Genomic DNA, 119,265 nt, shown 5'->3' on the forward strand with positions numbered 1-119,265 from the left:
TTTCCTTTGATAACAATAACCATTTGAGAACATACTTGGTTCTCAAGAAAAAGAAGGCGACCCGCTTTCAATATTAGTTCTTACCTCCCTATATCACTGATCTAGGGTCGGTTCATTTCGTAAAAAATATCACGTTTCCGAAAAATATTTTCTAGAAAGTCATTTTCTAACTTTATTCTTTTGTGTTCAAATTGAAACTTGAAATTTAAGTGGAAAACATTTTTTGCATTGTCTAATTTATTTTTATTTTGGGAAAATTACGAAAAAATAAATTTTAATATTTTTAATTGACCACAAAAATTGATTTTAATTTTTATTTATTTTTTAAAAACATAAATTTTTATTATTTTTATTTTAAAAATTGAATTTTTATTATTTTTAATTTTTTTTCCTTTTTCTTTTCCTTCCTCCTTCTTGCTCCTCCTTCCTCCGCCACTACGTCCCTTCACAATGGCCGACTGCTTGGCGGCCAGCCAAGATGTAGTTGCCAGATCTAGCGAGCTCAAGGCTCACCTAGATTGGGCGAGCCATGAGTTCACTAACTCGATCCAAGTGAGCCCGAGCTTCCTTGAGTGCTGGTGAACTCAAGGCTCGATCAATCTAAGGAGCTCGCGGCTTGCCCGATCCAACGAGCTTGAGCCTCGCCTTCGCCAAATCTAGCCTTGGGTGAGGCTGGAGTTGGCCTATGGCGGATCGTCGGCCACCACCATGGCCAGTGACCAGCCAATGAAGAAGAAAAAGAAAAAGAACAAAAATTAAAAGCTCAATTTTAAAAAGAAAAAGGAGAAAAAGAAAAAGAAAACATAAAAATAAAAGGAAAATGTGTTTGGTGAAATAATGTGAGGTGGTAGAAGTTATGGAAAATATTTTTATTTTTCAGAATTGAAACATACTTTCTCCACTTTTGAAGGTGTTTTTCCAATGATGGAAAATGTTTTCCTTGACTAGTTTATTTTCCGTGAAACAAACATCAAGAAATATTTTTTATTTTTCGTAAAACAAAGTCTTAATATCATTAAATAGCATGGCCTGCGAATGGGCAAATGTCGCTTTTCGGTCCCATGCATGGACAAGCCCCAGAGATATTTTGCATGCATTATCTGAGTGACAAGGGCAGCCAGTTGCTGCAGAACAATGGATCCGTTGTCGCGCTCACGAGTACTTTTCTTCGTCTGGGGCCAACCATTGACGCTCAGCAGCAAATGAACGCTAAAAAAGAAACTGAAGACCGAGTAAAATCTGCCTCATGCGCGGCGGACATGGACATTGTCTTTTGACCCATTCAATTTTCTGCAGATTGTTCTATCACGTTGATGATAAGTGACCGGTCATACATATGTACACAAACGATTCTCTAGCTCCAGCCACCTCTGCGGACCTTATGCTAACGAATTATCTGTTTCTGGCAACCCCGCGTGGAGGAGAAACATCTTAACATCGGAGAGTCCCCGGGTTCTCATTCGATGCATGGCCCCACTCCGGAACTTGAACCATCTTGCCATACTTCTTCATAATTTTGGAGAATGCTAGTTCGTTCAAGAAGCTGTCAGGTTAACTGGTTTGTCATTGTACTGAGAAAAGAAACACAGATGATCCTCAATTATCCTAAATTTGGCGAAGATTGGCCTTACCAGTAGCTCTTTAGAAGTTGAATCTTTTGGTAGAATTCTGTGAAAGCTGTTGGAATTTTGTTTGTTAAAACAAAATGAGTGCCTTTTACTTTGTCCCACATAGAAAAGGTGGGAGCATGAGGATTAGTTTATTAATGAGAAATTTCCCTTTTGTAGTTAAAGGAGTGATTAGGTGGGGCTAGACCCCACCATACCCGTGCGCGGATAATTGCGCGATTTTGGCGATAGGTGTATATACTTATCTTTGGAACGAATATGACTGGAGTTAATGAAACTAAGAAGTATCTAACTTCCATGTTTAAAATGAAGGATTTGGGTGAAGTAGATATTATCTTAGGTATTAAAGTTAAGAAGAATAGTGGGGGTTATTCTTTAAGCCAATGTAGTTATGTTGAAAAATTATTAAATAAATTTCAACATCTTGGTTTTAAAGAAATAAGTACTCCATTTGATTATAGTATTAAATTAAATTATAATACTGTAGAGCGGTAGCACAACTAGAATATGCAAGTGCTATAGGGTCTTTAATGTATGCGATGCATTGTACTAGACCCGATATTGCTTATTCGTATGCAAGTTGAGTAGGTATACAAGTAATCCAAGTACAGAACATTGGAGAGCTATTACTAGAATTTTTGGTTATCTTAAGAGAACTAAAAATTTAGGATTGTTCTACAATAATTATCCGGCTGTATTAGAAGGATACACCGATGCTAGTTGGATTACAAGTGTGGGAGATGAGCGTTCCACTTCGGATGGATCTTCACACTAGGCCGGAGGTGCTTTGTATCTTGGGCGAGCAAGAAACAGACATGTATAACTCACTCAACAATGGAATATGAATTTATTGCTTTGGCGGCAGCTGGGAAAGAGGCTGAACTGATTAGAAATTTGTTGTTGGATATCAAATTATGGCATATTCCTATGCCTCCTATCTCTATTCACTGTGATAGTCAGGCCACTTTGGCAAGAGCCTATAGTAGCACCTATAATGGTAAGTCTAGACACATTAGTCTAAGACATGAATATGTGAGACAATTGATTAAAGATGGTACCATAACAATTGTCTATGTGAGGTCTTGCCGATCCTTTGACGAAAAATCCAAGACATATGGTAATAACGACAAGAAATGGGGCTGAAACCCTTTGAAATCACCAATAATGGTAACCCGACTTTTCTAGAACATCAAGACAAGGTTTAATGGGTAAGAACAAGTTATTGAATGTGATTGTTTGATACCGACCTCACAAGAAATGGGGCTGAAACCCATATTAGATACTTCACCTATATGAAAAATCACCAAGAGCTCATGAAACAGGATCAAGCACAAGGCCATAATAATGCGTAGTAATATAGAAATTCTCGAAACAAGAGGTTAGTGTATGTGTGGTATGTCTTTTTACTAAAAGAACATCACTTTGATAGTTACAAGGTTTAATGGGTATGTAGTATATTAATCTTACTGAAACTTTGGCTTATGGTTTTTAAAATTTTATTTTGAAATTTTGTTTTATTTGGAATTTTGTTTGTTAAAACAAAATGAGTGCCTTTTTACTTTGTCTCACATAGAAAAGGTGGGAGCAGGAGGATTAGTTTATTAATGAGGAATTTCCTTTTGTAGTTAAAGGAGTGATTAGGTGGGGTTAGACCCCACCATACCCAAGTCAGTGCGCGGATTATTTGCACTTACGTTTTTTAGCATAATCCCTTTGCTTTTTATTTATTTATTTTTATTTTATTTTATATTTTAGTTCAAATGTTGCCTTTTAATTTGAGAATTTCTGAAATATAAAATGAAAATTCGAAATTCTATTTAAAAAAATTTATTCCGAATTTTATTTGTGTCTTTTCAAGACAACCTTTGGTCATCAATTCCTCAGCTTTCCTCAGCCCTGCCTTGGTGAACGACATATCCCCATTTGAACTCATCAGGATTCGTTAGAAGCTGATACTGGACTTTGAGGTTGGACAGTGACCTTCACCTGTTCCATGATACTAATCGGAGCTGCTCTGAAGTTAGAGCTATTAACATGTGCTTGTATCATTTAGAGAAGTATCATGGTTGTCATTGCTGATTCCTGCTTGTCATCTCCTGGCTGGTGTTGCATATCTAATTTGGTTCTCAAGTCATCTTTTAAAGCCTTTCTAAGTGCAATGTATATTTTGTTGGCGGCAGGCCTTTGAAGTCTGATAATTTTTTCTTTTCTTCTGCTTGTCATCTTCTGGCTGATGATTTTTTTCTTTTTTTAATTGGAATCTTTTTTATTCTTTTGACTTGTATGTGAAAATTGGTATTAAGTGCAGGGCCATGCTGAAATTGGTAACTCGGTAAATGAGTCGTAAGTGTTGAGCTTGGTGGATGATATGATTGTGGCATTTGATGTCTTTCAAGGAAGCATTGATCATTTGCTCATTTTTCAGGTCTTGCTTTTCCTTTTGGTCACCTTGCTGCAGGAACTGAAGGAAAGGATAGAGCGAGTTAAAGAAAAAAGCAGCAAAGCTGGGACTTCTACATCAGAATTTAGTGAACAAATGATGGAAATCTGTAAGGACTTTTTACAATCCCGTGGAGAGATGGAGCTTTTGAAAAATTACAGCTCCCTTAATTTTGCAGGTACTTTTGCTTCTTATTTTGGTTTCATTTCTAAATCTCTTTGAAATTGTCACCTGCTTGTAAATCTTTTGTGGATGCAGTGTGTTGGTTAGTGCGTTTTTATTGTCTATTGAAGTTTCAAGTCAAAAATCATTGCCTTTGTTTCTTTAGGCCTTGTTAAGATCTTGAAGATATATGACAAAGGGACAGGCGGCGTACTGCATCTGCCATACACTCAGCTTGCTCTCCATCAACCCTTTTTTACAAATAAATCACTCACAAGGTGTGACAGCCTCCTCTCTTGTCCCATATCGCCTAAGGAGGAAGGTCTTGGTTAGCTTATAAGCTTGGGTTCCTCTAATCTGTGTAACGCGTTTTAAAGCCGTGAGGGAAAAGACCGTGGCTGGGATGGCGGTGCGTCCGCGCCAAGGCGGGTGACCCAAAGCGGACAATATTACACAGTGGGGCCCGGAGTGTTACAAATGGTATCAGAGTCGACTCTCCGACCGCATGTGGGACCACAGCTCGAATGCTGTTCTGACGCCCATGGGGCCACAGCGAGGACACTCTTCTGTTAAGAGGTGGAGAGTGTGACAGCCTCATCTCTTGTCACACATTGCCTAGGGAGGAAGGTCTCGGTTAGCTTATAAGCTTAGGTTCCTCTAATCTGTGTAACGCGTTTTAAAGCCGTGAGGGAAAAAACCGTGGCTGGGATGGCGATTCGTCCACGTCAAGGCGGGTGACCCAAAACGGACAATATTACACAGTGGGGCCCGAGATGTTACACAAGGCTAGTACAAGAATGTGAAGTTGAAATCCTCTTCTCTCTAGAAGAGGAAGTTATTGAATCAAGCCCAGCCAGTGGCGACCCCTCAAACCAACCAATGAATGACACTGCTGATGTCCCACAGAGCCATCCTTGACACTTAGGGAGGAAGCCACGGATATTCATTGGAGCACCCTTGCTGCGATGAGAACGATTCAAGGCCTCGAGAGTGAGATCTACCTACAATCCACTTTCCATTTTGTCCTTCTATATGAGACATGATGATGAAAGTAATGGCGCTGTGAGCTCCGAAGACTCGGCCTCAAATCCCCCTTGCATGGTGCAGAATGGGGAGGACACTAATGGGGAGGATGCAGATGGGTCCCTCTTGTCGGGATATAATACGCGGAAACGACAAGATTTTGCAATTTATGTCAATGCAAAATCACCAAAGAAATAAACAAGAAATAATAAGGACACCAAAAATTTACGCGATTCAATTCAAGTATCGGTAACTACGTCCACGGAGAGAACCGGTAGCAAATAATTCACTATAATCGGAGAATCGGAGTTTACAATCGCTCAAGTGCTCAAGTGCTTCCCATATCTAGATTTAACCTCAAACCCAAAGTGTTTATAAATAAACTCACTTTGGTATAAACTTACGGCATAAAATTACCACGCGATCAAGCTTTGCACGACTTCTCTTTTTTTCTCTCGCGGCTCCCTTCTACGTAAAGCCGCCGTAGCAGCTCCTTCCTCTCGCTCAGCTTGAACGTGCAGCAACTCTTCTACGTTGGTTTCAGTAGCCACTCTCTAAAAAAAAAAAGAAAAAAAAAACCTTTTTATACGTGTGCCCACGTCAAACTTTGCCCACCTCTTTGTCTTTATACGTATGCCAGGGACTCCATCTTCACGCCAAGGAAGGAAATCGTGTGCCCAAAGGTCAAATCTTTGACCTTGGCCCACCAACTTTGGCTTCCTGCTTGGACGGCTTCTTGCGCGTGCAAACTTGGGCCCAAGTAATAAACTTTCGGCTTCTAGAGGTTCCACAAAATAGAAGAAGAAACTTTGCTCAATTTTTTTATTTTTCTTTTTCATATTTCCTCTTTTGTAAATCCAGCAAATCACGTTTTTGCAAATGCTCAAACTTGAGTTATAATTCAACAATTCTCATCTTGGCTTGATATTTGAAGTCAAATTATAGTGCTCATCATCCATGCTGCTCTCCCAACACCTCGACAGGCACTCACTCTTCACAGATGCCAATAGAGGTCAAGCAAAGCTTGAGAGGAACAAACTTAGTCATCATGTTTGCCAAGTTATTTACTGTAGCAATCTTTTTAACAGTAACAATATCCTTAGTTAAGATATCTTGGATGATGTGGTACTTGATGTTGATATACTTCGTTTGCTCATGATAAATTGGATTATACGCCAACTATATCGCACCTTAGTTATCACAATGTACATCCACACTTTTTTGTTTTAACCCAAAATCCGAAAGCAAATTTTGTAACTATATCGTTTCCTTCACTACAAAAGTATCATGTATTCTGCCTCAGTCGAAAATAAGGCAATGTAATCCTGTAAGGACGCTTTCCAACTAATTGCATCACCCGCTAGTGTAAACACGTACCCTACTAAAAATTGCAATCATCCAAGTCACCAACGTGATCCGAATCCATAAAACCAATGGTCTCATTACCATTATTGTCCTTTTGATACAATATACCCACATCTGTTGTCCCCTTCAAATATGTGAGGATAGACTTCACAACTTCCAAATGAACTTTACCAGGACACTTTATATAGCGGCTAAGTGGCTAACCACACTCACAGCTTGTGAAATATCAGGCCTAGTGCACACCATAGCATACATAATACTACCCACGTCACTAGAATAAAGAACACGGAATATATGCTCCTCCTCCTCCTTAGTCTGCGGTAATAATTTATCTGAAAGTTTAAAGTACTTCGCTAGAGGTATACTTACAGATTTTGTCGATTGCATATTAAAATGTGCCATGATTTTCTCAATATATTTCTTTTGAGATTGACGTAAAATTCCTGCAGTCCTTTCATGCAAAATCTCCATACCTAAATTTTTTTTTACAGCACCTAAATTTTTCATTTTGAATTAAGCATTTAACTACTTTTTCAGCACATCAATATCATACATATTATTAGCTGCTATCAACATATCATCAACATATAAGAGTAGGTATGTGACGGCCCAAGCACGGGGGCGTGTCTCCTGTCCCACATCGCTTAGGAGAAAGTCTTGGGGCTAGTTTATAAGACTTAGGTCCCTCTAATCTGTGTGACACGTTTCACGTACACTTTCGCTATGCTAAAAACAAACTCGTGAGGGAGGACGGGCCGATGGGCCACGCCTCCAAAGCGGACAATATTGGGTTGGGGCGAGGTGGCCGTGGGCCAAGGCCTCTACCCTAGGCAACGATGTGTTTTAAAGCCGTAAGAACTCAGTGTCCAAAGCGGACAATATTATACAATGGGGCTCAGGTCGTTATAAATGGTATCAAAGTCGACTATCGACCGCATGTGGGGCCCACAGCGAGGACGTTGTGCTCCCAAGGGGGAGAGTGTGACAACCCAAGCACGGGGGCTCATCTTCTGTCCCACATCGCTTATGGGGAGTCTTGGAGCTAATTTATAAGGTTTAGGTCTCTCTAATCTGTGTGACACATTTTACGTACGCTTCCACTACGCTAAAAACAAACCTGTGAGGGAGGATAGGCCGATGGGCCGTGCCTCCAAAGCAGATAATATTGGGTTGGGGCGAGGTGGCCGTGGGCCAAGGCCTCTACCTCAGACAGCGCGTTTTAAAGTCGTGAGGATTTAGTGTCCAAAGCGGACAATATTACACAATGGGGCCCGAGTCATTACAAGATAAATCAAAGAACTATCCTCCAATCTCCTATAATAAACGCAGCTATCCATCTAACTTTTTGAATAGTCTTAATTTGCCATAAAAGTATCAAAACGTTTATACTACTATCTAGGAGACTATTTCAGCCATACAAAGATTTCTTCAACAAGCAAACATGATCTTCCTTACTCAGAATAGCAAATCCCTTTGGTTGTCTCATGTATATTTGCTCCTCCAACTCACCGTGAAGAAACGCAGTTTTCACATTTAGTTGCTCTAACTTGAGATCCTACAAAGCAACTAAGACAAGTAAAACACAAATAAAAGTATGTCTTACCATAGGAGAGAACATCTCATTGTAGTCAATGCCCTCACATTGTGTATATCCCTTCGCCACAAGTCTCGCCTTATACCTCGCTGCCTCAATACCGGGAGTGCCCTCTTTCCTTTCCATTTGAAGACCCATTTACTTCTAACAATTTTCTGACTCTTGGGTACTTTGACCAACACCCATTCCTAATTTCGATGGAGTGATTCCATCTCTTCACTCATAATCCTAGCCATCACCTCAAAGTAAGAGTAAGACAGAGGCTCATCTGTCTCCACCTCATCACCTACAATCAATGCATAAGAAATATCTATATAATCATAACGTACTGGTGATTTAATGTGCCTTCTTTGTCTATCTGCAGCTATAGTCTGCTGCGGCTTTGATGGTTATTCATTATCACCAACTTCAGGAATTGTGGCTTCATCTGCAGTCTCAACATTTGTTACCTTCGAGGTCTCCGAAGTCTCCACCTGAAGCTCCACCTCACTAATAACACTTTGATATGTCTTCTCTGCTGATTGTGTCTCAGAACTCCTCCATTGAAGCATTGCAGTCTTTGAAGATCACATCTCTGCTGATTAAAAACCGAGTAATCTAGGATTAGTGCACCACAACTGGTAGCCTTTCACCCCATGTGCATAGCCTAGAAATATGTACGTCTTTGCTCTCGACTCAAGCTTACGATCACTCACATGAGCATGCGGAGGACATCCGAATATTTGTAATCCGGAGTAATCAACAAGTTTCTCCGACCATATTTCCTCAAGAGTCTTCCACTCGATAGCAGATGATGGAGATCGATTAACTAGGTAACATGCCATGTTCATTGCTTCGGCCCAAAATTCATTGCCAAGGTAGATGCAAAAACAGGCATTGAGCTCGCTCAAACAAAGTTATGTTCTTCCGTTCTGTCACACCATTCTACTATGGTGTCCCAAGTACTGTGCGTGTCTCACAATATATTCTTTCTCGCAGACTTCGGTAAAATCTTTACCACATGCCATTATTGGTTTTCGGGCACTTGATTTGTTTATCTAACTGCTTCTCAATCAATGCCTTAAATTTCTTGAACCAATCAAACACTTCATATTTGTGCTTCAAAAAGTATAATCATACATTCCTTGAATAATTGTTGATAAATGTCAGCATATATCGGACACCTCTTTTCGAAAAAATCGAAGATGGGCCCCAGATGTCTAAATGAATATATTCAACTGGTCGTTTGGTCAAATGAATAGCCATTGTAAACTTAACTCGGTGCTACTTCCCATAGATGCAGTGTTCACATAAGTCTAGTTCCTCTGTCTTCTAACCCTTCAATAATCCTCTTTCACTCAGCATTATCATACATGCCTCACTCATGTGCCCTAAATGCATATGCCATAATTGAGTCAAGTTAGAGTCTGACTCACCTAATGAAAGTGCAGCGATTTCAATCACAGTCTCTCCCAGTAGATGATAGAGAGTATTCACTTTCTTCTCCTTATCACTATCATGGCACCTCGAGAGATCTTCAGTACTCCACCTTCAGTGGTGTACCTACACCCGATGTCATTGAGTGTCCCTAGAGAAATAAGGTTCTTCTTGAGCTCTAGTACATGCCTCACATCTGTCAAATGCGCACTACCCCCATCGTGCATCTAAATTCGAATTGTCCCTATCCCCATAACCTTATAGACTGCATTATTCCCCAAAAGAACCCTACCACCATCTGCAGCTTGGTAAGTAGTAAACCAGTTTTTATGAGGTGTTATATGATAAGAACATCCCGAATCTAGCACCCATTCGTCTCTTAACAAAGTAGCAGTCACACATAAAATAACTTATGCATCACTATTGCTCCCTTTAGCAACATTTGCCACACTGCTTGTGGCATTATACTTATCAACTTTATTTCTCCACTTTGGACAATCTCTCATGATGTGCCCTTCATTGTGACACTCAAAGCACTTCACGCATCCCTTGGACTTTCTATGGCGTGATTTCGAATTGGTTTTACCTCTGCTGTTACTAGGCTCTCGATGTCATTCTCTACCCCGAATCGTTAGTGCTTGTGTTACTTCTTACACTAGACCATCATCTCACAACTTTCTCTGCCACTCCTTAGAAAATAAGACAGACTTTACCTCTTCGAAGTAATTATAGTAATTGTAGTACACCCCGCAACAATGAATCAGTAAAGGGTCCCATAACTCTAGTAAAGAGGTTAACAATATCATGCCATGTTCTTCATCATTAAGTATCTTATCGACATTCTTCAGATCTAATATGAGTTTATTAAATTCATCTAGGTGAGTTCTGATAGACGTATCTTCAGTATATCTAAATCGAAACATCTTCTTTAACATGTACAAGCGATTGTTCAAACCTTTCTTCACATAGAGTGCTTAAAGTTTGCCCATAATGCTGCGGCATCCTTCTCCTCAGCAACCTCTATTAAAACCTCTCTTCCGACAAATTTAATAAGATTGTGCTTTTTGCTCTTTCCATCAGCTCTACCCTTTTTGAGGCTTTTATTATAATCGGCAACTTATCTTCACCATCTAGTGCCTTGGCCAAATCTTATGTTATCAATAATGCTCGCATATTGATGCTCTATAACACAAAGTTGTTGCTTCCGTTAAACTTCTCAATTTCATATTTCCTCTCAAACATAATTGTAGTAACAGAATTTCTAGATAATAATCAAACAAGCAAAAACTCCAAATCACAATCAAGAAATCCAACCCCAAACTCTGATACCAATTGTTGGGATATAATATGCGAAACGACAAGATCTTGCAATTTATGTCAACGCCAAATCACTAGAGAAATAACCAAGAAATAATAAGGACACCAAAAATTTATGTGGTTTGGTCCGAGTATCGGTACCTATGTCCACAAGGAGAGCCATCAACAAATAATCCACTATAATCGGAAAATCAGAGTTTACAATCGCTTAAACGCTCAAGTATTTCCAACACCTACATTTAACCCCAAACTTAAAGTGTTTATAAATAAACAACTCATTTTGGTATAAACTCATGGCACAAAATTACCATACGATCAAGTTTTGCGCAGCTTCTCTTTTTTTCTCTTGTGGCTCCCTTCTACGTAAAGCTGCAACAGCTCCTTCCTCTTGCTCGGCCTGAACGTGCAGCAACTCTTCTATGTAGGTTTCGGCAGCCACTCTCTAAAAAAAAAAAAAAAAAAAAAAACCTTTTTATACGTGTGCCCAGGTCAAACTTTGACGTGGGCCCACCTCTTTATCTTTATATGTATGCAGGGACTCCATCTTCACGCCAAGGAAGGAAATCATGTGCTCAAAGGTTAAATCTTTGACCTTGGGCCCACCAACGTTGGCTTCTTGCTTGGACAGCTTCTTGCGCATGTAGACTTGGGCCCACGTAATAAACTTTTGGCTTCTAGAGGTTCCACAAAATAGAAGAAGAAACGTTGCTCAGTTTTTTTTTTCTTTTTCATATTTCGTCTTTTGTAAATCCATTTCCCAAGTATCTTTGAAAATTGCATTTTTTTGCGGAAGGAGATGCAACAAGGTGATCTCAAACTCGAATCATAATTCAACACCTCTAATCTAGTGAAGTTACTTTATTTGATTTTGGAGAACTAATGGAGTTGAATAATCATGCTAATGTGAGCAGCGTGAAGACACTAAGTGCAATCAATATGAGTGAATGACAAGGCACTATACATTCCATAGGCACAACTTCTGTTGTTGATGTAATTGAGCTTCTTTAAGCACACTTTCTGGAGGGTTTGCTCTTGGTATAAGCTATGTGCAATTTGCTTTGCATTAAATGTGGCTTTTGTTCTTGAAAATATGAAATATTGGAGAAAACTCCTTTGATGTTTTGAAGTTGACAAAACTTATCCAAAGTCTATTTTGAAGATTTCCAGACTTCTTCCAGACTTTTATGTCAAAGTCTGAAGATAGCCAAATTTTAGTGTCAAAGTCTGAAGATTGCCAGATTTTAGTTTCAAAGACTGTTCGACATCAAAAGTCTATCCATACTGACAAATTCCAAACTGAACACTACTGAAAATGAAGACTTATCCAGATGCGAGATTTTGTTTATCTCTTCAGGAGTTCGGTTCGTATGGTTTATGGATGGCTATCTGGTTGAATATATCACCTATGGGATTGATTATTTTTATTGAAATCAATTTAAATATATCAAATCTTTTCGGATTGCAAATAAATATGGAAATAATCTACGTATGGAAACTAAGATCCTTATTGTATGGGCGAACAGGATTGACGAGCCTTCATCACAATCTTCAAATGGCTCGAGATCTCATTGATTGATTCTGTCCAAAGGGTAGATTTGAAGAATTCATTTGGAAAGTGCCGACGGTTGAGAAGACATGAAGGAGTATTTAAGGTAGACTCTCTAGTTGTTCGATGGAATGCGTGAAAGAGAAATTTCAAAGTCTAAAGCTTTCCGTTTCCTTGTTACTTCAAATACTGAGCTCAAAGTTGTATACAAAAGAGATAAACTCATAGTGAGACTTCGTGAGAAAGCAGTAGAGACTCTTTACTGTGAAGTTAAGATCGTAAGATTGTAAATTTTCTTTTGATTCTAAGTGGAATCCAGCCAGTAGGCTATTAGTGTGGAGAGTGGACGTAGGCTTGATCTAAGCCAAACCACTATAATTTCTATGATCTTATTCTTTTCCTTGAACTCATTTATTTTGTTCATTATTCTTCTTCAGAATCAGTTTTAGAAGCAAAATATTTCCTTTGATACTTGCAAAAAAAAAAAAAAATGTCTTCACACTTATCTACCTCCTCTATGTGTTCATATTAGCTCTTACATGAAGCACAAGAAGTGGCGGGTCTTTGACTAGTTGACTGGAAGTTTGTATTTTTGTTTTGCTCATTAGGTAAATCAAGAAGCTTAGTTGCTGAGAATAGAGAACTGTAGTATCCATCCTCCTTCTTGAGACTTCTTGCACCATGGATTTCATTTCTTGGTGGTGTTCTTTGTTCCCTTTTTTTCTTCATAAATCCCCAAGTGTTCTTCCTAGGAATGTGAGATGGGAAAGCGAAAGCCTGCTTGTTTGATGTGAAAGAACTCAAATTAGCTGCTGTCTAGTTAGGAGTAGGGGTGAGCGCAATTCCTAGGTAGAATCGAGGGCCGAAGAACCGAAGGGTTCAGGTTCGGTTCCCGGTTCTTAAGGGCCGATTCCGATTCCAAAAGGGCCGGAACTAGAACTAGCCCCTTTAGAATCGGTTAAGGTTTCTAAAAATCCCCAAATAAATTTTTATTTTTTAGTGTTTACCCTCAATAGTTAGTTCAGTTCTCCTCTCCCGTTCTCTACCTCTACCTTGTCCCCGATGCACCATTGGCCCTCAACACCGCCACCGGACGTCGCTCATCCCGCCGTTGGACACCAGTCGCCCCCTGCTCGCCCCGCCCTTGCCTCCCTCGATGCTATCACCCCTCGCTTGCCCTGCTGCTCAGCCACTAGATGCCGCTTGCCCTCACGCTGCTCGCCACTCACCCAATCACCCCCGATGTTGCTCACCACCCTCAATGCCACTCGCCACTCGTCTTTCATGCCGGTAATCTCTACTGCTCCCTCTCTCTATCGTTTTGCGAAGTGTCGCAAAACTGAGCAAAGCCCTTTACTATCCTACAGATTTCAATTCTCCTTTAGTGTCATTTTTTTCTACAGCCTATGCATTTCATTCGAAAGAGAGGAGTGTGAAGGTGGGTATGTTCAGGGGAGCATTTACAGCATTAAATTATGTCAAAAAGTTTGGACAACGTAGAAATTGAAATTGAGTTGAGACAATTCATTTGCTTATTAATATAGAGTTGGCTTCTGTTGTAGTTCATGATATGTTGTGGCTTTTCATTGATTTACTTTCTTGGAGCCATTGTCTCCTAGCGCATCTTGGCTCTAATCAGTAGTGTCTCAGGTCCCTCTTTTTATGTTATGTGGTGAATGAGTTGGAAAATATCAAAAAGTCATGGTTGGTGATTTCATCTTCAGGTTGCATTCCCTGTGTCATACAAATTTTGGGTTTGTTCTTTGTTTTGGAGTCTCCTAGATGGCTGGTAAGTTGGTAGTGGAGTAGAGGCATAGGCATTAACATTTCAATGGTAATCCACTTTGACACACAATCAAATTGGTGTAGATTGCCATTCTAAGTATATGCTAGTTGTGTAAAATCATAGAACTCGATGACGAAGCCAAGATTATGAACTTTTCATTGTAAGAATAGCATGAAGTCATTCGTAGGTAAAAGTCTACCGAGAGGAGTTTGAAGTCACATTACAAAGGCTCAAAGGCAAAAGTATCAATATTACTTAGGAAGTAGCAATATTAGAGTAATATCTCAATCTCGCTTGTCTTTCAGATAATTTGGAAGCATTTGATTTTTGCTACTAAGGTTTCTCATTTCACTTGTCTTATAGGACTATACATAGACCTTTGAACGGCAATCTTAGTCTAGAATTCTAGATCATTTCCAAAGACGCTATGCTCATCCACTTACAATGAGAATGCCCTCAAAATTATTCAAATTGTTTGCAATTTACCCTAAAAATGAAACCAAAAAAAAATGCGACCAAGAAAAAAAAAAGAACATGTTGGAACTTGGAACCGATCCCGAAACCTATGACAAGGTAGGTTCTAGGTTCTTGGTTCTAAGGAGTAGGTTCCAAGTTCCAAAAAATGAGAAACTTGTACTCAAAGGTAGGTTCCAGGTTCTAGATGGAGCCTGTAAAGAACCGGGAACCGCTCACTCCTAGTTATGTAGCGCATGGTAACGCTCTTGTTTTTCCCAATTTCTGTTTTTTTTGTTCCCCGGAACAAAAAAAGAACAGAAACCTGTTTGTAAAACATTTGTTCTCGGAACAATTTCTCTAATTTTTTGTTCCTGGGAACAGTTTTGAGAAGCAAAAAAAAGTTGATTTTTGTTCCCGAACAATTTCTAGAAATAAGCTAATTTTATTTTTTATTTTTTTTATTTCTTTTTCTTGCCGCGGCCACCGTCAACCGCTCGGAGCCACCGCCCCACCGCCAGCCACCGCCGCCGCCACCGCCGTAAGCAAGAATAAAAATTGAATAAATACAAAAAATAAATTGTTACGTTACCAAATGCATTTCTATTTTTTTCTATTTCAAGAGTAGAAATTTTGTGTAGTTACCAAACAGGTTCTTTTACTTAGAAATTATTCCCTAAAACAAAAATAGAAAAGAACTATTTTTGAACTGAAAAAAAAAAAAAAAAAAAAAAAAAAAAACTCTTCCCCAGAACAGAAGCGTTATCATGCACAGCCTTAGCAACCAATGGCTATTGTCAAGACACGCTGGTGTCATTGGATAAATTCTGTCGCCAGCTTGACTCTACACGTCATTCATTTGCCATAGAGAAGAAGCGCATTGTTGGTTTTCACCTCTTTTCCATTTTTTTCTCTATTTTCTCGGTTTCAGTCGATTCTAGTTCGTCGTGTGAATTGTGCAAGGCAAGAGACCTAAATGATTGATTTTTCCATTCAATAATGCCACTTTCAGATTTCTTTGAATTTGATTGAGCAATTGTAATACGTGCCTGTAATCTGTTTGAATCAATCTCGGAGTCTTGTTGGATTAGTAGATGTTGCAAGGAAAACAGAATGAGTTTTCTATTAACACCAACTTTTTCCAATGCTTCATTAAACTGCCGTTTAGCATCAAGGTGAAAAGCAGCCCGGTGTTGGGTCGAAGCAATCAAGTACTCTATGGTGTATTTTCTCACTTCTGTTGATGTACATAAATCATCTAGTTGCTGAAATGCTTTGTACACGGCCAAAATTTGATGGTTTTCATTCGCCAGGAGTAATGGATATCTGCGTCTTGTTCTTCGTTCTCTGATGTCGTTTCAAGCACCCTCGGCATCTTAGTCGTGGTTGAAAGGAAGGGGTACCGACCTGAAGGCCCAGTACTTACCACCATTGTTCAAGTGCTCATTTTCCAACCTGGGGGATTTCAAAGAAAAGGAAATCACTGTTTCATTACTCATGTGCGAAAGCGAAATTCCTGAATTCTTGAAAAGCAGGGGATCGAAATGGAAATCTGCAAAAATGGCACGAACAGTATTCACTCTAAGATGAATACTGGTGCGATATTCCCTGCTCATTGACCGTCAGTGTCAATGAGAAGGCGTGAATGTACTCTTCTGCTTCAAAGTACAAAGGGAACATTAGGGAAAAAGAACATGGCATACCTGAAAAATTCCAAATTCCACGGCGGATGATTTTTAAGCCAGCGACAATCGCAGTCAAGGCTGTTTTATGTAGGAAAGGCGCCTCTCTAAAGCCTAAGATGTTCTGCATCCACGCAAGTCTCGGTATAATATTTAGGGTATGTTTGGTAACACTCTCGGGAACAAGTAATTCTACTCTCTTTTTTTCTGAAACAAAAAAAAAAGAACAAGAATCCGTTTGATAAATATTTTATTCATAGAAACAAAAATCCGTTTTTTTGTTCCCGAGAATAGATTTGGAATAGAATCAAAAAGTAGAAAAAAAAAAAATTGTTTCTTATTCTCGGGAACAATTCCTATAATCAAGTCTAATTTTTTCTTTTCTCTTCTCTTTTCTTTTCTTTTCTCTTCTTATCTTTCCTTTTCTTCTTCTTCCTTTTGGCCGGTCACTAGCCCCCATTAACGTCGAGCCTCGCCATGGCTAGGCCTAGCAATGACCTGGTGAGGCCAAGCCTTGTTGATGGTTGGGCGAGCTCCGCCTTGCCAAATCTGGGCGAGGTCGAGCGGCCTCGCCCAACCACGGTGAGGCCCCCTTGCTCATCGTTGTGAGGTTGGGCCTCGCTAGGCCAGAGCGAGACTAGGCTCGCGTCGCTTGGGCAAGGTCGATCGCTAGGCCACTAGCGAGGCCAAGCCTCACAGTAGCCAAGTGAGCTTCCAACAACTGGCCTTAAAAAATTAAATAAACAAATTAGAAATCCTGTTTAATTTTGAAATAAAAATATAATATAAACGATCAATTATCAATATTTGTACGTTGGAATAGGGTTTTAAACGTTTCACCTCTAAAAAATAAATCAAATGTGAGCGTTGCAGATTTACAAGTAAAAAAGAAAATAAAAGTCCATATCGACCGTGCACGAATATGTTTATCTTTTATTTGTCTTAATTACGCATGAACTATGAACGTGGTTCGTTATAACCTTGCACAAGCTCAGCATCCGATGTCGCTAGCTATTTCGTTCAGTGGAATTACTAAGAACTAGAAATGCATATTCCTTGTTATATTCGATTTTCTGGTGTTCGACAGTTAGTTACTACAAACATGTCCCAGTAATCAGCTCTCGTGCAGGTTGGTTTCCAGTTACAAAACCATGCAACTTGTCGAGGCATGCCATTTTAGACGGTTGAAATCAGGAGCACGCATTACCTGTATAAACAGAAACCATGAAGCATCATCATGCTTCTATATTGTACTTCCATCAATTATTTCCCTTCATTTCAGAAGCTCTTGTCAAAAGATGGGTCCTCCGCTTCAAGACAATGAAGTTTCTCCAGTGCTACAATTTTCCTTGGGCAATTACACCATACAAACACTACCATAACATCCACTCACTATGCAATATTTGCTATTGAAGTCTTTAGTTGCATTGATTATGTCTTCATATGCAATTCTCCAATCATTATTCTTTCTCGACAAGAAGCCTCCATGTTTCTCTGATGTCTGTGAATGCATGCTTTTGTTGTACGTTGAAATACAAAGCAAGGCCTAAGAACTAGATGGGGAATTAGATAAGTGAGATTATCCAAACATAGACAATAAAAAATGTCGAAAGTTCAAAGAGAGCCACAAAGTTTATGAACAATATCTAAATTTTTCTGATGGACCATATAAAATTCTCCAGCTCACTTAAAGGTTAACTCCCAATTAATTTAGGAGTCCCTTTATCTTTCTAAAATTTATTATTATTGCTTCAAGACACTGTTGTTGTTGAGTAATTGAACTTCTGCTGTTCCTTCTCATCATCAATTAATCCATTCATAACCCCCATTTTAATTATGTCTTTTAATGTCCCAAAAGACTGCTGAGAAATTGCAAGGAACTGCAATTCAAAGACTACCTGATGAAATTGTATGATCAGTGCAACTCGCCGACTCCAATCAAAAACAGCTTCCGACATACTTTGCTTAAGTTCGCTTTCGGTGGCCCAAAACATATTTACAAGTTTTCCACCCCACCCACATCTTCTGAGAGTCTTTTCTTTATTTGATTTCTTTGAGCCCGTGTAATACGTTGTGTTCAACCAAAATAAACGGATAACCGCTAAATCTGTGAATACAATTTCTTCCTTATTTGATTTCTTTGAGCCTGTGTAATACGTTGTGTTCAACCAAAAAAAACGGATAACTGAGAAATCAGTTAATACAATTTGTAAACTTGCATCAATTATTGAGTAAAAAAAACAACGATGGTAATTGTTGGGATCAGAATTCCTAATGCGGTTTCTTCGCTTATGTGGACGTGTAATTTTGAAACATCTATGGGATGTTTTCACTACAAATTCAAGCGGAATCTCAAACGCTTTGATTTTGTTTCCTTTCCTGAATGCATAATTGCTTGTGGGAGGTACAATTTATAGTTTCTGTACAACCAAGGAATTTTATTATAAAAGGAGATGGAAATACTAATAATGCAAATTGACCCAGCTTTAATGATAATTGATTCAACTACTAATTCTCTTCCATTTTAAGCTTCCTTGATTCTTGCTTCCATCCCGAGAAATTATCGTGCCTTCAATTTTCGCACAAAAATCTTCATTCTCTATCCCAGAGTCTTGCTTTCCACATCTGGACCGTGACATCTTCCCACCCCACTAAAAATGTCCTTGTCCTCAAGGACGAAAATGTGCGGGAATTGACCTGAGATTGTGTCATAGTCTTCCCATGTGGCGTTAGCTTCGTCCAATCCCTTCCATTTAATGCGAACTTCTTTTCAGCCTCGGTGGATTCTATCGGCAATCACGGCCTCCGGCTCAACTTGTAGTAGTCCATCTTCGGCCTCCGTGTTTGTAGCTCAGCCTCGAGCTTGTCGTGTGCTCCAAGGTGGGGCTTCAATGCAGAGACATGGAAAAACAAAATGGATTCGGGAGTTTGAAGGAAGCTTGAGGCGGTACGCAACCAAGCCAATGCGACCAATGACTTCAAACGGACCATAAAACCGAGGAGATAACTCGTGGCGTTTACCGATTCGAGCTGTCATTTGGCGATAAGGTTGTAAGTGAACAAAAACCTTATCCCCGATCTGGAATTCCAGATTGCGGTGTCCACGGTCATATTGGACTTTCATCCGGGCTTGTGCATCCGCAATCAGCTGTCTAAGGTTCGTGAGCAGCCGGTCACGGGCTTCCAAATCGCTAGCAACAGTGGCGCTTTGTGCCGTCACAGGCACGTAGGTGAGGAGATTTGGTACGGGCCTCCCATACACCAATTCGAGCAGAGTTCTACAAGTGGTGGTGTGGGTACTAGTGTTGTAGCAAAACTCCGCCCATGGCAACCAATGTACCCAACGAATCAGACAATCTACGATAAAGCATCTCAAATACATTTCAAGGACCTGGTTGACCACATCGGTTTGTCCATCCGTTTGTGGGTGGTAGGCCGAACACATGTTGAATTTAGTCCCTTGTAATTCAAATGATTCCTGCCAAAAGGCGCTTGTGAAAGTGGGGTCCCAGTCACAAACAATGGATTTATGCATCCCATGGAGCCGAAAGATATTTTCAAAAAATGGCCTTACCCCCGTTAAGACTATGTAGGAGTGGCTAAGTGCGGTGAAGTGGGCTATCTTTGATAAACGGTCAACGACAACGAATATAACAGTCTTACCGTTGGAAGCCAGTAATCCCCCTATGAAATCCATTGAAATGTCCTCCCAAATTTGCTTTGGGATCGGAATGGGTGGAGCAATCCCGCGGGCTTGCAATACTCCGATTTATTTTGTTAGCAAACTTCACAATTTCGCATGGATTCCTGCGAAGTTGCTCTCATGCCTTTCCAAAAGAGATTCAAGTCGAAACGTTGGAGGGTCTTGTGAAATTTCTCGTGCCCGATGTCGTGTGTCTCTTTGGTGATGATGGGAATTGAGTCCGAGTCTTGTCCGATATAAATTCGGTCCTTATAAAATAGCATGCCATCTTTATTTTCCCACGGACCAATTATTGCCCCTGATCGAAGCAGCTAGTGCAGCCTCTGTAACTCGGCCAGCCGTCCATTCTTCTTTTTGATTGTGTCTAGCCATTGCGAAATTGGTTCAATAATGCTACTTTCAGATTTCTTTGAATTTGATTGAGCAATTGTAATACGTGTGCGTAATCTGTGTGAATCAAACTCCGAGTCTTGTTGGATTAGTAGATGTTGCAAGGAAAAAAGCATGAGTTTTCTTTTAATGCGAACATTATCCAATGCTCATTACGCTGCCGTTTAGCATCGAGGTGAGAAGCAACCTGGTGTTGGGTCGAAGCAATCAAGTACTCTATGATGTATTTTCTCACTTTTGTTGATGTACATAAATCATCTGGTTGCTGAAATGCTTTGTAAATGGCAAAAATTAGTGAAAGAACTGCGACACGTAATAATGGTTTTCATTCGCCAGGAGTAATGGATATCCGCATTTCGTTCTTTGATCTCGATGCGGTTTCAAGCACCCTCGTCGTCTTAGCCATGGTTGAAAGGAAGGGGTACCGATTTGAAGGCCCGGTACTTGCCGACATTGTTCAAGTGCTCATTTTCCAACCTGGGGGATTCAAAGAAAAAGGGAATCACTGTCTTGTTACTTATGTACGAAAGCAAAATTCCTGAAGTCTCGAGGTGTAGGGGACCGAAATGGAAGTCCTCAAAGATGGCCCGAACAGTATTCACTCTAGGATGAATATTGGTGCGATATTCACTGCTCATTGACCGGCAGTGTCAATCAATGAGCAGGCGTGAACGTACTCTTCTGCTTCAAAGTACTAAGGTAAGTATAGGGAAAAAGAACAGGGCATACCTGAAAAAATTCCAAATTCCACGGCGGATGATTTCTAAGCAAGCAACAATTGCAGTCAAGGCTGTTTTATGTAGGAAAGGCGCCTCTCTAATGCCTAAGATATTCTGCATCCACGCAAGTCTCAGTATAACATTCAGTACCTGCAGATGCACGTAAGTTGAGCAGAGTTGGTCCATAAAGCATGCTGTCCGTAGCAGAAATTAAGAAGGGCAAAGAGCTTTCGGCATTCTGCCTTCAACTTTTCTGCATAAACATCACCAAAGTTGCGCAGCACAAAATGCACATTTGCTTACCATGGCTACAAAGTAAATGCTTCTGTTTGGAATCGCGAGTTTATCTCTCAGCCAGAAGTTCTTGGCATTTCGCCTCAGGAGGCCCCAATCAATGACGAGATCCCAATACGTGTTGCTGACCATTGCAACCCCTGAGCTAGCTGCGGCGATGATCTTCCACGTGACCCCCCTTCTCAATTCATGACCCGTTCTTGCAACAACCGCAACGATGGTTGAAAAGTACTTCAAGCCGTTGAACCCCTGCATTTTGTCTCTCTCGCTGTACAGGCGCCGGAGGCACTAAAAACAAAGGAATGTCACGAGATTGTTGAGAACTAACAAGATGAACAAATACTATACCATCCATGTGAGTTTACCTGCAGAAAACGCATCCAATATGGAATAACTGCGACAATGAAGTAAAACACTTCAAAAAGTTTGCTTTCATTACACTTATCTGTTCTTCTTCTGAAGTCTCCCCAACCATAGTAACAGATATAAAACTCCAGACTTCTGAAGGCCTGAACCTGAAAAGTAGTTGCAACAGGTCCAAGTTACATCCAAGGAAAACATCGGTTCAAAGATCACCACAAGAATGACGGTGTAACGAGCTAATTCAGTTTTGTTAGTTCAGAAGACCTTCACCCAGTATCTAAAAGAACACGGTCACTAGATGTTGTCCAGAAGAAAAACATGACCCCTTAATCATTAGAAAGGATTTTGCTGAAGTAGGCAATGAGCAATTTTCAGAATCCAACTATAGATGTCGATTAATATGTCAAGAAGATCAGACCAGCGAATGACATGTCAAAAACAAAACATGCACTTATTGTTTGATATTAGGCGATTCACAAAATCTGGTCATAGGCTTTACACTAACGCAAGCTGAAACCACTTTGAAATACACAGCTAGTAATGTAGAACTTCATCGCAAGAAAAATGAGTGCTGCAAGACCAAACCTGGCTGGTAAGTTGATCTGCCAAGAAGAAATCTGGTAGTGTTACCTGCAACATCAGTATAGTGAAATGAGGATCACCTCATACTTCATGAAGGTTATGTATGTGTGCTGGATTTGTCTTAAGTCAATGTGCTCACCTTGTAAAATGGAGCACATATACAATGAAATGCACACTGAATCAGGAAGAAGCGGCTCGAACGGTAAAAGATGTTGAAAGGGCAGAATGTAATGCAAATCACAACCTGTCAAGTGGAGTCCTTAGTCTTGTTAATTACCAAACTAAGCCTTCTCCTACTGACAAACCTATCCACTTTCAAATGCATAAGTATAGACAATGGATGATTGGAGTAATTTCATTCAATCTTACCACGACCAACCCGAGTGGAACTAATTCTGTCAATGCCTTATAGCTTTTTGTTTTTGGATCCATATCCATGTCAAGATTAGACACAATGCCGGCCATCATTAAAACTGAGAGCCCGGAACTAAGAAGGAGGACTTCCCGATAACCCAGTTCTGTCCCTTTTTCGAATCCCAATATAAAGGAATAATTGATCCGATAGCGCCTCCAGAAGTATATGTTTGCAGCGTACATCACCATATGCAAGATAATGAATCCAAATAAGCTGCAGATAGAAGGTATTCCAGAATGATTCATCGATCCATTTAACTCAATATGCCGCCATACGTTTTCCCAATAGAAAAAACCTTTCTACATTTCTGTAGTTCATATGGTAATGAACTCAAAAGAGACATTTGAACTTGCCTATAAAGGGGAAACATAGTATTCATGTACTGGTTACGCCCGGGACTTTTTAGGAGATCTCTTGCATGTAGAGCCACTGTAATGCCCACTATAAGAGCCAATGCGCATCCTGTAAAGAAACCTACAAGCACCAGATAAACAGAAAAATGTACCCCGATGTACATAACTGATAAGAACTTACGTAGAAAGAGGCAGTCGCAGTCTATCAAATTGAAAGAGCTTATTAGCCTTGTCTCACACGTACAGAGAAAGACAGTATAGGATGGTTCATCATTTGGAACTGACGAGGTTTCTTCTTGGAGAATGTTTACCTGAAAAGAATGTAATTCTATGCTTTTCTCTCTTAGCTGTTGGTCTTAGGGTTCTCATCCCTTTACGGCGGTTTCCATTAGCAAAATGCTTAATAAATGCAGCTTCAACTCTTCCCATAAGCCTTGAAACCTGGGGTTCAAAAGACGATCCAAAGTGTATCTATTATTGAGAAGGACGTTGATATTGAGAAAAAGTTTAGTATCTCAGTCGCTAGTTACAACCTCATCAGAGCTGCCAAGGTACGAATCATCCACCATCTTTAAGTAAGACTTTGAAGCATTGCGATGAGTGATCTGTGTCATTTGATATCAGCATAGCATAGTTGAACATCAAAAGACCTTGAAGAAGATAGCTAGAATGATAAGAGTTAATGTACCTTGTCGTACTTCTTCATTATTTTGGAGAATGCCAGTTGGTTCAAGAAGCTGTTAGGTTAACTAGCTTGTCATTATAATGAGAAAAGGAATACAGATGATCCTCGATTATGCTAAAATTGGTGAAGATTGGCCTTACCAGTAGCTCTTTAGAAGTTGAAGCTTTTGGTAGAATTCCATAAAAGCTCTCGTCATCAATTCCTCAGCTTTCCTCAGCTCTGCCTTGGTGACTGACACATCCGAGTTTGAACTCTTCAGGATTTCATGAGCAGCTAATACTGGACTTTGAGGTTGGACAGTGATCTTCACATGATCCTTTATACTAATCGGAGCTGGTCTGTAGTTAGAACTTTCGGCATTTCTTCCATTGGCCTCATGATCCGTATCTGCAGTTTTCGTGGTGCCATCATCTCTATCTTCTGGTTTATCGTTTTCCTCACTAGTCATCTCAACTTCTTGGATAACATCCATTCGTGTCCCTCCTAGACAAACAACAGAACGAATCATGAAATTGTTAGATTGAGGTTTTCCTCACAAGGCCGTAAGGGGAATCCATGTTAAGTCCTCCAATTTGCAAGGTCGAAGCGTCTTACACTAAAATCACATCATCGCGGAGGCTAAATGTGGAATGCGGTCATGTAGATGCCATATTATTTTTTTTCCGAATTTTCGCCACTGGCCAATATTCAAACAGATTCAATTTAATGATACTTGCACTGCAGCTTTCCAAAAATTTCATCTGAAGAAAACGAATTTGGAGCACCGATTTGCTGGAGGCAAACTTAAACAAATACAGAAATCCAGACTGGCATTTGTGCTAGATGCCCTGATGACGACATTTTATTTTCTACTTGGTAGGTGAACAGACATAAAGAACTTTCATACCAGGACAAGAAAAGCAGCTGAAAGTCAACGTGCACACAACCTTACCTGATGCGGTAATGTCGACAGAAACGGAGGCTGGGGATGGCGAGATACCAATGGCAGCGATGCTAGTGTTGGTCCCCAATAATCCCATGACCGGTTTCTCAACCCTGATGCGAAGAGTGATCAATGCATTCATCTGCTTGCTCAGTTCATCTGCCTCGGCCACCACTTCCTCTACCTTCTTCTTATAAAAGCCCAAGACTTTGTTGAACTCGTCATCCAGCCTCCTGAAGAACAAGAGCTCATACTCACCTCCCTCGTCGGACAACCTCAGAAATATGGTCTGGTACCTCCCGCAATCCGATCCCTCCTCTTGAACAGCACTGACTAGTATCACTTCTTCTTCTTCACTACTTTTCCGGGGAGAATTCCGGGCATACCGATTCGATAGCCCGCTGAATGCTCGGTAGAGCGACCCCCTTCTCTTTAAAGGGCCCTGCGAAGAGGTCGTTGATGCTCCCGGGGATGGTCGTGAATTCAGCTGTGGACGGCGCAGGGCGTCCTTCAGGATCGACTTGAGAAAGTTGTAATCCATGTAGGCGTCTTGCCATTCTTGCACCATTTGGGACACGAACTCTTTCCCAAACTTCATCTTATGCTTATAATAATACAGATGTTGCTTCCCGGTGTACTGCTTCAGTGGAACATGAATGAAGCTGCAAAGAAGTTGTGGAACTGCAAAGTATTGATGAAGGGAAAGCGTTCTTGGCCCTTACTATATATGGAGAGGCTAGGCAAGACTCAAGAAAGGAGAGCGTGAACCAATGTCAACGCGTGAGAACAAGAACAACTCTCTCAAATAATAATATGAGATTGGAAAAGTTCCTCTTTCTTCGGATCTCGCTTCTCATGCCTTCAACTATAATATCATTTTAACGGTTCCACTACACGTATTGATGATGTATAGTCAGAGAGGGAGGGGGAGAGAGGGAGAGTGAGTGGTTACAAGCGAAAGTTGGTCTGGGGTTAATTGCCCATGTTACCCGGGTATCCCTACCTTACAGTCACGGCTGATAACAAGTTGAGATACAATAGAAAGTCTGAGTAAAAGTGATGTTCGCCGCTTACATCGTGCTTTGTATCTCATTTTCCTTTACTTTCGTTTTCGCAGTTCGAGTGGCTTAGCCTCGAACTGCAATCGCGCAATGCAGGTTCGAACTCAGATCTTTCGCTTGCTGTTTTACTTCGATAACAACAACCATTTGAGAACATACTTGGTTCTCGACAAAAAGAAGGCGACCCGCTTTCAATATTAGTTCTTACCTCATTATATCACTGATCTAGGGAAAAATATCAAATTTCCGAAAAATATTTTCTAAGAACTCATTTTCTAACTTTATTTTTTGCGTTAAGCTAAAACTTGAAATTTAAGTGGACAACATTTTTCACTATTCATTATCTAATTTGATTTTTTGGGGAAAAGTTACCAAAAAAATAAATTTTAATATTTTTAATTGACCAACAAAATTTATTTTAATTTTTATATATTTTTAAAACTGATTTTTTAATTATTTTATTTTAAAATCGTATTTTTATTAGCTTTATTTTTCTTTTTTCTTTTTTTCGTTTTTATTCTTTTTTCATTATTTCTTTTCCTTCCTCCTTCCTCTTCCTTCCTCCGCCGCTGCATCCCTTGACAATGGCCGGTTGCCTGGCGGCCAACCAAGATGTAGTTGCCAAATCCAACAAGCTCACCGACCCGATCCAAGTGAGCCCAAGCTTTGCTGAGGCTAGTGAACTCGAGGCTCAATCAATCTAAGGGAGCTCGCGACTTGCCCAATCTAATGAGTTTAAGCCTTGCCTTTACCGAATTTGGCCTTGGGTGAGTCTGCAATTGGCTTATGGCGGATCGTTGGCTGCCACCATGGCTAGTGACCGGCCAAGGAAAAGGAAAAAAAAAAAAAAAAAAAATTAAAAGCTCAATTTTAAAAATAAAAGGAAAAAAAACATAAAAATGAAAGGAAAATGTGTTTGGTGAAAAAATGTAAGGTGGAAGGAGTTATGGAAAATGTTTTTCATTTTTCAGAATTGAAAAATACTTTCTCCACTTTTGAATGTATTTTTTTCAATAATGAAAAATATTTTCCTTCACTAGTTTATTTTTTAAAAAAACGTTGAAAAATATTTTTTTTTTTTCGGTGAAACGAACAAAGCCTTGATATCATTAAATAGCATGGCCTGCGAATGGGCAAATGTCGCTTTTCGGTCCCATGCATGGACAAGCCCCAGAGATATTTTGCATGCATTCATTATCTGAGTGATAATCGAATGGGGCGTCGACAAGGGCAGCAGTTGCCGCAGAACAAGTCGATCCGTTGTCGCGCTCACGAGTACTTGTCTTCGTTTCTCCTTCGGAGAAAAATATTCAGTGGTTCAAAGCGCCACGTCAATAGCTGACGTGGCGAGCGTTTTTTTATTTATATCCAATAATAGAGCGAAACGTGTTGGATGAGGTGGAATAAAAAATGATAATCTTTTTTTTTTCAACTTCGTGCACCACCCACTCTTCTCCTCTCCTCTGCAAATCGTTTGTCGGAGCCATGGCAGGATCTAGATCTGGAACCGCGGAGCCATGGCCGCGTTCTCGACAGAACTTGGAGCCAGATCTGTCGCGGTTATGGCTTCACGGACGAGGCCGGCCCTCGCCAGATCTGGGCGAGGGATGGCCTCGTCAAGACTTGTTCCATCATTTTTTAAGGCTCAGCCATGATGGCTCGACCGAGATCTGGAGGAGGAGTTGCTCGGCCATGGCTCGGTCGAGATCTGGAGAAGGTTTAGCGCTCAGCGTTTCTGAAGCTCAGTGATGACTGGAGGAGGGAGTCGCCGAGATCTAAAGGTTGGAACAGTCTGTTGCGGCCATGGCTTCGCGGTTCCAGATCTGGATGCGGCCAAGTGACACTGGAAGGGGCGGAGATGGTGGCCGGACGGGTGTTCTCTGTCAGGGCGGAAGATGATGAACAGAGAAAAAAAGATTTTTACTTTTTTTATTCCGCCTCATCCAGCACGAGTCGATCTATTATTGTATATAAATAAAAAACGCGCGCCACGTCAGCAATTGACGTGGTGGTTTGGAACCACCGAATATTTTTTTCAATCCTCTGGGGCCAACCATTGACGCTCAGCTGCAAATGAACGCTCAGCGCATGGTCATCGTCTTTTGACCCATTCAATTTTCTGCAGGTTGTTCCATCACATTGATGATAAGTGACCGGTCATATAAATGTACACAAACGATTCTCTAGCTCCAGCCACCTCTGCAGACCTTATGATAACGAATTATATTAACCCGCACGGATTATCTATTTCTGGCAACCCCGCGTGGAGGAGAGAAACATTGAAGAGTCCCCCGGTTCTCATTCGATGCATGGCCCCACTTCAGAACCTAAACCATCTTATTGAACATACGAATGCCTAGTGAAAAAGGAGGTCGTGACCCGCCATAGCCGCTGGTACCCAATGGTAGGAATCTGTCTTTGCACCACGCTGGAGTGCACTTCGGGTTTGCATGATAACATTTCTATTTTTCTCAATTTTTATTCTTTTGATTGATAAAATTTTTGTTCCTAACAATTTTTCTATTTTTTTTTTGTTCTCGAAATAAGTCAATTTTTTTTTCTTGTTCCCGAAAACAATTTCTAGAAATAAGTCAATTTTTTTTTTTTTTTGTTCATTTCTCTTGCCACAGCCACCTCCAACTGCCCGGAGCCACCGCCGTCCGCCGCGGTCCGCGATCATCGCCACTCGTCACTCGCCGGCCATCAACGATCCGTGAGAAAGAATAAAAACAAATAAATGCAAAAAAAAAAAAAATTTTGTACCAAATTCATTTATATTCTTTTTATATTTCAAGAGTATAAATTTTGTATACTTACCAAACACCTTATTTTACTTAGAAATTGTTTCCCGAAGTAGAAATATAAAAGAACTATTTCTAAAAAAAAAAAACATTATTTTCCAATTAAGAAGCGTTACCATGCGCACGCTTAGAGGTGGCGAAATGGGTCGGATTAGGTATATGTTAGGTCTAGATTGGGTCAGGATGAGTAAGAGCTATGATAATTATATTACATGAAAATAGGTTAACATGTGTTAAATTGGTCAATTTGGATTTGACCGTTTTCAACATATTCAAACCCGATTCAACTCACCCTTTTGAAAGGCTTACATGGAGGACATTTTGTTGCCCAGGCAAGACCCACCACCTTTTGTGTCAATGCCACCTCCACGCCCCTTCCGTAATCCGACCACTGGACCCATCCCTGCAAGTGTTTTTGTTTGTCAGTGCAACACTCACCCATGTCCCACATGAAGTCCTACCCCACGACCTAACTTGAGAACCCAAGCTCCCTCGTTGACTCAGGGAGCTAATCCAAGGAGTGGCTCATTCTTTAGACAATTTAAGGTAAAAATTGTATAAGATTTGGAGATTGGATTGGGTCAGGTATGTGTTGAGTTCAAGTTAGGCACTATAATTATATTGTATAAAAATGCATCATCATGGGCCACTTTGGTTTGGATTTTGAATAAATCTATGCATATCACGGGCCTAGAATGCACTAATCATTTGAGCAATAGATCTTTAGGGCGTCACATAAATTTCACAAAATCAGTTTCGAAATAGACGCTTTTATAATACACCAAAAACATCATACAAACTTAAAACTTACTATACATCGTCGTTATTAAGTGTCAGAATGTCTTAACATGTACGAAAATGGTTGTTCCACGATACAACGTCTCGTCGTGATTAAGTGCAGGAGCCTGGGAAAATATAAGTATGCGGTGCAAGGGTACACCTGAGGAACGCACGTCAGATCGCTGCAGTCATTCGTTGTACGTTGCTTCTCGAATTTCGCTGAACGACCAACGATGACAAGTAACAACCCCGCTAAACTCTCTCGCCACCTTCAGAAATGGGGCAAAAAAAAAAAAGGTAGATCTCACGTCTGAGTGAGTGTAGCTCGCACGCCTCCAAAAAAGTCTTCACGTAAATCAGCAGTCACCGAACTAGAAGTGAGGGGAAAACAGGGAAAAAAGGAAGGAAATCACGGCATGTCGAGGTTTGATTCGGCGTCAGGGGCGGTGATGCTGGTGGTTTGCATGTGGAAGGTGGCGAATTGCATGCGGTTTGACATCGAATCGGGCCACTCCAAATGCATAACAGAGGACATCAAGATCAGTGCCATTACTGTTGGCAAGTACTCCCTCGTCAATCCTAACGAGGGCTATCCAATGCCTGACGATTACAAGCTCACCGTCAAGGTGCATGAAATCATACCCTTCACTTGATTTTTCCCATTTTCTTTGTACTTCGAGAAATTACAGCTCCCTGGAAATGATTGGGAACAATATTGAAGTGCATAGCTCCCTGGCTGTTATCCGTTTGTCAATGAGGCTTTTTTTTTCTGAGGACTGATGAGATGAATGTTGAGCGAGGGGTTTTTGAGTTTATAGGTGAACTCACCTCAGGGACACAACCATCATCACTCGGACCATGTCGATTCGGGTAACTTTGCATTCACAGCAGGTGAAGGAGGAGACTTCTCGGCATGTTTCTATATGCCTGAGCTCAGGCCCCCGAGGACAATGGTGATAGATTTCGATTGGCGGATTGGCGTTGCCACCAAGGACTGGTCTAGCGTTGCTAAGAAGGGTACCATGGAAGTAACAATAGATACTCAATTCTTAAAACTTCAGTTCAATGTTATTTACTGCTTTATCGACTGACTAAGATTGTGCGTAAGATTGTGTGCCCAATCAGAAGTTCATAATATCCTGCTATATTTGTGGGTTAATCTCTCTCTCCCTCCCTCCCTCTCTCTCTCTCCACATTTTGGATTAGGCAATGGAAGTCGAGTTGAAGAAGCTGCTGGACAAGGTCGCATCCATTCACGATGAGATGTTTTATCTTCGCGAGAGGTATGATAAGCGAAGCCGTCACACAATAGAGCATGCTCGAATTGGTGACCGCTTTTTGTCACACTACTGAATTAGACCAACATATCCTCTTGGTTCCATCGTCACAGAAGTCAAGCTCATGTTCATGGTACATGTGAATGAAAACACAGCGAATTTTATTGAACTTCTTTCTTGTGCTAAATGGATGAAGTCACTAAAAATCTTCCGCCATGTACAAGCTCAACAGATAGATGCTCTTCATTTCATGGCATGGCATTGAGTACTTATTTCATACTTCGACATGAGACTACTTCTTTATCACCACGCCCTGACAATCGGTACATGAAAATAAAACCCTTCGATATGCTCTCTGGTTGTGTTCTACAGGGAGGAAGAGATGCAAAAGCTTAACCGGTCGACCAACTCCAAGATGGGCACCTTCAGTTTCCTCTCACTCCTGATTTGCTTGTCCGTGGCGGGTCTGCAATTCTGGCATCTCAAGTCATTCTTTGAGAGGAAGAAGCTCCTTTAGGCCTCCATTTTTATACTCGAAAACCCCTCATTCGAGGCACCGTCGCATGCTATTGCAGTTTTTGCCATTCCCTTTTGCACCAACTTTATGCAAGATTTGAACGGAGTAATTAAACTTCAATGACCTCGCATCCGGTCAGGCCATGATTATGGATCTATAACAATGTTTGTAGCTTTTGTATTACCGATTGAGCATCTCTGCTTAGCATCTTCTGGCGGTTATTGATTGCCTTAGTTTTAGGTGATTGCTTGTTCCTCAGTATAACATAACACTACCCAAATTGAGTGGTGCCCATAGTGTTACTACTTACGAACACGTTCTTTATTTTCTATAAGAGAAGCAGAGTCATTCGTTGTTAAGCTTTCAAACTTGGGAGTGTCCTTTTCATGTAATCTCGATGTTTTTCGTTTGTCCTCGATTCTTCCCGAGATCATTGTCATGCCCGTGCTGGACTTCCAAGAGGAATCGAGAGGATCAATGAACACACTTCGCATGAAGAAGGAACGACCCTCGGTCTGCAGTCCAGTTAGCAGCCAATGGCTGCTGGCCGGACATGCTGATGTCATTGGATGTACTTTCTGTCACCAGCTTGACTCTGCACGTTCCTTATGTGCCATAGAGAAGAAGTGCATTGTTGGTTTTTACCTAATTTCCATTTTTCTTATCTCGCTTCTCAGTTTAACCGGATCCTAGTTCGTTACTTTAATTGTGCAAGGCAAGAGACCTAAATGATCAATTTTTCCTTTCTATCGTGCTACTTTCAAATTGCCTTGAACCTGATCAAGCAATTCTAATATGAGTGTATAATCTGTGTCAATGGAACTCCAAGTTTCGTTGGGTTAGTAAATGTTGCAAGGAAAAAGAATGAGTTTTCTATTAAGATAAACTTTAGCTAATGCTTCAATAAGTATTTTTCTCCCCTTTGTTGATATGCAAAATTCATGTCCTCCGGTGCTTTACCTGACTAATTATCCTTCTATTCGCTGAAATGCTTTGTACATCTCAAAAATTGGTGAAAGAACTCTGGCAAAGTTTGGTTTTTCACACGCCAGGAGTAACGGACATCCTTATTCCATTCTTCCATCTCGATGTGGTTTTGAGCACTCTCGTCGTCTTAGTCATGGTTGAAAGGAAGGGGTACTGACTTGAAGGCCCGGTACTTGCCGACATTATTCAAGTGCTCATTTTCCAACCTGGCAATTAGAGGAATAAGGAATCACGGTTTCAGTACTTATGTATGAAAGCAGAATTCCTAAAATCTCGAGGTGCAGGGGACTAAAATGGGAGTCTACAAACATGGTATATAACAATGTTCACTTTAGGATGAACTCTTATGCATTATTCACTGCTCATCAATGAGCGGTGTTCCGTCAGGTAAGACATTGGACTCTTCTGACTCATGGTACAAAGGTTAGAGAAGGGAAAAAGAACACAGCATACCTAAAAAAATTCCAAATCCCACGGCGGATGATTTCCAAGCTAGCAACGATTGCAATCAAGGCCTTTCCATGTAGGAATGGCGCTTCTCTAAAGCCTAAAATGTTCTGCATCCATGCAAGTCTCAGTATGACATTCAGTACCTGCAGTTGCACATAAATCAAGCAGGGTTGATCCATGAGAATGCCCGCCAGCAGAAAAACAAGAAAGTTGAGAAGCTTCTAGCATTCAGCTTCAACTCTGCGTAGACATTACAAAAGTAGCGCAGCACAATGTGTGCATTTGCTTACCATGGCTACGAAGTAAATGCTTCTGTTTGGAATTGTGAGTTTATCTCTCAGCCAGGAGTTCTTGGCATTTCGCCTCAGGAGGCCCCAATCAATCACAAGATCCCAGTACGTGTTGGCAACTGTTGCAACCCCTGAGCTAGCTGCTGCGATGATCTTCCATGTGACCCCCCTTCTCAAATCATGACCTGTTCTCATGACAACCGCAATGATGGTTGAAAAGTACTTCAGGCCGTTGATCCCTTGCATTATGTCTCCCTCGTCGTACAGGCGCCGGAGGCACTAAAAACATCAGAATTGAGAATGTTGAGAACCAACATGACAGAACAAATATATATGATATTACATAGCAAAGAGGACAATTCTCAAAGGAAATGAGACAAGACGCTAAAAGCAGTTCTTTGAAGAGGCTTCGGAGAATTTCATGAGATATAAAACTAATTATGTTTTCATGCAAGTTTACCTGAAGAAAACGCATCCCATATGGAATAACTGCAACGACGAAGTAAAATGCTTCGTAGAGTTTGCTTTCATCACACTTGTTTGATCTAGTTCTGAAGTCTCCCCAACCATAGTAACAGATATAAAACTCCAAATTTCTAAAGGCCTGAACCTGAATAATATTTGCCACTGGTATAAGTTACATGCAAAGAAACCTTGGTTCGAAGATTACCATAAGAAATGACAATGTAATGAGCTGATTCAGTTCTGTTTGTTCAGATGACTTTAAACCCAGGATCTAACAGAACACGGTCACTTATTCTTTGATATGACAAGAAAGGATTTTGCTGGAGTAGGCAATGACCGATTTTCAGAATACTGCTATAAATGCTCATTGATATGTCAAGATGATCAGACCAGTGAAAAACATGTCAAAAACAAACCATGCACTTATTCTTTGATACGATGATAAGTGATTCAGAAAATCTGGTCATAGGCTTGAGACTAACACAAGCTGAAACCACTTGGGAATATAGCAACAGCTAGTAATATAGAACTCTGTCACAAGAAGTATGAATACTGCGAGAGCAAACCTGGCTGGTGAGTTGATCTGCCAAGAAAAAATCAGGTAGTGTTACCTGCAACATCGACATAGTGAAATGAAATCACCCCATACTTTATGAAGGTTATGTGTGCCTGATTTGTCTTAAGTCAGTGTGCTCACCTTGTAAAATGGAGCACATATACAATGAAAAGCACAATGAATCAAGAAGAAGCGGCTCGAACGGTACATGATGTTGAAAGGGCAGAATGTTATGCAAGTCACAACCTGTCGAGTTGAGTCCTTAATCTCATTAATTACCAAATAAAGCCTTCTCCTGCTAACAAAATTGTCTACTTTCAAATGCATAAGTATCAACATTGGATGATTGGAGCAATTTCATTCAATCTTACCACGAACAATCCGAGTGGAACTAATTCTGTCAATGTCTTATAGCTTTCCATTCTTGGGTCCATATCCATATCAAGATTAGACAGAACTCCAACCAACATTAACACTGAGAGCCCGGAGCTAAGAAGGAGGACCTCCCGATAACCCAGTTCTGTCCCCTTTTTGAATCCAAATACAAAGGAATAATTGATCCGGTAGCGCCTCCAGAAGTATATGTCCGCGGCATACATTGCCATATGCAAAATAATGAATCCGAACAAGCTGCAGTAAGAAGGTATTCCAGAATGATTCATCCATCCATTTAATGCCATCATATTGTTTCTCAATAAAGAAATTTCAAAGTTTTCCATCGTTCAAATGGTAATGAACCTCAAAGAAATATTTTAACTCGCCTATAAAGGGGAAATATAGTTTCCATGTATTTTTGGCGCCCGTCACTTTTTAGGAGATTTCTTGCATGTACAGCCACTATAATGCTCACTATAAGAGCCAATGAGCATCCAGTAAAGCAACCTACAAACACCAGAAAAACAGAAAAATGTACCTGGCTATACATAACTGACAAGAACTTAGGTAGAAAGAAGCAGTCTCAGTCTCGCAAATTGAGAGAACTTATTAGCCTTGTCTCGCACTTACAGAGAAAGAAAGCATAGAAGAGTTCATTATTTAAACTAAATATGTTTCTTCTTGTAAAATGTATACCTAGAAAGAACGTAATTCTATGCTTCTCTCTCTTAGCTGTCGGTCTTAGGGTTCGCATCCCTTTACGGCGGTTTCCATTAGCAAAATGCTTAATAAATGCAGCTTCAACTCTTTCCATAAGCCTTGAAACCTGGGGTTCAAAAGATGATTCAAATTTTCCCTTATTGAGAAGGGTGTCATTATTGGGAAAAATTTTAGTATCTCAGTCGCTAGTTACAACCTCATCAGAGCTGCCAAGGTACGAATCATCCACCATCTTTAAGTAAGACTTTGAAGCATTGTGACGAGTGATCTGCATAATTTGATATTAGCATCGCATAGCTGAGCATCAAAAGACCTTGAAGAAGATAGCTAGAACGATGGAATTAATGTACCTTGTCGTACTTCTTCATAATTTTGGAGAATGCTAGTTGGTTCAAGAAGCTGTTAGGTTAACTGGCTTGTCATTGTACTGAGAAATGAAACACAGATGATCCTCGATTATGCTAAAATTGGCAAAGATTGGCCTTACCAGTAGCTCTTTAGAATTTGAAGCTTTTGGTAGAATTCTGTGAAAGCTCCAGTCAGTAATTCCTCTGCTTTCCTCAGCTCTGCCTTGGTGAACAACATATCCCCATTTGAACTCATCAGGATTCCGTTAGCAGCCAATACTGGACTTTGAGGTTGGACAGTGACCTTCACGTGTTCCTTGATACTAATAGGAGCTGATCTGAAGTTAGAGCTATTGGCACCTCTTCTGTTGGCCTTATGATCTGAATCTGCAGCTTTTGCGGTGCCATCATCTCTATCTTTTGGTTCATTGTTTTTCTCACTAGTCATCTCAACTTCTTGGATGACACCCATTTGCGTCCATCCTAGACAGATAAAAGAACGAATTATGAAATTGTTAAGACAGAATTTCTTCACAAGCCCAAAAAGGGAATTCATGCTAAGTCCCACAGTTCGCAAGGTTAAACCATCTTACACTAAAATCACATAATCGCGAAGGGTAACCTGCTGTGTAAATGTGAAATATGGTCGTCGAGATGCGATATTAATTTTTTTCGGAATTTTTGCCACAGGCAAAGATTTCAAAGAGACTCAATTCAATGACACTTGCCCGGCAGCTCTCCAAAAATTTTCCCCTGTATTCCTTCTTTTGGGTCAAAAGACAGTTTCCTTTAGACAGTTCATTGTAAATTTCGGATTAAATTGACTGTGTTCTGAGGAAAATGAATTTGCAGCACCAGTATGCCGGAGGAAAACTTAAAACAAATGCAGAAATCCAGACTGGCATTTGTGCTAGATGCTCTGATGAAGACAATTTGTTTTCTACTTGGTAGGTGAACAGACATAAAGAAGTTTCATAGCAGGACAAGAAAAGCAGCTAAAACTTAACGTGCTCCATACGTTACCTGATCTTGTATTGTTAACAGAAACCGAGGCTGAGGATGGCAAAATATCGATGGCAGCGATGCTAGTGTTGGTCCCCTGTATTGGTTTTTCCATGACTGGTTTCTCGACCCTGATGCGAAGAGCGATCAATGCATTCATCTGCTTGCTCAGTTCATCTGCCTCGGCTACAACTTCCTCTACCTTCTTCTTATAAAAGCACAGAACTTTGTTGAACTCGTCATCCAGCCTCCGGAAGAACAAGAGATCATACTCTCCTCCCTCGTCAGACAACCTCAGAAACATCGTCTGGTACCTCCCGTGGTCTGATCCCTCCTCTTGAGCAGAACTGACTAGTATTACTTCTTCATCTTCACTACTTCTCCCGGGAGAATTCCAGGTGTACTGACTTGTCAGCCCGCTGAATGCTCGGTAGAGCGACCCCCTTCTCTTCAAAGGGCCCTGCGAGGTGGTCATCGATGCTCTCGGGGATGGCCACGAATTCATCTGTCGACAGCGCAAGGCATCCTTCAAGATTGACTTGAGAAAGTTGTAATCCATGTAGGCATCTTGCCATTCCGGCACCATTTGGGACACAAGCTCTTTCCCAAACTTCATCTTATATGCTTATAATTTGAAAGTTGCTTCCCACCGTACTGCTTCTTCGGCCAAACATGAATCAAACTGTTCCAAGTGGTGAACTGCAAAGTGTGAATGAAGGGAGCTTGTTCTTGGCCCTCACTGCATATGGAGATGCTGGTGAAGACTCGAGAATGGCGAACACGAAACAAGAGCTATGTGTGAGAACAAGAACAAGTTTCTCAGAAGAACAGTATGGGATTGGGTGACCTTTTTTTTTGGATGTTTCTTCTCATGCCTTTGCTTTTATCTCAAAGGTTCAACTAACACATGTAAGAAGACTATCAATGACGTACGGCCAGACACAGAGAGACTTCCTTCTTTTTATAAGCGAGGTTGGTCAGGAGTTAATTCCTATGTTACTCCGGGAGTCTCCCTATCCCGTAATCACGGGGCTGACTACAATATCAGATCTAAAGAAGTTCATAACAGTATGAACACAGGAAAATTGTCCAAAAAAATCCTAAATTTGTTATAATTTTGCTAACTTAGTCTTAAACATTTCAATTTTCTTATTTGAGTACTAAATATTGGACAATCAACTTTCACGTTTGTAATTTCCAACAAAATTGACCAGATGGATTTAATTGGCAAAATGCGAAGAGAATTAGGACTCAATTAACAAAATTAAAAAAAAAAATAGAATTGAATTGGCAAAAATGTAATAAGTTGTTTTCTGGACAAGTTTTGGATTATGATTCTAGTGTCTCAAGTTATTCTTTTAGTGGAGAAAGCCCCTTTTTCAGACTCAAAAACACCTCGTTTGAAGCATCGTCACATGCTTCTATAGTTCCCATCATTTCATATTGCATATGCTTTATGCAGATTTAAACGGAGTAATTATATTTCCATTGATCTCGCATGCGATCAGACTATGATCATGGATCAACAATGATGTCTGTCGCTTTCATATGCGTACATTGATCATTCTATTTTATTTGGTGGCTGCAATAACCAATCGAGCATCTCTGTTTTTGCTAATTTCCAGATGATTGCCTGTTCCTTAATCGGCATAACACGACGCCATTTTACAAGCAAGTCACTAACTGTACATGACCTGAAAATTTTGTAACATAGGACGTGTCTTCCTGGGGTTCTTCCCGAGGTCATGTCCTGCCCGTGCTGCGCTTCCGAAGAGGATCGAGAGGATCAATGAAGACGCTTCGCATGAAGAACGGGACGACCCTTGGCGCCAACCTCGGCATATGCGATTACCCATGATTCAGGCGCGGCAGCAATGCGGAGCCCAAGCACCACTCGGCCTCGCGTCCGCTCTGGCTTCCCTCGCCGACACCTGCCTCTCCATGCGGGGCCTCACGCAGATCCACGCCCGCGCCCTTCGCTCCCACCTCCACGACCACCCCTTGGTGCTCGCGAAGATCTTCCGCTTCGCCGCGGTGTCGCCGTCCGGGGACCTGCTGTACGCGCACCGCCTGTTCGACCAAATTCCTCGCCCGAACGCGTTCTTCCACAACCTCCTCATTCGCGGGTACTCCAGTAGCTCGCGGCCTTGCGTCTCCGTCGACCTGTTCAACCAGATGAGGCGGAACGGGGTCGACCCAGATGGGCATTCCTTCACATTCCTGCTGAAAGCGCGGTCTAGAATGAAAGGGAGGAGCGATGATGTACATGGGCTTGTGGTGAGGCTTGGGTTCTCTGGGTATCTGTTCGTCAAGAATGCTTTGATCCACATGTACGCGATGAGAGGTATGCCCGCAGGTGCTCGCAGGGTGTTCGACGAGACCCGGGCGGCCGATGTTGTTACCTGGTCCGGCCTGGTGGTTGCTCACGTGAGAGCTGGGGAGCTGGAACTTGCGAGGGAGGTGTTCGACATGATGCCCGAGAGAGACGTGGTTTCTTGGACTGCCTTGATTTCAGGATATTCGCAGGCAAGCCGTCCGAGGGAGGCCCTGGAATTGTTCTTTGACATGAGGGAAGCAGGAGTGTGGCCAGATGAGGTCACTATGGTGAGCGTGATCTCCGCTTGTTCGAACTTGAAGGATGGCGAGACAGGGTTAGAGATCCACCGCTACATTGAGGAGAACGGGTTTGGGTGGATGGTTTCGCTTAGCAACGCGTTGATTCACATGTACGCACAATGCGGATGCATGGAACAGGCATGGCAGGTGTTCAATGGCATGAGGCGGAGAAGTTTGATCACATGGAACTGCATGATCTTGGCGTGTGCAAACCACGGTGATGCAGAAGATGCCTTGGACTTGTTCCAACGCATGGTTCAGTCCAACATGCAGCCTGACAAGGCGACATTCCTGGCCCTTTTTGTTGCCTATGTGCACAAAGGACTGGTCGATGAAGGGTACAGACTATTTGGGCGTATGCAGAGGGAATACGGCATCGAAGCGGGTATCGAGCACTATGGATGCATGGTAGATATGTTAGGCCGGGCCGGAAGGTTAGAGGAAGCATATAACTTGATCATGAGCATGCCTATGCCGAGCAATGATGTTGTTTGGGGGTCTCTCCTGGCAGCATGCAGGATTTATCGTGACGTCGAGATGGGCGAGAGGGTGGTGCGGAAGCTATTAGAATTGAATCCTCAGAAAGGAGGTTATTATGTTCTTCTTCGCGATATTTATATCGCTGCGGTCGGATGGATGAAGCCAATGAGATGGAACAAATTATGGCAGCCGATGGAGCTTTAAAGACTCCAGGATACAGTTGGTTGGGAGGATGAAGTCGCTCATTTTTAGTCGCAGACAAGAAACATCCTCACTAGTAATCAATCGAAGTCGGATTATCTTGCCAAAACTTTCATGGAATATACTGTATTTTTTTTTTCTTTCTTTTGATAAGTAAAAAGGGTAGGAAAAGGCGACCATCGTAGCTAGCTCCTTTTGACATTATCATCACGGGTTCACACATATTATGGAATTAGTTTAAGCCATAACAACTTAATCCATCCACAAATTTATGAACATGTCATCACAACCGCACCAGGGAGCCATAAGTGTTGAAAAATAGTGTTAGAACACAAAGTTTCATTCACACCATCACTAGGTACATTGCATCATTCCCTAGGGTTAAAAACCTGCATGTCACATAATCCATGAGATTAGTAATATCAATACATGGGTGCAAAGTTTTACAAATTCGACAAATAAATGATATGAGAGAACTATTAGAAAAATGACACGTCGTTTTACAAATAAATGAGCTTTTAAAAATTCAAACAATAACTTTTAGCAAATAAAGGAAAATATATATTTTTAAACTAATTAAGCAATTTTTCATATATCTTAAATAAATGCAACGGGCATAATTAGTGGTCACTTTATGATTAAGCGTATTTATAAAGATCATTGTTACCATTTATATCTAAAATTACAAGTCGACAAGGAAGCAAAACTAAATTTAAGGCTCATTATTTTAAATTTTCAAATTATTCAGACATGCTGAAGTGATAAAATAATTATTATTAAATATATATATATATATATATATATATATATATATATATATATATATATATATAAAGGAGCCCATCATCAAAAAATGATTTATAATACTATATTTCAAATTGAGTGTTACCAAAGGACAATTTAGTGATGATCCTTATCAGACATTATGATTTTTTCCATCATTTTCTTTACCAAAAAGTTTAACTCAACATCTAGCAAGCATCTAATTGGAAATACCGGCTTAAACACGAAACGCAAATAAAGAACTTGAAGATTGAGAAAGTCCAAATTTATTCTCCTCCTTCTGAAGATGCTCAAACTCAAAATGGCCTCCATAAAGTCGATTGCGTCCCTGAAGTTGTTCTCTCTTATTGAAAGCAAGGAACCAGAGGGTAACTTGGATTGCTCAAAATTATGAAATGAGAAGTGTTTCCAACAATATTTTGATGGAATAGGTGTCCAAGGTTAGATGCAATGGTACTAGGACAATTTCAAATCCAAACACACGGACAAGTTTTCATGGGATGGTGACAGAATAGGGTAACTTTTCCTATTTATCAAGCCTACGAATATGCACATCAGACATGCTTGTCCTCTGTTGTGTTATGCCAATGTCGTCTATTCGACAAGGGAAATGTGCTGCTATTGTCTGCAAGTTCTGTGTTGCCATATTTCACCAGTGAAAGCAGAGAGATGAGGAAAGATGGAGCGTCCAATCAAAACTTGCAACCTTATTGTTGCTTGATTTACATATTTTCGAGAAAGAATATATTGAACCACATTATTGGTAACTAACGGAGCAAAGAAATCTACAGTTCACTTTTGCATTTCCTCATGGGCGCATTCATTGTACGTGTAGGGGCTCATGTCGTTCCACGATAAACAGCATTTGATCTTCTTCTGCTCAGGAATGTGAAACTTGGGTTCTCTTGGGACAGTTGGGTTTTTTGACGACCTGGCACAAGGGAAGAGAATATGTTCAACAGGAGGGTCGACGGATGTCACAATCTACGCTGTCTTCAAAGAAAAAGTAGCCGTTTGATCTGAGTAGGATTAACAGGAATTCTTTCCTTCCGAAACAAAAGATCTCATAGCAGAAGTCACCAAACTCATCTAATAATGTCTCACACGACCTTTTTCAACAGTAGAGACGACCAATGTGAAATCACAAGAAGATAGCCACTTGAACTAAATAGTGTCCTAAGCTAAATTCAGTCAACTTACAGCGTTAGACAGATTAGTGTTCAATTTTTGATGAAAAGTTGGGACACCTATGAAGAACCTTCACCAATTCTTCGGTGCACAACTTTACCTCTTTGGGATGAAAGGCCTGTCAAAATATGGCATGGGTTGAGCCTTCGGCACGAGTTCTCTTCTCAGCCTTCTGATTTCTTCTTCTTCTGCCAACTATGAGAGAAAAACAGAGTTGAGACTGCTTTCGTTAATGAGAAAAGAAGCAAAACCAAGGCTTAATTCTTGTCATCCGCTATCTACCTTTTGCTGCCTCTCCCTCTCCATCTTGTATTGCTCGATCAGGCTCAATTTTTCTGCTATCTGAAGAACACAGAAAGAGAGTATGGAACATGATTGATGTTTGTTTTGCATTATTAAATATCCAAGGCATGAAAAGTGTCTCAACATTAAGGCAGGAGCACCTGTTGGTCAAACTCAGCTCGCTCTGCTGCCCGCATGTCACTATGGAGCTTCAGGTCGAGTGGCCTTGTAATCTCCTTTACAGGAGGTTTGATGAGATACTGAGAAAACAAACAGTGAACCAATGAAGCCAAGAAATGTTCTTGGGGCTTGAAAGCCTCAGAGCATAACAAGTTCTAAATGGATCTGGATTAAAGTATAAAATATCAAATTATGCTTTCAAAGTCCATTTGCATACAAAATACCCAATGAACAATTCCCTCTATCTTATAGGAAGGCATGTTTGGAGCCCAATTCCCACAATAGTACTATGTGCAATAAACAACTGTTAACGCAGATTTTCTAAGGAAAAGTCACCTCAGGTTCATCAGTTGTCCATGGCAGACCTTGCGCAATCGGGATCCGCAGTTTTCTTCCTCAACCATAAGCTCTCGCATCTTCTTCATGAACTCCTCCTCTTTCATCCTTCCCCTTTGCTGCACAGTTTATGACCAACAGCAAATCGCAGCCAGTCAGTGCGGCGTCCCCTTTAGATAAGTCCGGCACATCATAGGTAATTTCTTGTTGCTTACCTCAGTTCTCAGCTTGAAAGGCTTTTGGCTGGTGACTCTCAGCTGATTCTTCTTCCATCTACTTCCGCCTAATGATGTCCCATACGATTCGAGGCTCTGAAAATCACACACATGAACACAAGATCGAATCTTTGCCTATTAAGGAGAGTTTCCAGCAACATTCCCAACTAAAAAAGTCACAGCAGAAGAAATTCTTACGTTTCTACGGCTTCTCCGACCCCCATTAGAATTTCTGCTTGAAACGCTAGAAGTTCAAAGGCAAATAAAACCCAATCAGCAGAGAAAACTACACAGTAGATTAGACATCCTCAATTCATAAAAAGCACAACTTCACTAGTGTTTAACAAACCTTCCTTGGCTGCTGTCCCACGAAGAAGAAAGGGAGGCCCGCGAATCAAGGCCTAGATTCTCGGCCGTCAATTGCAATTCCGACAGAGAGAAGGAAGAAGACTCCTCCTCTGTTTCTGGAGCCTTGGGAGGCGGCAGTCCCGGCAACGCCCAGCTCATCACCTTCTTCCTGCTCTGATCTTCGGCTGCCTCTTTCTCGTCCTTCGAATCCGTCGTCTCCTTCGGGGTCGGTATCTTCAAGAGGTTCTCAAATGCCTTAACCAGATGCATCACTTTCCCGCACCCAGTCTTAGGCACACTCTTCCTCGCCTCTTCCAACAACTTGTCCCTCCTCCTCTTGACTGCGGAAACCCCGCCCTTTATCAAAGCAGCATCAATCTCACCCAGCTCGCAAAACTCGGGATCCTCGAGAGGAGACGACCCATCCTCCTCCGTTTTCCCCGGAAACCCCTCTTCATTCCCCAGATCATGAATCATCAACCGATTCTCTATCTCTTCCCCTACGAGTTCAGCCGACTCGCCACCCTCGCCATTCTTGCTCTTGAAAAACTCCTCCTGCGAAGCCCTCAAGCTCTCGTAAGCCAGGCAGAGACACTTCTTCGGATTTCCACCGGCCTTCTCCTTGCACTTGCACGCCCCCCCTGCCGCCGCCGCCGCCCCCCTCGGCCCCCCGCCGCCGGCCTCCCCTCTCCTCGCGTTCCTCCTCGCCACGACGAACTTCCGGTCCCGGATCCTGTTCCCGGGGAGCAATTGCCCGCCGGATTAGGGTTCTTGGAGGCCGACTTCTGCGACTTGGCGGCGGACTTGGCCGGGGAACCGGCGGCTCTGTGGGGGCCAGGGCTGGCGTGCTGCGAGAGGTTGGGGTTCACGTTCTCGGAGAGCTTCGCGGCCTCCTGCTGATGATTCCTCGACCTGGCCGACGCCCTCGATTCCTTCGCCGGCGTCGTCGCGGACGATGAAGAGCTTTTATGGACTGAATCCACCATCGTCGACGATGAACGAAGAGGAGGGAAGGAGGGGTCGGCGAGATCGAATTCGACTTTTAGGGATTTTCAGAGAGAGAGAGAGGGAGAGAGAGAGAGATGAGGGATTTGGTGGATTGATGATGCAGGGAGTTAATGAGAAGGGCGAGGGTGAAGGGAAGGAGGAGAAGAGAAACGGGAAAGAAAATGGAACGTTGAAGAGGTTTCTCTCTCTCTCTGGGGGAGACGCTCTCTTTGTAACGGCTAGTTCTGTTTTTTTCCTTGGAGGGGAGCTGCGCCTTCTCTTTTGGGGCGTTGGATGATCGGTTCGAATCGCTGTGGGGTTTCCAGCCGTTGATTGTGGGGGAGATCGGGATCTTCGGTTTAATTTTAATATAATTAGCCGAATCTTTTTTTTTCTTTTTTCCTGAGCTAATTTCATCATTTTTTTTCTTTGGCCCCAAATATACAAGAATTCGCACGTTTGATTTTTTATTTTTTTTTATTTACATAGTTCACAGGCGACGAATTATCTAAATATTGAGATTACTTTCTGATCAAATTAAAGAAGCATCTGTCTTTTTAATCGAAAAAAAAATCGTATTCACATGGACCAGAAAAAATAGTGCTATTTTTCACTTTATATCAAATCACTTTTTATTTTTGAGGGAGAAAATGCACAAGTTGAGATTGCCGTGGGGAAAAATGAGAAAAAAATTAAAAGTGGAGGTTACTTTTTAGAATAAAATTTAAAAAAGGAAATAAAAATCCTACTTTTTATTTATATCTTTTATAATCATGTTCTTATACTTTTAATTTTCAAAGCCTTTTATTTGCACAGAGCTTCAAATTAAATTATGTCCCCTATCAAATCCGACAATATTAAGGAGACATTGCCATCAAATGACACCAAAGCGTAACATGGACAGTAATTTCAAAATCAGAACAATTTCATAATTAAAAAATAGAGAGATCGTGAGTGAAATATGTGATTTATTTTATTTTTTTACAGAAGAGCATTCTCGGCATTGTCGATTATCTCATCAATAGGATTTAAGCTGAAGGCACTATTTGAAGGAGTTGATGAGACAATTTTGTATAGGTAGAATGGCTTGATTAGAAAAATTAAAACGAATAGAAACTAAAATTGGAAAAAAGAGGGGGGCGTGGGGAAAAAATCGGAGCGGAAAACGAAATTTTCACAATTTCAGTCCAGTTCCAACCCGAAGGACCGCGGGTACAGTCCGACCCGAACTGACGACGTCGGAGGGTATAACCCCACCCGCTCCGCAGCGCCAGTCCAGCACTCGCTCCGGTGGCTGTACTCGGCCGGTCGCGGCGGACTTCGATCGGCGACTCGCAGGGCCGACGACCGACCGTTCCTGCTCCGTCGTCTCGCTCCGGGTAAAGCGGTTCGTCTTTCCTATCTTTGCCCCTTCTCGATTGCGTCGCAAGACGTTACAGTCGACAGTCGACGCGAGCTACGCATGTCTGAATGCCCGACCGAGATTCCGACGATGGCTGTTGTAATTAGCTGTAGGATCGACTGGCGTGACAATGTGGGTCTGGTGATACTTGCCCCTAGGAAGGATTTGCTGAGAGAAAGAGTGAAATTTGCTCAGAGCTGGATGAAGCGAAGCTGCTACTCTGACCATTCCCACCATTCCCAAATGTTAAAAATGGTACCCGTTTGTTTTCTGATGTAAAAAATTGGAAATTGGCCTAAACCCCGACACTACTGAAGCGGCAGAGTTGCTAATTATCTCTGATGGAGAATGAATTAAGTAAAGTTAAGTTCTTTGGAAATACTTTGAGACTTGTTACCCTTGGTCAGTAGATTTGGTGGAATGGAGTCAACCTAGTTTATGTTTGGTTTTCCTTTGAAGAGCTGATTTTTATTATCAGTTCATTGAACATGCCTGATATGAAGACCTAATGAATATAACTCTTTTCTGTATGAGCCTTAATCACACATAAATTACTCGTACTTTAGATGAGTCTAAGCTAAAACTGTATTAACTATATTCACACCTGATCCCTTTATTTGGTTTGGTGAAGACTAAATCTCTTACTATGAAGGGTTTGTTGGGTCATTTTTTGTGCAAATGTTTTTGGGTTTAAGTAATGCTTTTAATGATTCACTCTGCGGTTAAATTTCTATTGCACGCTTAAATACCTTATGGATAGGCCCGTGAGAAATATTGGACTTTTACTGCCTGCAGCTGTGCAAGAGCGAGGGGAAAGAACTTATTCTGATGTTCGTGGTTCTACATGCATTGGCTATCATGTCTGAAAACTTAAGAACCACCATGTTCTTTAAGTACCATGAACACATGATTGTTGAAAAGCAAGTCTTCTAGCAAATTATATGTCAAAATTTCTATTTCATGGTATCATCTGTCCATCACTTTGATGTGTTTGTTTATCGGCATTTTCACCATGTTCTGTGCACAGTTACCTATTATGCAGAAGATTTCCTGAAGAACCTGCTTCTAAACCATATATGAAAATTTTTGTAATTTTACTAGATTGATCGAACAGAAAAGGAAAATTAATTTGCATAAGTTCTACCCCATTCCAGGGCACTAAATACTGGTATATGTGGTCTTCTTTCCTCTTGTTCAATACAAAGTCACCTCAGCAATCAGTGTTTACATGATGATTTAAAATATGCTTATAGCTCATTGCAAAAGGGGAATAGTATCTCTGTTTTTTCATAATATTCAATGCTTTATAATGGATCCTTTTGAAGTTAATAGTAAAAATATTTGTTACTCCCTTTTGTTGATCATTTTTACCTAAGTTATGGCGTAGGTTATTGCATGATCATGCAAATGACTTGAATTGTATAAGGGCAATGTTGAGGCAAATTCATCTAACTATGGCACAAAAGATTGGCTAGCTAATAATCTTGTTTTGATGGTTATTTACAATTAATTATTACTAATGCTAAGGGAGGCGCACTCATTTTCCAGTCATCAATGGCCTATGCTTTATGTTGATTAAGAGCTTTTTTGGTCTATCGAAACTTTTACCTTGATGGTTGTAGTTCACCTTTCAATAATTTACTTGCTTCATATACACACTTTTGCTATAAGTTACAGTTTAGGCTACTCAAATTGCTAGAGCCTTCCTCTTTACATTTTAGCTCTTTATGATATGATTGACAAAGCAATTAATGTGGTCACTGTGATGAAGAACAAGATTTCTGATTATCACTAGTGACAAACAAAGAGCGAGATTGTTCTGACCAGCTGCTTCCTGCATTTTTTTACGTAGTCTTTAAGGAGCGTTTCATTGCTGGAGTTAATTGTGAGCCAAAGATGTTTAGATATTTTGGCATATATTTGCACAAATAGCGGATGAAACTTGAAATTTCTTCTCGTTTTGCACATTTTATTTTGTGTTATTTTGTTTTGAAATGTGTTTGACAACAACTGCTTCAAATTCCTATCTCAACATTTGCTTTGACAATGGTATGCCTGGTTATGACTCTTACTTTTGAGTCCAAAATTTTATTTTTAATTTCATTGCCAACTGAATGTAGGAACTCTTCTACAATGGTTAGTTGCATTCTCTTAGTTACTTTTGTTGAACATTATTAATGAAAATTATCATGCAGGTTTGAAGTCGTCGAGTATGAATAGGACTCTGAAAAAGGAGGGCCATGGCACAGCAAGAGATAATGTGGTTTGGACAAGCGAAATGGACAATGTGTTGATAGATGGATTGTTAGAGGAACAAAGAAAAGGCAATCGTCGTGATGGCATGTTTCGCAGTGAGCTTACCATAATACCGTGAAAACCTTGCAGAGCTCCTTTGGCCCATTTATTCAGAAATCTAATTTAAAGAATAGAACTAAGACATTGAAGAAGTATTTTGCCGAGTTTAGTAATACATTTCATGGTTGGAGCTACTGTACTTGGAATGCCAACATGAAGATGTTTGATGCTCTGGACAAAGCTTGGGAGAAGTTACTTATTGTAAGTTCTCAATCTTTTCAATCGTTGCTTCGTTCTTGGATTTTTTTTTTTTTTTTTTTGACTTCTCATGTTTATTAATGCGCCCAGCAAGAATATGACAACTGCGTGTATTTCAGGAGAGACCCAAAACAAGAAGGTGGAGGTGATAGCCTATTCAAAGTTACGACCAACTTTATGTACTTCATGCACAGGATAGCGTGATGGGTGAGCATGCTGAAAAACTAGAGAGAGAGAGTTTGTAGAGGAGAGGCTTCCCCACAACTTGATTCAAATGACTCACAGTCCCAGGATAATAATCTCATGGCCCCCGATGAAATTTAATTGGAGGATTGCGATGCTCTTTGCTGGAGGCAATCAGAATGGCTTCACTCCCGTTATGTGACTACTAATAATCCTCATGAGGGGGCATTTTCTGGTTTCTCAAAGCAGAAGGCCATGGAGCTGGACGTATTTGAGAGGCCTTTTGCACAGGAATGGAAAGAGTCACAGACGCCCTAGAAAAGGTGAATGTGATAGCTGAAAAGTTTCTTGGAAATTTTAAGAGTGGCTACCGAAGAGGAGATATACAGCAAGCTCAAACTGATAGGAGTGCACCCAAATTTTCTGGTGGATACTTATATTCTTGCTGGCAATCCAACAGCAACCAGCACAATTTTTTACGCTCTCTTCGCTTGGTGCTTGGAATTGCTGACGAAGATCATGGATTATCGCACTATTGTAGTTACATGACAAACGGAGCTGAAGGAATGTAGGTTTTGCTGGCCAATGTTGGATCATATTTATAGCCATTACTTGTCAATAACATCTGTACTCTCTTATTGGCCCATGCGAGGGGGCACTTTTGAAATGAGCACCCTGTGTACATTTGGTTCTGGTGGTGTTGCTAAGATGGTTTGTTTACATTGCAAGGTTTTGGTTTTTGGATAAGGTTTACAAGGTAAATCAAACTTTGCCAAGATAAGGTTAATGTTTATGTTTACTGAGATTTGATGTTTACTTGACTAGTGGTGATTGCTTACTTCTTTTGATCATCATGTATTCATCTTTTTCTTTTAATTTTTTGACGTGGGATTGCAAGAATCATGCCCAACAATGGAGAAAAACCCACTTTTTCCTGTGCTAGCAAATATTTAATCTGACATTTTAGGGTTGGTGAATGACTACAAGTTTCCCACTAAACTTCATTCGGAGCAGAGGTGATGGAAGCTACTTACTGATCTAACGAGATTGTGTCCATTTGCTCTCTCTCTCTCTCTCTCTCACACACATCATAATAGCACTCGTCGGATATGAAATAATATTTTTTTCTTAGAAAAATAGTTGTGAATAATTTCGGGAATGCCGAGATCGAAATGAAAACGAAAAAAAATTTGCAATGTCTAATATCTTGTAAAATTCACATAATCCTTTTCAAATTTAAAGCCAAAAGCGATTTTTTTAAAAATAGTCTTAAGCTTTTGGCTATAACCCATGAGATAGATTAGGCTAAAGTTTCAAATTGAAGATATAGATCATGACAAAGTCCTAACAAATTCACTAGCCATATTGAGAGCGACAATTTGGATCATCTTATCATATCACATCATCCTTTATATCTCAACATGATTACAAGAAATTTTTTTAAAAAAAAAATGTGTGATAACATATCGGTTTCAAACTAAGTAATGTCGTATTATGTCACCTTCAAAAACCTTCTAATAAAATTTTCTTGTGATCAAATCGTGGTCTCATGTTAGTCATATATCAATTACAATAAAAATGACTTCTAAGAAAAAGCTAAAAAACAATTGTGTGTACCAAACATCAATTGTTAAAACGAGGAAAAGTAGGATAAAAGTTGCATAATTTTTTTCCCAAATGTAGTATATTTTCGCCAACGATTGTTTCGACCCTCGAACACCTTTGGATAAAAAAAAAATACAAAAGCAAAAAAAAGGGAGTCTGGGTAGTCCAAAAGGAACTCCGTACCAAAAGGGGGAGAGAGAGAGAGAGAGAGAGAGAAGGAAGGAGGAAGGAAGGCGTTTGCGTGTTTATCCCAGCGCGCACGCCTAATTCCTAGTTGCTTTCCATGCAAGTGCAGTGTCCCCTCCTCCTGGCTCCTCCCTCCCCTGCCCAACGCGGCCGCCCAGCGCCAGCAGCGAAAAGGGATTTATACCGTATCCACTCTCGTTCAAATCTCAATCCCCGGATCAGAACCAAAACTGCAAAATCTCTCTCTCTCTCTCTCTCTCTCTCTCTCTCCGAAAGCTCACTTCCGCACACATCATCACTCCTCTGCCGATCCCCAAGCCAAACCAGCGACAGAAAAAGAGCACGAACCCATCTCCGTGGTTGGGCGCAGGGTTCTCCTTCTTGGGCTCTTCCGGTTCCAATTCCTCTGTAATTCTGTATGTGACCCTTCGAAGCCCAGAAAGAAGCAATGCAGAGAATCTCCTTCTCGATTGGTTTCTTGAGCTAAGAAGCGCCCTTTTCTCTCTTGGATTTTCTCTGGTTGCTCTGCTTTTACGCCCCCTTTTCGTCGGTTCCTCCTTTTTCCTTGCTTCAGCGATTGATCCCCTCTCTGCCTCTCGCTCTTCTTGGAAAAAGATTCGGACCCTTTTGAGCTTAGGGGTTCTTTTTCCCGTTTTCTTCCTCCTCCGTTTGGTTGCTTCAGTTTTGGGCTTGATCTCTGCGTCGAGATGACGGAAGAGGGTCGACAGAGGAGGTACCCGTGCAAGCTCTGCGGGAAGAGTTTCGCCAGCGGAAGAGTCCTGGGAGGCCACGTCAGGAGCCATCGAGCCTTGGCGGCCTCCAAACCGGCCAAGAACCAGAGGCCGCTCCTCCGCGGCCAGGAGACGGTGTTTGCTCGGAGTCTCGAGAATGTGTGCTGGGTCTGCGGGAGAGGGTTTCGGTCGCCTCGCGCGCTGTTCGGCCACATGAGACTCCACCCGAGAAGCGAAAGAGGAAGGGATGCTTTTGGGGTTCTTCCTCAAGAATGCCGCAAGGCGTTTGAGCCGTTGGGCTCTGCTTGTGCCCATTCGAGGTTTCAGTCCAAGAAACCGAGGGTCTTTAATGGGAGGGACGCGGATACGCCACAACCCTCGTGCGTGACGACCAGCGAGATTTGGCGGCCAGACGAGAAAGAGGCGGCGGCTTCTCTTTTGATCCTCTCTATGGGAGCTGTGGTGTATCGGATGGAGAGGAAAGACGTAGAACGCGGCGAGCGTGGGGGACCCAAGCTCAAGAAGGTGAGAACAGAGGCGATCGTTCCTGGTTTCTCGGAGAGCACGAAGCTGCTGTGCAGATATGATCGCGCTGATCTTGGGCCTGCAGATAATGAAGTTCACATCGAGATGCTTCTCGGAGGAGTAGAATTCGAGAAGGTCACTGAAAAGGGGGACGTATTCGGTTCTGTGTATGGTGGTGGTGAATTTGAGAAGGGATTTGATGGTGCTCTGAGTCACAAGCTCAATGGAACAGTAACAGTGACCGAAACAAGAGAGGTGGTCAAGTTAGGTCATCCCGACATGAGAGAACACTCCTGCGAGATGATGACGTTCACCGCCGGTTCTGAGAAACCTGCTGATTCCACAAGGAAGAAGGAATACAAGTGCAGGACTTGCAGCAGGGCATTCCCATCTCACCAGGCACTCGGCGGCCATTGCGCACATCCCGGCAAGAGGGGAAGCTTCTGCTCTGCATTACTTAAGGATGTGGAGATATGCAAGGCCGGTCGTGGTAAAGGGTTGGCATCGGGAAAGGCCTTGGCTGATGGTCACAAGAGCGCTCACGGTGTGGAGGTGCAGGTGGGATGCTATGCAGCCAAACCCAAACAGGACATTCCTGAGAAGCTGGAGATTTCAGCTGGCTTGACCGGGCTGATTGATCTCAACGTGCCATTCGAGCTTCAAGAAGGGGAAGATGATGGCGGCCATCATCTGCTCAAGAGATGTCTAGTGAGAGAGCAGGAGCATGGGCCTCTGGTGGGTCCTGTTGTGTAGATAAAAGCAGACTGCATATTTGTTTTTAGAGCTCTATTGAGCAACAGTTGAAGAAGGTATGAGCACAGTGCAGATGCCATCCTGGGGTTTTAATAAATGAGTTTTCAATAATACTGTACAGTGAGCCAACTTTTTGTTTCCTATATTGCTCGTGCCTTGTCCTGCTCCTGATTCATTCCCTTGATCTGGTGAAAAAAAAAATCTTATTTTTATTATCCTTTTTTATGGCTGCTTCATGCTCTCATGTACACAGATGTTCTCTCGAAGGGAAGATGGCTCCTTTGCAGCAGTTGGCTCTTTGTTCCTTTTTGTACTTTTGTCCTTTTCCTTTCTGCTTGCCAAGGTTCACCAGGGCACTGACCATATTACCACCCTCAGCTGAACCCATCAAGAGAGCAATTTGAAAGAAAAGTGTTAAACTTTTGGCTATGGGAAAGTAGAATAGATCGAGCATGCTAAGAAATTAATGGCAATAATTTCGTGGTCGAAACTTTTCCTCGTGGGCCTATCACAAAGTCTCGTGCTAGTTGTCTTGGAATTCGCGTGTACCGAACAAAGCGATCACGTCAACCATTTATTAACTCAAAATGAAGAATTATTCCAACCATTTATTAACTCGAAATCAGAAATTATTCTCTCATCAAAACACGTGAGAATAAGTCCCAATTGTTAGATCTTTTCCTTTTCGTTCTTCTTGTCTTCTTTTGATTATGTATTGAGGAGAAAAATTTGTTGGCAAGCCATACCAAACGCAAAATGTTTGCCTTGCCTAATTCACTCAAAGTCTGCGCAAGACTTTCCACATCTACCTATTATAAGGTTCAAATTCATTCGAATCGTTCTTTAAGTTTACTAGTGCAGTCTATCTAACATCTAATTTAAATAACCGCTCTACTTCTTTCTTTAGACTCCTTCGCAGCTATTGGCTCCCTGTTCTTTGTTGTACTTTTGTCCTTTCCCTTCTGCCGGCCAAGGCGCTGACTATTACTAGCGTTAGAGCAATTTGAAAGACAATGTCAAACTTTTGGCTATGGGACAGTAGAATAGATAGAGCATGGAAACAATCAAGTCGAGGTGAAAATCCTAGAGGGTAGCTTCTATCAAATAAGAAATTAATGCCAATAATTTTGTGGTCGAAACTTTTTCTCATGGGTTCATCACAAAGTCTCGCGAGTAGCTTTTTTGGGATTCGTCTATATCGGATCACGTCGACCCTTTATTAACTCGAAATGAAGAACTATTCCCTCATTAAAACACATGAGAATAAGCCCCAATTGTTAAATCATCTCCTTTATGCTCTTCTTATCTTTTTTTTCTTTTTTTTAAATTTGAAATGTATTGAGGAGAAAAAAATTTCAGTAAGCCTTGTTGAAGCAATGCAAAAACTTTGCCTTGTCTAGTTCACGCAAGTCTTACCAGATCTACCTTTTTAGAAGGTCCAAATTCGTTCCAACGTTCTTTAAGTTCACTAGTATAGTCCATCTCACATTTAACTAACCGTTCTAATTCTTTCTTTAGACTCCTGTTTTTGCCCTTCAAGGTGAGAACCACCTGGTCATGCGAGAGCACGGGACCGACTTTCTGGGGAGAACTTGGCCTGGGAGTCGATGTCGGGCGGGGTAAAGCGAAACGGATTTGGCCCTTTCCGAGGGGCAATCGTGAAAATTGATATTAAAGGGGGCAAATTACCAAAAACCCCAGTAATCCAGGGGGCATGATGTAAATTACCTCTTTTGCACTTTCTCCTCAAAGAATCAAAGATGACTTTTCTTAATTTTCAGGTTTTCTTGGGAACGAGCTCTTCCCGCAGAAAGATTAACTGAAAATGGCGTAGCAGCAAGCGAGCTTTCCATGGATTATTATCACAGCACCAGCTTCGCTCGATTCCAGCAGAGCTCAGGTCCGCCGCCGTACCCACGAGCCGCAGACCGGAGCGATGCGCTCCTCTCGTCGTCGTCATCGAACCCATCTCTTCACACCCGCCATCTCTTCGACCCCAGCTTCGCCTTCTCCGCCCTTCCCCAACCTCAGCGGCACGATCCCTTGTACGCCGCCGACGCCGGCCCCGGCGCCGTCGCCGCCGCCACCCTGCCCGGTGGCGCGGCCACGTTGAGCTCCTTGAGCTCTTATCCGGCCCATCATGCTGGCGTGAGCCCCAGCTGTGCGGCGTATCTGGGGAATCAGCAATACGGAGTGGACCCAGCTACATATGGAGGAGTTGTGAGTGTTGTGTTTTTCGATTTTTTTATTATTTTTATTTTTTTATTATTATTTTTATTATGGTTTTCTGGTGTTTTTGGGGCTATTGATGTTGATTGATGCTGTAAAAAGTAATTGATGATTAATTGAATTAGTCCCGTCGTTCATGCTGCGTTTGCTGATTGAACATTGAAGTGAATTGATACAGAGAGACGGAATTGATCTGCTTGTGAAGTAAAATCTTATTTCCGCTGGAAATCCAATGATCCCTTATTCTATCAATGGTGGGATCTGAGGGAATTAATTGAATTAGGTGCTCATTTTTTTATTTTATTTTCCAGAGTATGATGATAATTCAGTTACATCAAACTTCTTGTGTAGAAGCATTTTCACCACATTGTTTGATTTATGATGTAACTGATTGCAAAGGGTTGATCCTAGCTGATGTTTTCGCTTTCCAGTAATGCTAGATAAGTTCTTGGCTTCGGACAAACTTGAACAGAAAATGGGAGAGAAATATTTTCTAATAAGCATTGTGGTATTTAATGTACACTGCGGATAGAGGAATAAATAGAATTGAACATAGCTGCAGCTTATATAGACGCTATGGAGGGTCACCATTGACAGGCGTTTCTACCCATTTTAGTGGAAGGACGTTTGTAATGCTACAGCAGCTGGTGTGGTAGGTAAAAATCATTGTGGCATTTCCCATAAATTTGCTCGTGTCATTGGATTAGACTGGTTGTGGTAGTGAATTCTTGCACTGGCGTTGCGTGAGTGGATATGACTATGGGGGACCATGATCTCGAGTTCTATCCTGCTTGCATACATGCTTTACATATTAATGTAGCAATAACCCAGTTCATTGTTATCTGCATTACCAATTCTTTTGCTGATTATTCATCATTTGACATATTAGTTCTCCCATTTGTTTGATCTAAGAAAGCACTCGAGTTTCTTTTGCACTTTTTAAAGGAACTCTAGGCAGTGGTTTGTGCCATTGTGGTGGTATGTCCTTCATTTTGTTCTTGTGTTAGTTTTTCTTCTATTATGAGTTTATCAAATCGCAAAGGAGTCAGTTAGCTTCATATCTATTGAAGCTAGGATTTCAAAGCTTTCTGAATTATAAAATATGGCAGTGGTATGTAAGGTTGGGGCATAAAAAATAATTTTTTGTCTCTCCATTGGCCATGACCGAAGGACAAGTCGATCTTGTTGTGCTGCCTTTGCCTTTTTCTTTCTCTATTTCATGTGTTCTGTGGTGCAGCTTGGTGGCTTTTTTTTTTTTTTTTTTTTCAGAGGGAGGGTGCATGTGGGGTTGGGGCATGAAGACCAGTTTATGCTTTGCTTTTTATCCCTTGAAAACAGTCTTTTGATGATTTTTGTATGATTGGTAATGTGGATATTTGCTTAAATTGCATGGGTGAGTGTAAAGCACTCTCATACTTCATCATGCCATTACATTCCCTTTTTTGTTTTTTCCTGTGCATAAGAAACTCTTGAATTGGTAACATGTCCAATGTTTCGTGAAGCAACTTGCAGTACCTATAGATAGGACGGCACAATTGGCTGCTGTAAATCTCAACCCTGCCTTCTGGAGTAATCCCAAAGTTAAGCCTCCCAAAATTGGTGCATGGAAGAAGAAAACAAAGCTTGTCCAATCTACTTACTGTGGAGTTTGCAATGTCTACTGTAACAGCAAAGGCATGCTTGATCAGCACAAATTGGGAAAGAAGCACATGAAGAATCTTGAGAAGCTAAAAGAAGCGACTGACTCAGTTCCCACCTCTTCAGATAGGTCACGAAATGCACAAACTGGGCTGCCTGAGAACCCCGATCAGCACAGCGGGGTTACCGAGCAAAACGTTAAAAAGAAGGCAGCATCTGAGGCTGTGGAGGACCTGGAGACTAAGAGGAGGAGGGTCGTCCAGGGTGGGGCGGCAGCAAATGCAGTTAGGACTTGCACCATATGTAACGTGGTGTGCAACAGCGCCACGGTATTTATGCACCATCTAACCGGGCAGAAGCATGCTGCCATGCTGAAGAAACAGGCAGCCGGATCATGAGCGCATCTCTCCCTTTTCGCTTTTTGTGATTCCAAGTTACCGATCCCGTGGTTTATGTACAGAAAGATGGTGGGTGAGCCTTCTTTTTGGTAGCTGAGTCATCTTTGAATTGACTGACCAGGGGATTTACGATTGAACGATGTGCTTCGGAGGGTCTAGTCAATCCCGTGACTGGCGATTGTGTGTGGAATGTATATATGCACGCTGGAACCCACCGGCTTAGTCTCACTTGGAAGCGCAATCTTTATAATAGTAACGACAAAATAGGCATGTCCGGATCAAGTATCGTATCAGATTAAATGCATGACGTTGTTAAATGTTGCATTCACATTCATCCGTATCTTATCTTGTTTTCGTATCCATAGAATTTACTTCCCGTGAAGTCCCTTAAATTCGGAGTGCGGGTCAATCGAGATCGTATCTTTTTTACCATCGCCCAGTAAGGTAAAACAGCTCAGTGGTCGGCGCTTGTCGGGTCGCTGTCTGATATTCTTGTCCGACCCCGACATGCGTTTCCCACTGATCTGATCTTACGCAAAACGCAGTTCGCTCGCCAACGGTTACGAGTCTCGGCCGAGTCAAAACTAAGACAAGAACGCCAAGAACCGAAAGAGCCAAGAAGTAGAAAAAGAGATGACGAGGACCGATCGTGATAAGCTCCCCTAGTTGGGTTTTCCAATCGCCCCCCAGATACGCCACCTCTCTCCTCCTTCCCCCATGGCTCACCACCACCACCACCACCACGCGCCGGCGCCGCCGCCGCCGCCGCCAGCCCCGGCCCCCTGCTGCTGCGGCGGCCACTGCTGCAGCTCCGGCGCAGCCCACCACGGGCCGCCTCAGCCGCCGTTAGACCCGCTCGTCGAAGCCCTCCTTTCGCGCCTCCTTCAACCTCCTCCCCTTCCTTCTCCTCCTCCTCAAAAACCCCACGACCCGTTTCCGCGGACCCACCAAGAAACGAGCTTCGGTCAACCCCATCACCACCGCCACCCGCGACGGCAGTTCGGGCAAGACCCGCATTCCGTCTCCTCTCTTCTCGATCGCATCGACGCCCTCGAATCCTCCCTCCGTTCCTTCTCCGTCGCTTCTCCTCCTCCTCCTCCCGCTTCCTGTCGCGGCTGCCGTCGGCGCTTCTCTCTCAGGGACGCGGCCGCCAGCGTCATCCAGGGCCACTTCCGCGCCTTCCTCGTCCGCAGATCCAGAGCCCTCCGAGACCTCGAGCGCCTTGCCTCCATCAAGTCCGCCTCCCTCGCCCTCCGGTCCTCCGTCTACGCCTCTTCCCACCTCGATCTCGATCGCGTCTCCCGGAAAGTCACCGCCCTGCTGCTTCAGCTCGACTCCGTTCAGGTAGCTAAAAACGAATCGCTCTGTTTTGGTGTCTCTTCTTGTGTTGCGTTGCTTTAGTTTGAAAGTTTCCGGTTTTTTTTTTTTTTTTTTTTGCTTGGCTTGATGTTTGCAGGGTAATAGTCCTGTGATTAGAGATAGTAAAAGGAAGATTAGCAGGGATTTGGGTTGCTTGTCGGAATACATTGACAGTGTTGCTGTGAAAAGATATGAGATTTCTTATAAGGCCAAGAAGAGTGTGAAATCTGTGGGAGGCAGGAGCAAAGCGAAGGACTTGAGGGATCAGAGAGAGGTGGTCAAGAACCTGAGGACGAGGGTCGAGAGAGTCCACGAGTTGTCTAGGGCTTTAGAAGATGATGCTGGGAAAGATGTGGAGCTTGAAGGGTTCCATGATTTCGGCGATGATGGAGAAGTGGATGATGGGAGGGTGAGCAGGGTGCTGTCAGGGAAAAGCCGTGGAGTGAAGAAAGTTGTGAGCTTCGCAGAGGATGGAAATGTGTATAGGATCATCAGCAGCAATTCTGACGAGGCGAGCTCGAGTGGGGATGATCAGGATGGTATCAGTGGTGGAGAGGTTTTGGAGGATTTCCGAGCCCACAATGAGGTTGAAGAGATGAAGGGCTCTTCTTATGTGGCCGAGGAGGAGGATGATGACGATGATGACGAGGAAGAAGCTGAGGAGAGTGGGGAGTCCCTGGAGGGCAGTGATGGAGAAAAACACCAGGGAAGGGTGAGGAGTGAAGGTAAAGTTGACGGTCGAAGGGGATACAAGGGCCAGAACAGTAAGTTCACATTCGCTGCTCCAGTACCTGAGAAGATGGAATCGAGAGCTGATTTGGTGAAAAACAGAAAGAATGTGAAGATCGTAACATCACAGCAATAAGCCAATAAAACTTGCAATCAACTTTTGGTTTCGGCAATTATGCAGCTGTTGACTTGGCCATTCGATTATGATTTGTGGCACCTTTTCAGGTGATTGTTTCTTTAGATTGATTGAGATATAGGCAAGTGCATCTGTGGTTGAGGTAATCTTCTTGTTTTCAGGTTGGGCAGAACATCACAATTTTCTTCATGGACATCCCGTGGCTGTAACATGTATGCCGTTGTTGCTTTGATCATTCCGAGAGATAGAACATTGCTTACATTTTCATCGACATCCTGTGGTTGTGACATGTATGCTGTTGTTACATTCTAATGTTCTGATTAGTGTGATGAGGGAACCCCGTGTATTATGGTGTCCTCCTCGTTCTCTGATTTTTTTCTGACTGAGAATGGCTAGGCAGTCTAAAACCTCTCCAAGGAAGCATCTGATTCCGCCCTGCGAAACTGAACAAAGTACCTAATGTTGTGCTAAGCGTCATGCATCCGATGAATACATGTATTAGGAAAACTCGGCTATGTTCTTGAGGCTGAGTGCTTGGAGACGGCAATATAAATCATGCAGAGGTGGTCAAAATTACATTTCAGACAAGCTTACTCGACATAAATGTAGAAGTAGACTGATTTTCCTATCCAGTGTCCACCACTACCAGTGGGGCTCATAGACAGGTTACCAAGCTAAAGCTGCCAAGTCAGACCATCGATGTCAAGATTACATCGACTTTTTGATCAACAGAGTAACTGAAGTTGCTTCTTGAACTCCATCTCTTGAACCACAAAATTCGAACTTCCTTTTGAACGCAAGTAGGTGTCCAATGAGTCAACAGATAACCAATAGCAAGAGCAAAATTTGTTCGGTCACGTTAAATTGAAATACTTACACACACACACACACACACACACATATATATATAAAGAAAATGATCCAAATGGTCTTGGAACTTTAATCCAATTTGTAATGTGATCCATGGACACTTAGGGCGCGTTTGGTAACATTTCTATTTAAAAATTGTTTCAGGAAACGAAAATAGAAAAAAATTATTTCTTTCCAAGAACAATTTTTGAATAAAAACGCGTTTAGTAAACTTGTTCGAGAATAAAAAAATGAACAAAACACGTTTGGTAAATTTGTATAATTTTTATTTCTTTTATTTTTTTAATATTTTTATTTTATTTTTCTATTTTCTATTTTTTTTCCTTTTTCTTTTTCTTTTTTCTTCTTTTGGCCGGCCGATCGTCGGCCTCGGCCATGGCCGGCGACCGGCCGACGAGGGCTGACGGCCTCACCCAGCCACGACGAGGCTCGCCGGCCCTCGGCGAGGCTTGGCCTCGCCGTAGCTGGGCGAGGCTCGGCCTTGCCTTGGCTAGGCGAGCTCGAGCTTGCCTAGATTCGGCGAACGCCAAGCCTCGCCGGCCGCTAGGCGAGCTCGGCCTCGCCGGATTTGGGCAAGATCGAGCTCGCCCGGCCCGGCGTGAGGTCGGCCTTGTCGGGCAAGCGACGCTCCGACGAGGTCGCCAACCAAAGAAAAAGAAAGAAAAAAGAGAGAAGAAAATGGAAATTGTTTTTGAATTTTGTTCCAAAAACAAAAACAACTTTTTTTCTGTTCCAAATGTGTTTTGGGACAAAAAATAATTTTGGAAACAAAAACACAAACAAACGCGTTTTTTCCTTTTTTTCCCAAGAACAAAAAAAGTGTTTAAAAACAGAAAAAGAAATAAAAACAAACGTAGCCTTAATTTATTCATCGTGATGTTCATTTTGATTCATGAAGTTTAGTCCAATATATAATATTATTCATGAGTTTTTATTTTATTTAATATGATTAGTAAACTTTTGATTCATGTTCAAACTAATTTTTGAATTATATGAAAATGTTCATAAACTTAAATTATTATAAATATAACGTTGTATATTTTTGTATAGTCCAAAGGTTAATTTGAACATTTACCAAAAATTCATGACCCCACATTGATGACATTGCAAAGCTAAAGTTTAAAAATTATATTGAACAAATCAAAAGTTTAAGTATTGCATTGCATATGGGTCAAAATTCAAAAGCCATTTGTGTATTATTCCTAAATTGTAAGGTAAATTATGTCATTTGTCATATAAATCTTCCTCTTTCAAACAAAATGAAAGCGGACATTTTACTTCATATTATATACTAATGTAATATGCAGGGACTCGATAATAGTTATAGAATTGCTAATTACCGTTATCATATGACACATGAAGATTTTCTACGTAATCAACAGCATTATTTTGATATCGAGAAAAAAATAATTATAAAAAATATATTCCGAGGAACTATCGATAGGAGTAGCTTAAAAAGAATTGCTAGAATAATCAATGATTACTAAATTGTAACACTGAAAATCATTAAAATAACATTTTCTTTTAGTAAAACTCGTGCTATCCAGCGACGTAAGGTAAACACAAATTCCAATCGGACACAAAATGAGCAGAGAAGGTAAGAAGAGTACTCATAATAAAGGATGGCCGCAGACGATTCGTGCTTCCCGGCGCGCGACGTCTCAGCTCAGGAACCGCCGGACCGGGCATGAGCATCCGCCGCCGCCGCCGACCGCCGTCACCGAGCCGGCGTGGTCGGATTCATGAACGGCCGGAAGCACCTTCTCGAGCCGCTAGCCCAGTGCCGGTCACTCCTTCAGCGCTTCAAAGCGGCTCGGTCCCTGACGAACACCAAGCTGCTCCACGCCCAGATCGTCGTCTCGGGACTGCTCCCCACCTCAGGCTCTTCCGCCGCCGCCGCCGCCCAGGTCCTCTCCAATCTCGCCCTCGCTTACGCGCTGTGCGGGCACGCCCCCCACGCGGCCGCGCTGTTCGACGGATTGCCCGAGAGAAGCCCGCCCCTGTGCAACGCCCTCATCAGGATGTACAACCTCTGCGGCCGACACCGCGAGGCGCTCCGCGTGTTCGTCGGGATGCTGGCCCCGGGTCGGTGCCCGCCGGATAATTTCACGTACACGTTCGTTTGCAAGGCCTGCGGCGAGCTGTCGCTGCTCGACGTCGGGTTTGCTGTCCACGGGAAGGTATTTGCTGCCGGGTTTGATTCGGACGCCTTCGTGCAGAATGCTTTGCTCGCTCTGTACATGAATTGCGGGGAAATGGCGGCCGCAAGAAAGGTTTTTGACGAGATGCAGGAGCGGACGGTGGTGTCGTGGAATACTATGATTAGTGGGTACTTCAAAAATTCATATGCGGGGGAGGCAGTGATGATTTTTAAGTTGATGATGAATGCTGGTGTGGAGCCTGATAGTGCCACAGTGGTTTCAGTGTTGCCAGCTTGTGGTAATCTGAAGGAGTTAGACTTGGGAAAGTATGTTCATAATATTGTTGAGGAGAAAGGTTTAGGGAACAAGAATATAGCTGTGAGTAACGCATTGCTAGATATGTATGCAAAGTGTGGTAGAATGGACGAAGCTGAGGCAGTTATCCGTGAAATGGATAAGAGAGACGTTGTAACATGGAGTGCCATGATTAACGGATATGTTTTGAATGGTGATGTCAGAAAAGCTTTGGATAACTGTCTGCTAATGCAGTTTGACGGGGTGAAACCAAATCTAGTGACCATATCTTCTCTCCTTTCAGCATGCGGTAGCTCCTTTCTGCTCAAGCTTGGAAGGTGCTTGCATGGCTGGTCGGTGAGACAAAAGCTTGAATCTGATCTACTGATAGAGACGGCACTAATTGACATGTATGCGAAATGCAAGCGTGTGGATGTCAGCTTCCATGTTCTCGCAAGAGCTTTACAGAAGAGGACTGCGCCGTGGAATGCAGTCCTGTCGGGATGTGTCCATAATGGCCTTGCTAAAGAAGCCATACAGGCTTTTAAACATATGCTGATAGAAGAAGTAGAACCGAACCTCGCAACTGTGAACAGTCTCCTTCCAGCATATGCCATTCTAGCAGATGTGCAGCAAGCAATGAATATACATGGTTATGTTGCAAGATCTGGCTGGGTAATAAATGTGGAAATCATCACAGGCCTTATTGATGTATACACAAAGTGTGGACGTCTAGAATCTGCTCACAAACTTTTTAATGATATCCCTAGGAATGAGAAGGACATCGTAGTTTGGAGCGTAATAATAGCTGGTTACGGAATGCATGGGCATGGTGAAGCTGCTGTTTCGCTTTTTAAGGAAATGGTTCACTCGGGAGTTCATCCCAATGAAGTCACTTTTACCTCTGTTTTGCATGCTTGTAGCCATGCAGGTCTGGTGGAGGAGGGTTTGGATTTGTTCAATTTCATGCTCAATAATAACCCAGTGACGCCACATTTTGATCACTACACATGCATTGTTGATCTTTTAGGCCGTGCAGGTCGGCTGCAAGAGGCTTATGATTTAATTAAAGCAATGCCATTTAAGCCCAACCATGCTGTTTGGGGTGCGTTGCTTGGTGCTTGCGTAATCCATGAGAATGTGGAATTAGGTGAGATCGCAGCAAAGTGGCTCTTTGAGCTTGAGCCTGAGAACACAGGCAACTATGTACTGCTGGCAAAAATTTATTCAGCATTGGGAAGGTGGAAAGATGCTGAGGACATTAGACATATGATGAAGAAAATAGGATTGAGAAAAGCACCAGCTCACAGTTTAGTATAAGCTTTGCAGGGGTAGATACTGGAATTCTCGTTACTGTGTATCAGAGCCTGTATGCTACCCATATCATAGAATCCCCCTGAGTCGCAATTTGCAAACTGTTACTGGAGCTGATTTACAAAGCGAATTGCAAGAGGTTTGGAAACCGCATCGTTTACCATCTTCTGTGTATAGGAATTAAAAGAGTGGAAATTTGCAAAGAAAAATTCCGACCACAAGCAATTAACTGGTCGAAATGACTTGCGGACTTTATGCTCTCTTTTCTCTGAGCAGGGGCCACCTATCCATGGAGGATTTGGTTTCCAGAATATCCAAACAGATTGGGCATTTACTTCTACTAGCACCTGCAGTTATGCTTTCTCAGGTCGGTGATGATATTCATAGGCATGGCAACTTGGGAACAGCAGATTGTCCCCCTTTGGTGACATTAAATTCAACTCGGGAACAACATAAAGCAAATTGGAGATCGTTTTCAAAGTTGCAGTACAGCCAAGTATTGGATATCTGAAGTAATTAGACATCCATTCTATTTTCTCCATCAATTATGCTTGCTGTTTGCCTGGATCTACTTAACTTCAGCTTACTGACAGCATGAACTCAATTCAGTTGTTATTGGAATTCCACCGCATGAGTATGAAAAGATACTGAAGTGGCTTCCAGGTTTGTCCGACTTGGAAATCGAGTCGGCTCCATCTTACATCGGATTGTAGATCGAGTTCGATACAGAAATGTCTGACTGGGATACCATGTCTCTATTTATGTAGTCGGGGATGAGTTGAAAGTTCCTTTAGCTAATGGCTAAAAATGCCTGTAAAGGATTCTCCCATGTGGGTCACAAAGCAAAAGCTAATCGCAGAGTGCGAGTCTTGTGCTTATTGAAGACAAGAATGAGCTGCATTCATTTGAGAACCCCTCTTGTTTAATCAAGAGATGCTAGAAGTTGTGAGCTAAATTGGTTTGTAAAGTGATGCTGGCGAGGTTCATCCACTAATTTGAATAACAATTTACAGGTTGTCTTCTTATTCTGTTTCAGGGGTTTAGCATATGGATGTCAGTATAGCCCGACACTGGTGAATTGTCCCCTCCTTGGCTTTTATATAAAGAAGAAAAAAGAAAAGTGCATCTTTCTGTCTCCATCCGAAGACCCCAAGACATGTGCCACACACCTTTTTCTCTCCCTCATTGGAGATGTGCTTTGTGCTCGGAGGACCCACAGGATGGGGATTCTTTTCCCTTTCCTTAGATCTCGAGTGCCCGCATGAAACCATGCTGGCCAGCTATCTTTTTTTGTGGGAGTGACCCTTTCTCCCGAACCAAAAGACGTCACTCGACATCGCGAAGTCGGATAGGTGAATGGTCCGGAAAATGACCCCTGATCTTCGAAACCCGCCCTTCCGCGAATCGTCGGTTCGTGCAGCTCGGTGAAATGTTTGCGGAACGTAGCGTCCTCGCATCTTTGCTGCTATTTCGCGGCTCTTTAATTCGTCTAATTAGTTTCATCTCGTTCTGCGACTCAGGATAAAAAAGCTGCATAATTCACGGCCTGTACCGGATCAGACGGTGCATGGAACACGTTCAATTTCAAAAAAAGAGGAGAGAGAGAGAAGTCATCATGTGTTGGTTTCAAATGATGTTTTTGCTCTGCCTCTGCAGGAACATTGGATTCAATTCATGTCAGCCGAGGTAAATGTTGCAGGGACAGTTTTACTTTTTCTCTAGTCGGTGCAAACGCATACCAAACTTGTACCAAGCTGCCTTCATTTCTCAGATACTGGACTGGCAGTCGTCAAGAGGCCAGCGCAGCAGAGCCAGGATCTGGCCCGGGAGCTACTACCAAGTTTGGTACAAGGCTCCCGGTTGGTTGCCATTACCGGTTTTAAGGTCTCCAGTTGACTCCGATAGACCCCCAGTGTTTCACACCCCCACTTGGGAATTTTCCCGGGGGATCCGCCTTATGGGCTTGGCGAGAGCCGTTTAAAGACCTTCTCAGGTCTCAAAGTCATCATGTGTTGGTTTCAAATGATGTTTTTGCTCTGCCTCTGCAGGAACATTGGATTCAATTCATGTCAGCCGAGGTAAATGTTGCAGGGACAGTTTTACTTTTTCTCTGGTCGGTGCAAACGCATGCCTTTGCCCGGGAACAATTTTGGATTTCCTGTGTCTCCATCCTGAGCTGACAACCCACCAAATTTAATGTTGAAACGATACTTTTTACTTGCATTCTAAATCACGAAAAAATCGAAGGAAAGCGAGACTAACAAGAGCTCACCACATTTCGTGTCTTAGATGCCCTCATAAATCAAGGTACCAATCATCAAAAAGCACGAACCCGTGCACGCGACTCACCGTCGCCGGGCGGGCGGTCAATCCTGGACGTCGGTGATTCCGTAATTCATCGGACGCGGACGGTCGGGGGGATCGGTCAGCTCGATCGTGGTGCGCAACACGGTTTCGGGGGGGCCCCATGGGACACGAGCCCTCTTTGTGACGTCACGGTTCGTGATTATTTTCATTTTCCGGAAATTCAATTTTCCCGAGGAAAAACATTAAATAATCATAAACAAAAAAATAAATGAATGAATGAAATAAATAATGGGGAGCGGGGGGAGGGAAGGAGGATGAGATCGGGGGTTGACTGTTCATCCGAGCTCCTCCATATCAAAGCCTGAAAAAGGAAAGAGCAACAGCTCCACAAAACAACAAACTCCAAACCCTACCCCACTCTCTTTTCTCTCTCTATCTCTTCCATGGCGGAAGGCGGAGCCGAGGTCAATCGTCCGGCGCGGCGCCACCGCTCCTCCCCGGCGCTCGCCTGATCCCCCCCGACCGCCGATCGCGCCAGCCCGCAGATCCGGCATTGGCGTCGCCGCCGGGAACACCCCCCCGTCAATGCGGTCTCGGCCGCCGCCGCCATCATCATCGCCCCCGCGCACCGACGACGATCCCCGCATTGCCGCTCCCGCCAGATCGCGCCGCCGCCCCTCTCCCCCCTCCCCGGCTCCCGTCTCCCGCCTCGGCGCTGGCGTCCGGATCCGATGGTGGCCGCCGCGAGGCGATCGCGAACCGCTGCCCTCGTCGTCTTCCTTTGCTCCCGTCGGCGTCTTTGTGGTGAGATTGAGCGTGCTTAGAGAATGATGCAGCTTAGCTTCTCGCCTAGCATGAGGAGTCTGACCATATCGAGCAGCAATGGATTCGCCGACTTGATGAAGATCAAGATCGCAGCCCGCCACTTCTCGTACCGGACGCTCTTCCACGCCATCCTCATCCTCGCGTTCTTGTTGCCCTTCGTGTTCATTCTCACCGCCGTCGTCACTCTCGAGAGTGTCCCCAACTGCTCCTCCTCCCTCGGTACTTCCTAATCATATGACCATTTCCCTGTTCTGAAATTTGTTCCGTCTCTTCTCTGGGACGAGTTTTTGGTTCAATCTGTTCGATCGATTACGTTGATGCTGGGCTACGAAATTATTCTTTGCTTTGAGTTAAATGAGTGGAATTAATTGTGATTGAATAGCTGGCTGGTAATGGTGAAATGGGTGTGAATTTTTTGGTCTTGCACTGCAGAGACTCCCTACGAGAGCATCCATGGAAATTGCTTATATGCTTAGATTTTCTTATGTGGAGTTGTCAAATTAATGCTGATGCTGCAATGAATGATTAGCAGAAGCACCTTTCTGAGGAACTTTGTTAATGTGGGCTACATAAAAGGCATTCTTACTATCCGACTTTGATTGATGCTTTTTCCCTTCTTTTTTTCTTTTTAATCTTTCAGGCACATTGACACTGATTATTCTGATTATCTATGATGTTTGTTTCGTGTGATAATTCTTCTGCAAGAGAAGTCCATAGTCAATTCTGATTGATTGGACTTGAAGTCTTGTAAGACTTGAAGATCAGTTAATTCATGTGCTGATGTTCTTCTATGCTTCAGGTTGTTTAGGTAGAAGATGGGGGCCTAGCTTTCTTGGTAGGGTTGATGCTTCAGAGGTAAGTAGCTGTAGTTCATGTTTGGTTTGATTCTTTTGTTGACATAAATTGAGAAGAGAGTAGAGAGCACTTCTAATTTTTATTCTTTGGTTGGGTGTGGCAGAGATTAGTGAGAGACTTGTATATGATCCTCAATGATGTCAATACTGCTGCAATCCCCAATAATTTACAGCTCCCAGATTCATTTAGTCAACTTGTTCTTGAAATGAAGAACAACCAGTATGATGCAAGAACCTTTGCCTTGATGTTAAGAGCAACGGTATGTTATTCTGTACAATTGCGTGTTGTTTATTTCTCTGATTTTTTCACATGCTATTTTTTGCAGAGGGTTTGCTTCATTTATGTCACAAGTTAGAAATGCTAAGCATTCCACATGCAAATTTTTTTCTCAGTAAAATTCATGAAGTTGCGTTGCAGTTTTAGCTCTTTGAAAAAGCAATGATAGTGGATTAGGACAAGCCTGTTTTGAAAGCCTGTTTTGACTTATCTTTTCTTACCTAAAGCTCTGGCAATTCTAAATTTCACATGAGAAAAATGTATTTTTCATTCAGGTATCCTATCTTCCCATTTGCGTGAAAAGAGACTTGTTAAAGAGAAAGATCTTTTAAAGGCTGGCAATGATAGTGGGTTAGGACAAGCCTGTTTTGAAAGCCTGTTTCTGAGAGCAAGGCTACATTGGCATTGTTATCCTAGATGTGTGTGTCTATAAATATCTACAAACTCAGTGCAATTCTTACCTGTGTAGTTGCAACCTGCTGCTTGTTCCAGTAGTTATATTTTGCAGTCACCATTTCATTTTCAAACGTTTTTTATATGTCTTCTGGTGAATATTCTTGGATTCTCTTGTTCAATTTTTAGATGTTTGGCTTGCCTTCTGCTGTTACAATCCTGACATAATTGTTTTGGGATGATGCATAAGGAAATCACGCCACCTCTAGTTTGATTATTTACAGAAGAGTTTGATGCTTAAATGCAGTTTTCTTTAAATGCCTGTTGAATAGCGAAAGTAAATCGGAAAATCTTAGCCTAACTTCCCTTTCTTTTCATTACAGATGGAGAAATTTGAAAGAGAGGTCAGGGAGTCCAAATTTGCTGAACTGATGAACAAGCATTTTGCTGCCACATCTATTCCAAAAGGCATCCACTGTCTGTCTCTGCGTTTAACAGATGAATATTCCTCTAACGTTCATGCGCGAGTACAATTGCCATCTCCAGAGCTTCTTCCTCTGCTCTCGGACAACTCCTATCACCATTTTATTTTATCTACTGACAACGTTCTAGCTGCTTCAGTTGTTGTCGCTTCTGCAGTTCAGTCATCTTTAAAACCTGAGAAGATAGTCTTTCATGTCATCACTGACAAGAAAACTTACTCAGCGATGCACTCATGGTTTGCACTTAATCCTGTATCCCCAGCTATTATCGAAGTAAAAGGTATTCACCAGTTTGACTGGTTAATGAAAGAAAACATTCCTGTGCTAGAAGCAGTTGAGAACAACAGGGGAGTAAGGACTTATTACCATGGAAATCATATTGCTGGAGCAAAGCTTGATGATACAACTCCAAGGATGTTTGCTTCGAAATTGCAATGGAAAAGTCCAAAATACATTTCCTTACTCAATCATCTGAGAATATATATACCAGAGGTAATCAGAGCGATTAGGTTTTTAATAAGGGGTTCTGGAGGAGGGTTGTACTTTAGTTTGCAGAACAAGCACAACCGCTTAGTTTTGACATACTATATAATTCACTGCTCCTGGGGGGAAAAAACAGGCGCATCCCTGCTTTTCTCAACATTCTTATCCCTCTTGCATTGGTTATCAGTTAATGAAGCCATTCTTTACCTACGCAGATCCTTTGGCATATTAACCATATTGCTAGTCTAAGAATGAGAATGTATCAGGGTATGGAGAGTTGATAGTCTTACTCGAGGAGAACCTTGTTAAAGATTTCCTTCCACCTCTTCTATACCTTATGTGCGTGTTTATCATCTGGTGTACATTTGCCTTTGATATATCCTTTCTCGGACTTCTCATACTTCACAATCAATTATAATGAGATTAGGCTATTGATACATGTATCCAATTTTATGCGGTTATTTCATCTCCCAGGAGGGAGATCACATTTCATAGGTGTAAGTTAGGCCGATTTGCATTAGCATACATGTTCCAAAAGTATGGGATGGATATCATCTACATACATCAATAGCTTGACTTGGGGATTAGGATTTGCTCTTATAAATTTTGTTTGTCAAGAGTCTTTCTTCTGTTTATTTGCCTCATTTAAGTATGCTGATTGAGTTATTTGACAGCTATTTCCAAACCTCGACAAGGTGGTTTTCCTGGACGATGATGTTGTTATTCAGCGTGATCTATCTCCACTTTGGGAACTTGATCTTGGTGGAAAGGTTAATGGAGCTGTCGAAACTTGTAGGGGTGAAGATGATTGGGTTATGTCCAAGCATTTCAAAAATTACTTCAATTTCTCTAATCCACTTATAGCAAAACATTTGGACCCTGATGAATGTGCTTGGGCCTATGGCATGAATATATTTGATCTCCGTGCATGGAGAAAGACTGATATAAGGGACATTTATGAGTACTGGCTAAAAGAGGTACATTTTGCTGACTTTGAATCTTCTGATTTTTTCCCCCTGATAATCTAGATTCGGTTGTGCAGTGGTCAATTTTGTGATTATATATTCACTGGCAGTGTGCTTAGGGAAGATAGAATTTGTCCTTCAAGTAGTGGTAAAGTTAATGATACAATCTGGATCCATCCACATTGTTTTATATGAATAATCAAATTCCATCTGAACCTTATTTGAGGGAAAATATTTTGATGCTCGTGAGGAATTTGTTTCTCTTTTGACTAAGTGTCTAGCTTTTATGTGTACCGGAGGCTTATGAGACGACTTATCCCACTTTTTTGGGTATCTTACCGCAGAATCTGAAGTCAAATATGACGATGTGGAAATTGGGTACTCTTCCTCCTGCTTTGATTGCATTCAGAGGTCATATTCACCCAATCGACCCATCGTGGCACATGCTTGGCTTGGGGTATCAGATTAAGACCGATGTTGAGAGTGTCAAGAAGGCTGCAGTTATACATTATAATGGTCAGTCGAAACCCTGGTTGCAGATTGGCTTTGACCACCTGAGGCCATTTTGGAGCAAATACGTGAACCACTCCAATGATTTCGTAAGAAGCTGTCGGATATTGGAGTCATAGTTGCTCAGCTCGGAGAGAGCTTGTAGCAGGAAAATACACGGAAGGACAGATGATATGGTGAAGGGCCATATTGTCAATGGCATTTCTTCGCATAATGCGTTCATATTGCAAGCAGAATTTCTCGGAGTGTACAGCCTCGCTTGTCAGAGATTTGCATCATCCGTTGCACTTTCGGCAGAGAAGAAGCCAGATAACTAGGTCATGAACCTGATTTTCTCTGTCCGACACTGGCAACAGAAAAGGGTATGAGATCAATTGGAGGGCACTCCCTTTTAGCTTCCAAATGCAGGGATTCTCACTTCTAAACAGCACTTCATTTACTTGGCAATTTTTGTCACCATTTTTTTCCTCCCGATTTTCCCAATATTATTTGTAGATGTAATTGAATCGGACGCTGCTACGATACCCATCAGTAGGGAGAAATTGTTTCTAGATAATTTTTTGTTTATGTCATATTGTACTATACAAGATAAGGTTTATTTGTGCAGAAAATTCTTTTGCTTGAGAATTGATTTAAACTTTCACAAGATAAAGCTAATTTATTTGAGTCGGAAATTCAGTTTACCGAATATGCGTACCCTATATATGCATATTTATACACGTGTGTCAGCACATCCGCGGAGAAAGTGAAATTGGCGAAAGAAACAACAGTTGGCATCTTTAGTGGTTTAAGCCTTTTTAAGCATACATTAGACGATTCTGGTGGCTAATTCATTTTGAGATTCCTTTTAAGCTAAGGTGGTTAGAGCTTTTCTTATTTTTAAGGCTAAGCAAACTCCTAAATGACAACTCTATAATGTCACTCATTGCATTTCAATAGTTTAATGGCGTATTCCCCACCCCAATCAACCACATTTCTCTTGTAGTGCTTCGATGAATACGATTCTCTCAATACTCAATTGCATGATTATTGATTAGCATATGAGATTTGTGTCACCTAGTGCATGACCAGAAGTTACCACTTGATTCTTCCAAAGCTTAAACAAAGAACAAATTACAAAAAGCCATTTCATTTCTGACTTTCTTTTCCACGTTCTCAACTTTTCCAAAGCGAAGAGAAGACAGCAGGAGGCTGCAGTAGCGACAGATCCCAACCTTACCCAACTTAGAAACTTTTGGCGCTTCCGAACGCCACCACATACTGAGCCGTTGAAACTCCCCATTAACAAAAGGAAAACGAATTCTAGACGCTGCAAAACCTTTCTGCTGATGTCATCATCTCGGCGGTCGTGCAGGGAAAGAGATTAATGACGCTTAATTAGCAATGGCAAGGAAAGAGATTAGACAAGGAACGAGAAAGAAGCCCTCCAAACGCCGCTCCCTCCATTTAATATGACGTGTCCAGTACTGTCCCTTTCACGGAAGGCAATATTGTATTCGAATTCTCGAACCCATAAGCGACATAAGAGAAATAAAAGATGGGTTGGGACATCGAGATCGCCAAAAAAGAAAAAGAAAAATTCAACCTTTTTAACCCGTCCGGGTCAATGAGCCATTGAAATCTTTCGTTCAAAATGTCGAGAGATGTTCTCTAGTCCTCCCACGAAAAGTCGGGGGGAAATTCGTGCTGTAACCACGAATCAAAGTCCCCACTTGTTCCCACATAGGAACGACACCCCCTTACCTACCCGAACGAAAGTATACCTGCATTTGCATCGCCCCCCTTTTCAACGCCCGCGAATGATATAAATTGCAATCAGAGCTCGTACACGTCGCGCGTGCGTATGTGGATTATTGCATGATCGAAACGAGTCAATCTATATATATAGAGAGAGATTCGACGGGGAATGGGGAACTGAGGAATCCATCGATCTCAGAAGGAGGCGAAGGCGGCGAGGGAAGGGAGGACGGGTTGGGTTGGGTTGGGTTGACCCGGGCGGGCGGATTCACGAGGCGCTTTGAAGACGCCGAAACGGGAGATTGTTTTGATCTTTTCCTCCTCTCCCTCTTCTTCTCCTCATCCTCCTCCTCCTCCTCCTCCTCCTCCACCTTCTTTTTTAATTGACTTTTTTTATAAGCGTTCCGTCCCTCCCATCGCGTCCATCGACGGAGCCCGTCGCGGTTGCTTCCGGAATTTTCGGCTTTGTTTTCCGTGACGATTAGCTGTGTGCGGGGAACGAGAAGAGCCGCCGGCACCCCTCCACCCGGCCAGATCAGCTCCTCTCTCTGGAGGCGAGTGAGTTTTTTTTTTTTTCTTTTTGGGGTTCCGAAACTTGTCGGCTTCTTTCAGTGTTCTTTGAGTGTTTTTATAGGCGACCCAGAAAAATTCACGCGCTGATCTGTGATGGGTTTGGTGGATTTGGGCTTGTTCTTTAATCTGTTTTTTCAAGGACTTCTGCCCACTTTCGGTGTCGGCGTAAATTGCCATGGGTTCCATCTTCTGTCTTGTGCGATTGCGGAAAGACCGAGCTTTATAAACCTATTTGCCAATTTTGTGCGTGATGAATTATCTCTGTGTGATCTTTCTTTTTCTGCTATCGGCTTCCACTGGCAAGTGCATGTTCTTCAAACTTGAATTGATTTATTTTGCAGAAAAGTGTTGTGAGAGTGAGGACCGAAACCTTCCCTTGATTTATTGTTGCTGAACTCTTTTGTGGATTTGCTCTGGATAGAGCACAAGCGGAGATCTTGGCCATTTGGGTCCTGAAAATCTGTGTGACAAGCTGAAGATGAGTAGTGTGCAAGATCAGTTAGAGATCAAGTTTCGATTGACTGATGGGTCGGATATCGGCCCGAAAAGCTTTCCTGCTGCTACAAGTGTTGCCACTTTGAAGGAAAGCATTCTTGCTCAGTGGCCAAAAGGTTAACTTTACAATCTTATAGATTCGGGCACCCAATTCTTGTTCAGCATTGCTTTAGTTACCTACCAATATCTGCATCCTTCGCCTTATATTTTTCTCTTTAATGTCTGATTTCATCCTTTATGTCAATTTTTTATCTTCCGCGTTTGATGAAGCTGAACAGGTCGAATAAAGATAGACCGGGTTATGCATGGTTAGTGTCGGATATGCTGAGACGAAAACGATACTGCCTGATGCGCACTAACTTTTTAGTGAAAAAGCTTCAATCTTCGAGAGAATCTGGAATTGAAATTTTGGAAACAGTACGGTTCCACATAATGTGAATATCCTAGAAGCAGTCGGTTGTCTCTTGCTCGAAAGTTGATGGTGATGTTCTTTAAAAGTAGGCTTTTTGAAGAAACATCTCAAATCAAGCTAATGCCTGGTAAAGGACACAAACTGGAGAACGCATCTCCTGATGGCGGACTGTTTAGATGGTTTTAGCATGTCAGATGATGCTGCTTGGGGCCAATGAACTGTTCATTGGATTCCTCAAGAATCTTTGTCTAATTACTTTTGGGGAAAAGAATCAGGAACTATCTAAAAGCAACATCGGGTCAGTAAACCTTGTGATTCTTATTCTGGAGATTGGGAAATGATGGCTCTTGCAAAAGAAGGCAGAATATGTTCTAAATAATCAATGCTTCTTTTGAGAACATCCATGTCTCCGACTCTTGTGCAACTGAAATGTCTGATTTTTCTACGTCTTACGTAGTGCATCACAAGTCCACATTTCTACGTTTGCTTGTCGAGCCAGTTCCTGTTTCTCACGAATGTCTTGATCTTGCCACCTAAGAGGTCCATTTACAAGTGATATTAATTGCTTTTCTTCTTATCAATTAGAGAAGGACAATGGTCCAAGGACCATCAAAGATGTGAAGTTGATTAGTGCAGGAAAGATATTAGAGAATAGCAGAACAGTCGGTGAGTGCCGGAGTCCCCTCGTTGACACTCCTGGTGGAGTTACCACTATGCACGTCGTTGTTCAAGCACCTATAGAAAAAGGTACAAACATTGTTTCCCTAAATTCTCCGAATCTCTCCCAATTAAAACTTAAACAATGAACTATACTGGTATCCCAGTGCAAATTACATTTTCTAACCTGTTCTTTCCTCTTCTGGCCTGGTGCCCTTTTGTTGTACATCCTCATGGAATCTCAATTTGCTGTTAACATTCCACAGAAAAGGAATTAAACCAACCACGGCAGAATCGGTGCGGTTGCGTCATATTATAGCTTGCAGATTCCAAGTGAAGACGGCATTGTTACAGGTGCGTTGACATAATTTTTCTCAGTGCCAATAACTTTTGTTCTCAACCGAAGCCATAAATGAGGCGGATTGCCCTGAATATTCTGTTCGTGATATTATGCAGGAAAAGAGCATCAAAGCTGGTATAGAGAACGGTTTTGAGGAATTGGTGTTCAATGAGAGGGAGTCGGTACAAAACACGTCGTTATACAAGTCAATTTTCGTCACAGGTCTTTGGTTTCTTTATGCTGCCCTTGGCCCCTTCCATTGTATCATTTCGACACACCTTTTCTTTATTTGTTTTCTCACCGATTGCTCACTTTGTAGTTCTTATAAACTCGGTATTCAGCAATAATCTCATCTCTTCAGGTCATATTCCTATATCGAATACATCTGCTCTTGGTTCCCAGTTCCTCTTGCAACATACGATGGTGATGTTCAGGTCGTATGACCATAAACTGTCGGGACTCCTCTATATAGGAGGCATGCTCCCGTTGCTAGCATAGGATGTTCTCTAAGGTCACTGCACATGCACCCGCCCGCTTACAAATTTTATCACTGAATCATATGGTATTAAGAAAATTGTTGTTCATAACCAAAGAATAACTCTTCAATATCCCGTCTGCATTGTTTACAGTTTTCAGTTTTCAGTTTTCCTTCCCCCTATGTGCTTCCGGTAACATTGCACCAAGAATCTGAAGTGAGAAATGTCGAAAATCGGAAGTTCAGCGACTTGCACGGCATTTGATCGGTGGGTCACGAGCCTCCATCAATGCTGCTGCTGTTGTTTAAGGATCCTCAACACTTACACAGGGTCTCGGTGCAGATCTGTACTGGGTAGGCTTTGTTCCTTCCTCTTGATCTGATGGTAAATGGCAAAGATGCATGTTAAAGAAGATGATCCTTGTTAAGTGATCATGATATCTCACTTTAGGCTGTCATCGGTAGAGAAGATGATCTTTGTGTAGTTATTAATGACTCGAGCTTTTAGAACAAATGATCGCAAGCTCGAATTTCCAATACAATATCGGAATTGGTTTGAACTTCTGCAGTCTATTGATCAAGACGAGGTTGTATTATTTATGTGGGGGTTGCTGATTTGAAAGGCCTTTTAGGGTCCCAGTGGCCATTCAAATCCCCACATTCTCAAGGGATGGAGTGGGGACGTCTAAGTTTTAAGAGTGAGTTTCAATTCTCACGCCCTGCAAGAGACGGGACAAAAGTCTGAGAGTGAGTGTAGAGTAGAAATAGAATAAGATTGATAAAAAAAAAAGGCTTTTGGGTTGAAACGTTGCATTGATGGAGCCCATTACTCTGGGCAAAACTCTGAGGGAGAGAAGTCATCTCTCCTCTGTTTTTCTTTCTTATTTTGGGTTTTGTAAGTGAGTAGGAGTGAATTGATTTTTACGTATATGGAAGCAGCACGGATTAAGCAAGATTGTTCTGAGAAAGGAATGATTTGAGATCGCAATTACGTCTAGTTAGGACATTCTAAAATCGATAGATTTCATTCTTCTTTCTATCATGAAAATAAAGGGCTAAAATCAAAAATAAAAAAAGTTGACATCTCAAATCTCTACCATTACCATATCTTATCACCATTGATATAAATCTCTAATATTCAAGCACTTAACAGTTCTGAGATCAGTAAAGCAGGAAGAAAAACTCTGCTAAAAAAAAAAAAAGCAGGAATAAAAACAAGCCACGCGGATGTGTTATGAAATTGACAGAAAATTACCCATTCCTCTTTAAAAAAAATTAGGGAAAATTCTAATAAGAACCTAAAATACTATCGTTTTCTCAAATAAGAAAATGGAGTGATCATATCAAATTTTTTTTTTAAATGATATAAAGTGGTTATGGCTATTTCAAATAAGGGTCACTCTTTGCTAGTTAGCAAATTTTGATCGACCAGAGATATTTTCATTCAAAAACAATTTGAATTTGAATTAGATTAAAACAATTTATTTAAAAAAAAGGGAAAAATAGAGGAGGGAGGGCTCCTTCTCACCTATGACTACCCTTATCGATTAGAGGGGAGGCCTAACAAGTTCTCATTGGAGACAAGAGAGGTTGGTAGCCCTCTCCCAAATCTAGGCAGAGCCGCCTACCCTCATTGCCCAAATTGGGGCCGCCAAGCCTATGCAAGTGTTGGTGACCTCACCCCATCATGTGTGTTCCTTTTTTTAGTTTGAAAAGAAAAAAAAAAGGAAAAAGAAGGAATAAAGGAAAAAATTTAAAAGATGAAATTGCCTTTCACCAAATAATGAGTTCAAGCCTTTATTCGAGATTTATATGATCACTTCAAGTATTTATTTGAAATAAAGTTCAAACCCTTACTTGAGAAAATGATGATACTTTCGGCTTTTATTTGGAAATTTTTGAAAATATAAGAAAGCAATTCTCTCAAGTATCATTTATTTCTTTTTTCGTTTTTCGAATTTCAGTTTAAATTCTGCCTTCAAGGGAGGAAATTAAAAAAGAAAAAAAAAAGCTGGAAATCAAGAAAATCTCCAATCACTTTCTCACTCGCTAGTCACTTCCACCACATCCGTCCAAACAGACGGGATGGAAGGAAGGAAGGAAGGAAGGCTCTGTAATCTTCGAGCTAAAACCTTGAAAAGCTCCAGACCTTTCATGAAGCCTCTCGCTCTCTCTCCCTCCTCCCCACAGCAAGATTCCCACAACACCACATAACTTCTCTCTCCTCTTCTTCTTCTTCTTCGAGCACTTTACTCACGCCTCAAGCAAACCCCCCTTTCTCTCTCTATATCTCTCGTTCGCAAATCTTCTCCCTTCAGTTCTCGTTCTCTCCCTCTCTCTCTCTTACTCTCCCTGCTGCAATGGCTTCGACGACGTCCTTCTCCGGGATCAGCCTCCGCCCTCCCCGGCCGCTCCTGCCCGCCTGCTCCGTCCGGGGGGGCGCCGCCTCCGCCGCCGCAGCCGGGCTCCGCTTCCCCGGCGGCTCGAAGCCGCTCGGCAGGATCAGGCTCAAGAGGGAGCCCCGCGGCGGCGCCGGGAGGCTCGCGGGGAGCCCTCCGTCCAGGCCGCTCGTCGTGCGGTGCGAGGCTTCCGGTGGACGGGTGATTGCCCCCGATTCCTTTCCTTTGGGATTTTCTTAGCGCTCCGCGTGCATGCCCGTGCGTTCGTTCGTTGCTCTGTTTTGGGGATTTGGTTATGCTTGTTTGGGGTGATGCGATGAGGTCGCGTGCGTCTAGGCGTGGTGCTAGTAGTGTTCTGTGTTCGAGTGCGTTGGATTTTTCTTGCCAAGTTGTCGTTTTTTTCGATAATCCTGAATGTCCTGGTGCAAATGTGTTGTTTGATTGCTAGTGTGATTGCTGTACTGCTGAATTAGGCTGTGCATAGATGAAGAGTGAGCTGCTAAATGGATGAATGTGTATATGTAGCTTCTTTGGGGTGGTGTTTGTAATATGTATAATCAGATTTGTCCACTTGAACCCAATAAATTATTGATTTTGTAGCTCTGTCAAATGACAGATCACACAGCAAGAATTTACAGAGATGGCCTGGCAAGGGATTGTTTCCTCACCAGACATTGCGAAAGAGAATAAACATCAGATAGTGGAGACTGAGCACTTGATGAAGGCTCTGTTGGAGCAAAAGAATGGGCTTGCCCGGCGGATCTTCTCCAAGGCTGCAGTTGACAATACCCGTCTTCTGGAGGCTACTGATAAGTTCATCCAACGGCAACCAAAGGTATCTCTATTGAATGAAAACGTCTTAATGAGCATCTCTTTTAAATCAATGGGTTATTACAGCTAGATGTTGCTATTCTCTTTTACGAATCAATTAAACATTTTCAGCATGGGCATTGCCTCTTGAGACCGAGTTCTTAATTGAAGAATAGAGGATTTAACATCACTTGATGTTCTCAGCTATTAATGGAAACAGATTACAACTGTTTGGCCTGTTTGATTTGTAGTTGATTAATAGGTGTTACTGTTCAACTGCTGCAGGTCCTTGGCGAGTCAGCTGGCTCAATGTTAGGACGTGATTTAGAAGCCTTGATCAGTCGAGCTAGGGAATTTAAGAAGCAGTATGGGGATTCATTTGTCTCTGTTGAGCACTTGGTTCTTGGTTTTGCACAGGATCAACGATTTGGAAAACAATTATTCAGGGATTTTCAAATAACTGAGCAGAAGTTGAAATCTGCAGTAGAAGCAATAAGAGGACGACAGTCTGTAATTGATCAAGGTAACTGCTTACTCAATTTATGTGTTGATTTCCCTTCTTCATTGTATGTGGAGGCAGTAGAGAAAGTCAGCATGTTTTATTTTTTTTTGTTGTCTCAATATTCATCAGTAGTTCTTGGGGGGCCTTAACATCACATATATCACATCTTGTCAAGAGGAATTTGGAACTGCCTACTGTATTCTTGTGGCATGTGTGTGCTTGTCATTTGGGACAAGCGGAAGAGTGTGCTTTAAGTTTAATTGTAAACAAGCTTGGCAACATCTAAAACCTCATTTGATACAGACATCTTGGGAATTTTCTGTTTATATTTCGTCTTGTGTCTTACTTTATGTATCTCATGCTCTGAGTTACTTATTGCAGATCCAGAGGGAAAGTACGAAGCTCTGGAAAAATATGGGAAGGATTTGACAGCCATGGCAAGAGCTGGAAAGCTTGATCCTGTCATAGGAAGAGATGATGAAATACGCAGGTGCATTCAAATTCTTTCCAGGAGAACAAAGAATAACCCTGTGCTCATTGGTGAGCCTGGTGTTGGGAAGACTGCAATATCAGAGGGGTAAGTACTTACATAGATGTGGGATGCTTGTGAAGTAGCACTGAGGTGGGAGTTTTGATCTGTTGTAGGCTTAGCTAGGTAATTGGTTTCATTATTTGACAGAACTAGCTCATTAGTTCTCTACTTCTGTGCCAAGTTTCTACTCTAATGATTGTCTAATTTGGTACCTGTCAACAAAAAAAATGCAATTTAAGTTTTACAAAGCACGAGTATTTGCAGTCGCCATTTAATTGCATTGGTGCTCTACCTTGGTGAAATCATGAATTTTTTAGCAGTTGTTAAAATTTGATGTGAAACTTTTGACAGACTTGCCCAGAGAATTGTGCAAGGTGATGTACCACAGGCTTTGATGGATCGTAAGGTGCGTATTCTATTTGATGTTTTTATGACAAAATTCCTGATGGATGTACCATCTCCATGTGTTTGTGCACATTTGTTTGTGTAATTCTTGGGAAATTGAATGGACCGTGTGTATTCCTACTTGTTTGCTATGATGACCATTGACCTTAACTTGAATTTCGCAGCTTATATCCCTTGATATGGGTGCCCTGATAGCTGGAGCAAAATATCGGGGGGAATTTGAAGATAGGCTAAAAGCTGTACTGAAGGAAGTAACTGAATCTGAAGGCCAAATAATCCTCTTTATAGATGAAATACATACGGTCGTTGGTGCAGGTAATGCACTTGCCAGGTGGATGTCTGGAATTTTTGTTTTGAAATATATGTTGCAGCACTGGTACTGCTTGTGGTTCTTATTTGAAAGCCAACAGTCCCAAATTCCTAGAGAATTCTTTGAAATTTCCAGTGGAGTTCTCTATCGGCGGCCCATGGCTAGCTCGTCTAGGATTTTGGGAGATGTTCTCTTCTTCCCTTAGAAATCTCTTTTGTTTGACGTCATTTAGATTGTGAAGATTGTTATGTAACTTGTTCCAGGTGCTACAAATGGTGCAATGGATGCTGGTAACTTATTGAAGCCAATGCTTGGACGAGGGGAATTGCGCTGTATTGGTGCAACGACACTTGATGAGTACCGCAAATATATCGAGAAGGATCCAGCTTTGGAGCGCCGTTTCCAGCAAGTCTATGTGGATCAACCTTCAGTTGAGAACACAATATCAATACTTCGGGGATTGCGTGAAAGATATGAACTGCATCATGGAGTCCGAATCTCTGACAGCGCACTGGTAGAAGCAGCAATTCTTTCTGACAGATATATAAGTGGCCGATTTCTACCTGACAAAGGTACATTTCAAACTGTCCAATGAAGTATGAATATATTTCTTTTCACTATTAATCTGCTTCATGCTGATTACATGCTTATTTGTCAGAAGGCTGCCAAAACTATAGTTCCCTTCATAGTACAAAGTGCATTTTCTCAACTGATAGGATCTGACATATTCTGATCTGGAGCATTCTTCTAAATTGGAGCTGTGAGAATAGGTAACATGTAGATTCATAGGTGATGGTACTATTCCATGAAGAACCATCAAATATGTCCTGCTGAAAGTGGCCAACATATAGCTCTTCTTTCTGGCTGCACTGACCATGCTTCCTTCATCTTATCTCTCTGGCTACATCCGTATTTCATCTAGATTGCTAATTTTTAACACCCAAAGGTCATTCTCCAAATGAAAAACACAATATTCTGATGACATGAAAAGAAAACGAGATCTGTTCTTTCTGTGATGAAACATCATCAGATATGTCCTACTCGGACATTGGCAATGTATAGTTCTAGCTGGCTGCATTGGCCCTCCTTCCCTTCTCTGTCTTTTTCCCCCCACTTCCTTTTTTGGGTTTTTAGAAATTTGGAACAGGTGATTCCTACAGTAAACGATTGTCATTGAGGAATAAAAGCATTATAGAGGACAGTCTAGCTGAATTCTAAAAGAGAGAATCTATTAGAAGGTTTATTTTAGTTCAATATATGTTTGGTTGAAGTAGTATATTGGGTGAGGTAATTTTCAGCTGGCTTTAAATTGTAGTCATTTGAAGGAATTCTGAAGGAAGATTGAACATGTAATTTCCTCGCAATTTCAGCTATTGATCTAGTGGATGAAGCAGCTGCTAAGCTTAAGATGGAAATTACTTCAAAACCAACTGCTCTCGATGAGATCAATCGATCAGTCTTGAAACTGGAGATGGAGAAGCTGTCACTAGCAAATGATACAGACAGGGCTTCAAAAGATAGGTTGAGCCGCCTTGAGGCAGAGTTGGCTCTCCTGAAGGAAAGACAAGCTCAGCTTACTGAGCAATGGGAGCATGAAAAGTCAGTCATGACACGTATACAGTCTATCAAAGAGGAGGTACGGTATTTTGCCCCTCTTTATTTGTCAATATGATGAAAATGATTTTCTTCAGAGGGTTCTGTGAGTCATTAAGAGGATTAATTCAGCTTCTTGTGTATACACATTTCAAAGTTCGCATCCTCAATGCTGAATTTGGATTTCCAAATATGGGAAATTGACATTGAAAGTAATCTTATTTGTTAAGATGTGATATTGTAGGAAATTGCAATTTATGTGGTAGGAAATTGAATTTTCTGCTTATTCTTTTTGCAGATTGACAGAGTAAATCTCGAAATCCAGCAAGCTGAGCGGGAATATGACCTCAATCGTGCTGCTGAATTGAAGTATGGGAGCTTAATTGCATTGCAGCGCCAACTTGAAGATGCAGAAAAAGAGCTAGATGAGTATATGCGCTCTGGAAAATCTATGCTTAGAGAAGAAGTAACGGGAAGTGATATTGCTGAAATTGTTAGTAAGTGGACTGGTATCCCAGTCTCCAAGCTGCAGCAGTCAGAGAGGGAGAAGTTATTACATCTTGAAGAAGAATTGCATAAGCGTGTTGTGGGTCAAGATCCCGCAGTGATATCAGTTGCAGAAGCGATCCAGCGGTCTCGAGCAGGATTGTCAGATCCTCACCGACCTATAGCTAGTTTTATGTTCATGGGTCCTACAGGTGTTGGGAAAACAGAGTTGGCAAAGGCCCTTGCTGCTTATTTGTTCAACACTGAGGAAGCACTGGTACGAATCGACATGAGTGAGTATATGGAGAAGCATGCAGTTTCAAGATTAATAGGTGCTCCACCCGGTTATGTAGGGTATGAGGAAGGAGGTCAATTGACAGAAACGGTTCGCAGAAGACCTTATGCTGTCATTCTCTTCGATGAGATAGAGAAAGCTCACTCTGATGTGTTTAACGTATTTCTTCAGATTTTAGATGATGGGAGGGTGACTGATTCACAGGGTCGGACTGTGAGCTTCACTAACACGGTCATAATTATGACTTCAAATGTGGGTTCACAGTACATTCTAAATACCGATGATGACACTATGCCCAAGGAAACTGCTTATGAGACCATCAAACAGAGGGTAATGGATGCTGCAAGGTCTATCTTTCGCCCAGAGTTTATGAATCGGGTCGATGAATATATAGTTTTCCAGCCTCTGGAACGTGAGCAGATTAATAGCATTGTGAAATTACAGGTATGCAGCTGGTCGATTACTTCTGTAGTGGCACAGCATTCTTCATTTTATCGTCTTCAAGAAAAAAGTCCTATGGTTCACTACACATTTGTGCTGTTTGTCTCACTTTAGAAATCTGACAACATGCTCAGGTTGTTGCTGGGACCATGCTTTTGTTCTTGGTTGTCTTGGTTCTCATATTTCACTTTCCTAATTTCTGTAGAGAAGAGGTCGTCTGACTTGTGTGGTGAGATGTGATGGATTTACTGATAAATTCTGGACTTCTCATCCTTAAAGAACTCTTAAAGCAGTATCAAGATGTGTTGTTTATAGCCAATTTAATGAACATTTGAGCTTACAGAGTACATAATGCAATGTCCTGTACCATTCTCCATGCAGCGTGTTGGCTTCAGATGGTATTGTAATAAAACTAATTCTGATGTTTATCTATATTTTGTTGACAGTTGGAGCGTGTACAGAAGAGAATCGCAGATCGGAAAATAAAACTAGTAGTGACGGATGGAGCCATCCAACTGCTAGGGAGTCTTGGCTATGATCCAAACTATGGTGCAAGGCCAGTCAAGCGGGTGATTCAGCAGCACGTTGAAAATGAACTAGCCAAGGGCATATTGAGGGGGGACTTCAAGGACGAAGACACCATCGTAGTAGACACAGAAGTTACAGCATTTGCCAATGGTCAACTTCCTCAGCAGAAGTTGGTGTTTAGGAAACAGGATGGCGACTCGGATATGGCCGCCACAGGAGACCGAGAAGCCATCTCGCCTTCTGCCTGATGGTTTTGAGTAATTATTCCCCTATTTAAGGTTCTGGATCAGTTCTTTTCTTATACAGCAACATATATAGGTCTCACACCTTTTCTTTTCTCTTCTTTTACGGCGGGAACGACACGGCTTATGCCGGTGAACGTTTTGTAACTTATACATGCTCCACATGAAGTGTATAATGTGAGAATAATCCTTCAAGAGTTCACATAGAAAAGCACATGATCTTTGCTCTCCAAGATTCGCGGTTGCAGACCATTTTGAGCGTGGTGCACGTCCTGGCTTCTTTTGCAAACGCCTGCCGGACGATGAAATACTTGTACTCCGTATCTATCGTCGCCTTACCTTTATGACTGGGCACTTGTTTATCCACCGGCAACTTGGACATGCACGAAATTGTTAGTGAGGACCAACGCATTGTGGAGAACAACTACGGTACTGGAAACTCTGTCGGCTGGAGCCTGGCGGAGCTTATTACCTGTTGCCTGCCGGCTGATAACATCCCGTCTCTTTGTTGTTCGGTTGCAAATCCAATTTAATTGCGAACGCAAGGGGGAAGAGGATATGCAAGATGAGTGAGGGATGTTCAAATCGTTTGTTGAGCCTATCTTTTGAATTACTAATGTGAGTAGCATCCCCACGTTTCATCGATATTTCCCTGTGCGTATCAACCTTAAAAGAACTTCCTATTCGCATTTCAGACTCATAGTAAAATTACCACACAAAAAAAGGCTGGATGCTACGTTGCTAGCCTAAACGCAACTTATTTATTTTTGAGAAAATCGGTAATTTGGTTGAATTTAAAAGTCTGTAAGAGGTACTTAGCAGAAATAGAGTCCCCTTCTCTCTCTCTCTCTCTCTCTCTCTCTCTCGGTGCGGTGCGCGTTTAGGCAAAGATGTTCCATTGATGTCCGACGTCTCGCGGGGTCGGCATTACAACATCGGAGGACCGGCGTGTCAAACAAAGGCGCCGTCTTTTTGATCATCCAGCGGGCAAGTTCAAATGGGTAAGTGGCGGCGTGAATCGGGGCTCGTCTCTTTGCTGAGAATCGAGAGTTTTCTCATCTCTCCCTGTCACTGTTCCGATCAAGAACTCGTCTTGTTCTTGCAGCTGGCGAAAACGGAGGAGGAGTAGAATTGAAACAAGGGGAGGTGAAGGAGGGGGTGGCCTCCATAGCTCTTCTTCCATGCGGCTCCATCTCAGGCCACTTCATCCACCTCCCTCTTTCCGTCTGCTATGGCCTCCACGGCACTGGTTGGTGGTGCCCCACCCCCTGTTCTTGTTCTTTCTCGTTAGTGGGTCACGTGTTGAGAATTGCTGTTGGCGATGCCCCTTTTTTTCGTGGGCAGAATTGGCGTGCGAAAGGGAATGCAGCAGGGGAGAGGATTACCGCCTGATCAAGCTCTCCATCACGGACTTCAAAGTAGGAGCAAATTATTCTTCTGCTTTTCATGTTCATGTTTGTCCCAGAGACATTGAGTGGTTTCGACCCTTTTCCGGATTCACCCGCCTCAGCACTACCTTTTATGTTGACAGACCAAACAAGAAGAGACTGTTGTGGTGGAGTGCAAAGGCCATGATGCTGCTCGGTTTCATAGCATAGATCATGCTCACGGGTGAGCGTCGCTAGAAAAATTTATTTGGACTTTGGATGCTTCAGAGAGGCACTTTTGCCGTACTGGCTTTCCTATCGTTTTTTGCTCTTGTATGGTGCTTCTCTGATTTAAGTTTCAGAGAAGCGTTTGCTACCTCCGCTGAATTTGTAACACTAGACGGTTTCTTGGAAGGGATCTTGTTGGTTTTTCTGGAACCTTATCTATTGCAGTTTGTTGCTTCTCATATGGTTCGGATGTTGTTGCGATAGATATTATTTGTGTGTCAACCTTGTCGATAACCCCCACACGGCTTTTTGAGCAGCTGGGATGAGGGCGTGACAGGTCTACTGGAGCAAGAACATCAAAAGAGCAAGATTGTGGTCTCTTTTGAGTGTGAGACCCTGAAAGCTGAGGAAGCAGCAGAGGACCATATCAAGAAGTTCATGCCAAAATTAAGTGGACTTGATGCTGTTGGTAACCATTCTTGCTTCCATACTTTTGCAGCTATTTAAGTGGTTCATTGTTATCATTGTCAACACCTGTACAGTATTGAAGTGTTGGTTCTGTATCATTCAGTACGCCAGCTGTATGACTCGTCTCATTCTGGAGTAGACATACCGCATGAACTTACTGGTAGTAGATAACTAATTCTGTGGATTATCACTTATAATGTAAGAGAGATATGCTCTAACCTCAATCTACCTTTTGTTTGGGTGCAACAATGGATTGTCCATTATAAATTGTAATGGCGTCTTAGATTTTTGAAAGCAATGGCATCTTCAAATGAGATATCCCTCCTCTTTACGTATCTCCTAGATCAGTTATCCTCGATCTTTTGTCTTCCCTCAAGCTTTTTGCTGGCAATTTAGAGGGAGGGAGGCCCATATTGCTAAAGGTCAACCATTTCTGATTGATCACGATTGCCAACTACTATAATATCAGCTTAATATCATGAGCAACCGAAATGCTTCTTGGGACTTTTAAATTTGTGTTCTTCTGTCCAGCTTTTTGCCGCAATGTGGTTATTAACAGTAATAGCTCCTTATATCAAACTTGGAGTCTTCCTAGATTACGGGTTATTTGCTTGGCTTAAGCTAAATCACTTATCCTTCGTTTGTGCTGCAGTTAACATTGGGCGAATGAGGATTGTGGGGTTGGACTTTGATGCAGAAAAGTCCGATTTGGAGCAGAATGTGTGATATTCATGGTGCACATATTTTGCTGAAGCTTCATGCTTCCTTTGTTCTAGACAAGAGCATGCTTTAACTGATGATATGTTTTGCAATTATCTATATGATTCATCCAATACAGTCAGTATGCCATTGGTTATCCTGGTGAGAGAGTGTGATACTTGTACATGTGAGTAATCAAAGCTTGGTTATCAGCTACTCGAGTTCAATTAGTTGTTATGTAGCTCAAAGCTAATAGATATAAGAATACTTTGAGATACTGGTTACAGTCGCAGAGGTTGTTTGCAAGACATAAGTCAGTGGCAACTGTACTTTGATTTAATGGCAAGGCTAATATACCAGACAGATCATCAGATCAACTTCAAGCAGATTTAACTTTGACCTAGTTGTAACATGGAGGACTATAACATTAATTGTAATTGGATTTCTATTTATAAGTCTTAAGTGTGGATAGGTTGACTTACATTGCTGTAACCGTAAAGGAAAATTATTTTGAGAAACAGCACAATCATCTCCTTATGAGGATGAATTACACAAGAAAAAGGTAGAATACCAACTTCAGATTAAAAGCTCCCTCAGAGACTCAGAGCATGGAAACATAAAATCGGAACATTGTAGGAAGAAGAAGATTCTGAACACTAAAGATGAAGAAATGGTGTGCAGCTAAAGTAAGTACTTCAAAGATCCAGAGTAAAGTCAAATGAATGTAACTAAATGAATTTACACCTCAAGGTTACCATTTATAGTACCGGCTGTCAAACTAACTGCATTTCCATTACACTGAAATATCACGGTAAAGAACACAAAAAAGACTTAAACCCAACCCAAGCACTCTATTGTATGATTTGCAGCATCCTTGTTGATCCAAGTAAATCTAATGTCTCTGATTCCCTATCATTGGACTTACTTTGTTGCCAAACCGTGCAATGATTCCTGCACATACTTTCCAATTGCCTACTTCACCAAGTCTTTGGTTTCTTGAAGGGAGATCACTGTTTCAAAAGCGCCAACCAAAGCCTTCACCTTACTCTTCCGGGTCTTAACCAGCTGACCGGCTGTCTCTTCAATCATATTGTTGAACAGTCTCCGGCCTTCTTCCTTCTCTTGGACATCTTGATGTTTCAAGGTGATTTTTATGGAACTTGGTGTGCTGGTATCCTTGCCACCCTCAATTTCCTCTCTTCTCTTGAAGGTTCTCCTTCTGGCATCAGCCTTCAGACTTTGGTTCTGTCCAAAAGCTCTTCCTCGTCTAATGTTTAGCCTCCTCAGACTACTGCTTTCAGCTTGAGTGCCAACAATCACTTTGCTGTTCCTCACGCTAAGATTCACAGCTTTACATGTTTCGTTTTTCTCGGAATTTGTCCTATCTTGTGTTGGCCTCAGTGAAGTCCCTGCTTGTACCGAATGATTAGATTCACCATGACCAGAATCAGAGCAGCCTTCTTCTTTATCGTCTGTATAATCAGGAGACTCATGGATATCTTCTTCATGGGACTTTGGAGAGGGACATTTTGGGGGAGAGAGATGCTGGGGCAGCAACAAGGATTGATCTGGGGACATTTTAACAGTGTTTCCATTTTGGTCATCCACAGCAAAAGTTTCTTCATGGAATTTTGGAGATGGACATTTTGGGAGAGAGACATGCTGGGGCAGCGATGAGGATTGATCTGGAGACATTTTAACAGCGCTTCCATTTTGGTCATCCACAGCAAATGCGGTAGTGGTAGAAGTAAATTCTGAAGGTACGTGCTCAGTCTCCTCCTTTATGACATAAAGGGTCTTCTCCTGGACCGCCATTTCTTTGGCGATTTGTACGACTTCAGCATTCTTGATATTATTTTGATTTCTGTTCCGATTCTTCAGTGGGGACATAACTTTCCCAGCTATGCCCTTTCTTGGTCTCATGCTTGGAGATCGAGCTGAAAATTCTAGGGAATTAGAAGTAGTTGACGATTCCGACAGATTCTTCACCGCTACTTTAGAGGTCCTAGTGTCCTGGCTTGCCGTGATGCTACTCTTTTTTCTGTGGCTTGAATCTCCCGATGAATCGGGCAAAGAAATTGGCTTGGATCCTAAGGGTTCCATTTTCGTCTTCACCGACCTCAAGTACATTTCTGAGGAGAACATCGCTGAGGCTCCCAGAGAAACTTGTTTTGTTCCACTTGATGCCATGCCCGGTTTCACCATTTTGTGCAGATCGGAGATGTGCATTTTCGAGCTGCGGGAAGATTTTAACTCTACCTCTGATTTCTTCCTCCCTTTTGCCATGACCTTGACCCCGCCATGGTCAGGGCCCGGTCCTTCTTGTTTGCCCACATTAGCTATATCAGGAGTTTGGCTTTCCAGATTTGACAGAATCTCGAGCTTACTCGTCGGTTCTTGTGCCGAACCTGGCACAACAACATCCTCAGCCAAAAGCGGTTCATCGGGCAGCTTCCTGGTCGTCTTCCCACGCATCAGATTTCTTGGCTTTGTTTTGAATGTCTGCGTCCCTCCATATTTGCAATGCTCATGGCATGAACCCCCTGGAGCCCTGAGATAGTGCGGGGTTCTTCCACTGTTCGAAGACCTCGGTTTTCCTGCAGAATTTCCTTCATTTGTCTTGATTATTTCCGAGGTCACGGGGGACTTTATGCAGTCCTCAGCCATTTAATGAGGAGAAAATATACAAGACGAAAAGTATACGAACCCTGCAAAACAAGATTTCCTTAATAATAGACAAAAGACTTGAACAAACTCCCAAGATATCTTCAATGAAAAACTTTTGAAGCCAAGGCTATGATCACGAGCTCCCGAAGTAGACATCGGTTGAGGGAAGATGATGATACAATAATCGAGATTGAAGAATAATTGCAGGATATGCCATTTTAGCAAACGCTACACGAGGAAAGGCAACAGTCATTCCATAATTTGACATTGCAGTTGGAGATACGGTTTGTTTTAAAGTACAACAGAAGAAAGACGGGTCAAAAACGTAAAATTCCTGACCTCGCTCATTTTAAATTGCCTTGTTTTGAGCCTGCTTGTTTGAGACGTAGTCTCGTTGTGTTCGTCACGCTGTTTACATTTAGAGATGATTTTGCCTCCTTTTTTATTCATCAAATTGCAAAAGGAGTTTTGCTTTATGCAAAAGTTCTGAAAATGTGAAAAGAAGAAATGCATACCAATCTGTAACAGTGTATTGGTTTTAGAAGACCCCCTATCAAGGTGGAACGGAACCAAAGAAAAAAAAAAGGCCCGTCTTAAGGCACACATTATGGCATGTTAATCGCAACACGGCGTTGCAAATGGATTGACTGTGAATTGACTCTTGTGAAAAAGGGTGTTCTCATCGGGACAATGCGTTACAACTTCTATAAAACTCAATCAACTCGTCGCTTTCCACACATGGCGTGTCTATCTACTAATGAGAACAACCAACCATTTCATATGAATGTTCAATGGAAATTGATTTCCACTCAAGAGAAGGGTAACTTTAAGGGATGCTCTAAGAGAATCAGTGAGGACCTCACATAACAAATCAAAGCTCACATGCCCTCAAAACCCATCAATAACTGAATAACCTATAAAACATCAGCTGAAGCAGCCGAGCTTAATCAAGAGTAAAGGAACGAAGCAATGAGAAGTCACTACATATGGGGTGCTCCCAATCACTATGAGGACAACCAGCGTTTTGAAATCCAAACCGGACCATCCATCAACCGGGTGCCGACCCCGGCTTTTCCTGGTTTTGGCCAGTTAAACCGGGTCACCACCGCTGCCACTTGAGAATCCGGTTCAACCTCTGATATGGTTTTGAAAACAACGGCAAATAACGAAAGAATGGCGCTATAGGCTCATCTTTGATTCAAGAAAGTGCTAGCTAACGTACCTTTTAACTTGCGAGTGCAAAGACTGCTCGAAAACAAAGCAAAGTTGATATGAAGCACAAAGGCTATTGTCCAAGTTCCCCCTTTTGTGTATAGATTTCATGTATGAAGGAGAGAGATGTGCGAGTTTTTTGCCATGGAAAGATCGTGCGGGCAAGTCTTTTGTGGCTTTAACAAGTGCAGGTGAGCTTTTTGGCGAGCAAAATAGGCTAAGTGCATCTGTGGAAGGATTCTGTGCCCAGATTGCCTATTTAATTAGTTTCTCTTTTTGGACAGCATTTAAATTCTCTGGATTTGTTATGAAAAACAGGAGTTGGAATTAAAAATCATAATCCAAAGGCGATCTTAATCGGGAAATATATCAAAAACAGTTATTTCTTGTCCAATTTGATCAGTTAGCTTATATTTACTTAGCCTTAAGGAAAATGCTCATGAAGAGAATGTGTCATCAGTATGCAAAAGAACGGTAAGCGCAGAATGGTATCTTATCCTCGGAATAAGATAATCTCACAGCTGTTAGAAGAACAGCTCATATATATATTTTATGTTCATCCATTTTCCGAGTCAACAATAAGACAAAAGGCTGACATTCGAGTATATGCACAGAGCCAACTATATATTAAGCAGTAACTTTTGAACTATAGCATTGATCTTGTATCATAAAAAATTGCTAAACAAGTTTCTGTTAAGTACACTTCTCTCTTTCATTTTCTGAGTACATGGCATGAAAAATATCCCATCGATTCCTGATAATACACGGTTTTTAACAAATTTTTACGGATGAAAACTTTTGCTGGCAATCGCTGTTTACCTGTAATGTTATATTCGTAATCGCTGTTTCCTCCCCGAGACAGTCTTCTTCACAGCTCCAACAGAGACTAGAAACTGGTCAAGGGATGACAGGGTCTTCATGTCATCGGGAGGGAAGTAACTAGCAGCCTTCCCCAAAAGTGATGCGAACAGAAGAGAGAGCGATGGTCGAGTCACATATTGCTCCCCCAACAGTTCATCTAGAAATGCAAATGCTGCCAAGAAATCGGACCTGCCGGCATTAATTGGCGCAGCAAAATGAGCCGGAATTATTCTCTTAAATCTCCAGTCCCGTGCAATACTGTCAATCCAATCTCTAACCTGGAATTTAAGAAAAGTAAACTGATTAGTTAACATAATCACCCAACAACATTCTTTACAACAGTTTCTACACTTTTCAATAGGCTTTATCCAAACACATACATAGGTCCTATACCAGACCGGTTATGGCAGAATCAGTGTACTTAACTTTGGAATACAGCAAGGAGAAAACACAAATTCTAACAAAGAGGAAAATTGCATATACGGTGGTTATTTTTACCTTTTCAGGGACCTTGCTGAAGACTAGTGTCTTCACAATGGGAGAAACAATCAGCTTCTGCGACATCTGAGAAAAGCTGGCCTTTGGCTCCAAAAGATTGGATGGACCAAGAAACAAAATTTGGAGGACCATTCTTTCCCATCCTGCAAAAAATTTTGGCATTGCCTCATTGTCTTTGAGATACTTGTAAAGCAACCTCAATTTGCACCTGCGAAATCTCTTGATATTTCATGAAGGAGAATAAATAGAGACAGAGAAATGAACCAACCCTTTTGACGGTTCATGTTATTGTCGATGACGGGCTCCTCTGGCACTTCCTTCCCCTTACTCAGGATCTTCACTGCCAATCCGTTCTTCGCAGATGCTAGCAAGGACTCTTTGCCAATACATTCTGGTGGCTTTTTAGGGACGAATATTACGGCATCAGTTACAAGTAAAGTTCTCGTGCGCTTGTGGTAAAAGGCTACCTCAACATACGGCCCAATTCCTGTAATCAGTACAAAAAATAAAATTAGTTCCTGCTGGAACCCTTCAAAGTGATAGTGGGAATTTCATTTGTGATGAGTATTACCAACTTCTGGTGAGCTGAAGACCTTCTGCTCAATCTCGTCCGCCCACGGGGTTGACAAATCCTCATCTTTCAATGTTTTAGCACGAAATATTCCGAAAAACTCTAGGGGCAAATTGAGTGGCCAACTCCACTGCCTTGGTGCTACCCACACTCTGGCCTTTGGGAATTTTCTTGAGAATGGGCCAACAAAAATTTTATGCTCGTATGCGAATGTAGGCAGGACAATGTACTCAACTGGCGCTCCCAATTCCTTCACAAGCTGGCAACACAAAAATCAAATATGCCGTCAGAAGGTGCATATACATCATAATAACCACAAATTCTATCGAGGTTAGAACAGCATGTGAATGGGGGGACAAGATCCCTTGCAAAAAGATAAACTTCTTTTAACATAAGATGACAGATGGTGCTGGTTTTCTCTACATAATCCAGAGTTCATTTTTCTTGGGCCAATCTGCATTTTTTCCATAATTCCAAAAGCATGAGAATAATTTAAAATTCCTCAGAGAAGTCATACAGAAAGGAGATGTCATCATGCAGATATTTAAGGAAAAGATCTTTGAAGAGTTTTGCTCTTAATGTCCTCAGTGTACTTAGATGCTACATTAAATGTTCTTTGGACATGCAAAAGGGTTTTTGCATGTTTTAAGAACTTGTTGTGAGTAAAATTTCTGAACTTTCTGTTCTTTCAATGTCTTTACTAAACTTACAATATGTATTTGGCTTAATTGCTGCCCTAAGTCACTAGTTAACAGTCATCATGCTATGTAAGATTGATCAATAGAGACACGTTTCTTATCAATGACACTCATGTTCAGTCAAACAACAATAATCTAAGGGAGAGGAAGAGTGGCACTCGTTATCATATGCCCTTAGGAAAAGATGCATCTCATCCAGATCTTTTCCCCCTTTTATGAAACAGAACACTTTTAAGAAGTCTGGGGTCTCCTAAGAGAGACGGAAACGGGATGAGTCTGAACATATGTTTCACAAACCAAGTAAATGAATAACTAGGAAACCGGATTTAACCTCAATACACTCCTTCGTTGGAGCAATGGGTGCATGGACCCATAATCCTCCAGATTTGAGCTTAATAACAGTCATCCGGATATTTGTAGAGACGCTGCTAAAGCCCAATGCTTGCTCTTGTTCAAATAGCCATATGCATCCTTTCACCGCCTGGGCACAAATGATTATTAGTATATGAAAATCAGCAAGAAAACAGCAATGATCCCATCAAACTAGCCAATGTTGCATTCCGCAGCAATAAAAAACTCTTCATCAACCGTGCAGTGCTGTTTATACTTCTTTAACATCCAGAGAATTGGATAACAACTTCTAGCAACTATGGCAATCACAGAGGATTTTGCAATGGGGGCAAACAGTACTTATCAGTATGAATCTCATGTAGGTTGTGCCGTTTCATTAATTATAAAGTGCATGCAATTCCGCAGGCTGTTATTCCCTTGCTTTTCAACATACATAATTCAACACCATGGTACATAATGGAAGACAAGCTAATGCCGAATAATTTACTTCACTGTGCATTCCACTGTTTATTTCTTCGAATTCCCCAACCAGAACTCTTTGCCCACTGGGCCTCTTTATTTCAACCAACTCCAAGAACAATATTTTTTAAGAGCTTTTCATTTATCAACTTATTCCATGGACAGTATGGAAGGGAGAAAATGATTGAACAACTGAAGAACTACTATCCCGATAACTGTGCAGTCTGCTCAGGGGCTTTATATCATCTAATGTCCAAAATTCACCAGAGGAAAACGTTGAGACTAACATGAGTAGCAAGCTAATAGATATCCCAAATTAAAGGGAGAATTACAGAAAAGCAAACCTCGGTCCTAATGGTGCGCCTGTTGAGGAAAGGGCCGAGGGGGAAAGGGAACCCTGTGATGTTCAGATAAAACCTCCTGCCGCCGCCGCCAGTTGAGACAGCCTCAGCTGCAGCTGCAGCAGGACTGGCCGAAGCAACTACCAAACTGGGGACATTTTTGCCGCCTTTTCTTGGTTTGAGCTGCAAGGAGACACCCTTCAACGACCCACCGAGAAAGCTCGAGTTTTGTTCCTTGAGACAGCTTGAATTCTGAAAAGGGGTGGACTTTGGACAAGAAACAGCAATGGTCGCCACCATTTTTTCATGCAATTGTACCGTTCGCTGCGCTTTAGTTTTGCTTGCTCCGAAACATGGAGCAGGCAGAGGAAGAAATTTCATTGGGGGGTTGCATCTTTTTGCAGGTCCCAAATGGGTGCATGGAATTTCCAGGCTCTGCTTTTGACACGTGGAGGATCCGAAGTGCTTTGTCCTATCCTATCCTACCTGGATCTTCCAAGGTTTTATTGTGGACGTTAAAAGTAAAGGGGGAGAATACATGGAATTTAGAAGCAAAGAGAACTTTCCAGAATTAATGCCACTGAGGAACTTTCCACAAATTGTACAACACCATCTTCTTGTTAAATTGTTGTTGAATGGGTTTCATCTAGCAGAGCCAAGGTAAAAGGAGAGTTACCCAGATTGAAAGATCGAGTCGAAAGCGGGTCTTACGCTTATTCTCAAATCCGATATTCCAGCAACTGCTTTAGAAGGCCTTATTGGTCTTCTTACCAGTTTGGACTCAAGACGTGCCATGACCAATACCTAATCCAAACCAAATCGAGTATCTGGTGTGGGGGTGCAGTTCAATTCAAAGCTAATGTATACCAAACGATCCAGTTCTAACCGGACCGTTGATGCCCCCACCATGAATTTCAGTTGGAGGAGTCAACATTGTTCACCACATCAAAAGCAAATTCAAAATCGACTTGGATGACTTCAGTTAGTTTTTACGTACCCTCTCACACTCATGATCATAGTTTTTTATTTTGTTCGGATACTCATGATCATAGTTCACTCATCGTAAAAGCTGCACGATCGGTGCGGCACGGATGTTACTTGAAATGGCTTTTTCTACACTTGCTTGAAAAAGTATCTCCAGGACCTTCCTGCATGAAGCTTCCAATGACTACCCAGTTCAACATTTGTTCTGCATAAGTCAAATTCACTGTCTGAATGCAGTTTCGTTTTCTGGAAAATGATCATCTTTACATCAACAGCCATCATTGCATTTTGGCGAAATCAGGTCGTGACCTCGTCCGGGTACGCAATCAATCTCTATGTCAAAACAATGAACAGTCGGACTCCACCAAATCTCTCATCATCGCTACAAACAGAAAGAAAGAAAGACCTCACTTCATGACAATCCACTGGTTAAAAAGAAAGTGCACAGATAAATTGTTCCTTTACAAAGCCACAAACCATATCCACTGGAATAATCGAACAAAGATTTCATTTTTAACATTGATCTCCATACATACTAACAGCTTTTCAAATCAACTAAAAGCCACTACACAGAGTATTTCCTCTCCTTATTCCATAAAAGCCCCACCACATAAAGAAGACATAGCAGCCTCTGGCAGCAAATTCCTGGAGAGCTCCAATACAGGTATGGTTGCATCCGGATGAGATAGTCCTAGCTCAGAGAGTTATTGTGAGTAGCTCTATGGATGAAGAACCAGCACAAAAACACAGTTGTCAAATCACACTGATGATGAGTTGCAGAAAAGATGTGACAAAGTTTAATTACATGCCCAATGAGCCTAGTTGATGAAAGGGGAGATAATGAGATGACAGATTTATGAGCAGCCGAGAATGCCATGAAAGGTGAGATTTCAACAAATTTATATATGTATGAGGGTAGTTTTTGCAGATGGAAGCTAATATTCACAATGAAATAGGCAAAAGCAACTGGCCTTCTAAGTGATGATCTCTCTGACAAGCCAGTCCAAGCTAGGATATGCAAAGTACAAGATGAGAAAGGAGGGGAGAGCAAAAAGAACCGTGATGAGCATGTACAAGGCCAAGATGGCTGCACTGGCAGGAATTGCATATAGCACAATGAGGAGGAATATGATAACTAGAGGGAACTTTGCTGTCAGATGAACAAAGAAAACCAGAGATTTCTGCAAGGAAGAATGTATTCTTTCCATATTGAGAGAGACATTCACACGATTTTGATCATGACTTGATCCAGCTGACTCAGTACGGTGGACATGTTGCACCCTCCTCAAGTTGCCCCGGCTCACTCGACTTCCCAGAGATGGATTACCGTTTGATGACCACTGTGGCTGACGATCTTCACAGAAGGAAGAGCACACTTTGCCTCTGTCACCATTCATGCTCTCGACCATCCAGAGCAAGAAATAATTCTTTCGGGGAAACTTAAGGTTGCCCTTATAAACCAGACGGAAGGACAAGAGATTGCACCATGGACAGGAGATGAAGAGCGGAAGCTGAATTGGTAGAGTAGGAAACTTCACAACAGCCCATTGCAATCCTAAAATACAGTTTTTGCAAAGGGTATGGCCGCACCACAAGACATAAGGAACATTTTCAACTATATTAAATGATTCCCAGCATATAGGGCACTCCAGACCTTCCTCTCTGCTAATAATGGAAGAGACCTCATCATCTGAGCATTCTGATCCAGCTTGAGTTGATTTTCGATGCTCGCTTTTCGACCCAGCATTTCCAGCAATATTGTTGGGTCCAAAATTCCACATCCTACGGAAGGCGTAAGGACACAAGGCTTCACAAGCGATGCTATTAGGAGAAGTTAAAGAAACAGATGCACTCGGTAGGCATCACGGAAAAATTAGCCTGGCCTCAGTTGAGAGTGCTTGCCAGAGCAACTCGCTATCACCACTCACCTGAAAATAATAGATGAAGAAAAATGAAAAACTAGGCGAGCTTTGGTGAAACTATAACCCACATACAGAGCCTACAGAATCAACATGTTCTCTCAAATGACGAATATAATTGTATGAAGTACACAAAAATTGGATGGGACATTTTGCCCAAGTAAAGCCACTAGGAAGTAAGAAACCATTTAGAAAGAAACTGCTCAAGTCAAACAAAGACCGAAACTGCTCAAGTCAAACAAAGACCAAGTAAGCACGTGGATGCGTAACAAGCGAGGTAAGACTGTAAAAGTGGGAAAGAAACTGGCAGCGCATATAGACAGACAACAAACAAATTGTCGTGTAATTCATAACTGTCATTTTCCCCCAAACATTCATGCAAGGAATTATGAGCGTGTAAACAAGACAAGTAATCTAAAGATAAAGACAGACACAAACACAATGGAACGAAACAACATCACGCGATCGAGAGCGCACAGCATGGAGGTTTTATTCACGACGAACAATTAAAATCCCTTGATTTAGCGAATCACCCGAACTTTCTTAACAATTTTTAACTTATCGAATAACTGTGCCAAAGACAACCATATGCAAGAGAGAGCACAAGAAGTGAAGAACCTACTGTCGACCACTCCTATTTTCCCCGAATTTACAGCACACCGAGCCCAGTCGGCAAACACAATCAACCGGCACCGACAGAAACCTACCCCGGTACAAGCATCAAGAAGCCTTCACTACCCGAACTTAAGGAGAGACCGATCGAGTCCAATAAAACTCCAGGTTTCCCAATTCCTATAAAGAAATGAGAACAACCCAAAAGCCCTACCCTCTAACAGCAAAAAGGGGCACGCTCGACAGGCAAATTCATAGCGAGTGCTGAAAAACAGGACGACCCAGTACCCACTTAACAGCAAGCAATCTACCGCAGAAGAAGAACCCACATCTCCCAGAAGACAGCTTCGACGGCACGGGACACCGAACACGTCTATATATCCTCGGCACCACCGAGGAGCAAACTTTACGAACTTCAAATCTCAGTCCCCATCAGCTAAAGATGTCGTATCTCGACGAGCACAATGAAAAAGGACGGGGGGCAGCGAAAAACGACAACCTAACATTCAAACGACAGAGACTGTCGTCCAGCACCTAACATTAATATGAAAAAAAGAAGAAGGGGAAATTGAAGAAGACACGATTGAAAATCCTCCGGGGAGGCGAAGAATTTTGCAGGGAAAACGAGATGGGAAGCGCAGTGGCGTTACCTCGTCGAGCTCTCGAGCAGGACGCGGGGGCAGAAAGAGAGAGAGAGAAAGAGATTGTTGTTAGAGAAGAGATCGGCGGACGCAGGAACGCATGTGACGAGACGAGACGAGAGCACGTGCCCGGACTCGGGGCGAGCGGGCGAGCGAGGGAGCAGCGAACGGCGTGCCACGTGTGGCCACGATGCGTCGGGGGCTGCATCGTATCGGACGTCGGCCGTCCCCCCGCTTTCTTGGGCCCCCCGTGACACGTCACCCTGCCGACATCCTTCTAGCAAATTGAACTTGATATACGAAGGCGTGAGAGATCGGACTAGTAGCAGCACGTCAATCAACGCCGCTCCCCTCTTATGTACGAGCGCATCCGCACCTCTCGTCGCGAAGATATTATGGACGGAAGCAATGCCCGGGGGGGGCCAAATTATTCCCAAAGCTAACTTAAGAACGGGAGAATAACATATGAGTAGCGGGATTTTTTTTAATAAAAATTTTACAGCGCAAAGGCTGTAGGTCAAAATCAATCGCCCCTCATGTCGCCGCCAAATAAGCACGCAAGTCGCACATGGCACACAATTGGCCGGCCGACGAGCTCGAGCCGTACTTGAATCTAAATTAGCTATTTATGACAAAATAAGGGGAAGGGCCAACCCTAGAAACTCCGCTTTCTCTGTACAGATTTCTGTTTTTCAGGGGTTAGTTAAAAGGAGGCTAAGATAAGAAAATTAAGCACCGAGGATCTGAATCCTCGCGGAAAATAATATTTCCATAAGTTCATGTAATTCCAAGTTTTTCGTTTTTCCTCGAGTATAACTCGTAACATGCATTCCATCAGCCCGAAGTGAAGCTACTAAAATTCCATCGATCCACGCAAATCCAACAGTACAAACAGAGATTTTATAGGGGTCTGCAACGCTTCTGATGCACTCATCAAAATGCAGGTTGAAGAGAAACTACAGCTTTACCATGTCTCTGACTCTAAGCAAATTGTGCAGTCCATCCGGTATCTAAAATCACGGCTGTGTTCGTTAAGAATCGCAACTGCTTTGGATGACCGGGAGTTCTCAACACAGGTACAGATAACATTAAAAGGGAATACAGCTCTAAGAAATTCAAGGCGTGATCTTGATCCCGATCTCCTCAAGAAATCAAGGAGCAACAAACCCAGAAAACATCATGATAAATGGCTTAACCAGTCACGAAATACGAGCACTGTTTGGCAAATGATTTTGAACATTATACCATCTGAGCAAAGCACTGATGGTCTGTGAAGAAAGGTCTGATGGAACTGGAAACAGATCCAAAAAAATGGGTAGCTCTTATTGGAGAAATTGGATCTGACAACAAAGCTGTGGCCACCAGCAACTGATAGCAAAGTAAGAAAACATCAAAGCTCCTTTTTTGTCATTAAAGCGCTGACAGAACTTGATTCACAAGCATAAACAAGCACGAGATTTCAAATGAGGTCATTCATGGGCTCCCGCAAAAACCTCTCCATCTGCTTTGCCCTGGTCACTATAGACATATCAAAGACCTTCATGTCGAATTCCACCACGAGCCCACCAAGAATACTGGGATCAATCTGCCATATTAAGCAATGCCAATTAATTCCCATTTTAAAAGACTCGACACACTTAAAAAGGGATAAAATACAAATTAACCACGCACCTTCTGCTCAAGATTTACTTTCTTCCCTTTTCCAATTACTTCTTGTAGTGTCTCCTTCAGCTCTTTCTCCTCTTCAGGAGGCAAAGGCTGGAAAGAAATGAAAATGGACGAACAACACAAAATTCAGTTTCAACCACACAGCAGTTCATAGATTTAAAGCACCAAAAATACTCCTACTTCCACATAACCTCCAAAAGCTTGCCAGGGTACTGCTATGCTATGCAAAGCAGTTTGCTAGACCAAGTCACAACTTGACAAACCACAGGGCACATATCTATATAAAACCTAAACACAAAAGCGACTCTCACAGAATCCATAAAACTGTCAATGCTACCAACTACATGGAATCTCTTGCCTTACGAATTGCAAGTGGAGGCAATTGAATAGAAAGAAAGTGAAGGAACTCACAGGAATTATAAATCACAATCTTGAGAAATCAAAGGCTATTCCATCTTCGAAACTGATAAAAGCTGTTATGGAAGCAAATTGAATTGCAGCACAAAAATTCTATGGAAGCTGCCATTACAACTGACTGCCATGCTTCCACAATCACTTCCTCACTTTACTCCACATTTTAACCAATCAAGGCACGTTTTGATACTACACTTACATAATTGATTAATTTTCAAATTATATTCATAAAATTAGACTTTGGCCAATATCTTTGAATGAGCTCAACTAAATAAACGTTTTTAAGTTCTGCCTAAGCTGTGACAGTGATGTTGCATTACTTGAAGCAGGGCTTATATCATACAACACTTTACAGTAAGCCTAAACGAAAACGAAAAGAAAGAAGCCTTGTGCTGCTTCAAATTATGGAACCCAAATAAACAGTACCACATTTTCACATGCATCTAAGAGAACATTTAACTAAATTACTTACAATGACAGTTGTCACAATGGCCTTCACTTCTCCTCTGTGTGCCATACTCAGCTCTCTGAACTTCTTAACAATGTCATCCAGGTGTCTCAGCCTTCCATTCTCAGCCAGCAAAACTAGAAAAGACAATTGAGCACAGTTACAATCAGCATGCCAACAAGATGCAGTGAAGGGGAAGAAAGAGACCCCATTCCCAAGGGCCTCAAAACTTTGAAGGCAAGCAATCAAGTGCTTAAGGCAGAAGCCCATATGGATTCTCACAAAGGTAGCTTTGCAGAAATGGAGGAAAAGCAACAGAGAAAATATTAAAAGGAGGTCATCCTAACAAGAGCACTGACAATGCATGACACTATAAATGACTAGCAAGAAAATGCCATCAAAACAACAACATCAAGTTGACCACCACACAGCAGTAATAAGATTAAGACAGAAGCCCATATGGAATCCATCAAGTAGTTAAGGCAGAAGCCCATATTGAGTAACTTCACACAAATGGAGGAAAAGCAACAGAGAAAATATTGAAAAGGGGTCGTCACAACAAGGGCACCAACAATTGTGAACATTATAATCCATTGCAGAGAAGACTAGTAAGCAAACGCCTAAGCCATAAGACAACATGTCAACAACATCAAGTTGACCACAACATGCAGCAGTAATGAAATTAAGCCAGCCAAAGACAGTAATTACAATCAAAAGCCTAACACAGGGGTACCAAGACACAGCTAGAAGGCACAGTACAGTCCAGCCATGAGGAGTAAACAATAAGTGATTGATGTTAAAAAAAGAATTAACGCTCCATATACTACAGCGTATATAAATACCAGGGACAAGTGGCAATGGCAATTGAGCCCAGAAAGGCAGCATCTTCAATCTACTAAAGCCACACCAGGCTTTTTTAAGGAAAAATGAGGTCAAGGATACAAACCAATACGACGCTAAAGATCTTGGAAAAAATGAATAGCCTACTTAAAATGGATCAGCCATATCAAGGACCATGCACTGGTCATATAACATTAACCACTAGTGAAAGGTGTCGCCGAATATGAAATGACAAGAGTAGAACTATAAGGTTTTCCAGAGGTGGTTCATGCAGCAACTCATCACCAACTACAATAAGAGAAAGAAAAAGGCAGATAAAAACAATGAGCCTCCCTAGCAAACAAGTGGAATAATACTTCCAAACTGCAAAAAGAACTTTCAAAACACAATTGTGAGCTAAGGGCTATAACCAATTGTCCAAAGAAATGGCAACACATGTTTGAGAGACATAATAAATATACATACAAAATAAAAGCACTAGTAACAGAACATCCAAAGAAATGGCAGTACATGTTTGAGACAGATAAGCTCCACCAATTACTTCCTAGCAAAAATTTGGGGGGATGCTACTAGTCTGACAGAAAGGAAAAATGAGGTCAAACCAAAGTGTCAGTTTTTCCTAATATACAGATGACTGCAGAATAAGCCCAAGAAATATTTCTCATTACAATGCAGAATTCACTATTAAATGGACCAAGAGAAGTGTATAAAGCGAGATACAATGTAAGCCAACTACAATCCCAATCATAGAGGCAACAAAAACAACAGTTATTAGTAATCACATTTAACAAAGTAGAGCAGAATCTCATACCCAAAAAGTTCTTTGTGATTTCGGAAAATTTAGCTTCATCACAGATAGCATTAACAGCCTTAACTCTAATGTCTGCAGGAACTGTTAAGTCCTTCATGAACTGTGAAAAGGTAGCACTCCTTTCTGAGGCCTCCACCAGGTCAACAAATTCAGACTCAACCTTATCCAAGGTATTAGCCTTCACTGCAGCGAGGTATAGAGCAGAAGCATAGTTTCCTGAACCACCATATAAGACAAGAGGCACCTGCATTTCCACACAGGCAGAAGAAGACCTAATTAAATCACTCTATTCTCAGTTTCCCAATCTTTGACAGACCTCAACAGCTTTACATAATTAGGGAAGAGTTGTCTGTCTACATAGTGAAAACTCAATTATTTGCACCATAACACATCTCAAGTTTACAATGACTAAAACGGAGTTCAATGAGAATGATAGCTTTGACTAGGATATCAAAGCCATCCAGAATTTCCATGGCTAATGCAGATTGAGGGAACATTTAATAAGAACATTCCAATCCTAGGTTAGAAAATTTCGTAGAAAAGAGAAGGATGTCTCCTTCCAAGCATATATAAAAAGAAAACACTGTTTCCTACAACAGATACCCCCCAAAAAAAAAAAAAAATAAAAAGATTATTCTCTTGAACATCGTTTACACTATAGTTACCTTGACTTTGTCACCCTTCTTTGCCAAATCAGTAGAGTAACTTCTCGAAACCTGCAGGAAGCCAATGTCAAACAGCATAAGAAAAACAAATAGACATATCTGCTTTTCAATGTCCGGACATCATAATCTGCATCAGGTCATGCAAACAAGCAACTAATGGCTACAAAAAGTCTCTCAGAAGATCCTGTCTAACTTAACCAACTTCACAAAATTAGAAAAGTAAGAATCATTCATAATCCACAACTGCTACTACAAGAAAGGAGCTGCTAGAGAAACAAGAAGAAACCAATTGATCATAGGCATTCATTTATACCTCAGTCGATAAACTCAATAAGCCTCATACAATCAGGAAAACTCAAACAATTACAGCGACAGACCATTAAACTACATGCAATGCAGCTCCCTCACATGCCATTTCTTCTTCTTTTCTCATTTCTTTGGCAAAAATACGCCAACAACCAGTCAGCTGACGAGCAAAGCAAAACAGAACTAAACTAATCGTCACAGACTACAGCGACATTATCATCGAACAAACAGCTGACCGCAATCGATCAAATTGCGACTAAAGAGCTACCGCCCCGACCGAAAAAGACAGACCAGATCATCAAAATCCCAATCGTGCGCCATACCTATCGGACCTTCCCGATTTCAGCCGGAAAAATTCGAAAGCGATACTACGATACGGACTGCGATCCCAAAAATCCACACCTCTTCCTTTTCTATTTCTCTCGATCAGTAGGTACCTCGGCTTTGGAGACAGTAGGGCACAGCAAAGCGCGGCTGAGAGCGCATCGCTGGCCCGACAGCGAGTCGGCGGCGGCGGCCATCATCCTGCTGAGGAGAGGGAGGCTGGATCTGATGCGCCCGGCCATGGCCATTTTCTCTCGGTTCGCCGGAACCAAACCCTAATTTGACGCCTTTGTGAAGCGCTCGGTAAAGCTGCGACGACGGTGAATCTGAGGAGAGAGACGAGACGTTTGCGATGGAACTGTCTACTACTCACTAGGGGTGAGCGCGGTTCCCGGTTCTTAAAGGACCGGTTCCGGTTCCCGGTTCCATTTTTCCGGGAACCGATGCGGAACCGGTTCCTAACCGGAACCGGTTCGGAACCGGTTAGGGCTCCAAAAGGATACCCCCCTCCCCCGCTCGCTCCCCCTCCCTCGCTCGGCACTGAGACTCCCTTTCTATTTTCTAATCCCTACTCAGATTTCAGATCTGGAACTCACGCCGCCGGACGCCGCTCTAAGTCTCGCCGCCGGACGCCGCTCGCCCTCAAGGCCGCTGCCGCCGGACGCCGCTGGACGCCAGTCGCCGACGTCGCTCGCGCGAACCCTCGTCGCTCGACGCCCGTCGCTGCCGTACTCTGCCTCTGCCCGTCGCCGACGCCGCTCTGACTCTCGCCGCCGGACGCCGCTCGCCTTCAAGGCCGCCACCACCGGACGCCGCTGGACGCCAGTTGCTGACGCCGCTCGCGCGAACCCTCGCCGCTCAACGCCAGTCGCTGCCGTGCTCTGCCTCTGCCCGTCGCTGACGCCGCTCTGACTCTTGCCCGCCGCGACTACCCGACGCCGGCAGATCTGAGCCGAGCTAGTCTCCGCTCGCGACCCACCGCCTCTGCTCGCGCCAGAAGCCCAACATGCCAAAAAGCATAAGCCTGTCATTTATTATTTCTTTTCTTGTTCGTTTCACGTTTGTTGGAATTGGGACTTGCTTGGTTACGGATTTCGATGGTTTTTGATGCAAAAGCTGAGATGATCGAGTCCCTCACCATGATATAATTTTAAGAATCGAATGACTGTCTCTTCCTTTCTTTTGGGTCCGTTACTGTTCCACAGATTCTCCTGTTGTTGCTGATAAGGCACGATTCTTCTATCCCATGTACACCTGTTATTTCTGTGAGTCCAGATTACTTACGTGTTCACCCGTTTATGACTTAGAGGACCTGCAGGCTTTCTCAAACGTAAATTTTTTTTGCAGGTAAATCACTGTGTTTCCAGATTCCAGCCCTATTGACTGGGAAGGTGGATGTTGTGATGTCACCATTGATAAGTTTAATGCATGGTTTACTCGATGTCTCCGGTCAACTAAGCCGCGTCCACCCAAGTGTTTAATAATGCAATTAAGTGCAATTTTCTGATCTGAGCAAAGTGGTCTGCTGAAAAGCACGAAGAATATCAGAAATATCTTTTGCGAATTACCTTCTCTTCCTCGGACTATTGTGGCAATAACTGAGGAATCTGAGCTCGTCCCTTGTTCAAACGGAGAGGTGCGTGTTCTTTCTCTGTCAGAAGTCCCAAGTTTGTCTCCGACTTGCAGTCATAACTAATTTCACATGAAGTCGAACATCATATCTTTTTCTTTTATTGTTTTTATAGCTCGGGAAGTATATTTATGGCGTGATTTTGATGTTAGAGGATCATTCATGAAACTCTGTTTTGCTAAAACTCTTGCCAATGGGGAAGCAGGAAATGGTGGGTGAACAACTCGTAACCTCATGGAAATACTTATGGAAAATCACCAACTTCAATAGCTTAAGTTCAGTCAGGTACTACTCTCAAGTATTCACAGTTGGCGGCCACGACTGGTAAACATTGTTTCATTTTCAGCGGTTGTAAAATGGTGTATCTACTTAGGCGGTTGGCTTGATTCTGAGCAGGTGCTTGTTGATCTACCCAAAAGGCAATAGAACCAACTCTTTGGCACTATATTTGAGTGTTGCCAATCCTACAGGACTTCCAGACGGATGGTCTAGATTTGCACTGTTCAAATTGACTCTGGTTAATCAGATAAATGCTGGTTCTTCAAAGAGAAAGGGTATGAATTGTCTACTCCAGGGCCTCCTTTTCCCCCGGCTAGATGGTTCTTTTATTTAATCTTGCCGTTAATATATTTCTGAAAGGATGATAAGCGATGATCTGAGTTCTTTTGTTGGTTCATGTAAGATGTATAAAATTCAAGTAACAGGAAACATGTGATTTTGTCACTCTACCCCTCTTGAGACACCCAGATTAGTTTTGGAGTGAATATTCACCATGTTGAAAGTGGCTGGCGAGTGTAGATTTGAAGCTGAAGAAATCTGAAGGACCAAATTGATGTTTTGCTGAAGTAAATTAGAACATTCTGGTGCTGTGTTTTGAATCTTTTATTCAAACATGTTTCAACTTTACTCCAGTTGTTTGATCTGCTGTCGAATGTCGCTCCTGCATAACATGGTAAATGTCTATATTATTATATGCACACTCTATTTATGATCTACATCATTCGCAACCACTAAACTCCCGCTGATCTTGCAGAGACAGAACACATTTTCACTGCTAGAGAGAGCGATTGGGGTTTCACATCCTTTATCCTTACCTGTTGCTCGGTTATTTACCATGACTTTGACCATTGGTTCAGCTTTGCATGTTAATTATCCTAGTCGATAGAGGGGACAATTATGATGATTAAAGATTATGGTAAGGATTCTTTCCTGATTGAAGTTTTTTCACGTTTCAGGAAACTATTTGTGTTAAGAGAGAACTTCAGCACCTCCAAGATGAAGTTCTTGAAATTTGACATCCCACTAATGGCTTTGACTGCTACTGCTAGTAACTATGTTCAAGAAGATGTTATTCGGCGCCTTTGCATGTCAAAGGAGACAAAGATTGTGCTTACATCATTCTACTGCTCCAATCTACGTTTTTCTGAGTTTGTCGTTTTCTTTTGTTCTAAGGATTGGATTAGGTTTTTTTGTGTTCATAGGGATATTTAAGTGCTTGAAAACAGAAATATGCACCAGCATGATTTTTGGTAGATTTGCTCCTAATATGAACCTGCTGTTAACAGGTTAAGCATAGCAGAACTTTTTCAGAGACTTACAAAAAGGATTTCCATGTTTTTATCTTCCATGTTTTGATAAAAACATATGGTTTGAGAAGAAAGATTGGTGACAGCCAGCATCTTGACTGTGCTGAAGATTCAGATAATATGCGCGTACGTTATAATTCAAATCTGAAAATGAAAAAATAAAAAAAAAGAACCTGTTGGAACCTGGAACCGACAACCACGGAACTGTGGCTTGGAACTGTGACAGGGGTAGGTTCCAGGTTCTTGGTTCTAACGGGTAGGTTCCAGGTTCCAAATTTTTTGGAACCTGTACCCGAGGGTAGGTTCCAGGTTCCAGACGGAACCAAACCGGAACCTGGAACCGCTCACCCCTACTACTCACTAGGACCAGCTTGCGGAAACGAACGACGCCGTATTCTCGGGTCTTGCCAAACGGGTCTTGCCAAACGACGTCGTCGTGGATGACCTCGTTCTTTCTTCACTCCGCTCCAGTCGCTTCCAAATTCCAAATCCAATCCCTATAAAACCTGCTAATCCATTTTGGGCCCCAAAAAAAGAAACGCTCTTGATCACTTGACCCCCCATAAAAAGAGGGACACTTAACTAGGTTCCGATGGTTCTGCGGAAAATGCAACATTTTCCTAAAAAATGTTTTGCAGAAAGTCACTTTCCAAGAAAAAATGTCATATTTGGTGTTTGATTGAAACTTGAAAATACACTAGAGATAATTTTCTGTTATTTGCTATAGAAAATTCAATTTGATTTTTCTAAATAACATACACTTCTTAAGTGCTAGTAATTCATGCTTGGGTAGCCAAGAAACCAGGTACGGGCACTAGAGTCCCACATCCGGCCTAGATGCATCCCAACCACAGCATTAAGGATTGAGGCATGAGCACCTTGGTCTCAAGCTAAGCCTTGATGGACTAGGTCACGAGCATTGAGGACTTAGGGCCAACCTTAATGTATCCAAACATGGGCACAGAGATCACAGGTCTCGGCCTTGATAAACCTTAGCGTAGCGCTCGAGCACTATGAAGTTGAGCCCGAGTGTCAAGGACTCAAGCACAACCTTCGTAGGGCCAAGCCCAAGTGTTGGGGACTAGAGCTTGAGCGTCGGGAACCCAAGCACAACCTTTATGGACTCAAGCTCAAGTGTAGGAATTTGAGCTCAGGTATTGGGACCCCACACTCGACCTTGGTAAGTTCGAGCTCAGGTACTGGAACATCAAGCACTAGGGCCAACCTTGATGAACTTGCATGGCCATTGGGGTCTTGCACTCGACCTTGATTGACCTGAACAAAGGCATTGGGTTTATAGGCTCGAGCTCAAGCATCAGAGACCTAGCCTTGGATACTAGAGATTTAGGAATTAGCATCTCGGTTTCTATGCCCAAACATAAAAATTCGGGTCTAATCATATTTTGGAAAATGATTTTTGATTTTTAAAAAATAAATTATTTTCCTGAATTTAAGTATAAACTTTATGTTGGCTAGAAAAACATTTTTTATTGACTTATTTTTCTAAGTGAACCAAATATCAAAAAAATTAGAAAAAATTTTCTTAGAAAAGTTTTTTCTTGAAACAAATGGCTTTAGTATTTAGCATGATGTACTGAATATTATTTGTATTTCTAAAGGGGTCGAGTCGAGGTTCAATTGCGAAAAGAAAAATATTGCTCAAAATTGGATTCCACATCAGATTTGATGGTGTGGGAAATGTGCAGATCAGGACTTCATTTCTAATCATGGTATATACCCTCCTAAAAAGAATGGTCCCAGGCCTCGGCCTTAGATGCATCTGGACGCGGGTACAATGGTCCCAGGCCTCCTTAAAAAATTCTGCACAACGCACTCAAACTTGGAGGCTATTGCCATTATTAGGAAGTGAAGTAGCAAGACTCGATCTTAAGAGGAAAGAAAAGAATCGGAACGTAATCTGGTTTTTTGGCCCTTTGTAGTTTTGGTTTGAGGTTCGTAATCAGTGGCTGTCATGTCACCCAGGCATCATCTTCCAAATTTTATTTTCCCATTTGGCAAGATATGATGATTGGGCATCTAATTTAAGACCGGACAATACATATGAACAAAGACTTGCAGATGTAAGATGCCCAAACATCTCTGTCGCATGCAAATCAACTAATGGTACCAAAATGCGCATGGAATTGAAGAGTGGATGATATGATAAATGGGAATTACGGGCATCAAGGATTGTTAAATAGGATCTGAATAATTGAAATTTGGCTTTGTTTATACATTGTTAGCATGTTTAACCAAAACTTAACATCTATACATATTTGATCTAGATTACATATGTGTGTGTGTGTGTGTGTGTATATGTGTGTGTGTGTGTGTGTGTGTGTGTGTGTTCATATCTGAGCCAGATAGGACATTTCAATAGAAATAAAATCGCTTATGTCGTTTTCATCAATTTAGCTGTTAGGGAATTTAATTAGCTAGCTTTTCTCCAATATTGGGAGTCGGGAGAGTCATTTACTTGTCGATGAACCTGATGATGGCCGTGGAAGCCGACGGCACAGCCTAGGCCCGCCTCCCACCAGCCCAAATGGGTTCGAAGATCGCTTTCGGACACGCTTGGGCGAATTGAGCCAGGCTAGGTAGGGTGCGAGTAGAGCTTGGTCTGGCTAGAAGAGTACTGTGATGGTTGGGTCTGGCAAAAGGGGTTGAGCTTCGGGAATGGAAAATTCAGAAAATGAGTTGTAAGAAGGGAGATGGTGAAAGATAAAAATTTCATGCAATTTCTAACCCAAGATTTCATCTCCCTTTCCTCCCAAGCACCATATGCCCAATGAATGAGCTGCTGGCTGATGCTGCTACCAACCCCATGATATCAACAGTCCATAGAATCTCGATCCATTTGCACGTACAAAGATCTACAGACCGTGCTCCTTCGTCTTTAATGCTCGTGCATCCGCATATGCATTGGCCCAAGGCAAGTAAAGGAGGTTTTGCAGACACTCTCTCTCTCTCTCTCTCTCTCTCTCTCTCTCTCTCTCTCATAAAGATCTACGGACCATGCAATGGGCCATGGCAAGTAAAGGAGGTTTGCTCGCTCTCTCTCTCTCTCTCTCTCTCTCTCTCAGTCTCTCTCTCTCAGATGTCAAGTTGCGTATGGGGAACGAACGAAACCCCGTCGAGTCATTAGAAGAAGAATGTATTTACTATGTATTAATGAAGAGGAAGTGGTCCCGCACGGAGAAATGCACCCGCGTGATAGAGAGGACGAAGCAGCAGTCAGCTGGGAACTTGGCCGTGCCATCGTTTTGAACCTTTCGAACGCTTCCAAAACGTTTTTCTTCGATCCTTATGCACGTAGCAATCGAGCGCACCGCAAACCCCTTCTTTCACATGGCGCGTGCCTCGAAGGTTCCTCATTTGCATGCACCAATTCCGTGCCGGCATATTACGTACCAAAGTCCTTTGTTTGGTTCATAAACGATGTGGAGAATATTTGAGTACGGTTTTGTGTGTGAAAATGGTTTTTTCGGTTTGTGTGATGAGACACTAATGTGGATATTTATGGTTTTTTTTATGAATGAAATATTGGATAGCTCCTGAATCTTGCTTTAGATATTTGTCGTTAATCCTTCCGTGCACCACCAATGCAGCTTCGCTGCCCCGGCACATCGCCACCACCATCGACAATGCCGGCCCCAGCGAGGATCCCTTGTGTCCCCCGTTCTTGGACTTCTCTCTACTCTCTGCATGCATGCACATGTGCATGCGACCCCTCAGATCGACCTTGATTGAGGTTGCAAGTGGCGATGGCAAGAGACAGAGAGGTGGCCCGACAGATGAGTGGCGGGGAGCGATGGAGTTTGATTATTGGCCCCCGTCTCGGCCAGGAAAGCCAACAATACTTGCTCAAGCCCTCTGGTCATAAAATTTGCATATGTAAATTTTGGGTTAAGTCATTAGGGCTTTCTCGCTAAACGCCCCTACCTCGAACCGCCCATAAAAGGTCTTCAACTTGAGCCTAGCTGGCCGTATTGTTATCGAATGTCTAGTGACGGATGGCCGAGTGGCAATGAGCGGCGAAGGGACAAGTCCTCGTTACATCGATGAGGTGTGGCGCCAATGATAATGTAAGCAGAGGTGAGTGGAGAGAGAAAGAAGATAGCGGAGAAATGGGATGGGGACGCATAAAGGTCTGAGATATATTTGTCGCGTGCCGATGCTTGAGATCGAAATCGTGCAGCAACGTAGGCTTTCATTGGTTCATTGGATTACCTAAGCTAAACCTTTTTTCTCAAGGATCAATTGCTTACCCACCAAGTCATCCAGACCATATAGAGGGAAAGTGTTTAGAGAGAGAAGCCCTTGGAGAGAATGTACTTTTCTTTAAAAAAAGAAAATGTTGGATAATACAAATTAGGGGGATAACACCTATATCTATACATGAAGCATTCCAATTACTACCACTCCATCCACCATCTATCCTTTTATATAGGAGACCACCATCTACCTCATTAAATACAAGAAATATATTGAATGCATATATGCATTTTCAAAAAATCCTATTCTTTAGTAGTTCAAGGCTTATCCTGTGCCCTCTCTTATCATTTATCAGCACAATGAGCCTTGAAAACCTAAGGGCCACCTCAGGGCCATGATATTCTCTCAGACCCAATCAAGCAACACCCTTGATGCTCTCAACTCGGAGTCTTTTGCTTGCCCAAGCATATCTTTCCCTTGGATTGTCGATTTTCTCAAATGTTGATTAGTTTTCTCTCTCCAGTGCCACTAGGTCTTTCAACTGTACAGCTCCCAACTCATTCCACAAGCAACTTCTTCTTCAATTTGGCTATTCCCGTGTTGGTCAACAAGTTTTATTTCTAGAAAAAATCACATGGATCGGCATCTCAATTTGAATTGGTGTAGATTACCCTAATTCTGCCTTTGGTCCCTCCAAATGTTGTGGCTTCACTCTTGACTCAACTACGATCTCCTCAACTCTCATCCTTTCATCCGTGAGTCGTATCGTAGAAATGCTCTTGATCTCCATTAACCCACATATAATTGGTACCACCAATGGGCATTTGGGTCGATGATGATAATTGATAAGTCTTCATGTCAATCATGGCATTCACGCTATTAAAGAATTCCAAACCGGAAAAGGATCATATTCATCAAGTGAAATTACCTTGATAGCAAATTTTCCATTTCATCACTAATGTGTAGTTCCACTTTTTGAGTAATGCCAATGGCCACATCATCTGAGTTGACCACCTTGAACTGATGTCTAGTTGGTGTCACTTGAAGTCCCTGTCTCTTCACTGCTTCGCTCAACAAGAACATGTTTGATGCAATTGTGTCCACCAAGACATAAAATTTAGTGTCATTAACCTTGGCTTCCACACAAACTTGTACTTGGAGGATTCTTGGTTAGAGCTCAAGTCTTTACAAAGTTGAGAATCCTTACGGTTCGGAGCCGCACTTCTCTCTTCTCTTGTTTTGCTTCTTCCTCTTCCTTTATGGTGAGCAATACCATGAGTTTGTTCCTCTTTGGACAATATCGTCGCCATAAAAGTAGGGGAATGGTGGTAGCTTGTTCTCCCTTTCTTTTTGGGAGTCACCCTGGGCTCGGTTCCACCTTTGGCTAGGTTGTTTAGAGGGCCCCTCTCCCATCATCTTTCCCGTCGATCCTTTTGATTGCGGGTAACTTCGTCTTCCTTGTCTTCATTGTGGTGGCTATTCGTTCTCCACTCATTTCCTTTGAACTTGGAAAATTCGGGTTGGTGAAGTCGACAAAAGACTTGGCTATGGTGAGTGCATTTGAGATACTTCAAACATCTCATCTTCTAAGATCGAGTTGGGCCCGAGGCTTCAAACCATCCATGAACGCCGCAAGAGCTTCCTCCTCCCCTAGGTTGGGAATTTTTAGTTTGAGTTCAGTGAACTCCTTCATGTACTCCCAGACCATGCCCTAAGTCAATGAAGTTTTCTACGAGCCTCTTGTTGGGTGCACTCAGGGAAAAATAATCTCAAAATTCTTTGACAAAATCATCCACGGGTTGATGGGATCAGCACCTCACATGCTCTTATCACAACTATTTCACCACCAAAGCATGGTATTATTGGTTAGGAATATAGAGACGTTTCTTACTTTAGTCATCTCATCTTAAATGCTAGCGGCGCCAAAATATTATTCCATCTCCAAATGCCAACTACCATATATGATATTAAATACAATACTACCATTTACTTGAATAAATATAAGAAATATCTAGAATATGCAAATATGCATTTTCAAATAATCCCGAACTTTAATAGTTCCAGACTTATCCCATTCCCTCAAATCATTTATCAATGAAATGAGGCTCGAAAACCTCGGGACCATGATATTTTTGTGCGTTTCCTTTTCCAGTTCAGTTTACTATAGAGTGATGTCAATTCTTTCCTCCCTAGTCAAACTATGTGCAGGCGTCTAGCCATTAATCAGAGGCGCTAGGGTTAGTCTTGTATGTTCCTCAATCAAGAGGAGACAAAAGATAAAAAAAAGCAAAAGCCACTTTGCTGAAAAAATGCGTTTGGTCTGCGGTTCGCGGATTTGGAAAAGGAACTATGATTTGCTATTCCGACGTCCTGTCGCGGCCAAAGCTCATCTATGATTTGGAATTATATGAATATCATGCCTATCCGAAAGCTCGCAAATCATGATCCCTTTTCCCCCAAAGACCACCATGATTTCCTATTTATCCGTCCTTCTTTCTCGTGCCTGGGGACCGCATTGAACAACAGTCGAATTGCAAATCCCGATTCACACTTATCCAAAGTAAGCCTTCCCATCACAATAAAAAAAAAAAAATGATTAATTTTCTTCCCTATGTAGCGACACATGAATTAGTTAATGCGCGACGAATACATTGTCCAAAATAGAATCTTTGAAAATGAATTTGCATACATGATGTTGGGTAGAGTTGTGGGATTGTATGGTGAGAGAGCGCTTGAATGTTTGAGCCGTATCCTATGAAGAGGGCCACGAGAGATCTGGTTTTTGGTGGGTCGTCCCAACGCCCTTTCGCGATCTAAGAAAGCTGAGGGCAGGGGCAGGAACGCAAATTGGGATCGGGACCATAATTCGAGCATTCATTGATGTGAAAGTCTCTTCATAGGAACATTGTTGGACTGGATCGTCATAGATCGAGTAGGACAGCGATTGGGGAATTCGTGTCGCGATCCAGTGTCGAACGGTCCATGATCGTCTCGCTTCACATTTGCCGCCTTTCCCCATCTAGCTGCCTTGCCTCGGCACGAGCACAAATCCGTGGGCATCGAGTGCTTTTCTATTCACAAACTCCCTGAAGACTCACCGAGAAGAAGCGCCAGCACGCCATGGAGTTCCTTGAATTTAAAACTATCTAAACCGAAAATGACCCGTGAATCAAGTCGCGTGAGCGTGTCGGGTGCAAATAAAAAAGTATGAACGTCGTACCTTGGATACACCCTGGAATAGTTAGGATTCGAGAGGAGCAAAACCGCCGTATCACGTCATCCGAGAACGTCCAAAAACACGAAATTCGCAACTTCCTCGCACGCATGAAATTCAAGTACTAAGCGCTCCTCTCTCTCTCTCTAGGCTACCATACCCTCTTGTCATCCCAACGATCCGAATCGTATTTTCCCCTTTTCACGTTCAAAACCATTTAATCTCTCTTTCTCTCTCTCTCTCTCCCCCGCCCACCCCCCTACCTTTCTGTCAAATTAAGGAAGGCCACGTCATAATCACCGTTCTGGCAGTACTAAAAGAGATGGACTTGCAAATCGGTAAAGCTTCTTGCGCTGTGATCTCTTTATTGACAAAAGATCAAAGCTTGCGATGTTGCGTTTCACGAGTGAGATTCTCCACGGGATTTTCAAAAATTGTGAGCATCAAGGTCACAAAATTTTCTAAGTCCTGGGTCCCGCTGGCTTTGGACCGGACAGACTGGAGAGAGAAAGAAGAGAGAGAGAGAGAGAGAGAGGGAGGGAGAGGGCAAAAACGACAAAGTGGGATATGAATTCCATGGGAAATAATTGAGAAAAGACAAGGTTCTGCTCAAGTGGGGGAGCTTCCATGTCGGAGATGGGTCGTTTTCAGTTTTTTCCGTACCCCACCCCCATCCTCGGTCGTACCGTAATCGAAAAGTGTCGATCACTCAAGCATCATTACGACGAAATCAGAAATTGATGGCGGTTGTTAACGCATCCCCATCTTTTATTATGCCAGTATTTATATTGAATAGAGTGTACTCATATTGAATAGAGTATATGTTGACAATCAATATTAGATGTGATTGATTCCTAATCTAATCCCACCCAACAATTGAAAACCAAATCAAAAAGATCGATTCTCATTACATGAAATAAGGGATCAAATAGGATCAGACTATAGATTCACGAATGATATTCTCTTGAGATCGGCGAAATAGAAGAGCGGAGAGTAGGATGCATGAGAAGAGAAGGGAAAGAATATTGCATAGTAAATAAATAAAAAAATCATTGATTCAATCCGAGCAATCCAATTCTCCTTGAAACTAGGGATTGGACCAACGCCTTAATCGACCGCTCCCCAACCGATTCTCAGTTTGATCGGGCCTTATTACTCACCCCTCGGCAAGATGGTAGGTTTAATAATAAAGGGGCAAGATGGTAGGTTTAATAATAAAGGGGCATATCTTCTACTGGATGACTCATAAAACTGCACATTTGGTACGTGTGACCGACTTTATAATAGCATCCAAATGTGATTGGTTAGTACCGGCTGCCCATCCCCATCCTTTTACCTAGTTAAAATTATCTCAAATAATATATCACATAAATATTTTCAAAGGGTTAAATTTTCCTTTTCTTTTTCTTTCATTAGGATTTTTTTTTTCGAGGCAAAAATGGTAAACTAACCAATTTAAGCTAGTGGTTTTGCATCACTAAACAATTGGAAAAGCTCGAATGGGCTCCCAACTAACTTCTCTCACCTACCCTACTTGATCTGGCACGCGTTTTTATTAGGACATCAACTGAATCGAGTCTCTTTTCTTAGAATACTTCGTCCTCTAGTTCGACTTAATCTCGACCCATTCGAATCCTGAATTTCTTTTTGATATGCAAGACGAGAGATCATAAAAGCACTCCACTTTTACGGGCCCTCAGCACCTATCCGTTTACGGTAGGTAATCCAACATAAAGAAAAGAGAATACATTTTCTAGATGATGGCGCAATCCACGTCTCGGAATAGAAAGATGGCATGCCTCACGCAACACCCCTCGGCCGACCCCAAAACCGTAAGAAAACGGACAGCGCCCGCAACAAAACCGATCCCGCCCTCGTCACCCCTGTCCGTACGCCCCTTTGGGTCCCACCGGCTCGTCCTCGTGGACATCGTTGTCCTAAAGCGACGCACATCTCGGACCGTACATCTGGTCCAGCGTAAGATTGACAATCTACGTGCTCATGTTTTGGTGGATTAGCGTGCGATTTCTTCTAATCACCTCCCTTAAGCACTCAAATTCCCCTTCATGCTTGTCTGATTAGACGTATTGGAACAGCCACGTTTGGCTTTCCTAGTGTAGATCTAGGAGATCCTCTTGCTCGGCTTCTTACTTCACACGTGTCTTCTTGTCGTTATCGTTTTTTGATATTATACGATAAGAATTATTTAGATACGGTAAACCGGATAGGCGGCTAATCCGAGCATGGAAGTTTCTCTCTTTATGATTGTCTAATTAGGCATGCCCTAGTAATTAGAGGTGATTGATTCTAGGTGGGTGGTTTCCTGGAATTGGGAGTCACCCACTATGAATTGGTTTACAAAAATTGAAAATAGGAATCGCCTATTAATTCCGTATAACCACATAGTACGATTTCTCGATAGGTCCAAGGAATCAGTTGAATGTTTCCACTTTAAAAAAGGCATAAGACTTGAGAGTGAGCGATGAGATTGAAGGTGACTGAGAGCGAAAGTGATAGAGGGAGAAATGAGGCTAGAGGCCACTAAGAGTGACAGTGAGAAAGGGAGGCAAGAGATGGAGAGAGGTGAAGAGGACACTAAGGTTTTGATCTGAAAAATCAAAACGTAAAATTAAACATGTATAATTTTACTGGTTCCACGCCTAGAACCTACAACTAGACTAATCCCCATTGGAATCGCCAATTTGGGGCGGTCTAGGTGATTCCCTATTCTTTTGCACACTCCCATTAATAATGGCGTTTAACTTCCTAGCAAAGATCCTTCACTTTGCTTCGTGGTTCTCATGTTTCCTCCCGTTTGTCAACTTTTATAATTGCATGGCCGAGGTTACTTAGATGGTAGATAAACTCGATGGTCGACTAACCCCATCCAAATCACCCCGTCGATCAGGAAAACGCCTCATACAAATGAATCAGGCATCCAATACGGATTCGATTTTACAATTCTAATATAAACAATCTTATCTTTTTGTACTCTGATTCAAGCTCTGACTCGTGTCCCACGAATTTTAAAAAGAAAAAAGAAAACGAAACGGAACAGGGAGAAGAGGGGCGAGAAACCACTTTCATGGATTCCATGAGGACGAAACACCCCCTCCTCAATTTCCTCAATCACTCGTTCGTCGGGAGAAAGAAAGGAAAAAAAATGAAAACAAGGAAGAAATCGCAGTTTCTCTTTGGTTCTTTCTCTCGTCACTTTCTTATTTTTTGGCCTCTTTCTACTGTTGTTTTGTTTCGTTTTGTTTTCTATGGTTGGCAGTCACGGGGACCATGGAGGAAAAACACGATTGAAGCGCACCCCAGACCAGATGGATCTCGAAAACGCACATGGAGCCATGCGAGTGACAAGCCTTTCAACGTCCGGTGAATGATTGCATAGATTGCCTCACGACTCTGGAGAAGCATCAAGGGATTAATAGATTCTGATCATTCTTTAGCGAAGGCTTACTAAGCAATACGACGATTTACATAGAAATTAGGACAAAATTCACTTGAGAACGATGGCGCAATACGGCGGTAGATTGATCTCGAGGTATCCTCGAGACCGAACCAAGACGAACCGACCTTACTTGGCCGATCGGTTCACTTGGGGACCAAGTAGGTCTGGAGAAAACATTTGGGGAGCGGGCCTTGATAGATTTGATTTTGATTTTATATCGAGGACCGACTTATGTTTAGCTTTTCTTACTCTATCTAGGAGAAGAAATTGAGAAGAAGGTCAGGAAATTCAACAACGCCTTAACAGTTGCTCACATATTTTTCATATGGTATGTTTTTGTATGATGATGGCTATACGACAATAGAGCCGGCTAGTTCAACTTTAGCCGGTTCCTAAGAGAATCAGTCGACTTTGATAGGATAGCGTTAGGCACTTAGTTTGAAACTTACCCGTCTTGAGCTCAACCCCTTTTAGTATCGGCTAAAAGGAGGGGCCACGTGCGGTTGCCTATCCTCCAGCTTCAAAATTATTTGAACGGACGTCTGTTGTTAAGTACTACGATTTTGCTCTCAAGTACATGTGTGGAGCCTCTTGCCCATCCATGAAACTCGAACGTCGGGGGCACCATTCATTTACCAAGACATAGGTACAAGCTGAAAAAACATGTGCTCGCGAGAGTTTGCTTTACTTGAATAGTTGGCATCGCCTAAACGCCAAAGTAGTGAGGTGCCTGTGGGGTTGAGTGCACAACGAGGAAAAATACTTAAAAAGTCTTAAAATACAATTCAATTTTAAACCTTTCGATTAGATTAATTTAGTCCCAATTTTTTCTTTCACATTTTTACTAATTGAGTCCATCCACAAGAAATTGGTGATATGGATATCAACCATCTTACGTAACATAATTATTGCTAATGTGGATTTTTTTTTTTTTTTTGATTTCTTATTAATTTGTCCCTTCTATTTTCCTTCTTATCTTTTTTTGGCCATTATGGCCGGCGAGTGTCGTCAACCAAGGGTGAAGGTGGCCTTTCCTCTGGCTAGCAAGGCTATGTGCGAAGGGTTAGCCTTGACAGTGGCAGGCGATGGCAGGTTCTCTGTGGCCACCAACGCCTTGCCAATACTATTGAGCTTTGGCATCCTTTGCCGGTCATTTGAAAAAAAAAAGATTTATGATTAAATGAAAATTTATGGCCGAATTGGTCTTAATGCGATATGGTTACTGACTTTTTTCGGTACTTTTTCTTATGTTTGTGTTGTAGGATCCTTACGTGGAATGCCGAACCGCGAAACGAAGGTAAAAAACCAGGGAAATCCTCTCGTTGAGATTTTGCATTTGATCAAACGAGAAACGAGGGAGGTCTGAGCCCGGGCTAAGCTGATTTCGACTCGGATCCCTTTCGCCTCAAGTCGTGCAGTTCCGATGATTGGCGGGTTCTTGGTTCTTTAGATGGATTGTGCTGCTCCGCCGACAATAATGCCATTTGACAACATTTGACGCTAAACCATGCATCCGGATGATGATGGTGCAGGACCTCGGCCTTAAAAATGATTTGATGTCATTTAGATTTGTTTCTTCTGGCAAACCTATTCTCGAGCCCCGGATTCCCCCCTCATTGGGACCTAACAAAATTCTGCCAATTCCTTCCAGCCTA

At 42.2% G+C, this 119,265-nt stretch overlaps 17 protein-coding genes, 1 long non-coding RNA gene and 1 pseudogene across 36 annotated transcripts; 12 read left to right on the plus strand and 7 right to left on the minus strand.

Annotated features, from left to right (window-relative positions):
- Positions 1–3,843: 3,843 nt before the first annotated feature.
- LOC120288512 lies at positions 3,844–6,017 on the plus strand (annotated as a pseudogene).
- Positions 6,018–20,677: 14,660 nt separating this feature from the next.
- Positions 20,678–25,707, minus strand: LOC104419377 (phosphate transporter PHO1 homolog 9). The gene is given in 13 exon segments (XM_010031014.3): positions 20,678–20,982; positions 21,235–21,374; positions 21,528–21,806; positions 21,884–22,033; positions 22,467–22,511; positions 22,603–22,707; positions 22,833–23,091; positions 23,232–23,352; positions 23,543–23,672; positions 23,765–23,836; positions 23,920–23,968; positions 24,057–24,399; positions 24,848–25,707. Coding segments are annotated over 13 exon segments (2,379 nt in total). The 5' UTR covers positions 25,437–25,707; the 3' UTR covers positions 20,678–20,885.
- A 4,258-nt stretch (positions 25,708–29,965) lies between these two features.
- Positions 29,966–31,274, plus strand: LOC104419378 (transmembrane emp24 domain-containing protein p24delta7). The gene is made up of 4 exons (XM_010031015.2): positions 29,966–30,106; positions 30,299–30,508; positions 30,687–30,763; positions 31,130–31,274. The coding sequence occupies exons 1-4, from the start codon at positions 29,966–29,968 to the stop codon at positions 31,272–31,274; spliced, it is 573 nt and encodes a 190-aa protein (XP_010029317.2).
- An 887-nt stretch (positions 31,275–32,161) lies between these two features.
- Positions 32,162–37,389, minus strand: LOC104419379 (phosphate transporter PHO1 homolog 9). Its single transcript, XM_039301387.1, has 13 exons — positions 36,488–37,389; positions 35,605–35,947; positions 35,468–35,516; positions 35,314–35,385; positions 35,094–35,223; positions 34,784–34,904; positions 34,394–34,652; positions 34,164–34,268; positions 34,033–34,077; positions 33,462–33,611; positions 33,002–33,280; positions 32,715–32,854; positions 32,162–32,467 (listed from the first exon to the last, which is right to left on the minus strand). Exons 1-13 carry the CDS (start codon positions 37,080–37,082, stop codon positions 32,389–32,391), a joined length of 2,367 nt encoding a protein of 788 aa, XP_039157321.1. The 5' UTR covers positions 37,083–37,389; the 3' UTR covers positions 32,162–32,388.
- Positions 37,390–37,942: 553 nt separating this feature from the next.
- On the plus strand, positions 37,943–39,967 carry LOC104419380 (pentatricopeptide repeat-containing protein At5g15300). The gene has a single exon (XM_010031017.3). The coding sequence runs from the start codon at positions 38,309–38,311 to the stop codon at positions 39,764–39,766; it is 1,458 nt and encodes a 485-aa protein (XP_010029319.2). The 5' UTR covers positions 37,943–38,308; the 3' UTR covers positions 39,767–39,967.
- Positions 39,968–41,172: 1,205 nt separating this feature from the next.
- On the minus strand, positions 41,173–44,273 carry LOC104419381. The gene is given in 10 exon segments (XM_010031018.3): positions 41,173–41,477; positions 41,835–41,929; positions 42,017–42,076; positions 42,178–42,276; positions 42,533–42,588; positions 42,591–42,651; positions 42,748–42,843; positions 42,946–42,991; positions 43,097–43,850; positions 43,853–44,273. Coding segments are annotated over 10 exon segments (1,635 nt in total). The 5' UTR covers positions 44,082–44,273; the 3' UTR covers positions 41,173–41,338.
- Positions 44,274–45,266: 993 nt separating this feature from the next.
- LOC104419382 lies at positions 45,267–49,036 on the plus strand. 2 transcript variants are annotated; one of them, XR_005546364.1, is made up of 3 exons: positions 45,267–45,469; positions 47,680–48,040; positions 48,128–49,036. It is a non-coding gene; the product is annotated as an uncharacterized LOC104419382 (long non-coding RNA). The 2 variants fall into 2 exon arrangements; XR_005546365.1 differs by having other exon boundaries at positions 48,157–49,036.
- Positions 49,037–53,778: 4,742 nt separating this feature from the next.
- Positions 53,779–56,606, plus strand: LOC104419384 (zinc finger RNA-binding protein). Its single transcript, XM_010031020.3, has 2 exons — positions 53,779–54,240; positions 55,752–56,606. The coding sequence occupies exons 1-2, from the start codon at positions 53,872–53,874 to the stop codon at positions 56,283–56,285; spliced, it is 903 nt and encodes a 300-aa protein (XP_010029322.2). The 5' UTR covers positions 53,779–53,871; the 3' UTR covers positions 56,286–56,606.
- Positions 56,607–56,763: 157 nt separating this feature from the next.
- Positions 56,764–58,880, plus strand: LOC104419385 (BAG family molecular chaperone regulator 8, chloroplastic). 2 transcript variants are annotated; one of them, XR_720810.3, is made up of 3 exons: positions 56,764–57,629; positions 57,742–58,598; positions 58,671–58,880. XR_720810.3 is itself a non-coding variant. In XM_010031022.3 (2 exons), exons 1-2 carry the CDS (start codon positions 57,003–57,005, stop codon positions 58,507–58,509), a joined length of 1,395 nt encoding a protein of 464 aa, XP_010029324.2. In that variant the 5' UTR covers positions 56,764–57,002; the 3' UTR covers positions 58,510–58,880. The 2 variants fall into 2 exon arrangements, 1 of the variants encoding a protein (XP_010029324.2); XM_010031022.3 differs by having other exon boundaries at positions 57,742–58,880.
- A 2,077-nt stretch (positions 58,881–60,957) lies between these two features.
- On the plus strand, positions 60,958–64,267 carry LOC104419386 (pentatricopeptide repeat-containing protein At5g39350). The gene has a single exon (XM_010031023.3). It carries the CDS (start codon positions 61,122–61,124, stop codon positions 63,132–63,134), a length of 2,013 nt encoding a protein of 670 aa, XP_010029325.2. The 5' UTR covers positions 60,958–61,121; the 3' UTR covers positions 63,135–64,267.
- A 1,468-nt stretch (positions 64,268–65,735) lies between these two features.
- LOC104419387 (probable galacturonosyltransferase 14) lies at positions 65,736–70,851 on the plus strand. The gene is made up of 6 exons (XM_010031024.3): positions 65,736–66,479; positions 67,060–67,115; positions 67,219–67,374; positions 68,168–68,758; positions 69,424–69,726; positions 70,059–70,851. Exons 1-6 carry the CDS (start codon positions 66,263–66,265, stop codon positions 70,341–70,343), a joined length of 1,608 nt encoding a protein of 535 aa, XP_010029326.2. The 5' UTR covers positions 65,736–66,262; the 3' UTR covers positions 70,344–70,851.
- Positions 70,852–71,868: 1,017 nt separating this feature from the next.
- LOC104419388 (membrane-anchored ubiquitin-fold protein 2) lies at positions 71,869–74,839 on the plus strand. 3 transcript variants are annotated; one of them, XM_039302105.1, is made up of 5 exons: positions 71,871–72,515; positions 72,876–73,145; positions 74,027–74,188; positions 74,365–74,452; positions 74,555–74,839. In XM_039302105.1, the coding sequence occupies exons 2-4, from the start codon at positions 73,013–73,015 to the stop codon at positions 74,415–74,417; spliced, it is 348 nt and encodes a 115-aa protein (XP_039158039.1). In that variant the 5' UTR covers positions 71,871–72,515; positions 72,876–73,012; the 3' UTR covers positions 74,418–74,452; positions 74,555–74,839. The 3 variants fall into 3 exon arrangements, with proteins under 3 accessions (XP_039158040.1, XP_039158039.1, XP_039158038.1); XM_039302104.1 differs by having other exon boundaries at positions 71,872–72,519; XM_039302106.1 differs by lacking the exon at positions 74,555–74,839 and having other exon boundaries at positions 71,869–72,519; positions 74,365–74,453.
- A 2,165-nt stretch (positions 74,840–77,004) lies between these two features.
- LOC104419390 (chaperone protein ClpB3, chloroplastic) lies at positions 77,005–83,689 on the plus strand. The gene is made up of 10 exons (XM_010031030.3): positions 77,005–77,513; positions 77,929–78,147; positions 78,408–78,645; positions 79,006–79,201; positions 79,508–79,562; positions 79,726–79,876; positions 80,135–80,443; positions 81,242–81,507; positions 81,763–82,689; positions 83,133–83,689. The coding sequence occupies exons 1-10, from the start codon at positions 77,274–77,276 to the stop codon at positions 83,460–83,462; spliced, it is 2,931 nt and encodes a 976-aa protein (XP_010029332.2). The 5' UTR covers positions 77,005–77,273; the 3' UTR covers positions 83,463–83,689.
- A 596-nt stretch (positions 83,690–84,285) lies between these two features.
- On the plus strand, positions 84,286–86,604 carry LOC104419392. Its single transcript, XM_010031033.3, has 6 exons — positions 84,286–84,457; positions 84,562–84,705; positions 84,801–84,874; positions 84,988–85,067; positions 85,369–85,520; positions 86,172–86,604. The coding sequence occupies exons 1-6, from the start codon at positions 84,454–84,456 to the stop codon at positions 86,243–86,245; spliced, it is 528 nt and encodes a 175-aa protein (XP_010029335.2). The 5' UTR covers positions 84,286–84,453; the 3' UTR covers positions 86,246–86,604.
- A 323-nt stretch (positions 86,605–86,927) lies between these two features.
- LOC104419391 lies at positions 86,928–88,910 on the minus strand. Its single transcript, XM_010031032.3, has one exon. The coding sequence runs from the start codon at positions 88,883–88,885 to the stop codon at positions 87,191–87,193; it is 1,695 nt and encodes a 564-aa protein (XP_010029334.2). The 5' UTR covers positions 88,886–88,910; the 3' UTR covers positions 86,928–87,190.
- A 1,810-nt stretch (positions 88,911–90,720) lies between these two features.
- LOC104419393 lies at positions 90,721–94,272 on the minus strand. The gene is made up of 6 exons (XM_010031034.3): positions 93,880–94,272; positions 93,057–93,206; positions 92,028–92,286; positions 91,725–91,943; positions 91,457–91,599; positions 90,721–91,236 (listed from the first exon to the last, which is right to left on the minus strand). Exons 1-6 carry the CDS (start codon positions 94,255–94,257, stop codon positions 90,925–90,927), a joined length of 1,461 nt encoding a protein of 486 aa, XP_010029336.2. The 5' UTR covers positions 94,258–94,272; the 3' UTR covers positions 90,721–90,924.
- Positions 94,273–95,255: 983 nt separating this feature from the next.
- Positions 95,256–98,197, minus strand: LOC104419394. 9 transcript variants are annotated; one of them, XM_039302123.1, is made up of 2 exons: positions 98,042–98,197; positions 95,256–96,788 (listed from the first exon to the last, which is right to left on the minus strand). In XM_039302123.1, the coding sequence occupies exon 2, from the start codon at positions 96,639–96,641 to the stop codon at positions 95,835–95,837; it is 807 nt and encodes a 268-aa protein (XP_039158057.1). In that variant the 5' UTR covers positions 96,642–96,788; positions 98,042–98,197; the 3' UTR covers positions 95,256–95,834. The 9 variants fall into 9 exon arrangements, with proteins under 9 accessions (XP_039158057.1, XP_010029338.2, XP_010029340.2 ...); XM_010031036.3 differs by lacking the exon at positions 98,042–98,197 and adding an exon at positions 97,721–98,014; XM_010031038.3 differs by lacking the exon at positions 98,042–98,197 and adding an exon at positions 97,703–98,014.
- A 963-nt stretch (positions 98,198–99,160) lies between these two features.
- LOC104419396 (ATP synthase subunit O, mitochondrial) lies at positions 99,161–103,882 on the minus strand. The gene is made up of 6 exons (XM_010031042.3): positions 103,622–103,882; positions 102,879–102,929; positions 102,214–102,457; positions 100,587–100,699; positions 99,704–99,790; positions 99,161–99,617 (listed from the first exon to the last, which is right to left on the minus strand). Exons 1-6 carry the CDS (start codon positions 103,754–103,756, stop codon positions 99,492–99,494), a joined length of 756 nt encoding a protein of 251 aa, XP_010029344.2. The 5' UTR covers positions 103,757–103,882; the 3' UTR covers positions 99,161–99,491.
- A 141-nt stretch (positions 103,883–104,023) lies between these two features.
- LOC104417246 (MATH domain and coiled-coil domain-containing protein At3g58250-like) lies at positions 104,024–106,759 on the plus strand. 7 transcript variants are annotated; one of them, XM_039301942.1, is made up of 6 exons: positions 104,024–105,075; positions 105,127–105,144; positions 105,291–105,423; positions 105,535–105,692; positions 106,172–106,242; positions 106,374–106,759. In XM_039301942.1, the coding sequence occupies exons 3-6, from the start codon at positions 105,332–105,334 to the stop codon at positions 106,431–106,433; spliced, it is 381 nt and encodes a 126-aa protein (XP_039157876.1). In that variant the 5' UTR covers positions 104,024–105,075; positions 105,127–105,144; positions 105,291–105,331; the 3' UTR covers positions 106,434–106,759. The 7 variants fall into 7 exon arrangements, 4 of the variants coding, with proteins under 4 accessions (XP_039157876.1, XP_039157875.1, XP_039157877.1 ...); XM_039301941.1 differs by having other exon boundaries at positions 104,024–105,144; XR_005546561.1 differs by having other exon boundaries at positions 104,025–105,144; positions 105,344–105,423; positions 105,535–106,090.
- The last annotated feature ends 12,506 nt before the right edge of the window (positions 106,760–119,265 follow it).

Source organism: Eucalyptus grandis, chromosome 9 (genome assembly GCF_016545825.1).
Source record: "Eucalyptus grandis isolate ANBG69807.140 chromosome 9, ASM1654582v1, whole genome shotgun sequence".
NCBI lineage: Eukaryota > Viridiplantae > Streptophyta > Magnoliopsida > Myrtales > Myrtaceae > Eucalyptus > Eucalyptus grandis.

Excerpts from the sequence above, each read along its gene's own strand:
- LOC104419393 (XM_010031034.3), bottom strand. The coding sequence starts at position 94,257 with ATGAAATTTCTTCCTCTGCCTGCTCCATGTTTCGGAGCAAGCAAAACT. Across the intron at positions 93,207-93,879 it reads GGCGCACCATTAGGACCGAG|GCGGTGAAAGGATGCATATG; the intron begins GTTTGCTTTTCT and ends ATTTGTGCCCAG. Across the intron at positions 91,600-91,724 it reads TAACATGAACCGTCAAAAGG|GATGGGAAAGAATGGTCCTC; the intron begins GTTGGTTCATTT and ends AATTTTTTGCAG.
- LOC104419387 (XM_010031024.3), top strand. The coding sequence starts at position 66,263 with ATGATGCAGCTTAGCTTCTCGCCTAGCATGAGGAGTCTGACCATATCG. Across the intron at positions 66,480-67,059 it reads CAACTGCTCCTCCTCCCTCG|GTTGTTTAGGTAGAAGATGG; the intron begins GTACTTCCTAAT and ends TCTATGCTTCAG. Across the intron at positions 67,375-68,167 it reads CCTTGATGTTAAGAGCAACG|ATGGAGAAATTTGAAAGAGA; the intron begins GTATGTTATTCT and ends TTTTCATTACAG.
- LOC104419386 (XM_010031023.3), top strand. The coding sequence starts at position 61,122 with ATGAACGGCCGGAAGCACCTTCTCGAGCCGCTAGCCCAGTGCCGGTCA.
- LOC104419392 (XM_010031033.3), top strand. Across the intron at positions 84,706-84,800 it reads CTATGGCCTCCACGGCACTG|AATTGGCGTGCGAAAGGGAA; the intron begins GTTGGTGGTGCC and ends TTTCGTGGGCAG. Across the intron at positions 85,068-85,368 it reads AGCATAGATCATGCTCACGG|CTGGGATGAGGGCGTGACAG; the intron begins GTGAGCGTCGCT and ends CTTTTTGAGCAG.
- LOC104419378 (XM_010031015.2), top strand. The coding sequence starts at position 29,966 with ATGCGGTTTGACATCGAATCGGGCCACTCCAAATGCATAACAGAGGAC. Across the intron at positions 30,107-30,298 it reads ATTACAAGCTCACCGTCAAG|GTGAACTCACCTCAGGGACA; the intron begins GTGCATGAAATC and ends TTGAGTTTATAG. Across the intron at positions 30,509-30,686 it reads CTAAGAAGGGTACCATGGAA|GCAATGGAAGTCGAGTTGAA; the intron begins GTAACAATAGAT and ends ATTTTGGATTAG.
- LOC104419390 (XM_010031030.3), top strand. The coding sequence starts at position 77,274 with ATGGCTTCGACGACGTCCTTCTCCGGGATCAGCCTCCGCCCTCCCCGG. Across the intron at positions 77,514-77,928 it reads GCGAGGCTTCCGGTGGACGG|ATCACACAGCAAGAATTTAC; the intron begins GTGATTGCCCCC and ends GTCAAATGACAG. Across the intron at positions 79,202-79,507 it reads AAGACTGCAATATCAGAGGG|ACTTGCCCAGAGAATTGTGC; the intron begins GTAAGTACTTAC and ends AACTTTTGACAG.
- LOC104419388 (XM_039302106.1), top strand. The coding sequence starts at position 73,013 with ATGAGTAGTGTGCAAGATCAGTTAGAGATCAAGTTTCGATTGACTGAT. Across the intron at positions 73,146-74,026 it reads TCTTGCTCAGTGGCCAAAAG|AGAAGGACAATGGTCCAAGG; the intron begins GTTAACTTTACA and ends CTTATCAATTAG. Across the intron at positions 74,189-74,364 it reads TCAAGCACCTATAGAAAAAG|AAAAGGAATTAAACCAACCA; the intron begins GTACAAACATTG and ends AACATTCCACAG.
- LOC104419380 (XM_010031017.3), top strand. The coding sequence starts at position 38,309 with ATGCGATTACCCATGATTCAGGCGCGGCAGCAATGCGGAGCCCAAGCA.
- LOC104419384 (XM_010031020.3), top strand. The coding sequence starts at position 53,872 with ATGGATTATTATCACAGCACCAGCTTCGCTCGATTCCAGCAGAGCTCA. Across the intron at positions 54,241-55,751 it reads CAGCTACATATGGAGGAGTT|CAACTTGCAGTACCTATAGA; the intron begins GTGAGTGTTGTG and ends TGTTTCGTGAAG.
- LOC104419394 (XM_039302123.1), bottom strand. The coding sequence starts at position 96,641 with ATGTGGAATTTTGGACCCAACAATATTGCTGGAAATGCTGGGTCGAAA.
- LOC104419379 (XM_039301387.1), bottom strand. The coding sequence starts at position 37,082 with ATGAAGTTTGGGAAAGAGCTTGTGTCCCAAATGGTGCCGGAATGGCAA. Across the intron at positions 35,386-35,467 it reads TTATGAAGAAGTACGACAAG|ATCACTCGTCACAATGCTTC; the intron begins GTACATTAATTC and ends CAAATTATGCAG. Across the intron at positions 33,612-34,032 it reads CAGATCAACTCACCAGCCAG|GTTCAGGCCTTTAGAAATTT; the intron begins GTTTGCTCTCGC and ends AATATTATTCAG.
- LOC104419391 (XM_010031032.3), bottom strand. The coding sequence starts at position 88,885 with ATGGCTGAGGACTGCATAAAGTCCCCCGTGACCTCGGAAATAATCAAG.
- LOC104419396 (XM_010031042.3), bottom strand. The coding sequence starts at position 103,756 with ATGGCCATGGCCGGGCGCATCAGATCCAGCCTCCCTCTCCTCAGCAGG. Across the intron at positions 99,791-100,586 it reads CCATTGTGACAACTGTCATT|CCTTTGCCTCCTGAAGAGGA; the intron begins GTAAGTAATTTA and ends ATTTCTTTCCAG. Across the intron at positions 99,618-99,703 it reads AAGTAAATCTTGAGCAGAAG|ATTGATCCCAGTATTCTTGG; the intron begins GTGCGTGGTTAA and ends TTAATATGGCAG.
- LOC104419385 (XM_010031022.3), top strand. The coding sequence starts at position 57,003 with ATGGCTCACCACCACCACCACCACCACGCGCCGGCGCCGCCGCCGCCG. Across the intron at positions 57,630-57,741 it reads TTCAGCTCGACTCCGTTCAG|GGTAATAGTCCTGTGATTAG; the intron begins GTAGCTAAAAAC and ends TGATGTTTGCAG.
- LOC104417246 (XM_039301941.1), top strand. The coding sequence starts at position 105,332 with ATGGGGAAGCAGGAAATGGTGGGTGAACAACTCGTAACCTCATGGAAA. Across the intron at positions 105,424-105,534 it reads AATAGCTTAAGTTCAGTCAG|GTGCTTGTTGATCTACCCAA; the intron begins GTACTACTCTCA and ends GATTCTGAGCAG. Across the intron at positions 105,693-106,171 it reads TGGTTCTTCAAAGAGAAAGG|AGACAGAACACATTTTCACT; the intron begins GTATGAATTGTC and ends CTGATCTTGCAG.